The sequence below is a fragment of the Rhineura floridana genome, chromosome 5, assembly GCF_030035675.1.
Source record: "Rhineura floridana isolate rRhiFlo1 chromosome 5, rRhiFlo1.hap2, whole genome shotgun sequence".
Classification (NCBI taxonomy): Eukaryota; Metazoa; Chordata; class Lepidosauria; order Squamata; family Rhineuridae; genus Rhineura; species Rhineura floridana.
This window is the reverse complement of record NC_084484.1, coordinates 133,450,639-133,594,817: the sequence shown is the minus strand read 5'-3', so window position 1 is coordinate 133,594,817 and position 144,179 is coordinate 133,450,639. Positions and strand designations below refer to the sequence as shown.

General features: G+C 42.2%; 2 protein-coding genes across 4 annotated transcripts; one reads left to right on the top strand and one right to left on the bottom strand.

The window, feature by feature from the left end:
* Positions 1-35,455: 35,455 nt before the first annotated feature.
* On the bottom strand, positions 35,456-130,610 carry MORC1 (MORC family CW-type zinc finger 1). 2 transcript variants are annotated; one of them, XM_061628103.1, is made up of 27 exons: positions 130,458-130,610; positions 126,816-126,869; positions 122,797-122,831; positions 119,037-119,105; positions 110,793-110,880; positions 106,748-106,856; positions 103,621-103,780; positions 100,150-100,255; positions 98,761-98,886; positions 97,630-97,709; positions 95,255-95,328; positions 90,325-90,398; positions 89,025-89,168; positions 88,032-88,186; positions 83,953-84,081; positions 83,039-83,144; positions 81,979-82,117; positions 72,169-72,237; positions 56,685-56,906; positions 55,811-55,903; positions 53,087-53,150; positions 51,743-51,836; positions 50,917-51,057; positions 46,375-46,465; positions 42,750-42,800; positions 39,208-39,390; positions 35,456-36,073 (listed from the first exon to the last, which is right to left on the bottom strand). In XM_061628103.1, exons 1-27 carry the CDS (start codon positions 130,526-130,528, stop codon positions 36,014-36,016), a joined length of 2,787 nt encoding a protein of 928 aa, XP_061484087.1. In that variant the 5' UTR covers positions 130,529-130,610; the 3' UTR covers positions 35,456-36,013. The 2 variants fall into 2 exon arrangements, with proteins under 2 accessions (XP_061484087.1, XP_061484088.1); XM_061628104.1 differs by lacking the exon at positions 39,208-39,390.
* A 4,294-nt stretch (positions 130,611-134,904) lies between these two features.
* On the top strand, positions 134,905-144,045 carry C5H3orf85 (chromosome 5 C3orf85 homolog). 2 transcript variants are annotated; one of them, XM_061628100.1, is made up of 4 exons: positions 134,905-135,005; positions 135,871-136,004; positions 138,310-138,395; positions 140,812-144,045. In XM_061628100.1, the coding sequence occupies exons 1-4, from the start codon at positions 134,957-134,959 to the stop codon at positions 140,879-140,881; spliced, it is 339 nt and encodes a 112-aa protein (XP_061484084.1). In that variant the 5' UTR covers positions 134,905-134,956; the 3' UTR covers positions 140,882-144,045. The 2 variants fall into 2 exon arrangements, with proteins under 2 accessions (XP_061484084.1, XP_061484085.1); XM_061628101.1 differs by lacking the exon at positions 140,812-144,045 and having other exon boundaries at positions 138,310-138,399.
* Positions 144,046-144,179: the final 134 nt, after the last annotated feature.

The following is a 144,179-nucleotide window of genomic DNA, read 5'->3' as shown; positions in this document are numbered from 1 at the left end:
ATTTCCCCTCTATTCCTATGGGTTGAAATTGTGATAATATACTCTTGAATACCACTGTAGTATTAAATGCCAGAAATTGAGACAATGGTGAACTTGGGGAATGGGGGAGGAATATGGTTAACATAATTTTCAGACTAGTTTTTTTTATTTTAAAGTCAGTGTGATGTATTTGAATTCTAGCCTAGTTAATCCGAAAGTGCACTGAAAATGGAATTTTAAAATGACTCCTCACAAATAGGCAATAAGAAGGTTTGTTTATAGATGCAGCCAGGTTAAGCACAGAAAATTACTGTCTTCACAGAATAAGCATGTGATCCATTCCACTGCTTTTAGAGTACATTTATATGGGAGCTATTGTAACAGGAAGGTATAAAATTGGTCTTACCTTGTTTAAGTCAAAGGTATTGAACACTTGATCGACGTAGTGATTTGCCTGTGGATTCATGCCAGTGAGACTCAGAAGTGCTTTGAATTCATGCAGGCTCAGTTGCCCTGAAGGACACTCCTTCATAAATTTGGTATACTAGTGATGGCCCTTTTGGTTAAGGATATCATCTCCAGATGCTGATTCATTGGCACCCATTGTGGACCTCACAGCAGGTATCCTCAATTCTAGTGTTTTATTCATCTACCTTATTTCTCATCTTCAGTGGCTTCTACCCACACACAAACCTTGTGCTGCCAGCTACTCTAAACCTCTTATGTGATGGGGCACCCAGGCTAAGTAAGAATAGAAACTGAAGTGAGACTACCTTCAGCCCCTAGTTTTAAACTAGAAGAATTTTATAATGTGTGTAAAACAAATAGAACCACTCCTGGAACCACTCTTCACTTCTGGAGGTTCCTTATCCTGTGCACTGCAATTTTAGTGAAGTCAGTGATCCCACCCTCAAGTTATCTTGCTGTTGAACAAGTACTCAGTCCTTGAATGGCATCAGGAACTATTCCAGGCCAAAATCCGACCTCTTAGCAGTAGTCACTAACAGCTTCCTTGTTGTTGTTGTGACAGGGGAAGAAGTGATAAAGGAAAGAGTGAAAGGTAAGGCTGATAATAACTTTGGGTGGATGACACTTCTGTAGAGTCCATAGCAGGGGTGGACTGTTAGTTGAGTGCCTTGGCTCCTATGTTGCTGGAGCAAATAATTGGATCTTTGCAGAAAGCTAAACTCGTAATAGTTGGTGATAAATATTTATTGGAGTGTTGTAAATTGGATGCTCAGGATCTTAGAGATGAATGGAACAGGGAGTTATAGTGTTCCATACAGCCTTGTCAATGGAAAACTGCTTTAGCATCTATATGTAATGTTTCACGGCCTTTTCTACTTTTGAACTTACACCTTATAGTAATTATTGTTTGGTTACCTCTTTGGATATATGGACTGCAGATATTAATTTATACGTTTAAGCCAAGGTCAATGGAATATCTTTAATGTGAATGCTAGCTGAGTATGGGTTGTATTTAATTAAGTCCTGTTCACAGTAGATTCATTGAAATGAATGAACCTAAGTTAGTCATGCCTTTTAATTTCAATGGTCTACTCTGGGTAGGATTAGCATTGAATACCAACCTGTTTCTTTCTTCACTGTCCCCTGTTATTGAAAACATACACACAGACACCACACACAGACACATAATTGTGATTAACAAAACAGAGGTTTTTATTTTATTAGCAAAACGTTTCAGCTTCCATCTTCATCAGTGGCTAACATACAAATGCTGTTACCAAGGTGGCAGTTATAGAACTTTGATAATGGAATGCTCAAAGGGGCTTCACTTTCAGAAGCTAAGTAATGTTTGTACTGTCCTCCAGGTAAAGGCCATGTGGTACCAATGTACCCAGAGAATATATTCCTGTGGAATTCCCTCCCCTTCAATATTAGATAGGCGCCGTCTCTGTTATCTTTTTGGCACCTATTGAAGACCTTCCTCTTTCAACAAACCTTTTAAGTTGAGACCTTATCCCAGTCTGTGTCTGTGTTGGAATTGCTTTTTAATATGTTTGTAAACCTTTTTTAAAAAAACAACAACAATGCTTTTAACCTTTTTGTCTTTTTTAAGATGTCTTCAAAGTTTTTTTAAAAAAATGTTTTTAAAGATGTTTTGTTTTAATGTATTTTAAAGTCTGCTTTTATGATATTTTAAAGTGTTTTTAGTGCTTTTGTTTGCCGCCCTGCGCTCCTGCTGGGAGGAAGGGCGGGATATAAATTGAATAATAAATAATAATATATCCAGAAGCCAAAATGTTTTGCTAGTAAAATAAATACCTCTGTTTTGTTAACCACATTAGCCTGTATATATCTTTCATTGATTAATGGAATCCTGATAGGGATTCAGAGCAAGCTTGGGTGAAGTTCTGTTAGCTGCTTTCAAAACTCTCTCCTACTATATTTTTATAAGTGTCACGCTACCCGTGAATGCTTCCAATTTCCTTAGAGTGGGGAACAAGCCCACGTTTCATTTATGTAAAACTAAACTAAGATCAGGATGCAGCCATAGAATGTTCTTTTGTTGCTTACTACTTTAGGTGCCTGGCAACCACATGATGACTTTGATATACAGCAATAAAATGGAAGCCAGCACAGGCTGAGTGAAAATGGTGGTTGCCACCTACCTGCTGGGTCATGTGAGAGATACATCTATGCACTAATAGCTCACAACTAATGCTATACAGTATACATTTATCCTTAGGGCAGAGATAGCGGGAGATATTTATTTACATTTTTATATCCTGCTTTCCCCCTTCACAGAGGTGTTGCTTAGAGTGGCTTACAAATCAAAAGGAAAAAAAGAGAGAGGGGGAAAAACCTCTCCAGATGCTTAATATAAAATGTATAATCATTATTGCAGGTCTGTCACATTTCAGAACAAATCCTTCCCCAGATTTTAGCAGTAAATCTTGCCAAATGCATGGGACACTGTAGTAACCCATTGCAGCAACAGTTATCAAAAGCTTGTTTTAAAGGGGAAGATTTAAATTGCTGGCAGAGCACAAATGAAAAGGAAGATAGCCTAAGCTCTTGGGACAGGGTGTTGCGCAGATGGGGCGGCACCACAAAAAAAGCTGCCACATGTGTTGTCACAAACAAGAAGGCAATGGCACATCAGCTGATCTTAAAACATAGGTAGATTTACATAAGAGGAGACACTTCTTCAAATAGCTTGGTCCCAAGCAGTTTAAGGGCTTTTACAGAAAATAACCAGAACCTTGAATTGTAATTGAATTGGAAACTGTAAGGGGAGGGGGAGTGTTCCTGTGGTCAGGTACTGCTTACGGGCTTTCCATGGGCATCTGGTTGATCACTGTAAGAACAGGATGCTGGACTAGATGGGCAACTGGCCTGATCCAGCAGGCTCTTCTTATGTTCTTATGTGATGGACTAGAAGTTAGAGCAGCTGATACGGTAAGAAGGGAGGGATCACATGATCCTAGCAAATTGCCCCAAACAAGATTTTTGTGTCAGTACATCAATAAAAACTACATAAAAATAAAACTACATCAGTAAAAGTTTCTGGGTGGTTTTCAAGGGCAAGCTGGCAGAACGTGTCACAATCAATATGTAACTAATGCATTTTAATTGTTTTTGGATTTTGTGTTGTTAGCTACCCTAGGCAGCCTTTAGGGAGTAAGGATGGGTTATAAATTTATTTATATACATATAATAAATTATTGGAGGCAAATGGTAGACTATTTCTGATATAATTGGGACTACATTAAAGCCCACTTTATTTTTCATCTTGTTCAATATAATTGAAGACAATGTAAACATACATTTGAAACCATTACTCTCAAGGCCGGCCCCAGGCATGCTGGGGCCCTTGGGCATCAGCTTGCCCTGGGCCCCTGTGTGTGCACATGTGTGGCCATGCGGGCTGGCATGTGCACATGCCCCCCACACCCCCACTTACCTGTCACCACTCCCCTTCCCCCCACCCCCACCTATTTATCTCTGCTTCCCCTTCCCCTGGAGCTACAGGGGCCCCTAAAGGGCCCCTCTGCTCCCCTTCCGCGATCCGCAGCAACAGCTGCGGATCGCAGGGCAGGAGCTTCCGCCTGCCCACCATTACCTCGCCCCACCTACCTATCTCCTGTCTTTTAGCATTGCCGTTAACCAAAATGGCGGCCACAGTCTTCCTAAGGGGATGAAATCTCCACCGCCATCTTGGTTGATGGCACACGTGCGTACTATGCACCCGCATCTCTGCCATCAGCCAAGATGGTGGCAGGGGCTTCCACACCTTAGGGAAACCTCGGCCACCATCTTCATTAAGGGCAACGCTAAAAGGCAGGAGATAGGTAGGTGGGGTGAGGTGAGGGAATGGTGGGCAGGCAGAAGCTCCTGCCCTGTGATCCGTGGCTGTTGCCGCGGATTGCGGAAGGGGAGTGGAGAGTTCCCTCAGTGGCCCCTGTAGCTCCAGGGGCCCTTAGGGCAGTGCCTCACCTGGCCGCCCCTTAGAACCGGCCCTGTTTGTTATGACCATTTTCCCCATGGTAGGGCAAAGGGCTTTGGGGGGACACATTAGTAAAATTGCAGGGATGGGTTAAATACCTTAAAACCTTTTCCCAGTGCCCCCCTTGCAGCTGCACTACAGTTAAAAAGACAAAGGAGATACAATCACGGAGTCATGTGTTTCATTGTTTTGACACTTAATGAATGGATTACTACTACTGACACTTCAGATGAAGTCACTGGGTTCTTTTTTAAGCTTTCCCTCTTACAAAACATAATCTGCAAAGGTTAATTGCTGCATATAATTCTGTTTCCCAAATAAAAGTACTGGCTACTGCATGCAAGTTACTGAATTCAGTAATGATAAAAAAAAACTTCATAAATTGAATTGCAAGAATAGGAGCTGTGGAAAAAGCCCACAGGAACTTTCTTCTTTTGCATAGCTCATATTCTTTAGGAATTTTAATTAATTAATTAATTTATCTATCCATTTATTTATTTATTTATTATTTGATTTATATCTTGCCCTTCCTCCCAGCAGGAGCCCAAAATGCCAGAAGTCCATCCCACCTGAATCTTCAAACATCAAATACTGTGGTTTGTTAATTTGTATCTTGCTAACATAGACATGGCTATACTAAACAGTCTTGTTTAACTCCAGTACCTACGAAGTTTGTGTGTCCGTGTGTTTCTAGGAAGACAATGCTGTTTTTTAAGTTTTGTAAGCCATCTCAAATGTTGCTGAGAAAGAAATCTGGAAGTAAGGTAGATGGACTAGTTGTCTGACTTGTTATAGGGCAGCTTCCTACATTCTATGCACCTAGGCATGGTGTGAAGAAAGTGATTAGAGAGAATCCCCCCCCCCAATAATATTAGAGCCTGGAGTCTCACTCAACAATCCAATGATTCTGGATGATGAGAGATTCAGGACAGACTAAAGGAAGTAATTCCATAGCACTAGGGATGTGGGAAAAATTTGATTCCATTTGCATTTAAGAGAGAATCTTCCCAATTCACACTTCTGAGACAATATGGGAACTGAAATGCAGTCATCTTTCAAAATTCACACGTATCTGAATTTTACAATGCAGTTCTCCAACCAAGCCATGTCTACAAATATGCATACAATAAATAAAGTATGTATAAAAGTTATTAGTGAAAATAAAATACAAAAATGCATTATATTGGGGAAATCTGCTTGCAAAAATATGTATATTGCATACAAAATGTGTCTATTTGGAGAAATGTGCTCTAAAACGTTAATTTTCACGAGGGCTTTTTAAAATAAGGATTTGCAAACTGATGTGAAAATGTGGAATACTGAATTTGTGGAAAATGTGGAATACTGAATTGCTGCCCTGGGCTGCTGCTGGGAGGAAGGGCGGGATATAAATAAATAAATAAATAAATAAATAAATAAATAAATAAATAACAAATTTAAGATTGGAAAAAACAAGAAACAGAAACTGAAAACGACAGATTTGCCCATCCCTACTGAGCACATAGTTAAACTATGGAATTAATTACAAGTTGTTTTGATGGCAATCTACTTAGATGGTTTTGAAAAGGGACTAAAAATTAAAGAAGGATAAAGCTATCAATGGCTACTAGCCATGATGGCTATGTTCTCCCATCACTGTTGGAGGCAATATGCCTGGGAATCATAAGTGGGGAGAGCACTAATGCACTCAAGTCCTGCTTGTAGGCTTCTTAGAAGCATCTATTTGGTCATTTTGATAACAGGACGCTGGATTAGATAGGCCTTTGGCTTGATCCAGCAGGGCTGTTCTTCTGTTCTTATGATAAAATGTATAAAATGAGAAAACAATGAAAATTACTGTCTGAAAAAAAAAACCACTGGTAAGATTTTATCAAATTCTCTTAGTTTGAGAATTTTCTTTTTCTTCAGTTTTGTTGTTGAGAATTGTCATTATAAGCATATCAGTATAAAATGTTAATGTGCAGTATGGCATTTTTTAAGTCACATATTCCAAAATATCAGAAGTAATACCTCAGTGTTGTAGAATAATCTGATTATAGCCAGCATGTTTAAAAAGTTTTAAACTGGCACAGATTCTTTACTATCTACCTTTATTCCATGTAGATGCAGTTACCACAAAAGGAAACTGTAAATCTGAATGTGATTCACAATAAAAATGTTGTTATTTAGTATTTAAAATTATTGAAAAATAAGATATAAGTGATGTACAGTTTGTCCCAAACAATGCATTGTAGAAATATTTTTACCTTATTTGCATCAAAGATAATAAAAACTTTCTCAACATTAAGTATTTGCCTGGTCAGTTGGATTTTCAAGACCAAGGAGTTTCTTTCATTCATACATGCTGAGTTGTCTGGATGGGCACACTTTCATGAATTTTGCATGCCAGCGGTGGTTTTCCATAGATACAATCTCCTCAAATGATTCATTGGCACCCATCTTGTTAGAAGCTGCTTGTCCTTCTCCTCACTCAAGTTTGCTTCCACACAGGTGTCTACCCTCACTATCAGTGGCTCACATCCAAGCAGGGGTGTAGTAATCCAGAGTCTTGGGTGTGTGTGTCCTAGACCCTTTACGTTTTTGGGAGTAGGGTCCCCAGCATTTTATGAGACAATCAGCATGAAAGGGGAGTGTGCTGGCCACTGAGAAGAGTCTTCTAACATGCTTCCTTGTCCTTTCCTGCTGATTGGAACCAATCAGAGTGAAAGGCGGCGAGTCAGCCATTGAAAAGACTCTTCTCAGCAGCTAACACTCTTTTCTTTCATGCTTATTGGCTCCTAAGGATATCTGTTGTTGAGGAAAAGGCATTAACAAGGATCTCATTCCCAACCCAGCAGCAAAAAAGGGGGTGTCACTGTGATAAACAAGAAGGGACCCTGTATTTCGGAATTTGCCACTATACAACTCCATCCAGCTTGGATACAGATAGAAACTACAAACTGTATAATTATTGTAAACCTCTTACAGGTCATTATAGATGTAGGCTAAGTAAAAATTCTTTATCCACCAGGTGTTCTTAAGTTCTCTAGTTCTTCTTTGGACCTCAGCCTCTGCATGGGCATAGATGTTTTTCTTAGCAGCACAGTTAATGTCTTTCTGCCATATCTGGAAGGCTTTCATTTTCTTGTCGATTATATGTTCAGTCTCACTATATTCTCATCAAACCAATCCTGATGTTTCTTAGTTTGGTATCCAATAGTTTGTTCACATGCTGCAATAATGGATGTCTTCAGCTTAATCCAGTGTTCCTCAACATTTTCAGGGAGTTCTGTTGATAGATGTTTCTTTGGAGTTGTTTGAAAGCAGGCTTGCTTAATAGGATCTTGAAGGGCATGGATGTTCATTTTACGCCTTGGTTTTCTTCCTTGGAGCTTACATTGAGGAACAATATTAATGGCCATAGTGGATCAAATTAATCGGTGATCAGCAGTCATCAGCAGTCATCATGGCCCTGGTGAGGAGTACATCATGATGATCTCTGGCACGGACAATTACATAATCCAGGAGATGCCAGTGCTTTGACCGAGGGTGCTTCCATGATGTTTTAAATTTATCTTTCTGGTGAAAGATTATGGTCTGCAATTTTAGTCAGAAGTAGAATGCCATTCTGGTTGCTATTGCCAACTCCTTCTTTCCCAGTGGTTTCTGGCCATAAATCGACCCCCCTCCCCTCTTTCATTGAAATCACCCAAGAGGATAATTTTATCCTCCTTAGGTATCTCTGATAAGATGGTGTCCAGCTGGTTACAAAAATTTTCCTTGATGTCTTCACCAGCATCTAATGTTGGTGCATAAGCACTTACAATAGTTGCCTGCTGGCAAAAGAGAAAAATCTGACAGCCACAGTAAAATTCCAGTAAAGTCTTTAATATTGTTCATTGTTTTGGGGGGCCTTCCTGAGGAAAAGAGTGAGTCTGGGAAATAGGCTATCATCCTGCCCCTTTGGCTCCTCATTATTCTCAAAGGAAACAAATAAATCTTTATTTCTGAGGTTCACTGTAATCGGTCTTTCTCCTGCCTTTCTAAGTGTTTAGAATGGATTAATGGAATGAGCTGAGGCTGATATTGCTCAGATTAGTTACTGATTACATAATATGTATTTTATTGTTTATAAAAATTATATCATTTAATGAAAACCTCTACACAGTTTACATAAAAACAATAAAAATGCAACAACTTTCAATAAAATTTCCTAAAAACTGGATAAAAGCGAGATAAAAACAAAATACAAATGTATATCACAAATTCAGCTGAGAAGTGTATAAAACCAAGCATTAAGTCTAGAAAAGCTTGGGTAAAACGTGTTAAAAACGTACGTTTGTATGAGGTGTTTAAAGAGCATTACTGTCTCTGCAGTACGTTCCTTTAATTGACGTGCCTTCATCAGATTAGAGCTCATGCCACATAGCAATGGAGTATCAAAATGTTTACACTTTCCCCTTTCCTAAGGTTCAGCAACATATAGGAACTTAGATTGTCAGATTATATTTTCATCTCTCTCCCTTCTCATTTCACCCGCATTCTCATTTTTATTTGCTCTGATGTTTTAAGGGGAAAGCAGTTGGGCAGGGTTAATATTCTAAAACACTTGTACATCACCTGGAATGGAAAGACAGAAGTGAGCCCTGAATCCGCTTCTCATTTTTGCATCTTTTGCTATGTGTATATTTCTCCACATACCTTCTGTAGAACAAAGGCTGAGAAGCAGGTGAATGACACTGACCGCTTGAAACATTCCCTAGTGCCCTGTCATGAATCTAGCAACTATTGTTTTATTATTGTATTGGAGGTTTCAATAGCTTGTGAGTTACTTGTGCCTGACAAGAAGAATATCATGAATTGTAGGTAGGTTATACCTGTCTCCCTGGCCACTGCTACTTTTATTTTCTTATATTTATATCACGTCTTTCTTCATTAATGAAACCCAAAGATGGTGTACATTTCAGTTCATTTGTGTAGCCAGGTTTTTTTTTTCCGGTTGTTGTTAAATAATTAGGTGCTAGTACTAATACCTTGACAAAAGTGCCAAGTGTGCCAGCACAAATGGTTACCATGGGAAGCAAAAAAGGGGTGGTGGTGCTCCATACCAGTGAGTATAGTGTGTACAATACTGTACTCAAAGGTAGATTGGAAATGAAAAATTATACAATATGTCACGTTCACATTCTACAATAATTCAAAAAATAACTAAAAACACAGAGAACTCAAGAATCCATTTGATATCTGCAAGCAAAATAAAATCTTCTCATCGGTAACAAATAATTGCAAACAATTTGCAAATAACCACGAGATTACACTGAATCTCCAGATTTCATCATTCCAAGGAGCCCCTTCCTCCCTTCGCTGCTTCCTCTAGGATCTCTCCAGTTTATATCTACTTATTATTGTTCCCCTTGCTGTTCGTCCCCATTCTCCTCTCAAACATCCTATGCATTTGTTACTCCTTTGCCTTCACTCTCATCTATGGGGTTCCCAGGCAGTCTCCCATCCAGGCACAGACCAGATCCAGACTTGCTTAGCTTCAGCAAGGTAGTAGCTTTATGTGCCTCCATACTATATCCTGGGACTTTGACAAGATTCCAAAGAGGAAGAGAAATAAGGAGGTGTCTCAGAAAGCAGGAATGGTGCATTGCAGGTACAGCATGCATTCTTGTTACTGTCCTGCACTGTTGTCATTGTGCCCCCTACCCCCTCTTCCATTCAGAGAGCAGAGACAATGTTGCATTCTTAATCACATTCAGTGGTGGCTGGTGGCTCCATGTCAGTGGGACAGTGAAATCCGCTGTGTGTTTTAGCCTGAACTTTCAAGGAGCTGTCCAAGGTGCTGAAAGCAAACCCCAAAATAGATTCAGCACCTTGGACAGCTCCTCAAAAGTTTAGAGTGAAACTTGGAGCAGATTTCACTGCTCCACTGACATGGAGCTATCAGCCATCACTGATTACATCTCACAGACTCCAGGACCATCCAAAGGTAGTTTCAATTTGAAATTTATTTGCAAATTATCTTTTTTTTTTTTACAAACCTAAATTAAGGTGCAATCCTTTACAAACCTACTCAAAAATAAGTCCCACTGAGTTCACTGGAACTTATACCCAGGTAATGTGTATTGAATTGCAGCCTTAATTGTTGTGTAATAACCACAGAGTACCAAGGATCATTATTTGGTTTTACATAAAATCACAAATTTAAACCCAGAATAATTTCCACCTCATGCTTCCTGATCATTGCAATCACTAGCATGAACCTGAATCCTCATTTCACACACACAAATGAAAATAAAATAAATAGACCTATGATCTTTTTTGTAACCTGTTTGTATATTTCTACAACTTTATTTGATTCATTGATTAGAACTACTGTGTTAACTTTTCATCAGTTGCCATTTTGTCACCTTTTTATTGTAATTTATTTATTTCCATTTCCCCTCTGCATATCCCACCCTTGGAAATCCATAATCTCTTGCATGGTTTTGAGATATGTATTGTTACTGTAAAAGCAATTCCAGTCAACTTATTTCTGCACCATGAATTGCAAGCTAAGCAGCATTTAAGTGTTTTAAATAGATAAATTTCCTTCCCTCAAATTTCTGTATTTATAACTGGAGGATCAGGGGAACCCTCAGATGAAGCATCTAGTGTCTCTTCTACCCTCAGGAACCCAGTCTAGCAGAAGTTCCAGGTCCAAGAGGTAAAGCAAAAGCTCTGCAGGGAATCAGTGTGCCCCTTGAGACATAGAAGTAAAGAAAATAGCAGACTAGTCAATCTGGCTCAGAATTGTTATTATTAACAATAATAATAATCATCTGAAACTTTCTGCAATAGAAGCATATACCCAAACGATCTATCACATATGAAAGGTCTCCTGGAATTGCCCCCTTGAGAAAATCCCCCCCACTCCCTTTTATGGTGTTTTTAATGTTGAGCTTTTTTTGTTTTTTACTCTCTTCTGCATACAACTCAGTATCTCTTGAAATAATTAAGACAGAACAATGAATCCAGCGCCATCTGAAGGAGTTCGCCTCAAGCTTCAAATTGATAAATAATAATCTGAATTTACATGCAATTAAAGATGCACTTTGGCCAAAATTATGGGGTTCTGCCACAAGCATTTGGAAACCATATTTAGATTAACTTCAGTCTTTAGTCTTTTTTTACCTTTTTACATTGATTGATATTGTTTTATGGTTGGTTTTAATTGTATTTTATCAATTTTGTAGATGTTATCCTTGTGATTGCTCTATGTAACCTGCTTTGCAGTGATGTGGGGTAGAAATTTTCCAACAGGGTTTTTTTCTGTGCTTTATCCTTCTGTGGATAATTTGCTGTTTCATAAGTTTATTGCTAACAATGAATGGATGATGGCAGAAAGGCAATAGTAGGCAAGCTTAGCAGTTTCAATATTTTTAGCTTTGTTTACTAAATGCACGTAAAATAAGCATGCTAAATTAAATCACTCTCTTCAATCACCCCTGACCATTTTAGTGTACAATGGATTTGTGCTGCAATACATTTAAAGTTAAACTATGGACTGACTGGACTAACCATAGACTCATTTTTAAAAAATGATTTAAAAGAGAAAAAGGAAAGTCTCCACTGGTATGTAAATATGTTAGCTAAATTAGATTTTAATATGGGAATTTATTTATTTATTTATTTAGTTTAATTTATATACCGCCCTAAGCCCGAAGGCTCTCTGGGTGGTGTACAAAAAGATAAAAACAAGCACAATATATAAATACAATAAATACAATAAATAATAAAAAACAAACAAACAATAACGAACCAAACAACATCCAAAATACGGAAATGCTGTTTAAAATACACTTTAAAATGCCTGGGAATATAAAAAGGTTTTCACCTGGCGCCGAAAAGATAGTAGCGTCGGCGCCAGGCGCACCTCATCAGGAAGACTGTTCCACAGTTCGGGGGCCACTACTGAAAAGGCCCTGGTTCTAGTCATCACCCTCCGAGCCTCTCGATGGGATGGTACTCGGAGGAGGGCCTTAGATGTTGAGCGTAGTGTACGGGTAGGTTCATATTGGGAGAGGCGTTCCACCAGGTATTGCGGTTGTTAGCCAGACCTGCACAGGTCGTAGTGTACTAAACTGAACATAGCATACCACCGTGATACAATGAAATTCTCTGGTTGTTTGTAAGGGAGCGTGTTCAGCAGCAAGGGGCTAAATGTATTGTGGTGACAGAGAGTGAAGGGAATTCAGGCTCCACATTCTGTCTCGTAGAAATTCAAAGTGGAAGACCATGTCCATGAGCACTTTTGTTCCACCCCCCAATAACCCCAGAAGCCTTTATATTCACTGAACAATGGAATGTACAATCTAAGAGGAGCTTAGTATGTAAGCAAATGTGGGTTTTCCAAAACTCTGTGAAGCCAGACGTTGGGGCAGGAGGGGAGGGAAGGATAGCAATCAGTACCTACCACCTGCATGCTCCCCCAGACTATGCTGGGTGCTTCCAAGACATCTTGCTTATTGAGCATTCATCCTGATGTGTTTGCAGGGAGATTAGACAACATTGGTTATTTAAAATGAGTATTCAATCTGATTTGTTTGCAGGGAGGTTAGATGATGTTGCATCAAAGCAAGTGTTACCCCACGCTTACCAGTGCATTTCCCTGTCACTTTCCTTATCGCAAAAAGTCCAATCTTTTGGGAAAGTTTTTGTTTTGTTTTGCACAAGGCCTCCCAATGAACTGTAATTATGCAACCTGAATTTACTGTTATGTGACTGAATCCCCTTGAAAGTACTGACAGTCTGGACGTGTAGACTGTTTGTAAATCATGCTAACAACCAGCAGTGTTCTCTTTGCCTTCTAATAACTGTAGCTAGTTTGTTGTTAGCAGTATCCCTTCCTCTCCTTAATTACACCCATGTTTGTATCCCACGAGCTGCTTCTGTCAATATACACCCTGCAGTCCTGGAGCCTTTCTTTTTGCCAGATGAGTAGCCGACAGCCTGTAATCCAGCTGGCAGCATCCCCCTGGCTGGAGGGTGGATTTCAGGTTAGTGAATTCAGTGCTTGGATTATCTGGGCTCCAGGAGAATGTGGAAACCCACCAAGACTTGAATACACTGGGATGAATTTTCTGTACCTACAGGAGCAGATCCTACCAGCACATCCATACAAACATGTGTCAGAAGAACCCTGCTGGACTGCATCAACTGCATCTAGAACAGTATCCTGTTTCTCAGAGTGGCCAATCAGATGCTTCTGAAAAGCTTACAACCAGGGCATGCGCTACCTTATTTAACTCTGTTGCTTTCAGCAGAATGTTCCCGGTCTTGGATACCATTGCTTATGTCAGCTTGACTCTTCCTAGAATATGAACACCTGAGACAAGCATCCAGTATTCATTGAGCTCAAAGACTTCATTGTGCCCTGGATGAAATACCAAAGACACAGTCTCTTGAGAAGTTGTCCAAGCCTCTCAGAAGTATATGGGAGAACTATTGAGCTCCTTCTTGCCTTAGCTGGCAATTCTATACCCACCTATCTGGAAGTAAGCTCTGTTGAACTCAATGGGTCTCAGTTCTGAGTAGAGATGTACAGCGGGGGTGGGGAACCTCTGGCCCATTGGCCTGGCAAGAGTCCCAGTTTGGCCCACAGGATTGTTTTTCCCCAAACCATGCCAACCTGGCCCACATCTGATGTCATATGTGAGGCAAAGTGTGGGACAGGTATTGGATCAGCTGGTGACTGAGTTCCTTGTGGGCAATTTGATTGTGCAGCCAATCCCTGCAGAAAGCAGGCTTGAAGCCATTGCCCGTCAGCTGACAGGTAGAGACTTCAAGCCTGCTGATTAGTGGTGTTTTAGAGCACTGTGGAGGGCTCTTTGCAAGTCCTACATGATGTTTTGAAGTCCTGATTATCATCACCTGACATCATGTGATGTCAGGTGATTGACTAGTGGGTAGTCACACACCTGTCAAATTTGGCCCACTAAGGGTAAGGGAGATAAGGATCTGATATGCTGGCCTGATCCGCACCCTGATGTATAGACTCATAATGTAAATGTGTTCCAAGAAACTTTGAAAGAAAAGGAAATAATAATTGCAGGGAACTTTGACAGGTCTGATTTTAAATCAAATGGTTTATCTATGTTTGTGCACTCTTTTATGCATTCCCGGCTGCTTTGCCACACTAAAATAATTCACTTGTTGAAATGTCCTCATGTACTGGTTGAGAATTCATTGTTATGAAACACATTTATATAATGTTGCTGACTCCTTAGGTACATGTCATTGGTTTTGAGCATGCTCTGTGTTGCTGAAACAAATTAGGGGACACCCAAGTTGCTAAGGGGAAATTATTCAAAACTGAAGGTAGGAAGAAGAAAAATCAAAGAGATGTGCCGAAGATCTTGTGGGAGGGAGTTCCAGAGGGTGGGGGCCGCCACTGAAAAGGCCTTCTCTCTAGTGCCCGCCAACCTAGCTGCTTCAATTGTTGAATGGGGAACATTCAATTGTTGAATGGGGAAGTGAGATACGTGGCTTTCTGATTATTATAATGGCCAGCCGATTAGCCTAAAGAAGATACTAACATGTCTCAATTTAGCCTCTAGCGCAGAATATTCTACATCAAAGAAAATAAATATTCTCATAGGGATTGGGAATCTTGAATGTTCAACATAGATGCCTTTCAAATACCTAGATACAATTACTGATTATGGTTCCTTATAAATTACATAGACAATTTTGTTGAAGTTCACTTGACTTAAATTGGAAAGTTGAACAAGTCATTAACAGTGCAATCCTTTGCATATCTGCTTGGACGTAAGACCCCATTAAACTCAATAGGAATTACTCCCATGAGATAAATATGTCCCGTATTGCAGCTTAAATTTAATTTCCATGTCATCATCAATAGTCTGTAAAAGTGCTTTAATGTTGACTGGAGTGTGGCACTCTACTTTTTCCTCCAAGGCCTGTGAAAGACCTTTTATTTCTCCTTTAATATCTCCTGTGGGTTCTGTCTCCTGTGTAGCTATTTAAGGTTTAAAAAAGCCCTTTAAAAAAGCCAATCCATTTGTTTTTTAAAAAATGCATTTCTTATATTGGCAGAGGGCAGAGAGAATAACTTTGTAATTGTCACAGGGGCCAGCAATCAGCACTCTAGTTTAGTATATTTATATACTGTTTCACACATCCAAAGGCACCCCAAAGCAATTTACAATTGTTAATAATAATAATAATAAATTTAATTTATGTGTCGCCTATCTGGCCAGTGGCCACTCTAGGCGACGTACATACAATAAATATGGCAGAATACAATATAAAAATACAGTGAAATATATAAATTATAAGAGCAAACAATACATAATAGGAGGCATTTAAAACAGAAGAATATTAAGCCTCCCCAGAAGTCCCGAAAGCCTGCTGAAAAAGCCAGGTCTTTAAGGCCTTGCGGAACATATTCAGGGAAGAGATGTGCTGAAGATCTTGTGGGAGGGAGTTCCAGAGGGTGGGAGCCGCCACTGAAAAGGCCTTCTCTCTAGTGCCCGCCAACCTAGCTGCTTCAATTGTTGAATGGGGAACATTCAATTGTTGAATGGGGAAGTGAGATACGTGGCTTTCTGATTATTATAATGGCCAGCCGATTAGCCTAAAGAAGATACTAACATGTCTCAGTTTAGCCTCTAGCGCAGAATATTCTACATCAAAATTGTACAGACAGTTGTACTTGATAAAGAAAGCGCATCCCCTACCCATGCTGTAGTTTTCAGTATAAATGCAGGTCTTTAAATATATTTTATTTACATGGCACCATCCTCAGAGTGCATGGTACTTTGCACATTAAAAATAAAAAGACCCTGAGAATACTGGCATCTAAAATTTAACACAGAGAATGCATCGGGGAAGGGAAGGATGATGGAGGTGAGGGTAAACAGAGGGAGAATATGCAAGCATTTCAGATATCTTAACATACAATATTTTTCTAAGGCTGTCGTCATGCTGTAGTCACATGACAAGAGCCTTCTAAATGCTGTGGGTCATGGCAGTGGAACCAGTGAGTGGCCTCATTTCCTCACTTCCTGGCTGACTGTCTGGCAAGCCAGCTGATGAGGGCAACTGACTGGTGAGTGCCAGCTGGTGTTGTGAGACTGGCCAGTAAGGCAGGGGCAGCTGCTGAGTGATGCAGGCAGGCAGGCAAATGAGGCAGGTGAGATGGGGTGAGGCTGATGGGCAAGCATGCAAGGGAGGCTGATGGGTGAGCGAGGCAGGCTATCGAGTGAGGCAAGTAAGGCATGGCCAGTGAACAAGGTGAGTGGGCAAGCTGGTGTGGTGACAAGGCAGGCAGTGGCGGTGGTGGCACAGGCAAGCCATGGAGGAACAGGCAACAGGCTGGATGCAGCTCCTCAGTAAGCATCCCGCTCTGCTGCCGCCACCTACCTCACCAACAGAGTGTGAGGAGGAGGAAAGAGGTAGGAAAATAGGACAGTTGCTGAGGAGCTGGTCTGCCCTGTCCTAAGAATTCCCATGTGGCTCGCCTTGGCTGACTGCTTCCTTTGTGTGTTTACCTGTGTCCAGTAGGACTTACACCCTCATAAGTGTATTTAGGATGACAATGCAGTCCTATAGATGTTTACTCAGAAGTAACCTTACTGAGTTTAATGGAACTTAAGGGTATATAGGTCTGTGACCTTAAGTTTCACTTTTATGTTTTAAACACGTAACTTGTGGCACAATCAAGCACTTTCAGGTCTGATAGTTTTAGTGGGAAAGAGTTAGGTATGTACTTAACTTTCTTTCACTGAAAGATCTTAAAGGTGCATACAGTACATTGTGGTGAATTGTACACAGGATTTACTCTCCTTGCATTTTTAACATTTTCCTTTGTTATTAAAAAAATAGTTTATTATGTTATTTGCAGCTCAGTTCAAACGTGGTTCTCATTTAGTCCTGCACATTTGGGCCGTTTCCTATTGTTTAAAAAGATATTAAACATATAACTTCTTGGAAGAGGATTTATTAATTTGTCAAAGAGGTAATAAGAACACAGCAGGGCTCCTAATCTTTAAGCTTTATAGCATTAATTTTATCTGATTAATTTGATTAGTTCTGGATCCCAGTTTTCACAACAAAATTCATTGGCCTCATGTAGAAGTTATACTTATCAGTTCATGAGCTAATGACTGTAATGCCATCAGATTGCCTGATCTATGAGCTACTGCGCCTGCACATATTTCTATGCATGGGGGTGGATGTATGTTCACGGTTGTCACACACACACAAAAGTCATCAGCCTCATGCAGAAATATTCTTTGTTCATGAGTTAGTATTTGTAGTGCCATCAGATTGCCTGTGATCTGTTAGCCACGATAGTGTGAGTGGGGATGGATTGTGTTGATGTTTGCTGTGTCATCAATATTACAAACTGTGAAGTGGAATGAGCATCATGACTCAACAATCCTAGAACCTAAATATGCTGGAGTAGCCACATAGACCATTTATGCTATCATTTGAAATAGCTAGCTGTTGCTGGTTATAGTGATGTGCCGTGTTTTGGGATGATTCACCGATGTTGAGGAAAAGAAACCCCTATCAGATTCTGCAGATCGTAGCATCCCATTTCTTCTCTGTCCCTCCGCTATGGCCACAATCCAATCTGACCACAATATTTTCCTCCTAAGTAAATCCCATTGTATTTAAAAGGACTGCAGCATGAGGGTGCTCAGTGAACTTTTGATTCTCTTTTTAGAGTAGCTCTCCCCAAATCAGCATTGCAAACTACTTTTGAAATATGCCCATATTTCCAAAAGCAGTTTGCGTAGGGGGATTTGGAGTACATGGGGCCAGACATGCAGTTCTCTGAGTTGTGGCCTATGTCACAGATGGAAACCCCATTCTCAAAAGTCCTGGCTGTTGGGCTTTGTCAGGGGTTGTCCTTCCTTTCTATCAAGCAGGCCTGGCTCCAAGTTTGAAGGAGTCCCTGGCAAAATGGCCTTTTGTGAACCCCCCTCTTATATCACTGGGCTCTTTCCTGCCCTGAGTCAATGTGCTGTTTCTGGCAGTCTTACTAAGCAGAAGTGGTCGCAGCGCACAGCCACAGAACTCCAGGCAGCACCAGGCAGCTGAATCTGAATACAGTAGGGCCCCTCTTTATGGCACTTTGCTTTAAGGCGCTTTGCTAATGTGGCGGTCTCAGTTAGACGCAATTAGACTAAAGCCCCACTCATACGGTGCTTGTTCCGCTTTTACGGCAGTTTTCAGGCATCACGTGCCCTTCTATTCAATGAGTTTCGCTTTACAGCGGTTTTCGCTTTACAGCAGGGGTCCGGAACGTAACCTGCCGTATGAGTGGGGCCCTACTGTACCACTGTTTACATTTCCCACAGTGCCCTGGAATGCCACTACCTCAGGAGCATTATGGGAAATTAAAATGGTATGTTCCAGACCTAACTACCTGGTGCTGATTGGTGCAATGGGGTTCCAGAGAATGCATATGGTGTGGGTCTGCTGGGCTCTTGACAGGTGCTTGAAATTTGGCCTACTATCTTTTCCATGCTATACAAATACTAGGGCAGGCCTTAGGGACTGAACTAGTTCCTTTTTCCCTTCAGCAAGGATTGGCCTGCAAAAAATATTTTCTTGTTCTTAAGATGTATATAAGCAATTATTTCCCCGGAGCAATAGGAACTGCTTCACAGTTACTGTTACCACAGCACTAACATGGTCTCCAATATCTGTGGCTTGATAAGTGCACAAGGTTAAGGGACAGACTATTCAGTCTGTTTTCCTAATATTTAATTGTTGCAGCTGATGCCCTATGGAAGTCAGTGGATGAGACCAAAGGGCAAGCCGCTTCAGGGCTGGTTGCATTCCTTGCCAAGAGAGTGGCAGCTCTATTTTCCTATGAGATGAACGAGATTTGGCTTCACTATTACTCCTATTTGCTAACACAACTTTAGCTCAGCTCAGCTTGCTTGCAGAAGCTTCCAAATTCATTCCCTGGTGTATTTCAGCTTCATTGGATCTCTAATGGGATGCCTGGGAACCTCTTTGTCTGTGAATTTGGGAAGATGCTGTTGAAGAACACAAATGCTCTGAAATTCAGGCTGCCTTAAAAGAGTCCCTTTGGCTTCCATGTGGAAACAGCCAAGTAATCAGCCATCTATCAAAGGCTTTTATCCAGCTGGGGGAAATTGCCCATTGATGGACCCCCATCCTTTGTCAGTGGGCTTGGCAGACTTACCTGCCTATAGTAACAGCACCCCAAGCATCACCAGGTGGTTGGATCTAGACAATCTTTAAGTTCCCCACAATGCCCCAGAATGAACCTAAATTGTTGGCATTGTGGGAAATTAAAACGGTGGCTAGATATAGCCACCTGATGGTGCCCAGAGTACCAGGTCAGAATTATTATTTTTTTGAGGAGGAGCAGCCCAGGGTAGGCAAAAGCGCAGTGGGCTTTGCACCTTTCCAAGAATGCCAGGTAATGACACCAGCTCTTTTTTGCTCACGCTATAATATTTGAACAGAGAAAAACTTTCTAATGTAGATCCAGGTTATAAGACTGCTAGGTCTTGCTGCTTACTAGAGGTATCTGATGGGCACCATCAGGGGTGTAGCTGACCACTTACTTTATTGTGAGCAGAGTCCTTCTGTCTCCCATGGCCTTTTTTGCTGATTAGAAAGTGAAAGGTGAGTCAGCTGCTGAGAAGACTCTTCTCAGTAGCTAACAAACTCCTTTCATGCTGATTGGCTCCTAGGGATGCCCGTTGTGAGAGAAGGCATGTGTAGGAAGGACTGAGGGGTGTGGAGATGATGATGGAGATCAAGCAAGCAAAGAAAGTGGAAAAAAAGTTAGGGGAGGGGAGAACTTGGGCTGAAGGGGCTTCTCTCTCTCTGCTGCATGGCCTCCAGTTTGTTAACAAGGATCTTATTCTCAACCCAGCAGCAAAAAATGGGGGAAGGTGAGTGGTTTCTTTCCAGCCCCATGTTGGCGTGTGTGCGTTGTTGTGTGAAACAGCATACATTACGTTGGAGTTAAGTTGAGCAAGAAACTTCTTCAGAGCATGTTAAGAGTCTTTACTGAAAGACATTAAGGCCAGAGGCTTAAGAGTAAATACATGTAGAGATTCTTCAGTCACCCCCCTTCTGGTACATCTCTCTCCATAGATAAACACAAAAACAGCCTCTCAGCTCAGAGGCATAATTCAGAAGACGACAACACACAGACTCTGTTAGAACTTTCCCAGTCGCTATCAGATGGCTACCATAGCAACGGCCCTGGCAGTCCGTTCCCAGACAGGGCATAGACATAACTCCCCCCTTAACCACAGTTACGTCTTCAAACTTGCAGGCTTCATGGAAAACAACTAGAGACAGTAATGCCTACTGGTCACCAGCCCAACACCCCAGGACCGGCCTTAGCATGTGTGGGGCCCGAGGCAAAAGCATAGTTGCCCCCCCACATTCCTTCTCTCTCTTTATATATATACACACACACACACACACACACACACACACACACACACACACCCCAGAGCATATGCTTGAATCCTGATGTATTATTCAGGCTGTTTGTTTCCCTTAGTCAAATTATGCCTTGAACTGGCCTCTATTAGCTGTTAGTAATAAGTTGGAAAGTCTGCTGCTTGTAATGGGTCTGTCGCTTTTGCTTTTAACTGGTGCCTTGGACCTGTTGACAAGAAATATGAGAGGATTTACATGATTGGGTCATGAGCACACAAGCCTTCTATCTCCTGCAGGCAGATAAATTTGTGGCATTGTTTCAAGGAGGTGGCCTTGGAACAGGCAAGCTGCCTTCGTTGTGGGTTCTGCTTAAACTTTAGCAGTAATTAAGGAGATTCTCCTTTCACCATTGCACAGACAGAGCAGACCACCTTCATGTCATAAGCATTTGGCAAACCCCAGATACCCTTTCCTCACTCTCACACTCTCTTTTGGCGAAGAATGGAACAAATTATGCATATCAGAGAGTGCTGCAAATGATAATAATGTAATAAATCAGCAATAAAGAAAATATACCATATATTCCGGCGTATAAGACGACTGGGCGTATAAGACGACCCCCAACTTTTCCAGTTAAAATATAGAGTTTGGGATATACTCGCCGTATAAGACTACCCCTGCTTATGACATGCAGGTACTTAGCAGGAAAACTGTCACTTATAAACTTATAAATATTAATATTTGGATTGTCCAGTTGTTTTGTTTTTGTGCCTAGGAATTACCACCAAAAACTGGGGAAAGATGTGAGAAATCTTTTTTTTAAAAGCAACATGAAATGCCTAGACTCTAGTTTCCAACACTATGGAGTATTTATTGATTGATTAAGAGAACTGATATCCTGCCCTTTTGCTGTTAAAAACAGAGCTCAGCACAGCTTACAAATATAGTAAAAACAATTAAAATACACAATCAGAGAAAAACAAGCCAAAATGTTAGGAAAAGGAGTCTTTCACACCACATGCTCAGTTCTAAATACTGTTGCAGCAAGTTTTACAAGTTTCTCCAGTATTCCACTGGTGCAGGCACTCAGACATTCAAAGTACTGTATGTTTCTTAGGTTTTATAAAAGCAGAGCTTTGCTTAACTCAAAATTTCTTCTCCCTTTGATAACCACATCTACACAGGTTCCACCTCCATACTCAAAATGAAACTGAGCCTGGAAGTGTACAACAACCCCACACATACCTTGCTAATTCGATTATCAATGCCAGGATGTCTGTCTTATCGACTACTCTCCTGCTCCCCCCCCCCCACACACACACACCGGGCATCATGAAAGACCCAGTCCTGGGCTCAGAAAGAAAATAAATATCTGGTCCTCTTCAAAGTATTGATAAGCCTCTTGTTTTAATTGAAATAATAATTATAAATTCTTGTTCTTATCACTAATGGGAGTTAATTATCTTGCATATGCTGCTGTTGCTTCTATGGCTGTAACGGAGTGAGGTTAAAGATAAGTGAAATGCAAATAGGAAAAAAAAATACAGAAGGCAGTAACACTTTCCTAAATGTAATACCATACCAACCACAACAAGATTCCTATAAGGCAAAAAACTAAGCATCTCACAACCAGTCAGGATTCCTAACCAAAAACCAAAAATATGATAAATGAAGAAATATTTATATAAGCATAACTATCAAATATATTTATTATTTACACAAACTGTAAAGATATTTATAGTGCAATCCTAAATTTATTTATTCAGAAGCAAGTCCCAGCGTATTCAATGGGGCTTACTCAAACAGGGACAGAAATGCAACCTCAAGTGATAAGCAACTTCATTCACACAACCCAAAATTCCGAATCATGCCACTTTACACTGTTTTGCAACTGTTTATACTTGTTTTTATGGTTATTGGATTTTAAATGGCTTTATTTCTTGTTGTGAGCTGCCTTGGTTTCCAACCCTACCTCACAGGGGTGTTGGAAAGACTCCATACACACACGCACACACTGCAGATGTATAAATACATACAGCCCATATAATAGTTTATTGTCAAACCAATTGGTCATTGCAGAAAAATCAGTATTAGTTTTTTAAAAATCAGTATTAGTTTCCTACAGAATAAAAACTGCAATACCTAAGTAAGCCCTGCCTACTTGCTTTAAAATAGGACTGGGGGGGGGCAGAAAGAGAACACAAACACAATTCTTTTTTACATTCACTCCAAAGTCCCATTGATTTTCAGCACATTCATAATCATGTCTACTCAAAAGTAATTCCTACTGAATTCAATAGGATTTACTCTGGACATATGGGATTAGCACTGTTTTTACCCCCAAAAGCAACTATTGGGAAGGTTTTCAAAACACTGCCCAGGATCTGACTCCTACACACAACAGGGGGAAAAACTGAAATGTATATACCTACCCAATTTATGAGATTTTCCGATAAACAGGAGGGGAAACCACCATTTTCTGGCCTCGCAATGAAGTTTTGCAGACACTGCCACCAAACAAACACTTCACTGATTGGCTGAAATCCTGAATGGGCGGGGTTAAAGCTACGAAGTGCTATACAGTAGTTTAAAAAAAGATTTAACCGGGGGGGGTGCCTGACGTTTTTATATATATCTCGAGAACCGCACCACCTAGAAACTTATTTTTTTTTTAAATGAAAGCTGAGAATCCGGGCCACCTAAGGGGCTAGCCGGGCGCCGGGTGGCATGCTTAGAATCCGGGTAAAACCCGGCTATCCGGGCAATATGGCAACCCTAATAAGACGACACCCGGCGTATAAGACGACCCCCGACTTTGGAGAAGATTTTCCAGGGTTAAAAAGTCGTCTTATACGCCGGAATATACGGTATATTAATCTACTTTCTGAAGAATAGTGCATGATCCCCATAACGTTTAAGTACCTTTAAATCTCATTGACTTCAATGGCAGGAGTGGGATGGGGTGTAAGTTAAGTATGTGCTTAACTGTATATTAAAGAGAGGCTAACTCTGCCTATATTCAATTATTATTATTATTATTAATTAATTAATTACTCATTCACTTAATTAAATTTATATCCTACCCTTCCTTCCAAAGGGAGCCGATTGGCTTGCATGCAAAAGTCACAAGATTGCAAGATATACTTCAAAAAGGACTGAGCAAAAAGTTCTGTTCTATGGCTTTGCTCTCCTACCCGAGCCCTAGATATTTCCTTAGGGCTTATGAGCTATAGAAACGAAATCCAAGGAGCTCATGCCAGAAAACTTTCAGATCTTTCAAGTAAATGGGGAAGGGGAGATTTTTCCTCCAGGGACAATGACAATAAAGGGACGATGACAATACATTCAACAGGATCTAACAACAACAACAACAACGCAAAGGCAGCAGTTTGCATGTAGGCACAAGGGGAAGAGAAACCAGTCCACACAAGTTACTGACCAAGTTAGGGTAGCAGGGGACAGGAGGCAGCAACGTGGAAGTCGGAGGAAACTGACAAGACAAGGGCAGAAACTTACAGGGCAGCCTTTGCGCAGCTCACGGGATGGGCTGCAAGGGTGATGCAATTGCGGATTGCTGGAGGCTCCACTCTTCTTCTCCCTCTGGCGGGCTGGACAGCTCGGCATCTGCAAGAGGAAACCTCTCTCGGCCCTGGGAAGCCCAGAGCTCCTCACCTTCCTGGAGGTGCAGCGGCTACAGCTACAGCTGAGGCCAAGTGCAGGGGCCCCCAAAGCACAGGGCTGGGGGCAACAGCTCCGCTTCCTGGTGCCTTGGGGCGGCTCTGTCCAGCCCAAAGCCGGGACGAGGAGGGAAAGAGAGAAAAAATACTTTTAGGGATGGGGGGGAGAGAAAGTGTAGGTGTGTGATGGTGTTTCAGCCTTTAATGATGCTCTCTATGTATAGGTCATGCCTGGTAAGCTGAAATGCAAATGAATATGCCTAAGCGTGTGTGTGTGCACATGCATATGGTGCAGCCACTGCCGGAGGTTAGGATCAGGAATTTTCATGCTTAGGTTTCCTGTTAAAACTCATAAGCTGTGTCCAAATGTAAATACTCTTTAGTATGACAACCAGAAGGGAAACTCAGCAAAGGAAGCCCCTTACCTTACAGCATCTTAGTACATTTGCCCATGTACGTGCACAGAAAATAGTAGATCTAGCTGAAAGGCAACACATGCAGATCTGCATTGATTGTTGCAATGCATCATAAGGGAAAGTACACCAAACAAAGTGAGAGACTGAAAGCTCATTTTATTTTATAAACTAAAATGATTGTATAATCACAGAAGGGGGCATGGCTGTGAGGGGGCATGGTGTGACTGGCATGAAGGGACCCTAAACTTCTGAATTTGCCACCACGTTACTGGGCACCATTTCTAAAAGTGTCCTTACCCTGCAAAAAAAGCAAGAGAAATAGAGAACACAATTTGTACTCTTGCTTTCTAGTAAGCATCCATCTCCCCTCCAGATGTTAGTACCCTCTTATAGGGTTGCCAGGTTCAGGGCCTGAGACTGATCCTGTATCTTTAGGAGAAGAGAAAGTCAGCCAAGTGCAGGTGTTCTTGCAACACTGTAATGGGAAAAACCACAAGGTGGTATTCTCTCTTCCCCCTGCACAACTTTTAAAAATACAGATGACCTCTTGGAGGCCGGGCAGCAGGAGAAATCCTAGTTGGGTGTCATTGAGAATGAGATTTTCTAGTCATCAGATGACTGGATGCTTGCACTAGGCACTGGCATTTTGATGATTTTCAGTGAAGGACCAAGTTTCTCGTGTGTGTGTGTGTGTGTGTGTGTGTGTGTGTGTGTGTGTGAGAGAGAGAGAGAGAGAGAGAGAGAGAGAGAGAGAGAGAGAGAGAGAGAAGAATCTTTAAGGGAAAAACTTCAGATAAGATTTCAAATACAAATTTAGCAATGCAACATCATCATCTCAGTCTGGTGCAACCATGACACTTGCCCCCTCCAAAACATAGTTTACAAATTGAGAGTCATCTTAGCTCTTCCTCCCTTTCCCCCTTATCAGCCTTAAACATTATTTAGCATTAATAGCTGCACTGCTGTGAAAGAGGTTTGCATCTTAACCAGAGGTGCATAGTTTTAAAAATTGATTCAGATGGGATCCTAGGTTAGCATTAATCATGGCTGGCACCATTGCAGACACAGTATTAAATCACAGTTATGGCTAACAAGAGAAGGAACCAGGGAATGCAAGCCAGAGAGGGGAGGAAGGGACACATGCATTCCTGAAGTTGGATTTGCAGGAGCCAGTGTTCTGTCTACATTTTTGCGGCCTATTGCCGAAATAAAACACAAACACCATTCATTGGGTTAAATCATGGGCCACTTTATTAAACGGAATCAATTAGAATAATGAACCTGCAGAGGGGAAATCAAGTACGGGAGCATTCTGATGATCCAGGCAAAGCCTGCTTGCAGCCATAGGGCAACCAAACCCTTGCCTGAGCCCGGGGCTGCCCTGTGCCAGACCCCAGCTCGGGCCACGCCCTGAAGATGTGTAGGGGGTCCAACCCGCATCACCGCCCCCCGGAGCCCTGAAACTCCGAGCGGATGAGGCACGTTGGCCCCAAAGGCAGCCCGTGTTCTGCCCCCAGGCGGTATAGCCCTGAGCTGCAGGCCCCCGGACCGCCAATCACCCCCAAAGGTGCCTAAAGGTGTCACCTAGCTGCCCTTTCCCTTTTAACCTTTCCCCCGCACTTCCTTGACCAGTGACCATTAACATGTTAAGCCAAAACAGACCAATCAGCCTATTAACCCCAAAGGCACCCGTGCTAACCCTTGACCCTTCCCCCCAACCACAGTGTGGAATAGGCAAAAGAAACCGGCCAGCAAAGCGAGGCAGGCAGGCCAAAAATTCCTAGTCAGCTCCGTAGCGACCAAATGAATCACACTGCAGCAGAGGGTGGGTCGGGCGGGCGCCGCCAAAATTCAAAGGAGGGAGGCTGGTGGAGTGGCCTTAAATGGCCTTCAGCCGCCCCGCCTCCTTTCTGTGTGTCACAACGGCGCGCCGGCGCGCTGCATGCACACACACACACGATGGCGGCCTGGGCTTCGGCTGCGGCCGCAAACACGCCCCTTTGCCCGGCAGGTACCGGACGCGGAACGGGATTGCGGCCTATTGCCGAAATAAAACACAAACACTATTCATTGGGTTAAATCATGGGCCACTTTATTAAACGGAATCAATTAGAATAATGAACCTGCAGAGGGGAAATCAAGTACGGGAGCATTCTGATGATCCAGGCAAAGCCTGCTTGCAGCCATAGGGCAACCAAACCCTTGCCTGAGCCCGGGGCTGCCCTGTGCCAGACCCCAGCTTGGGCCACACCCTGAAGATGTGTAGGGGGTCCAACCCGCATCACCGCCCCCCGGAGCCCTGAAACTCCGAGCGGATGAGGCACGTTGGCCCCAAAGGCGGCCCATGTTCTGCCCCCGGGCTGTATAGCCCTGAGCTGCAGGCCCCCGGACCGCCAATCACCCCCAAAGGTGCCTAAAGGTGTCACCTAGCTGCCCTTTTCCTTTTAAACTTTCCCCCGCACCTCCTTGCCACAAAAGGGGGACAAGCCTCTGCTTAGTCTCCCTTTACCCCACACCCGATAAGAATCTTGTGCAGACCCCTCTGCAGGTCCGTCAAGAGGATGCCATTGTTGCCTCACAAACTGCATGACCTCACATGCCTGCCACTGAGGGCCTCGCGCTCCAGCAGATGACCAGAGGCTATCGTAGCCTCAACTGCATGTCCTCACATGCCTGCCACTGAGGGCCTTGCCCTCCATGTCTGACCACGGCAGACGACCAGAGGCTATCGTGGCCTCAACTGCATGTCCTCACATGCCTGCCACTGAGGGCCTTGCCCTCCATGTCTGACCACGGCAGACGACCAGAGGCTATCGTGGCCTCAACTGCATGTCCTCACATGCCTGCCACTGAGGGCCTTGCCCTTGAGTAACCAAGGTCATTCCCACCCAGGGGAATGACCACCACTTGCAGGACCTTCCGCACTGAACCATGCTGGAACAACATGGATAGGAGACCATCCCCAGCGCATACTCTGTCGACCCAGCCACCAAACTGTGGCCCACCATCAGAGGCCTGGCTGTGAACCAATGTGCGTTTGCGGCCCCACGGCCAGCCTAGAAGATCATGCCATGGCTGCAGAGTAGGCTGTGAAACTGCTCCATCCCCGTCCAGCAACCTGCCAAAACAGAAACAATCGTAAACAATTGGGTCCTGGACCTTCAGACTCACCCCAGGGGTGAATGTACTCCAGGTAGGCAATTCACCTGCCGGGTATGCAGCCCCAATTCCGTAGGAGCATGTCCCCCCAAAAACCCCATGCGTCTGCTCCCAGGCTCTGTGACGCTACGCCGAAACTTTATGAGGGAAGATCCCTCCCTGAATATCAGGCAATCGGGCCTGTAGCTACAGGCCAAAAACCAAAACAAAAACACCATGATGCCCTCACGGGACAAGTGTGCAGTCCTGGGGCAGGATAAATTAATGGTGTGCCATTTGCGCCCCTGGTCTGCCTGGAAACAAACCTTGGACAGCCAGATGGCTCGTACGGAAGTCTGACCCAGACCCAAACACTCCCACCCCCCATCCGGAAGGCTCCAAAATTAAGTGTGAGGGTCGCTGCCTGCAACAGCTGGTCACAGGGCACCTCCCTGACCAACAATCCCTGGCAGGTCAGGTGAACATGGACACTTTGTATAGCCCCTGCCGGCCTGTAACTCCCAGAAATCCTCTCCTGCCCTCTGATAGCTGGTGAGCATGCTGGGGCAAAGATAGGCATATGGCCATCTCTGACTCCCATCTCCCAGTGTGTGGTATGGGACTAGCAGTTCTCTCCCCCCCCCAGAGTCGGTCCCTCCTCTAACTGAAACACCATGGGCACACTGCAGGAAAGGGGGGGGCACACCACAGGTTGGTGCGTAAGGCAGCCAAAACAAAACAAAGACAAACCCTGAAGCTGTGGTAAGGCTGTGAAATCCCTGTTATGGCACCATAAACCCAGTGAACCCTGGGGCAGGATCCTCCATTTTCCCAGCTGCCAAAGGAACCCCCTAGCTCATAGCCACGCTATAAACGGTGCCATCAGGTGCTAACCTGCACCCAAAGTCCGCCCTACCCATGAACCGTAAATCATGAAAATAGTGCCCTGCTGCTTCTGAGCCCTCTCGTCTCCTGACTGTCCCTTCCAAGAAGGAGCTGAAGTTCTCCATACAAGAATACAATGTCATCTTCTAATGTCTGCAGATCAACTGACTCTTAAAAGCACAGGATTAGTGGCCTGTAAAACAAGGGTGGCCACCTTATCTACAGTCAGTTTGCAAACTAGCTAAAGAGAAGATGCAAGCAAACGTGCAGCCTGTACATGATTACTGCAAAGAATTCCATTATGTTTAGATAATTTACTCAGAGAAATATGACTTGGACCAATTCTATGCACATTTACTTATGAGAAAATCCCACCGAGTGTATTGTTACTTCTTCCCATGGAAGGGCGTCCATGATTGCGCCCATACAGCAGAATCCCAATTATGTTTACTCAGAATATCACAGGGTTTTGAAGAACGTATTTGGGGAGGAGAAGCTTGACAGTGAAAAGAGGGGATGAGCTCCCTGTGCATTTGCGGAAGTGAGGTAGTTTTGGAGGTGAAGTTGCAGCACTAATTGGGATCCCTACTGGCTCCTGCAGCCTCCTTTCTGTCTGCGGCTGCCACCTGCCCTCCTCAAAAAGCCTCTGCTCTTTGTCATTACATTGCATAGCTCCAATCCAAATGGCCTCCAACTGATGGCCACATGTTTCTCCCTAAATGCTCTGGGATGAAACATCACCCACAGCGTTCACTGCTTGCGGCTGCCATTTTAATGGTGCATGCCATAGAGGCCACCATTATATGATATCTCAGAATATTGCTACGTTATGACAGAGCATCTCCAAACTTTCCTGGTTTGCAAAGACAGCGTGGAAGTGGAATGGCCTTTTCAGTACATCCCTTAATAAAAGCATCCCCACAGATGGCTGTCCAGCTGCCCCTGGAATGTCCCTAGTGTCAGATAGCCCAGTACCTCTCCATGTAATTGGTAAATGAAATGAAACAGTCGATTTAAACTAAAAATACACTTCAGTATCAAGAAGAGGAGTCTACTCCTATTTCACTTTCTGTAGTGGGCGAGGGGCCCCCAATAGAAGTATCTCCTGGCCCCAACTGCTGGTGCCGAGGGCTGAACCTGAGGACCCTTTGCATGCAAAGCAAGTGATCTGTTACTGAGCTACAATCCTTCATCTCCAGGGTCCGAGATCCCTGTAAATGGTAAAATAACCCTAGCAATAACAACACATGAAGCGCATTGGCTATGTTCCACTCCTCCACAGCTGGGGGTGGGCATCTACCCTCCGCCCTGGGGGCCCTGCCCTCCCCTTTCGGCCCACTTTGCCCCTTTTGGATAGCATCCTGAGATTGAGCATGTAGCCAGGTCTATTCCCTTCCGCTAAAGCCGCCGCCACAATTCAAAGGAGGGCGGGAGGCTGGTGGAGTGGCCTTAAATGGCCTTCAGCTGCCCCGCCTCCTTTCTGTGTGTCACAACAGCACGCCGGCACGCCGCATGCACACACACACACGATGGTGGCCTGGGCTTCGGCTACAGCCGCAAACACGCCCCTTTGCCCGGCAGGTACCGGGCGCGGAACGGGATAGGCGATGAACACACTAGTCGCCAGAGCAAAGTGTATATATTAGCTATACCTGGAGGGGGAGCAGGTTGATCTGTTGATCAGTTGTGAAGTCTCTTTGAAGATTTTTTTTTTAAAAAAACCACTCAAGCTGCTCCCACCAGGTTTTACAGTAAAGAGGCAGCATTCGACTAGCGTTTTCAGATGAAAGGTGGAGATACACTGTAACTGGCAGAACAGTGAGTGTGGTTCTACCCTCACCTTTTTTAATATGACCTGATTCAAAGCAATTCTTGTTAGGGATTGAACTCAATCAACCTTCCTCCTGAGAAAATACATTTAGGTTTGCAATGCTGGGCACTTCAGCCATTGGTTTTCCAATCCTTAGTGCGCGTCCAGAATGTACAGAGTTTTAATATATTATCTTGAAGGTGTAGTCCAGAAAAGCTTATGCCACAATTAGCTAATCTTTAAAGGTGTCACAAGACTCTTTGTTCTTTTTTCTACAACTGGATAACATACTATCCTCTGTAAATCTAAATGGTGAACCTACTGTGGAAGCACATTCATCGTGCTTTATTCAGATGTAAGACAGCGCTGGACTAAGCATTAAGCAAAATAAGCACGTGCTTAGGGCACCAAGGGAAGGGGGGCACCACAGAGTTCCCCCCCAGCTATCATGCCCTTAACTCTCAACTCTTTCACTGCCACACTCAACTTTAGTCGAATTTTTTGTAATTCTTATCTGCTGTGTTCGACTTTAATCTGAATTGTTAAAAAAAAATTTCTTTGGTATGGTGAGTGACTAAAGTTTAAAAGTTTAAAGGTGTCAGACATAGACCTAGAGTTCAGTATGTTTGACTGTCTTACCAACGCTTTTCTGCATGCATTTCAGTGTTTTTTTTTTTTTTTTTCAATAATTTTTATTCAGATTTTCATAAAACATACAAGACAAAATCATAAAACATTCAAAGACAAAAAACAAAATCAAAAATAGTTAAACAAAAAGAAAAAAAGAAAAAAAAAAAAAGAAAAATAAAAAATAAAGAGTAAAATATTGACTTCCCATTTGTCAAAGATCAAATCAGTTATAAGTCTATAATATATAACAATCCTGTCTCTTAAGTCATATTATAAAATCACTTTCCTCCAGTAGTTATCTTACTTAATCATCAAATCTCATAAACATTACTTTATTCTTTCCACAAAAAGTCAAAGAGAGGTTTCAATTCTTTAAGAAATATATCTATCAATTTTTTTTTCCAGATAAGCATATCGATTAATCCATCTCATTACTAATTATGATAATCTTATTGTCATAACCATAGTCAAAATAAACATTTCAATTAATCCATCACATCAGAATCTGTTAGGTTCAATAATTTCAGTAGCCATTGTTCTATTATCTCTATTAGTTCCATTTTCCATCTTCCATCTTCAGTAGTCTTGTTAAGTCCAGTAATTTCAATATCCAATCTTCCATTATCAGTATTCCATAATAATCTTGCTGTCAAAGCCATAGTCATATAGTAAGAGTCTGATGGGGATTACCTCTATCCCAAATATTTTCTTGCCATCCATTCTGAATAGGTTGCTGAAATACTGCTGTAAAATCATATCTCTGTTCTTTTTTTCAAAATACACTGGGTCATCTCTTAAAAGTTTTTCCATTGTCACATGGCTGCAGTTAATTCCATAGATTTTCTCTATATTGGGCTCCATCACATCATTCCAGTCCAGAAGATTATCCATGCCATTGATAACTTTATCTCTAGAATCTTCATTCATTTCTTCAGAGATAACATTGAGTTCCAAACAATAGATTTTATTTCTAAAGTCCATAGACTCCAAATCTTGTTCCTGTTCCACGTTGGTTCCAATCTCCGGGATCTCCTCTCTCACAGGGACCCCTATTCCAGTCTCCAGGGTCACCTCTCTCACAGGGACCCCTGTTCCAATCTCCGGGGTCTCCTCTCTCACAGGGACCCCTTCCAGGGTCACCTCTCTCACAGGGACCCTTATATCTTTAATCTCCTGCTTCATTTTACTCAATTCAATTTTCATTATCTCAATCTCATCCATTATTTTCTGAAACATAGTTATTTCCAGATTTTCAGCCACTTTCTTAATTGCCATTTTAAAAGAAAAATATAGGAAAACCACTTCTTATTTCAGCAACAATTGGGTTAATACTCCAAACTTGGTGACATCACAGTATAAACAGAGCAGACAGCCTTATCTCTCCAATAGTTAAGTAAACAAAATGCAGTTCCCAGGATCGAAACAATTAATGGCAATCGTCAAGAAACAGATTCGTCAAAATAAAATAGACCAAAAAGAGAGTAGTCTCAAAACAGTATAATATTTTTCAAAATAAAAATCTGGAATAGAAATCCCTCTTCTGTGTATATCTTTAGAATGCAAATCCAGGACAGCTTTTTGCAACAAAAACAGAGATAAGCTATTAATTAGTGCGTAGCAGAGAGAAGTTATGGCTCCCCAGTGAGATGTCAAAAACTGATCAATCTGGCAAATCTCTTTTAAACAGCAACAATTTAAGTCAAGTAAAAGAAAAATATAGAAAGAAGGGTGCTTGCCTGTTAGTGCGTTCTCTCTTAGAAGATAAGGTGAACGTTCGCTTTATCAGATAGAGCTTGCTGTTAAAAATCCGTCCCACCTTCGTCGGCTGGACCTCGTCCCATAAATTAATGAGATCTGGTCGTCCCAACAAAAATAGGCTTTGAGGTTAATCTCTTCGTTTCTCCCTACCCGGGAGAAGTTTAATCAGTCAAAAAAAAAAGAAAAAACTGACTGATATATCTGAATAAGCTTCTTTTGAGGCAGGAGCCCGTCTCAAAAGCAGGCACAGGCTAAGTCACCCTTCCCGGAAGTTCTCACATTTCAGTGTTTTTCTAATCATTATAAATATATATATATTGCCTTGCATATATTTTTAACATTAATGGTCACAAATTGCACAGCTGAGCATTCATTTTCTCAGCTCAAGCATATTAAAAATCCCAACAGAACAACTATGCGACAAGACAGGCTGGATGCCTTGTCTCTGCTAAGTATAGAAGCAGATTTGTTACGCCAGATTAGTTTTAAGGACTTGATCAGAGACTCTGCAATTAAAAAATCTAGGAGAAAACATTTTAAAATATAAATAAAGTTATAAGTAGGCAACAATGTCAATAAGCATTATTTTGCATCTTTTGATCCATGTATGCTGAAATGCTATGCTTGAAGCAATGGGATAAAAGATGTTTCGTTTCGTACAAATGATATTTCTCCATTAGAATCTCTTTTAAAAATTGTCCACCAACATCGATTTCTGTAGAAAGAGGATTTTCAAAACTGAAAAGTATGCTCTCGAGATCACATAATTTCAGTAGAGATAATACCAGATCTTATTTTGCCTTATAATCTTTGGGAGGGTTATTAAAAATCATTTTCAATAATTTTTTGTATTTGCATTTTTTCTCTTATAACAATTTTATTAAGAAATGCATAAAACAGTGTTGAAAATTTGCAGTTTTTCTGTTGCCCTAGTTATAAGTAAATAATTTGCTTATATTGCTTACTGCTATTTAGTGTTAAATAAAATAAAAAAAAGTTTTTATTTAATATAGTTGTGGGGTCTGGCCTGGAAGAAAACTGAATTTTCAACCTCTTATTTCACCTTCAGCACTTATTGAGTCTTAATGTCTTGTCAGTTAAGCAATGAAAGGACCGAGGGGGGCACCATTGTTGGGCTGTGCTTAGGGCATCAGTTGGCCTTAATCTGGCCCTGATGTAAGCTCTTCTAAGGCACATGCTGGCTGGATGGAGGGTTTGTTCTTCCCGTTGAAGCTGAACATGACTGCACACAGCACCAATTTGCTGCTCTCTATGAAATCAAGGAAGGGCCATAGTTCAGTGGTAGAGCACATGCTTTGCATACAAGAGGCCCCAAATTCAATCCCCAGGATCTTCAGGGAAAACTGTAAAATACCTTTTTTCAGTAAGTCCAACACATACTTAGTCAGTGAAGATGGTATGGAGTCAGATGGAGAAATGTTTTGATTTAGTATAAAGCATCTTCCTACCTTTCTATCACAAAGGCCTCTCCCCCTCCCTTTACAGAACAATTTTCAAATAATGTAAAACACAGAATGATAGTTTTTTAAAAAAAATAAATGAAGTGAGAGAATGGAACATTCTACTGAATGAAAAGACAAGGTTTACTTAAAGGACAAAAAAAGGGAGACATCCTGCCTGAAGCATGTGGGAGGAGTGAAAGACAAATAAATGGAATTGGCATTTCATTAGGGATTAAGAACATAAGAAGAGCCCTGCTGGATCAGGCGAATGGCTCATCTAGTCAAGCATCCTGTTCTCTCAGTGGCCAGCCAGACATAAGGATATATGAACTCAACAACACTTTCCCCTTTTGTGAGTTCCAGAAAGTGGCATTCAGAGGATACTGCCTCTGGCAGTGGATTAACATGTCTGTTATTAGTATTCTGAATGTATGAGGGATCTGTCCTGGATGGTAGGGAAGTATCTGCTATAACTCCTGTTTTTTGTACATTGCTACTCATCCTAAATGTTCATATGTTCACATCTACCCTGCACTTGCAAAATAACATAACTTCAGTGCTGGCATAAAAACATAGTGATCTAGTGCATCATCCAACAGTCCTCATCCGAAGCATCTTTTTGCTTATAATAAAAATCTTAGGTCAAGATTGTTAACATCCAGATATACATCTCTTACTGGGGGAAAACACTTAAATTAATCCCTATGGATTAAATATTTAGGTTTATAAACTCATGCCAATTAATTTCAATTCATAACACTTGGTTAGCTGAGCAAACTAAAGTGTCTTCCTTTATTATGCAAGATCATTTGTATAAGCAAGATATTAAAATGAAAAGCTTTAATCTCCCTAGGGGATTTATATCTTTACAAGTTAACATAGTATGAGGTTATTGTTTCCAAACAAACAGAAATTACTTTTAAAGCATAAACTTAAATGTTTCAATTTTTCTTTTTTAAATGTTTCAGTTTTTCCACAACAGAATATTCACAAGGTCACAGTAACCTTCTGAGTAAGAATTTTGGCTGAACGGTGCCCACACATTTCAATGGCACAGCAGCAGTGCAGGTGGGATTGCTTCCAGCATAATATATGGTTGACAAATAACAAAATGTATTTAGAAGGGCTCCAGGCATATCCTTTCCTCTGCAAGTTCACTGTAGCATGTAAGACTTCTGCAGGAAGACTTCAGGGAGGACTGTGTCCTATGTGGATTGTTCACAATCTATGACATATTTTTATTTATACATTATAAAGTGTTAAAAATCTTTCCAGTTTCTTCATCCAGCAAAGCAGGTATGCTTAACTGTGTGTTGTTAGTATTCATAGGAACCAATGTACTTAAGATTATCTTAATTCAAACTCTCTTCTAGGAAGCTGTCAATGTCTTCTGGATTATTTATAAGAAGATGCTGAAACAGAATGCAGGAAATAGACATTATTATAACATTAATAGGCTCCAGGAAGAGTCATCAGCTCCTTAGGCCCAAACTACACATCACAGGCAACTGTATGTGCCTGAGGGTCCCTGCAGCCCAGAGGGGCCCCTCATGGGCCCCTCCTTAAGGTAGGAGGGTGGCATGCCCATTCCGTTATCTGCAGCATCAGATCCTGCAACCTGAGCCTGCTGCAGAGCGCGGAGAATGAACTCACAGACACCCCCCCAATACAAACAGTGCAGGCTTCCGTAAGGCTGCCCGCATGCCCCACCTACCTTTCCCATCAATGTGAATGCCGTACACACTGTGTGTGCATGCCTGCCATCACCCAAGATGGCAGTGGGGACTTCCCTAAGGGGCTGATGCTCCCGCCACCATCTTGGTTGATGACAGGCATGCACAATGTCATTCACCTGACATGAGAGGTAGGTGGGGCACATGGACAGGCTTATCAGCACACCACCTATATGGGGGATGTTGGGCTATGGTGGTGCCGGCCCTGTATATAATAGCCTTGTTAGAACATGAAAACTAAACTGCAAGGCACCTGGGAGGGAAAGTCACTGTGGGAAGATGATTGGAAGAGGGAAAATGGTTGCTGGGAAAAGTGTTAAATGCCCCTCCCTAACTATCCTTTCACCCTGGGAATCACCTTTTCTTTCTTCTGACACGGCCATTGGGCTACTTGTGTCTTTGTGTGACATGTCGTTTGGGTCTTAACTTTGGGCAAAAACATTTATATAGTTTTTGTAAATATATTTGCACAAACTCATATCCAAGGAGTTTATGTTCTCATGAAGGCAAAGTGAAGAAAAATACACAAGACAAATGGTTAAATAGCAAAATCAGGGAAGCAACTGTCAGTGCTGAAGAGTATTTCTAAAACTATGATGTAGTGCTGGCTAATCTGTAATCCTCAAACTGCTAACTCCTAGAGTAATCACACTGAGTAAGAAGTTTGAGTACTGCAGCTCAAACTACTTTTTAGAGATGTTTCTATGAAAACATCACAACCTTGGGATATCTTTACTATTTTCTCCCCCCCCATGTATTACTGCAATACACACACACACACACACACACACACACACACACACACACACACACACACACACACACACACACACACACACACACACACACACACACACACCTTTAAAATGACTTTCCTTAGCCACCCTGATTAAATTGAACCCCTCAAGGTAGATTGCTCTCCTACCATTTCAATTTATTAATCCCATGACTGGTGGAACAATCCTATACTTACGTGGAGGCTGGCTGAAGGGCCTTACGAAATGGTGTAAACATTGGTCCACCAACAGGAAGATAGTCATAACACTGGAGGTTCCCTGGTATGCACGTGGAAAGCTCCACCCACACACATTCCCTTTCAACAGTGCTCCACCCACAGAGGGTGGGGAGGAAGAGGGACGTGTTGTGGCTGAGCATGAATATGCCACTTCTAAAGCCCTGTTGTCCCCCCAACACATCCACTGGGCAGGACTGGCACAGATAATAATAATACAGAGAAATATGCCCCCCACCTGTTGTCCCAGCTGCAGCAAACCAGCAGAGCTATGGATTCTTATTTTTTTTATTTATCATTACATTTATAGCTCACCTTTCCTCCAAGGAGCTCAAGGTGGCTTACAAACATGGTTCTCCCCCTCACAGTTTTATCCTCCCAACAGCCGTGTGAGGTAGGTTAGGCTGAGAGAGAGTGACTGGCCTAAGGTCAGCCAGTGAGCTTCATGGCCGAGTGGGGATTTGAACCCTGATCTCCCAGGTCCCAGTCCAACACTCTAACCATTATGCCACACTGGCTCTAGCGATGTGCATCACCTCAGTGTGTATCCTGCATTATAAAGCGAATCAAAGTTTTTGATTGCTAAGTTAAGAAGTCATCTTGAGTTGGACCAGGAGCTCCCTATGTCCAAAAAATGCACAACTGTTCCCCATTACCACTGTCACCACAAAACAAAACCAAGTCGACAGGAAGTGGAGAATTGGGGGCAGCGGCAGATGGCATGGTGGGGCTGCACCACATACCTGACCTCTATCTGGCTGAGTCGCTGCAGCACCCCAGGATAGAGCGGGGAGGGCGCAATGGTGGGAAGGTTGGTGTGATGCAAATGCACTGGTGGAACCAATCTGCTGCTCCTGCTGACCTGTATGCACTGTGCCCACCTTGTCCCTCTCTACCCTGGTATGGTACAGGGACTCAGCTTGATGGAGGTCAGGTGAGTGGTAGAGCCCCACCATGCCGCTGCTGGGCGGGAGAAATCATTTATTTTAACCAACATTTAACCATTTATTTTAACTAACTCTTAATCACATTTAATCATTTTCCCACAGCATTCCAATCACAGTGATTTGGGGGATGAACCACGTTTTTGATTTTCACAGGGATCTGTCCCTTGTCCTGTTAAAGTCAATAAAGAAATCTCTCTTTTCCAGGAAGAAGAGGATGCATTTCCAAAAATCCAGTCTTGAAGTTACCACCACTCAGGAGGGCTGACTATGCCTGCCAACTGCATCCAATTCTGCAGAAAACGGCCTTTGGCCAAAAAGCAATATAAGTAACTATAATAACACAACAGAAAATGAGAAAGGTATACACCTTTCCTTTGTTTTTAAAAATCAGACTTAATGTTTCCCTGCAAAAAAATCTCCTGGATGAATCTGTCTACAAATTGGCAGGCTTAATCCACTCTGGAGGGTGTATTACAATTGTGAAATTTCTGTGAAAAGGAAAAAAAAGTTACGGCTGTTTTTAGATTCCCCATTATAGTGAATGAAGGAAAAAAGAACTTTGTTTTGAACAGATCTAGTTCAGTCCTGAACAATGAGTTGAACTGGAAAGACACAGAGTGGCTCCAAAACAGATTGGGCTGTTTCCCAAAGCTATAGCTATAGATATAAGTTGAATTTTCTGGCTGGTGTACAATGGATGTGTGTTGAATCTGCTAGGAGATCTTTCCCACCACAAATGACCCATAGCATTGCTCTCCCTATGTTGCAGCCCAATAAGTATATTAAAATGGACCCCGTTTTCTCAAACACAGTGAAACCAGTTAATAACATTAGAATAAATTGTCAGCCCTTACAGGATGGATTTTCAATAGCAGTTGTGCCATTTTCTTCCGAAGATGCTCAAGGCTTTCTTCTGCCCCTGTTATTTGCACTTCACATTGACTAATCTCTCTTTCAGTGGCAAGTATGGCTTGAAGGCCATGCTGTTTTATAGACTGGATCTTTTCGGAAAGTTGTCCTTCGTATTGCAAAAAATACTGTAACATACATTGACACTTGAAATTAAGTGCAGATTTAAAAAGTAATTTTCTTTTACGCTCTGCTATACAATTTGTTTCTCCCACCACTAATCAGAAAGCAAGACATGTCATTCGTTTTTTAATGTGTTGCTCAGCCATTTTATGGAAGGAACTCTCTTTTTCCATAGCAGAATATTGGAGAAGGTATAAACTTATATAAAGGCTACAACGATTTGGGCTTAAACTATGGCACTGTTCAGTTGTTTTAGCTGTTTTTGATTTGGAAATAAGGAATCTCTCTTGTATGAAACACAGGCCTATTGGGAGAAGGCAAAGATCAGCGGTACAGCATTTGATTTGGAGACATAAGGTGAAATTTGTGGCATTTCCAGCAAAAGGCTCTCATGAAGCAAAACTAGGGAAAGGCCTCTGTCTGAAACCTTAAGGAAGCTTATAATAGAGTAGATAATCCTAGGCTGGATGGTTAGGGGGTTGGTCTGGATGATGTCTTTGGGTCTCCTTCCAGCCTGTGATTTTGAATCTGTACAGATGGAGTTGTAGCAGTCAGTTTTTTTATTAAGTTAATGGTCCGTCAAGTACCCAATCTACATGTCTAAAGATTTGCTCCAAAGAAGATATGAACAACTGAGGTAGGCCTCCCCCCCTCCTATCTGAAAGATTGTCTTACCCCTTATATACTCAGTCGATCAATGCGCTCTGCAGGTGAAGGCCTCCTACAGATACCATCTTATCAGGAGTTCTGTTCTCCACAACATAGGAAGCAGACCTTTCATGTTGTGGCAACTACCATTTGGAATTCCCTCTCCTTAAATATTAGACAGGTACCATCTCTGTTATCTTTTTGGGGCCTACTGAAGACCTTCCTCTTTCCACAAGCCTTTTAAGTAGAGACCTTATCCACTAATAGGCAACAAAACCTTGCAGTTCAAAACTTACCTATAGTCAACAGATATTTCTATCAAACTTTAAAAAGCAGGGAAATTGGGGAGCTATAGTGAATGCACCAGGGGAGCAGGAGACCTGACCTCCTCTTTGAGATACTGTACTGCCCTACAAATTTGTCAAAATGCAAACTCAATGTGGGTTGGTCCTTCACAGTCGAATCCACTTCCTGTGTAGTTTGGAAGAATTTGATAACACGTGCCTCTGGGCGGAAGGGCAGGAAATAAATAAATAAATAGACAGACAGATAGACAGGCTTTTAAGGGAGGCTTCCTGAAGCCATAACTTGGGATCCAACACAGACAGCAAGGCAAGCATTTCTGTGTCTTTCTCACTCCCAGCTCCACATCAGACTCAAAAACACACAGGCCTCTATATCTTAGGGCCAAGAGAGGCCTGTGTGTTTTTGAGTCTGATGTGGAGCTGGGAGTGAGAAAGACACAGAAAGGCTTGCTGTCTGTGCTGGATCCCAAGTTATGGCTTCAGGAAGCCTCCCTTAAAAGCCTAATGGGGAAGAAAGATCTGTTGGAGTGTTAATGCTGTGAGCCCCATCTTATGCTCAGATTGTATATAAAACCATATATCCTAAGTACACCACAGCCTCCGCTGACCATTTCAAGGTAACTGAAACCTGGGTAAGCACAGGGGCCCCTGGAAGTCTCTCACTGCTTGGAGATTGGGGTGCAGGCAACAACAGGATGATTATAAACAACTTCATATTATGTCCATATATTGGGAAAATCTATGCTGCTGACCACTGAAGATTCCTCCAGCTCTGAACAAGGCAGTCAAAGTGCAGATCACAGCTCAATGATCAACCAATGACCATCAACTCTAAGCCCACAAGAACTGCCTTACAGGACCACACCCAAGGATGATGTAGTTCAGCACTTGGCTCCCAACTAGAACATGACTTTGTCCTTTTGTTTGCCCTCAGAGGTAATAAAAGGTATGTTACCTCAGAAGAAAGAGGTTTGATTCTGGGTAGTTGTTATAAATAGCTATTAATAGGCCTTTCCTCCATGAATTTCCTTTTACAAAGGGGTAGCTTAGTGACAATCAAAGGTATGTCAAGAAGACATGGAGTCAGCCCCTCATAGGATAAGGTTTAGTGGTGACATGAGAATTTTACTATAAGATGAACACTTAAAAATGACCTCCCCTCCAATAGTTGACTCGTTTTCAGAATATATCATACATGTAATCATCTATCTTGAACTAAGAAAAAGAATAGAAAATTACAGTTGTGGACAGGGCATTCCACATTGGGATTGTGGTGCATGCTGCCATTTTTCCCCTGTGCCTTTTCCCATTAGAAACTTCACCTCCAAGTTGCTATCTGTCCCCCAATGTTTCATGTGCTACAACAGACGGGGGGGGGGACAGAAGAGTCAGTCATCTTTACCCCCCCCAATGCATTACGGTCCTGAACTGGATCCCTCTATATGTGGCTTCTATTTCTTCAAAAAAGCAAGCTTAGAATAGGCTTTCATATGTCCAATGTATTATCCATCAATGATGTCAAGGGAGGTGAGGCAGTGATTAATTTATCAATGGCTCTGCCATCCCCTCTAGAGGGAAGCACTGCTCCTGAAATTATAAGCATATGGAGATACAAGTGAAGTTGCTTACTGGTGACTGAAGGGCACTTTACACATGTATAGAAGTATTTATCTTATTTAAAGGAAAATGAAGGGGCATGGCCAGATAGAAAAGGAAGATGCTAAATGGGCTTGGTGAAAAGAGGAAGGGGGACACTGCAATTCCTTTTCCTGTTTATACCACTAGTAATCATTTTATGTGGATGATTGCCAGCTGGGTTGCTGTAACATGGAATGGTTGCTTCAATTGCATGCACTCCATATATCTATTCCACTGAACATACAAATCTGGGTCTTAGGTCCACCACTCTGCCACTGACAGCCACCCAGTTCCAAAGTAGTGGTGAAGCTGGAACTAACTACAGGATAGGATACCATACCATATCAATATTGGCTATATAATACATCTCTTAATGGTATGGCCCTTAACAGCTACAATTTTCCAGCATTTTAGAAATTGAGTAAACAAAAGCTAAACTGAACGGGTTTTTTTGTTCTTATTAACGGAACGTCTGTAACGAAGGCTGTTCATTTTATACATTAATTAAAGAGCCAGTCTCTCACAAATTGAATTTCTGTTAATAAATCTCACTTTTATTTCTTTTCCGTAGCATGCCTGAACTTACAAGATCTGAACAGGGTGGTTCATGACAGATGCTATTGGAGGTCACTGATTCATACTGTCACCTAAGTCGTGATCGACTTGAAGGCTCATAACAACAATAACAACAACAACAACAAATTATGCCTGTTATTGATCTGGTAGGAAATCAATTCAGGTAGTATTAATTAGCCATATTAAATATATTTTACCTGATTCATATCCAGAGGAATAGTCTCACGCTGCTCAGAATCCTCTTTCAGCTATTTGTATAAATAAAACAAAATGCATAGGCTCAGAAAATGGCACAAGATGTGAAAATCTTGTACAGTAAGACCTAAATCAGTAGTACAAAACCTGTGCTCCCCATATCCACCCACTTGGCCTTTTCCTTAGGCAAGGGCAAGTGAGGGGAAGTGTTGGGTGTTACTTCCCAAGGGTGATTCTCTGCCTTTGTGCCCGTTTGTGGTTGGAGACCCAACTATCTGGCAGAGAGAGAAAGAGAAATGGGTTGATTTTTCCTGTGGGTCAAGGCATATTTGAGGGTGTGTGGGTAAGGCAGGCAGCATCAGATTCATTTTATCATACTATTTCAATACATTCAGAACATTCAGAATGATCCATGCCAAGCCTTAGTCTAAAATAAAATCATACATGCTAAAATATGTGAAATGGAAAAAAAGTAATAAACACAGTAAGTCAAAATAATTTGCTTATGTTAAGAGTCTAATTACATACCAGCAGAGGGGGGAAATACCTAAAATATCACAACCACAGCCTTATCTAGTATGATTTTCTAATGGAACTATAATGAATTTTGATGTTCTATATGTAATGGTCAGGCAATAGATCTAGTAGTTTCATGTGATTTGCTTCTCTTCTAATTGTTTACAAAAATGGTGGACTGTATCTTGCTCATAACTCCATATACGTTTCACATTCTAATTAGAAAATATAAGAGATCCTCTATGACTAACACATTAAAGATATACCCCAGAACTCTGAGCAGTGTTGCTTATATGACCAGCATGGCCCACCAAACAGCACATTTACCGAGCAATCCAAACTATAGGAAGCCAGTGTAATTTATACTGGTCTAAATTAAGCTGGAGTAAATTATCCCTATTCCAAACTCCTTTCAGGAGTGGGGCTACTGTCTGCTGGGCCAGCCCCCGAGCCTGGCAGAGAGAAAACAAGCCTTTAAGTTTGACTTATGCCACCCTTTTTGCCAGTGTAACTTCCGCTGTGTTGCTAGGTCGTATGACCGAGCTGAAAGGAGTTTGGAAGAGATGTCTCCTGCCTCAACCTCACCTTGCTTCTTTTCAGGACTTACTGTATATTCCGGCGTATAAGACGACTTTTTAACCCTGGAAAATCTTCTCCAAAGTCGGGGGTCGTCTTATACGCCGGGTGTCGTCTTATTAGGGTTGCCATATTGCCCGGATAGCCGGGTTTTACCCGGATTCTAAGCATGCCACCCGGCGCCCGGCTAGCCCCTTAGGTGGCCCGGATTCTCAGCTTTCATTTTAAAAAAAAAAAGTTTCTAGGTGGTGCGGTTCTTGAGATATATATAAAAACGTCAGGCACCCCCCCCCCGGTTAAATCTTTTTTTAAACTACTGTATAGCACTTCGTAGCTTTAACCCCGCCCGTTCAGGATTTCAGCCAATCAGTGAAGTGTTTGTTTGGTGGCAGTGTCTGCAAAACTTCATTGCGAGGCCAGAAAATGGTGGTTTCCCCTCCTGTTTATCGGAAAATCTCATAAATTGGGTAGGTATATACATTTCAGTTTTTCCCCCTGTTGTGTGTAGGAGTCAGATCCTGGGCAGTGTTTTGAAAACCTTCCCAATAGTTGCTTTTGGGGGTAAAAACAGTGCTAATCCCATATGTCCAGAGTAAATCCTATTGAATTCAGTAGGAATTACTTTTGAGTAGACATGATTATGAATGTGCTGAAAATCAATGGGACTTTGGAGTGAATGTAAAAAAGAATTGTGTTTGTGTTCTCTTTCTGCCCCCCCCCTACGTCCAGTCGCCTTATACGCCGGAATATACGGTACCTAAACCTCGGTTGAGATGCCTTCAGCTGAGCCAGGATGGAGGACTTATATCAGTGTATCTCCAGCTGAGCCAGGATGGGGACTTCAGCAGGCGTAGGCCCAGCTGAGCAAAGGTTCTGCTGGAGATCCACTTATTTCACCCCCTCACCCCTGTCCAGGTGGATCTTGGCTTTGGATTGCTCCCCGAGTTGAGTTTGAGAAAAGCAATCCTCAACTTTCTCTTTGAATCAAATTCTCAAAGTACTGGTGCAGGAATAATCAGAATCCTGGTGATATTAATGGATTCCCACTGGTCTGCGAGTGGGACTTGCATTTTATTTATCTTGTGTTTATTTTTGACGTTTCCCGCACCATTCAGTAGGTTCCTGAGAGACTTACACACACAAAAAAGCAAATTAGCATCGCTAATTGCACAGCTCCTTGGCCCATCTTATAAATAGAAAAATAATATAGCCTAAGGGTCAGGATTAGGGATGGGGGATCTGTCAGTTTCGGTTCTCCCCGTTTCTCATTTTTCCAATCTTAGATTCAGTTCTCCACATTTCTGAAGCAATTTGTGGTTTTTTTTATCCTCATGAAAATTCTTCAGCATTTTAGTGCACATTTCTCCTAATAAACACATATTTATATGCAGTTTTGGCTAATGTACACATTTTGTGCAAGCAATTTCTCCTAATACAATACATTGTGTAAGTTATTTTCAGTAATGTATTCATTTTTATGCACCCTTTTATCTAATATATGCATTTTTCAAACATTAGTTGGAGAACTGCATCACAAAATTCACATACGTGCACATTTTGAAGGATGGCTTTGTTTTGGTTCTCATATTGAAAAGTGTGAATTTGATAGATTGCCACCCTGGGCTCCTACTGGGAAGAAGGGCAGGATATAAATCAAATAATAAATAAATAATAGATTTGGCTTTAAATGCAAACTGAATCAGATTTCTCCCCCATTCCTAGCTGGAATTTAGCTTTTCTTGGTACAAACATGAAAATCAATTTGGTGCAGTCAGACCAGCACTGGGGGGACTCAGGTACAAAGCTCCCACTCAGCCTTCACTGGGTAACCTTGAGTTACTACTATCTCTCAGTCTAACCTAGACTTTGCAACCTGTGCTGCCTTGGCTGGGGTTGATGGGAGTTATGGAGGGTAGCAATTTCTGGAAACTGCAGGAGGGGAGAATGCTCTTGTGCTCAGGTAGGGCTTGTGGGCTTCCCATGGGCATCTAGTTAGCCACTGTGAGAACAGGATGCTGGACTAGATGGGTCACCTGCAGGCTCTTCTTGTGTTCTTATGAACCTATCAGGTTGGCAAAGGCTGGTCTAACCTATCTCTAGCTGTTGTGAGGTTAAAAGTTGTGTGCGTGTGTGCGCGCATGAACTATGCATGCCACTCAGAGAGCTCCTTGGAGGAAAGAAAAATAATGTAAATAACATAATAATCATGGTTGCCTTGGCATAGAGATTTCTTTAAAAAAAAAGAATACAGAATCAAAATAACAGTTCACTCTTAAATTTTTTATTATTTGCTCGCATTTGCCAAATGGATATCGAGAGGCAGAAATTCCAAGTGGTTAAGAAAATACATATTTAGAGCAAGTCTCCTGAAGCTGGACAGACAAAGCAGCAACCCCAGACTTTGTCCTAACAATATCCTCAGCACAACTTGTGTCTCATAAGTGACAACTGTGGTACAGTGTTGTTCTGTATTGACTAATTATAAATACTTTAGCATGTGATCACAGTTTTTATTCAGATCAGAAGTCCACTCACCTTGAACATAAATAAAATATCTTCAGGGGACAACGACATAAGATGTTCTCTTGAGATATCACATTCAGGTAAAAAATATAGCAGGATCTCTCTGGAAAGACAACAAATGAAAGAATCACAACAGATCTCTCTGTCATAGGGTCAAAATACTGAAAGCTAAAGTTGCAGGTTTCTGTCCACCTGATTTAAATCCCCATCTGATAAATAAGGGATAGGCAACTTGTTGCCCGAAGGCCACATGAGGTCCTTGGCCTAATTTAAAAAGCCCTCTGCAAGCAATCACTTTAGGACTCTTGCAAGAGGGATCTGTCCTTGCTGGAGGGGGGGAGGGGGGGGAGGGAGAGGGAGGGAGAGAGAGAGGGAGGCACTATATATTTAAAGCACTATCATACCACTTTAAACAGTCATGTCTTCCCCCAAAGAATCCAGGGAACTGTAGTGCTGAGAGCTGTTAGGAGACCCTGCCCATTCTCCCCACAGAACTACAATTCCCAGAGTGTTTAACAGTCAATTCTTCTTCCCAAGGAATTCTTAAGAAATGTGGCCCTCAATGGGATGAAAGGTTGCCCATCCTGCTAAAAATGTTTTATTTAGAAGAAAGTTCCACTAAAACTAGTGTTGGGGGGGTGGGTGGCTGTGTCATTCTGTTGCAGCAAAAACAAAAGGTGTTGCAGCACCTTAAAGGGTAATGGCAGTATCCAACTAAACAGTTCTGGAAGCACAAGGACTTTGGGCTGTGAAACATAACTTCCTCTCCGTCTGCTTTCCCCGTGAACCCCTAAATATGTTCTCGGTTTCCCCCCAATCCCTTGGAGTAGATTTAGGGAGGTACAGGGGGAACGGAAGGGAAGTTCAGTTGTGCAGTCAAAAGTGCTTGTGAAAGTGGAAGTGTTTAAGCATCCCTTTTGTGATCCAGCAAATGCTCCTGCCAGAGGGAGGAGTGGGGCAATTTCTACCAATTCCCCCTGCAGCCCTCTGCATCACCCCTCACTCTGTTCTGGAAACTGCCCCCATGTGCAGTGGATTTTCAGAGGGCACTGGGGCCTGCAGAGCAAAGGGAGGAGAATCGGTGAAAATCTCCTTCCTCCCTTTCATCAGTGGGGGTGTTCCATGAGTGACACTCAGTATCCAAGCCAATCTCCCTACAGAATAAGCTTTGATGGGCTAGAGTTCACTTCAGTTGTCTGACAGAAGTGAATTCATTCACAAAAGCTTAGACCAGAGTTTCCCAAAGTGTGGTACGCGTACCCCTGGTGGTACACGAAAGGGTTTCAAGGGGTACGTGGCTGAATGGGTTTTTTTTGTACTTTATCATTGGGTTTTATCGGCAAAAAACGTGTGTGTGTGTTCTTTTAAGAGAAAATAGAGTCCTTGTGATTTCTCCAGTTTCTCACACAATCATGTGCGGGAAGATCAATATAATAACAGTGGTTTATCCCGATGTTATTCAACGCGTAGTCTCTTTCGCTCTCAATGCATTCCTTGTCTTTTTGTGCACCCCTCCAGTTTCTCATAAGACTCGGATTCCCTCGCAATGACTTTGGCCACCAAAAAACGCTTCTACAAACAGACAGATGGCACCACAAAGATATTTATGCGTATGCTCGACTACAAAAATGTTCACACCGGGAAGTGGGGAAGTGGGTTTTTTTCTCTATCTTCAGCCCTGCAGCGGCCATCTCGCCAGCCACTTCCCTCTTGGGGAATCTCCCGCTCTTCGGCTGCAGAGCGTTTTTTTTCCCCCATCCTGCCTGGCCTGCCCGCTCATCAGCTGTGAATTTTAGGCGGGAGGTTTGAACAAAAAGAACTGACTTCATTTTGGTTAAGCATTAGTTCTGAATATTCAGCTCTATCGAATAAAGCTGTTAAGTATCTTCTCCCTTTCCCCACATCGTATTTGTGTGAGGTAGGATTCTCTGCGCTTGTGAACATCAAAACAAAAAAACAAAACCGAATTATTGATGTGGAGCCCCATCTTCGTCTTAACATCACAAATATTGAACTGGGTATCGCCGCACTAATATCTGGTCACAAGCAGGTCCATCCCTCCCATTAAACAGTTGTTTTGTATTGACAATTTTAATACCAAAAAAGTATTACTCTTTATTTCCAGAATGGTTTTTTTGTTTGAATAATAGTTATTTTAATTATTAGTATATGATTTCTATATTTTTGAATATTTATTTTTGTTATATAAATATTATTTCTATTACTAAAATGTTTATTACTTACTTTGTATTTATTTTTTTTACAAACATTTCATATACAATTATAGGAATTATGAATGTGTTGTAATACCTTACTCCTCTCCCAATTATTTTTGTGAAAGTTGGGTACGCTGGTAAGATCAATGTCTCAAAAGGGGTATGCGCATGTTGTAAGTTTGGGAAACACTGGCTTAGACCATAATATAGGGTTGCCAGGTTCTTGGCCTGAGACTGATCCTATACCTTTAGGAGAAGAGAAAGTCAGCCAAGTGCAGGTGTTCTTGCAACGCTCTAATTAGAAAAACCACAAGGTGGAATTCTTTCTTCCCCCTACACAACTTTTAAAGATACAGAAGACCTCTTGGTTGCCAGGCCCGGCCTCCAAGAGGTCTACTGTATCTTTAAAAGTTGTGCAGGGGCAAGAGAGAATTCTACCTTGTGGTTTTTCTCATTACAGAGTTGCAAGAACACCTGCACTTGGCTGACTTTCTCTTCTCCTAAAGGTACAGGATCAGTCTCAGGCCAAGAACCTGGCAACCCTACCATAATAACAAGCTTAAGTGTTTAAGGTGCCACAACACTGCTGAAATTGCTGTGACATACTGTCAAGTAAATTGTTTTAGACTCATATAGACCAATCCCAAGCACTGGACTCCTTCTGAAAGGAAGGGCAGGATAATCTGGATTCAGACCTGGTTTTGGAACAGAATCAGCCTTGGTCACCCTGATGGATGACCTTTATCATAAGAGAGACCGGGGGTGTGTGCAACCCTGTTACTGTTGCTCAATCTCTCAGTGGCATTTGATACCATTGACCATGGTATTCTTCTGGACTGACTCAGTGGGATGGGTATTGGAGGCACTGTATTACAGTGGTTCTGCTCTCACCTTCAGGGTCACATCCAGAGAGTAACACTGGGGGAATGTTCCTCAGCCCCCTAGCACTTGTGCTACGGGGTTCTGCAGGGTACTAGTCTCTCCCCAGTGCTATTCAACAACTATATGAAGCTGTTGGGAGCTGTCATTAGGAGTTTTGAAGAAAGGTGTCAACAGTATGCTGATGACACTTAGCTCTGTTTCTCCATAACATCTGAATTAGGAGAGGCTGTGAATGCTCTGGATCGTTATCTGAATGCTGCAGTGGACTGGATGAGGGCCAATAAACTGTATTTGAATTCTGGGAAGACGGCAGCTCTTTGGGGTTCCCATGTCCGGGAGATAAGCAGGTTACCTGTTCTGGATGGGGTTGTGCTCCTTCTAAAGGACCAGGTCTGTAGCCTAGGGGCACTCCTGGATTAATCTTTGTCATTAGAGGCCCAAGTATCCTCTGTGGCTAAGAGTGCCTTTTACCAGCTTTGTCTGGTTCGTCAGCGACTGCCACTCCTGGACAGAGATAGCCTGCCCTCTGTAGTCTATGCATTGGTAACCTCAAGGCTGGATTACTGCAATGGCTCTATGTGGGGCTCCCCTTGGCTTTGGTTCGGAAGCTCTAGCTGGTGCAAAATGCAGTGGCCAGACTGCTGATGGGAACACATGGCTGACAACTTGTGACACTTTAAAACATCTGCACTGGCTGCCTTTCTGCTACCGAGCCAGGTTCAAGGTCCTTGTATTAATTTACAAAGCCCTGATCGACTTAGGTCCAGGGTATTATCTTAGTATATCCCAGCTCGATCATGGAGATCATCTGCAGGAACAGCTTTGATTGTCGCCGAGTTGGTGAGGCTCATTTAACATCAACACAAAATTGAGCCTCCAGTGTCATCAGCCCAGTTCTCCAAAACACTCTGCCAACAGAGATCCAGCAGGCACCTTTTGTTTTAACATTTAAGTGCCTGCTGAAAACCTTTCTGTTTCACCAAACGTATGCAGGCAATTAAGAATATGCTTTTTTGTAACATTTGACCTTTGTTTTTATTGTATTTTTAATATTTTTTATTCTATGGTTGATGTTGTTTTTAATGTGTTGTAAACCGCTTTGATGTTTTTAATGAAATAGCAGTATACACATATTTTTAATAAATAAATAAATAAGCATGTTCCCACTGTGTCCTGTGTGAGGCCCTCCTGGGCCAGTATTGGGCATGGGCAAGTATGCTTGACAAGAGCCACAGCCCATGCCCAATAGTGGCCCAGGAGGACCTCACACAGGACCATTCCAATGTCAGTTCCACAGAGTATATGTAATTCATTAAATATTTCACAGTCCAAGAGGCCCATCATTCAACTGTCATCTTGATTCATATTTAGCATGAAATTAGGTCACAGAAAGGTCCTTGTTACGATACAAGGACACCACATTTTGCTGCAAGACTGTGTCTTCAGGAACACTTACTTGATGCGAGCTGTTAATGTTTCTATCATTTTGCTGACAGGAATGCTCTGGGGATTCTCACACGTGCGTGGAACTGCATCATTAGACTCCTGCACAAGAACTTGCTCTTTGCTGTCTTCTTTTGAAGCCTCTGCGGAGCCACTGAATAGACAGATCACAAAGATCATTTCAAGGATTATATGCCTCCTTCCAAATAGGGACCATAGTTGGGTGGCAGAACACAGGCTTTGCATGCAAAAAGTCCCAGGTTCAATTCCTGGCATGCAATCCCAGATCAGCAGCTATTTGTCCTCAAAGGCATGCAATCCTAGGTGTGATGGTTGTACAAAAGGCCTCTACTTGAGACCCTGGAGAGATGTTGCTATTCAGAGAAGACAGTACTGGACTAGAAGGGTAAACCTAGTTGCCTTATTTCAAGTCAGACCATTGGTCCATCTAGCTCGTTGACTGGCAGGAACTCTCCAGGGTTTGTGGAAGAAGTCTTCCCTGGCCCTACCTAGAGACCCCATATGCTCTACCATGGAGGAACAGCCCTTTCCCCAATTTCCATCCTCCTCAGGGTTCAGCTTCTGCTTCTATGTGCAGCTTTATCTCCTGGCTTCTTTTTTCTACAGTGCTCCAACTGTGCTCTCTAGCTCCCACCTTGTCCCAGCTCTTGTCTTGCAGTGTTTCAGCCTCCTCTTTCTATTGCAGTATTTCAGTTGCCTATTGGCTATTTTTTTAAAAACTCCCCATATATACATTATTTTAGTTCCCTACTGTGATGTATACATTGTAAATACATTAAACCCAATGTCTTGTCTGTCGAGAGTCAAGGTACACTCACCTTTCCAAGTCCGCTGGTGGCAAATCCTTTTTCTCAAAATTAACACAACTCTTTAGGAGATTGTCCTCCTTTTCATCACACTGTTCCTGTTTTTCTTCATGTGATTTAAACATTTAAGAAAAATAACACATAAATTAAATTTAACCAAATGGGCAGGTCTGGATGGGGGAGCCCCATGCAAGTTGTAGTCAGGTTTCTGAAGGAAGTGTGGGAAAGATGGCTGGCTCAATGTTACTGGGACTATAAAGTATTCATTACTTGGGTCTCCACTAATTTCGAATCTGGATACAAACATACATATGGGTCAAGTCTCATATTAGGGATCAGGCAGATTTAAAAAAAAATTAAAATCCACATTGTGGACTGGTCTGGAAGGCTACATGTTTCTGTGGAAAATCCACAGATTTCTTAAAAGAAAACCTTTGGCGAGGGGTTTCCTGAAGTGACAGCTGCAAACAACAAGCTCAGGCACCACTAGCACTGTGGGCCTTGAGAAGGCATGGAGGCCTTGTGGAGGGCCTGCTGCTGGGGTCCACAGCCCTAGGAGAAGAGATAAGACTGCTGCTCAGCTGCTGCAGTGGCCACATGGAGAGAAAGGGCCTGGTGGCGTGGCTGGTGGTGAAATGGAACGGCCTGAGCTGCTGCTGAGGACAGCTTGTTCTGTGGCCAGGTGGTAGAGGATCTGACCCCCAGGTGGAAGTTATGGCCTCTGGCAGCTGGTCAGACCCTCGGAGCACTCCAAAAGGGCAGGCATAACTCAGGCACTCTGTGGGGTCAAAAAAACAAAAGAGCAACAAGGAAAAAAAAATCTGTCTTGGAGGAAGACAGGGAAGTTTCAAACTGGATGAACAAAGAAGGCAGCAGAAACAAACAAAGACGAGTTGGGAACTGTATTCTAGTTTGACGGAATGCAGATAGATTGGGGTCAGCAAGTGGATCCTAACCCTATCTCATATACATTTTGCTAGAAGTCACATAATACCATTTGCAGTCTGTGCAAATATATTCTGAACTGTTGAATGCCAATGTGAAGGGGACATTGATGCATTACTGCTGTGGTGAAGAATTCTCTAGTGGACTGCGCAGACACACACCAATGACTTTTTCAGTCTGCACATGATACTAGAAGCCTTTCATAGTGCCTGAGATCATAAAAATAGGGACCTCCACCCATCTTGATCACTTATGCTATTCTGTTACCATCTGGTTACATATGAGTCCTCAAACACAGCTCTGCCTTTAATTTCCCTTCAAAGCATTATAAGTGGAGATACTGGCTATGATACATTCATATGGAAATACAGGAAAAAAGTATCCTACTAACCCAAAGATGACTAATTTTACCTTTGTGCATGAAAAAGTCTTCATGCTTTGACAAATCTTCAGTCTCACTGTCAGATACTATAACCTGCAATGTAACATTTTGATTATGAAGAGAGCTTTTCATGAAATCTTTAGAAATACATGAATCCTTGGCATAGGGAACCCAATTAGATACATAATTTCAACTTGGCAGTTAGACTTTTAGTAATCCCCGATTTCTTTTTAACCAGTACCTCACCCATTGTGCTACACGCCTCATTGGTATTTGAATATATGGCTTCAAATTAAATTTGCCAGAAGTCATATTGGTGCATTATATTATTATTATTTTATTCATTATTTATATTTTATTTATTATTAATATGTTGTCTTCTTTAGGGCTGTAGTAAATCAAGCAAAGATTTGTTATGCATTTCCTAGAGTAGTGAGAAGTTCCAGAGGCAGTGTCACCTAGGACTGGCTTCTTTTGGAGGAGCCAATACATTTATTTATTTAGGTAATATTTGGTTTAATAACAAATACACAAATTGAGCATAGGTGGAAGGATGCAGCATAAACATTCCTACCAGGCAACATATCTGCCACTACACATCAGGTCTTCCATGATGTGCAAGAAGGAATGTGAGGAAGGTTTGCATGTTTCCTCCTTCTCTCACTTCCTCCCATGTGGCTAGGAGGAGATTTTTAAAAGTTTTTTTTGAAGTTTTTGAATTTTCACTTCCACTTATGATTAGTCGCAGCTTGCTATGTTGTCTGTATCTAGAATGGTTAACTAACTATGGCTAGTTTAAACAAGACAGCTTTAGTAACTGTGGTCTGAAGCTGCCTTGCCTGAATCTAACCATAGTTAATGTTAACCACAGGTTGTTGGTCTGGACAATGAGACAAACCACAGTCGAGCAAAAATGGAAGTGAAAGCTTCCACATTTCTCTTCCTGGCTATGAAAGATGAGGAAAGGGGAGGGGAAGAGCATAAGGCTGGTTCTTGCTGTGACTAATTCCTGCCCATGCACATTGCACTAAAGTACAGTTCAGCATGATGTGTGAACAAGACCTCTGTCTCTGTTCCAAACTGCTTCTGTTGTCCCCCCCCCTCACACAACCCCTTGGTTTTAAATCAGCCTCTCTGGTTAGTGAGGTTGGGGGAAGTCAGGTGCTCAGCTACCACCCATCCATTTACTCCCATTGAGAAAACACTGATCACCCATCCTGGGCCATTAGTAACACCATAATCAGAGGAAAAGATTATTCTGCACATTATCATCCTGTTCTTGATATTCACATGTTTAAAATAATTCTTGTTGTGGTGCTCAGTACATTCTTCCTAGCCAATTTCCATCTGTCTCTACCTCCCCTCTGTCAAGTGACTTTCAGGACCTTCTCCTGGGATGCATCATCAATTGCTAGCGCAACTGCAGTTTGCCCAATTGGTGAGACTCCACAAGACTGGGAGGGAAGGCTGTTGCTGTGTCACAATGTTATGCACATTTGCTTTGCAAGGATCATTTATGCTCTTTGACCTTGAAATATGTTAATAAATATGCTGAAGAGGGATTATCCTTTAGGAGTGCCTCTTGACACCTCCTAATTTGATACTGATCAATTAAAAATTATTCTTGTAGGGGGAGCTCTACACTCAAATATCAGAGAAGATTTCCTGAGTGACATCATGCACAGAAAGCAACACAAGGTTTTCTATCACATCTACATTTCAAATTTGGTCTTTGGGGACCTAGTAACACTGATTTTAATCTCTTGTTATTACCCCTTGTATGGCCCTCGATGACCTACACAAATCTTAAGTGATTCTAAGATGTTTGTTTTGCATTATTTTCTGGAAGCCATTTCTGAAACTTTCTGATTTTTTCTCATTATGTTACTTGCTAGCACCACAGCCTCCCAGAGTAATTGTAAAATGTAACATCTGACATGTGTTAAATGTCATGTCACTTTCTGGCATTCTTTTCGTTTTGAATAGATCACCTGCTATTTACAGTAAGTGGCAGGAACATAATTAACTCAGAATAGTGAACTCTTATAAACATGTGCTAATTACACATGCATAATACAGTTTATGAACTGCCTTTTTCTTTGCCAGAGGCAATATATATTTCTAGACAACCAAAAAGTCAAGTAGATGAGCCACAAGTAATTAAGTATTTCAAAGCAGAGGTTTAAAGTGCTCAAAGCAGTCAGCTGAGTATTAGGGATTTTAAGTAATTTAATCAACATCTATGCTACATTTTCTGCAATGAAAATTGTTTTTGGTGCCAGTATTACAAAAACAGGCAAGTACATTTTTTAAAAAAGAAATGTTTTACACCTGCCAAGTGTACAGGATATACTTTTAAAAGCAGCAATTATCCAAGGGATGGGGTGCATGTGGTATGTGGATTTCAATATAATCTCATCTCAAACTATGTGTGTGAGACACATTTGTTTAAATCTAGATGTGCCCCAATCAAGAGCAAAAGTGCCCCCTACCCTCTCCAGCACTTTTCTCCCAGCCAAGGTCAACTTTTGACGTTGGAGCCAGATTGTGAGATGTAAACCATGGTAGAACAAGGGTTAACCACTCCTTACATGCCTGTTTTGCTTCAAAAATTAGATACCCATCCACTCTCGTTATATGTGACTGGAGCAGATCTGGGTTTAAATGGATGGAACCTCCTCCCTTATTATGGTGTAGCATGAGCTTTAGGATCCAGACTGGTTTATACAAGAAAGTAACAAATTGGTTCTTACACAAATGACTTCTGGCTCACTATCTGCTTCAATTTTGATGAACTCAAGCTCTTCATTATTTGACTGTTCATCTTGTATTTCAAGAGGTAACACCTGCATTAGAATTAGAACAATTACAGTAATTAATTATAGCTCAACAACAATCATATGCGTGTTTGGCATATAAATGAAGAAGCTGCCTTCCTCAAGATAAAGTACTAATGTAAACAGAGTAGCAGGTCCATTATTAATAATGATTATGACAAAATTTATTGTCCCAAAAGCTACATACGGCACTCATAAATGTAGTAATAGTAATAATTGTAGACCGTGTTGGGCAGATATTTGAAGGAGAAAAGAGTCTAAGTGCAGTAGTAAAAAAAGAAACTGCTGTTTCATACATGCAGATGCATCATCTGATTTCTCTGCACTTGGTGACGGGGGGCTGAAGGTATGTACTGGCTCCATTGAAAAACATGGCACATGAAGGATTAGAGAGTTCTAGTTGCACTGTTTGATATGTGATGGCCATTCAAATATGCAACTGACCATTGGATCATCACAATTATCTAGATAGGAATATATGCATCAAGCAGCCCAAGACTTCGTTGATCAGGATACCTAACATTCCTTCCTAAAGACCTACATCTCCTTTTCTCTGAATTTGCAAATATATCCCCATCCTTCTCTATTGACTATTCTGTTCTGTTCTTTCTGTCTCTTAATCACATCAAAATCCAAATTTCATCCCATGAGTCTGTTCATTTAAGCCATGCATTAACGAATAAAAGGATGTGGTCAAAACCAACATGCAAAGTAGAGTTACAATTATAAAGCACACCAAATATTGTGAGGCCTACTGATTGTCTGCAGCACACTCTGACATATACTGTACCTTTGATATGTTGTGATCCTTCCTATCTTTCAGCACTGAAAGGAAATATTTTTCTTCCTGACAAGGATGCTGTCTCCTTTGAGAGTGAATAGCTTGCTTTGCAGGTAGCTGCTTTTGATGGCTTAAGTGCCATACGTTTCCTTTATTTGTACTACTCTTAATCAAACGTCTGCAGGCTGGATATGGATCTTTAGAAATAGTTTTCTTCTGGCGCACTGTCTTCTTGACATATGAAAGAGAAATTGGTGTCACTTTTTGAGCTTGTTCATTCAGGAATTAATATTAGAACTGTTATATTGGGGAATTAATATTACACACACACACGTTTGATTCATGAGAAAATATAAACTGTGATTTGCTTGAGAATAAATCTAAAGTACATAGATGTTCCTAGAAGTAAGGCAGAGGTCGCCAAAATATTTATTTTGCTGAATAGTCTTTCATGGCAGTTCAGGTTTGGTGAGCACTTGTTGATTTACAAGGGTGGAAGAACAAATCATGGACCTTAAAAATTCTTGTCTTGATGGGGACTTCCCGGAAGGAGTGCTGGCTGGTGATTGTCTCTGAGTGAGCTCTATCTCAGAGGAAGCTTATTTCAGTTAAAAGCCAGTCAAGAGGAATTTTTGACTGGCGTAAATGTTCTCCAAGATAAAAGGGGAACCGAAGAGATTATCCACGGAACTCCGTCGAGCTGTAGATTGTTAGATTTGATCAGGAATCCCCCTGAGATAAGAAGGCATTTCTAGCAGCGGAAGACAGAGTCTGGATTTCCAACAGGCTGTGCTGAAAGTAAGCAAGATGTTTTTTTCTTTCTCTTTTAAAAACGTTTTTAACGAGCTAGCCTCCTTCTGTCTAAATCTTATCAACTAACTTAAATTACTATCGTAAAAGAGACTTGTTTACGAATCGGCAACTCAGAAACTTGGGTGACTCACACTTTTTTCGTATTATACAAAGCTAAGGAAGAAGGGAGCAATTCAAAGAACCTGCTTTATTTTTTATGACAAAAAGCTGGCTTAAAGCTGGAATTACAAAGATTAAACGGATAAGAGGCAACTTATTAGATAAGATGATTTGATTATTTGAAGGAAATATATCTGAGAATATTTTTTTTATTTTGGATTAATTTTTTTCTTTTTGAACGAATCTGCTGTTCGTGTATCTTACTAACTGCTGGATGCTGAGAACTGGATTTGTTTTACATTTCTGAATGTGCTGGAGATAAGAACTGTGTTGGTTAAACAGGCCTGGAATATTAACTTTTTTGTTGCTGGGAGAAAAGAAACTGTTTGCCTCTACATTGGCTAATAATAGAAAAGGTTTTTTTTTTTCTTCAAGAATGACAACTAGGAAAACAGCCAAAGTTTTGGAGCGAAGAGTTTCAATTGATACACAGGAAGGGATGGACATGTTCCAGAAAATTATGGAGGGATTTAGTGATTTTAAACAAGAGTTGAAACAAGAGATGAAACAGGACAGACAACAAGTTAAAGATGAATTTTGCAATATGAAAAAGGATTTTAAAGATTTACAAGATCATATTAAAACAGAAGTGGGTGAGATTAAAAATAACATTGGGCAATTAACACAGGATGTAAAAAATGTTAAAGATAAGGTGCAAACCTTAGAGAATAGAATAGATATTACAAATATGGAATTGGAAAAAATTTGGACTATATTGCTGTTATGGAACTTAGAGATAAAAAACATTGCTTGAGATTCCGTGCAATTCCTGAGGAAACAGGTGAAGATATCAGAGAGAAAATTGTTAATGTTTTGGCAAAATCCTTTGACAGGAACGAAGATCGGATGGAATTTGAAATAGACAAAGTTTATAGAATTAATTCCAGATATGCAACAATAAAAAAAATCCCAAGAGATGTGCTTGTTTATTTTTTTAAAAAGAGGACCAGAGATATGGTTTTGCAACATCATTTTAACAATGTCTTCAAAATTGATGGTAAAGAAATACAGGTGATGAAGGAAATTCCTGTTAGGCTTCTACGTAAGAGAAAAGATTACGCTTTCTTCACAGAAAAACTTAAACAATGTAAAATTCAATTTAGATGGGATGTTCCAGAGGGAGTGATTTTTACATTTAGACAACAGAAGTATCGATTAAATACTGTTCAAAAAGCAAGGGATTTCTTGAGAAAAGCTTCGAAAGACATGGAAGAAGATAAACTCAAAAATATGGATATAATTCCTGGGAAACAAAGTCAACAGAAACAGGTAGAGGAAGAAAAGGATGATGATGGATCAAAGGGAGCAACAGGCATAGACTTTTCTAAAATACATGCTTAAAAATGGATTACAAATATCTAACTTGGAATATAAATGGAGCCAATTCGTCGCAGAAGAGAAAGTATTTCATTATTTGAAAAAATTAAAATTGGATATAATTTGTTTACAAGAAACTCATATTAAGAAGATTCTAAATATTTAATTTGTAAAAATTTGGGTGAAGAATTTATTTCGGCAGGATTCAAAAAAAAATGGTGTGGTTCTTTATATTAATTCACAATTGTCTCCTAAATTGATATTATTGGATGATAGTGGCAGATTTGTGGGAGTTGAAATCACCAGTCAGGGTACAAAAATTTTGATAGTGGGCATTTATGCTCCTAATGAAGATAAAACAAGGTTTTATACTGATGGAAAAATTATCAGAGTTTGCATATGATCATTGGTGTGTCATGGGTGATTGGAATGGGGTAATTTCACCAAAAATGGATAGACTTTCTGAGAAAAATATTAAAGAGACACAGGGCAAATTGCTGAAGATCTGTTTCGAATTGATGGAAAATTTAGAATTGGTGGATGCTTGGAGATATATAAATGACAATGCAAAGGAATTTACTTACTTTTCAGAAAGACATAAAACATTTTCGAGGATTGATATGATTTGGATGTCTAAAAATTTAGTGAAAGATATTTCCAAGATGGATGTGTTACCAAAAACCTTTTCGGATCATAATCCAGTGATATTGACTTTAAAAAAAAAATCTTGGATTTAGATGGAGATTAAATGAATCTTTATTACAGAATGATAAAATAGTGCAGGAATGTAAGAAGAAATTAAAAGAGTTTTTTGAACACAATTTACATAAAGGAACAGATGAAAATATTGTTTGGGATACAAGTAAAGCATTTATGAGGGGATATTTTATTAAATGTAATTCTGAATTAAAAAAGAAGAAACAACAAAAAATGCAATTGATCTTGGAAGAAATAAAACAAAAAGAGGAAGAATTGAAAAAGAATCCAACTAAAGCTTCTACTGTAAATCAAATTAAAATGTTACAGAAACAAGTGTCAATGCTGACAGTTAGAGAAATTGAAAGGAAATTAAATTTTGCTAAACAAAGGACTTTTGAATTTGCAAATAAACCGGGGAAATTGCTAGCATATAAATTAAGAAAAGAACGACAAAAAAACTTATTTTAAAGATACAAGGAGATGAGATGATGACAGACAATTTAAAAATCCAAAGGGTTTTCCATCAATATTATTCAACTTTGTACAAGTGTCAGGAAATTCCCTCAGAAAAAATAGAAGAGTATATATCCAAACAGAATTTGCCTAAAATTACAGATCTTCAGAGACAAGCTATTAATGGTCCTATTACGTCAAGAGAAATATCTGACGCTATAAGTAAAATTAAATTAGGAAAGGCGCCAGGACCGGATGGACTATCAGCAATGTATTACAAATGCTTGGAGGAGGAACTTTTACTACCTTTACAGTATACAATGAATTCTATTTTACAAGAGGGGAAGATACCGGATAGTTGGAAAAATGCCAATATAACATTAATACCTAAAGAGGAGCAGGATTTAACTAAAACAAAAAATTATCGGCCAATATATTTACTGAATAATGACTATAAAATTTTTACAATGATTTTGGGTGAAAGAATGAAAATAACATTGCAACAATTTATTCAGGAAGATCAAGCGGGGTTTTTACCTAAAAGACAATTACGTGATAACGTCAGGAATGTTTTGAATGTGTTGGAATATCTAGAACAACGAAATGACATACAAGCTGCTTTGATTTTCTTGGATGCTGAGAAAGCATTTGATAATTTGAATTGGAAATTTATGTTTAAGGTTCTAGAGCAAATGGACTTTGGAGATAATTTTATAAAATGGATCAGATCGATTTATACATCACAGAAGGCACAGATAATTGTCAATGGGAATTTAACGGACTCATGTGAAATACAAAAGGGTACAAGACAGGGATGTCCATTGTCCCCCCTTCTATTTATTCTGGTTTTAGAAGTGCTGCTTAGAGACATAAGGCAAGACAAAAGGATTTCGGGAATAAAGATAAAAAAAGAGGAATATAAATTGAGAGCATTTGCTGATGACTTGATAATTGTATTAGAAAATCCCTTGGAAGGAATCAAAGTATTGATGGATAAATTAGAAGAATTTGGACCATTAGCAGGATTTAAGATCAATAATCAAAAAACGAAGATGTTGGTGAAAAAAATATCTTTAAGAGATCAAAAAGAGTTAATGGAGAAGATAGATTTTAAAATAGAAGAAAAGGTGAAATATTTAGGTATCATTATGACAAATAAAAATTCAAAGTTGTTTCATAATAATTATGAAAAACTATGGACAGAGATTAAGAAATATTTGTTAAGATGGGATAAATTACAGTTGTCATTAATGGGTAAAATATCTGTAATAAAAATGAATGTATTGCCGAGAATGATGTTTCTATTTCAAACAATACCTGTCATATCCTCTGATCTACCTTTCAAACAATGGCAAAAAGATATTTCTAAATTTGTTTGGCAGGGGAAAAAACCAAGAGTTAAATTTAAATTATTACAAGACGCCAAAGAAAGAGGAGGGCTGGGATTACCAAATTTGAGACTTTATTTTGCTGCTTGTTGCTTAGTCTGGATAAAGGAATGGATTCTATTGAGGAATAAAAGATTATTGGATTTGGAGGGTCACAACCTGAAGTGGGGATGGCATGGATATCTATGGTATGATAAAGTAAAAGTTAATGTGGATTTTAATAATCATTTTATAAGACGTCCTTTGTTGAATATATGGAATAAATACAAAACAAGGTTTTTTTTGAAAATACCACTATGTGTTTCAAGTCAAGAAGCATTTTATAGAAGAGAAATGGCTGGAAAAGAGAAATGGTTAACTTACCAAGAACTATTAGAAAATGTGCATGGTGAATATATAATGAAAGAGAGAGAACAACTAACAAAGGAAGGATATAGTTCACAATGGTTTGCCTATTTACAATTGTTAGAAAGATTTAAAATGGACAAGAAAATGTATGGGTTTGAAATAAATAAATCTGATTTTGAAATAGGTTTGTGTACAAATGATGAATGCATAATTGCAAAAATGTATAAATTTTTATTAAAAATGGACATGGAAGAAGAACAAGTAAAAGAGTATATGTGTCATGGCCCCGTCAGAGGACTCCTCAGATGAGGATGACTCGGGAGTAACAGCAGCAGACCCAGGAGCAGCAGGAGACACAGAGGAGCCTCCTGAGAATCCAGCTCCTTCTGCCCCTCAGCTGCAGAGCACCCCAGGGACAGCAGAGGCCCTGCAGCCAGACACAGACAGTGAACAGGATACTCCCCCCTCACCTGCAGAACGTAGACAGCAGAAGATCAGGCAGAAGAGAGGCAGGCCTGTCTCCTTAAGGCCCAAATGATGAGGGCTCACACCTGCTGTCCATCCTGCTCTTTATAAGGCACACCTTGGCTGCAGCTTGTTGCTGACTGCAACGTCAGGCGTGGCTTTGTGTAGACCTAGTTTCCCTGCAGCATCTGTTTGACTGACCTCCTTGGCAACTGATCCCGGACCTCCACTGACCTCGCTTCTGGACTTCTGACTCGGCAAGTACGCTTCAGATAGGCCTGGCAGATTTACAACCCGACTGCTGGCTAAGGACTTTCCTTCCCTGCCAAAGACCCAGGAATTTCCAGCCCCCCCTGGCACTGCTGATGCAGTGTAGAGCTGACAGTTTGCAGTCAGCCCAAACAAAGCAGGCAACAAAGGAGTGGGGGAAGTGCTGACCACGGAGCAACTCCAGCAGGAAAACTTGCTCCTGCGCTCACAAGTAGACCAGCTGCTGTTGGCCGTCCAAGGCTTGCAAACCCAGCTAGCAGCAGCCCCACCCCCTCTCCCTACAGGGAGAGCCAAGTGCCCTGTGACTCTCCCAGAGAAATTTACTGGGGCTTCCGACCAGCTCTCAGCCTTCTTGGCCCAGGCCCAGCTCTTCATGGAGTTACGCCCAGAGGCCTTCCCAGATGATAAGACCCGGGTGGGATTCTTGATTAACCTCTGCATTGGGGCGGCAGCTAGATGGGCCACGCCCCTGCTCCTCGAGCGCAGCCCCGTGCTCAACCACCTAGCCGCCTTCACCGGAGAACTGAAGGCTATGTTCGAGGACCCAGTCCAATCTGCCACAGCCAACCGCCGGATACGCAGGCTGCGGCAAGGCCGACGCCCCTTGGGGGAATATGTAACAGACTTTCGTCTATTGCAACAAACCCTGGGCTGGAACGAAGCCGCTCTCATGGACCAGTTTCAGGAGGGGCTGTCGGATGAGCTCCTGGATGAGCTAGCTAGGGTGGAGCGTCCTGGAACCCTGCAAGCCCTCATACGCCTGTGTCTCCAGATTGACGGGAGGCTGGAAAGCAGGCGTGCTGCCAACCGACCCCGGCCAGTCTACAGAGCATCAGCCCCAGTGGCTGGGCCCTTGGAGCCTGTCGGCAAGGACCCTACACCCCCGGCAGAACCGATGCAGCTGGGAGGGGCTCGGCCACGTCTCTCTGCGGCCGAAAAGCTGCGACGCCGGCAACAGGGCCTCTGCCTGTATTGTGGGACCCGGGACATTTTGCAGCCCAGTGTTCCGCGAAACGACCCACAGCCCCTGCCTCGGGAAACGCCCATGCCCCGGCCTTCACAGGCCCCTGAGCCGGGGCACCCTCATGGTTCAAGGGGCCTGCCACCTCAGTTCCTCACCGCCCAAGCATCTGACCGTGTTGATCGCACTGACAGTCCCCGGAAGGGGGACCCTACAAGTACCCGCCATGCTGGACTCAGGATCCACCAGCAATTTTATGGACGTGTCCTTTGCCAAGCTCCACTGGGTTCCAAGTCAACCCATTCACCGCCCTCTCCTGGTGGAGACTATTGATGGCCAGCTTCTCGCCTTGGGCCCTGTAGTACAGGAGACAGTGCCGCTCGACATGGCCCTGGGGGAGCACGAGGAAAGCCTCCAGTTCTACCTGGCTGCCGCACCCCACTTCCCGATTGTGCTGGGCCTGGCATGGCTCCAGCGGCATGACCCCATCATCCAATGGTCCACGGGCCGACTGACCCTCGGATCCCCCTATTGCCAAGCCAACTGCTGGAGGCCGAAGGAGCACATCCTGATGACGCAGGAGGCAAGCTCCGTGCCCGAGGCCTTACCAGAACAGTACCGGGAGTTCGCGGATGTGTTTGGGAAGCAAGAGGCAGACCAGTTGCCGCCCCATCATCCTTACGACTGTCCCATTGACCTGCTCCCCAGAGCCAAGATTCCCATGGGCCGGCTTTATTCCCTGTCAGAACCCGAACTGGCAGCCCTCAGAGAGTTCCTCGACAAGAACCTGCGCCAAGGGTTCATTCGCCCTTCCATGTCCCCTGCAGCCGCCCCTGTCCTCTTTGTCAAAAAGAAATGTGGGGAACTCTGGCTGTGCAATGACTACCGCGCCCTCAACCAGATTACAGTTCGGAATCGCTACCCTCTGCCCCTGATCCCAGAACTGTTAGAGCGGCTGCTGGGCGCTCGCATTTTCACCAAACTAGACCTGAGAGGGGCCTACAACCTGGTGCGTATGCGGGAGGGCGATGAGTGGAAGACGGCCTTCCGCACCTGTTATGGGCACTTTGAGTACACCGTGATGCTGTTTGGCTTGTGCAACGCCCCTGCTGTCTTCCAGCACTTCATGAATGACATCTTCCGGGACCTCCTAGACCGCTTCCTGGTGATCTACTTGGATGACATCCTGATCTACTCGCGGAACCCCTCGGAACATAAGGAGCACGTTCGAGCGGTGCTGCAGTGCCTGCGGGAGCACCGCCTCTTCGCCAAGCTCGAAAAATGTGCCTTTGACCTCACGACCGTGGATTTCCTAGGCCATCGCATCTCGCCCTCGGGTATCCAGATGGACCCCGGCAAAATTGAGACCATCCTCCACTGGGCAGCTCCGCGAAGCCCCAAAGATGTGCAGCGCTTCTTGGGCTTCGCCAACTATTGCCGCCGGTTCATCTCCCACTTCTCCGAACTCACCACGCCCATATCAGACCTGCTTCGAGGCAAAGAGAAGTTTGTTTGGACCGAGGCCGCTCAACAGGCCTTCCGGCGCCTCCAACACGCCTTTACATCTGAACCCATCCTCCAGCAACCCGACCCTACCCGACCTTACATAGTGGAGGCCGATGCATCGGATAAGGCAGTGGCAGCGGTCCTACTTCAGCCAGTGGGGAGCAAGCAGTCCCTGCTCCCCTGTGCGTTCCACTCCCGGAAACTCAATGCTTCGGAACAGAACTACACCATTTGGGAGAAGGAGTTACTGGCCATCAAAGTAGCCTTCGAGACCTGGCATCATCTCCTGGAAGGGGCACGCCATCTGGTCCAGGTACGAACAGACCACCGAAACCTGGAGCACCTGCAAAGCGCCCGACGGCTGAACCAACGCCAGATCCGGTGGTCCCTGTTTTTCTCCCGGTTCCAGTTCACGGTCACCTACCTCCCTGGCCGCCGAAACACCCTAGCAGACGCGCTCTCTCGCAAGCCAGAATACCGAGCCGAGCAGGTCGATCGCCCCCTTCGCCCAATTCTTCGCCCAGAGAACTTCGCCGCTACCCACCAGCCGCAACCCCTCCTGGACCAGGTGCAGGAACAGCAGCAAAAGGACCCCTACGCCCTGGCCCAGCAGCGAGAGCTCCAGTCAGGGATGCCCGCCCGGGACAGCCCCTTTTCCTTGCAGCAGGGCCTCTTGTATCACCGGAACCAGTTGTATGTTCCCCCGGGAGCTCTGCGGGGAGAGGTGCTCCACCTCTGCCATGACAGCCAGCCGGCAGGGCATTTTGGAACGTATAAAACCCTCCACCTGGTCCTACGGGATTTCTGGTGGCCCCGGGTCCAAGCAGACGTTAAGGACTATGTAGCGGCCTGTGATACCTGCCAGCGAGCCAAGAGCCACCCCGGCAAGCCCCCAGGGCTCCTGCTCCCCCTGCCTACCCCCCGGGCCCTGGCGCTCGGTCTCCCTGGATTTTATCATGGACTTACCGGCCTCCCGGGGAATGACCACCATCCTCGTAGTCGTAGACCTGTTCACCAAGATGGCCCATTTCCTCCCCTGTGCCGGCCTACCCTCTGCCCCAGAAACTGCGCAACTGTTCTTGACCCAGGTTTTCCGGTTACACGGCCTCCCCGACCACCTGATCTCTGACCGAGGAGCCCAGTTCACCGCCCGGTTCTGGCAGGCCCTGTTTCGGGCCCTGAACATCCAGATCCACTTGTCCTTCGCCCACCACCCTCAATCAGATGGACAAACAGAACGTACCAACGCCACCGTCGAACAATACCTGCGGTGTTAAACCTGCTTCCAACAGGACAATTGGGTGGATCTGTTACTGCTGGCGGAGTTCGCGTATAATAACTCCGTGCATGCCTCCACGCGCCAGACCCCGTTCTTTGCCTCTTACGGCTACCACTCCCGATTCTTCCCCTCAGTGCGACCCCCGTTGCCGGTCCCCGCTGCGGATGTCATGCTGCAGGAGTTGCAAGCCCAGCAGGCAGTCCTGAAGGAGCAGCTGGAGCAGGCCAAGGACACGTATAAGCGCTTTGCTGACCGTCACCGCCAACCAGGCCCACCGCTGAAGGTAGGGGACCGGGTATGGCTCTCAACCAAATTCCTGCGTTCGCAACGGCTGTCTCACAAGCTGGCGGCTCGGAATGCAGGTCCTTTCCGGATCACCCAGCAGATTAACCCGGTGGCGTTCCGGCTCCAACTCCCTGCGTCCTTCCGCATTCACCCTGTCTTCCATAGATCACTGCTGACTCCCGCTCACCCGCCTCACCCCTTGGGTAGCCAACCACGGCCCCCACCACCGATACAAGTCAACGGGGAAGAGGAATTCGAAGTGGCGCAGATCCTGGACTCCCGGAGGCATCGGGGCTGCCTCCAGTACCTCATAGACTGGGGTACGGCCCTGAGGAACGCTCTTGGGAAGATGTGGCGCAGGTGCATGCCCCTCGTCTGGTCCGGCGCTTCCACCAGCGCTACCCGGATAAGCCGGGCCCCGGCGGGAGGCGGAGGGTTGGTCGTGGGGCGGGAGATAGTGTCATGGCCCCGTCAGAGGACTCCTCAGATGAGGACGACTCGGGAGTAACAGCAGCAGACCCAGGAGCAGCAGGAGACACGGAGGAGCCTCCTGAGAATCCAGCTCCTTCTGCCCCTCAGCTGCAGAGCACCCCAGGGACAGCAGAGGCCCTGCAGCCAGACACAGACAGTGAACAGGATACTCCCCCCTCACCTGCAGAACGTAGACAGCAGAAGGTCAGGCAGAAGAGAGGCAGGCCTGTCTCCTTAAGGCCCAAACGCTGAGGGCTCACACCTGCTGTCCATCCTGCTCTTTATAAGGCACACCTTGGCTGAAGCTTGTTGCTGACTGCAACGTCAGGCATGGCTTTGTGTAGACCTAGTTTCCCTGCAGCATCTCTTTGACTGACCTCCTTGGCAATTGATCCCGGACCTCCACTGACCTTGCTTCTGGACTTCTGACTCGGCAAGTACGCTTCGGATAGGCCTGGCAGATTTACAACCCGACTTCTGGCTAAGGACTTTCCTTCCCTGCCAAAGACCCAGGAATTTCCAGCCCCCCCCGGCACAGCTGATGCAGTGTAGAGCTGACAGTATGGTTAAGTGGGCAAAAAATTTTGGTTATAATATACAAATGGATCAATGGGAAAATATGTGGAAAAAAGGTTTGAAATTTACATTATGCTATAATCTTAAAGAAATTTTTTATAAAATGATGTATCGTTGGTATATGACTCCAGAAAAGTTGTCAAAAATGTATAGTAATGTTTCTAATGTATGTTGGAAATGTAAACAACAAGAAGGATCTTTTTATCATATGTGGTGGTTGTGTAAACAGGCAAAATTATTTTGGGCACAGATAGGTAGGATGATGCAAAAAATCTTAAAGATAAATATTCAGTCAAAACCAGAATTTTTTTTATTGGGTTTTATGGATAAACAAAAGGAAAAGAAATATGGAAGAATAATATTATATATGATCACGGCAGCAAGATTACTATATGCACAAAAGTGGAAAATGGAATCGATACCAACAATGGAAGAATGGCTATTGAAATTAATGGACTTAGTTGAGATGGACAAATTGACATGTCTTATTAGAGAAAAAACGACAGATACATTTCTTAAGGAATGGAAGCCTCTTTTGGACTTTTTGTTGAAAGAAAAAAATGAAATGATGATAATGGGATTTGACGATTAATTAAGATAGACTTTGGAAAAAAGTGAATTTCGTATGTTCTAGGAGACAGGTTTGATATATATTATATACTTATAGCTGATCTGTAACAAATCGGAAGTCAAGTTTTTCTTTTTATTTTATTTCTTTTTGTTGTATTGTTTTTGTTGTATTTGTATTTGTTTTTATAAAAATTTGAATAATAAAAAATTATTATATAAAAAAATTCTTGTCTTGATATAGGGTACAGTTCCTCAATGAAGAATATGTGTACATACTCAAACTGTAATCACCATCTACCTTCCTTACATAACATTCCTTCTCCTTCATCTCTCCCCTATGCTATAACAGGGGTATGACAGTGAACTACATTGCAGGCTTGTCATAAAATCTTGATGATACCTCCCTCTTGTGTGTGTGTTTGTATATATAGTGTGTTTGTATGTATAGTGCATTTTTGGAAGTGTAAGTGACAGCACTCCCCCTCTAAAGTTCAGAAATAGAGGGATCAAGTGGGACCTGCAACAAAATGTTGCAGTGTGGAGTGTTCCTGTTAAGAATTCCAGACACTCATTACATCCTTCCACCAACCCGTTCTGCATTTGCCTTTCTAACTGTCAGCATTCTATGCTCAATGAGCATGCTCAGTACAGGATAAGCATCAATGAGCATGCTCACTGGGAAGTTATGGCTTCCCCCCCAATTAATTGTCCCTATTAATTTCTTTTTGTACTTCTGCAAATGTCAGGGTTCCCCTGAGCATGCTGATACCTCCCTCTTGATTGTGGATGCAGTCATTTTAGCTAAGTCAGAACGAGCAATTCAGAGAATTCTCACTTCAGAGAATTGAGATTGTTATTGGTGTATGTGACATTATACTATAATGTTCCTTAAATATGTAGTTCTCATGTCTTGGTTGGTTTGTTTTTAAAAGTAACTCCACAGATACAAAGGAAAGCACACTGCTGTATTGACAAATGATTTTAAATAAATGTTTTGGTAGAAGATGCTCTCCAGTTAAAGGTTTTGTAGAAATATTGGGCTTCTATTGAAGAAATCTTTTCCACTGCAACAGCATGTTTTGTAATGATCCTTACTCCTGAAATGTTTGGCTGAGCAATATTGATGCATATATCAGACTGTTATTACTCAATGATGTGCTCTGTATGTTGAAATAATTTGGGGCTTCCAGCACCCAAAAGGCATATGATGTGCTCCAGGGACACTCTCAGTGATCTGTGACACTTCTTCTCTATATTTGTTTCCTGCTTTCCTGTTTGTATGATGGACACACATCCTTTCATTTTGCTTTTGTTAATATCTTTTCTCTAGTAAGCTTTGTCACTTTTATGTGTCCTCTCTTGTTCTAATCCGTTTGTTAAAGCTTGTTTCCTTCTAAATTCCTGCTTGTCCTCTGTTTTTGCTGTTGGCATTTTTTGTTATACTTTTGCCAGCTGTGTATGTTCTACTCTTCTTTGGCATGCTACAAGATTGCTTTATTACATTTGCTCCTTTCTACCACCTCCGTCTTTTCATATATTTACTTTCTTCCTACTGCTGCTCTTTTCTGTTTTGCATTTCTATTTCTTTTTCACTACAGCATTATCTTCTATCTGATTTGTTTCGCCTTATTTTTCCTATGAGCGATATTTTTCTTTTGGTCAGGGTTTCCCCCTTTGTTCAGGTACTGGTGTCTATGTGACACTTAGAACTGTTAAGAACCTTTTTTTAAAAAAGGAATTGTCAAAGATCAGTCAATCTTTGGTAAACTGAGACAGAACATTCTGTTATATGATGTGTACATTGTGCAGATTTCCCTCTATACATTTCTTTTTGGGGCATGTTTGAAATGCCAGCATTACTAGAATAGCCTTTACCAGCTAATTGACTATTCCTCTGCTACTTCAGGATTTTTTTGCACTGAAACCTGTGTAATGGGACAGTGGAATCTACATTTCACAACAGCCCCAGCTGTGACCTGTGTCTCTGACCTAGAGAGGAGGATTCTTCCTCCTCCTGTGAATTGTCTGGGAATAGATCTGATAGAACTAGTGAAGCACCAGTGACGCCTTAGAGGTGAAGAAAAATATCCATGGCAGCACTTTTGGAAACAAAGGTAGCTCTTGGATTGTTGCTAGACATGACAAAGTGACAATGGCCTCACATAGGAGTGCTGAAGCTCTGTAGATCTGATGTTGAATTGGCTGTTTGTCTTCAGTTCCCTAGGGGGCTTGGATGACCAACACAAAGCAATGATCCTAGCAAAGGCCAAGGACAGATTGTGCATTTATATATTTTCAGGCAGCTCCTCTCCCTTCTTGGTCAACTGCTAGGATGAGGAACGTGTGGCCCTCCAGATGTGGTTAGACCCCTGTGATGTTCCTGTATTAATGTATATATGGTAAGTGCTGTTTGTATAGAAGATACATGGTAAGTGGAATGAAAGAGGAGGGGGGAGTAAATGAGCAGTAGAATGCTGGATGATTGGCTGAGTGTTTGGATGGCTGAGAGTATAAATGGAAAGATGACAGTTGAATCTGGGTGGACATGAGTGGGTTGTTTTGGTGGAGTTTGGAGGTGGGTGTGAGTTGGTGTATGTCAGGAGAGTGTGGAGAAAGAGGGAGGTGGAGTTCGGATTAGTAATAAGTCAAATATCACAGTAATAGATGAAACCATAAGCTTGTAGATCATTATCAAAGTTATCTTGTTATTAATGTTATTTAATAAATACTATTTTGGTTTACCGAAGGCCTGATCCTTGGCTGGGGTTTCACAGACCAGAAGGGAGGGTAAGCTAATAACCAAGGCTGAAGGGAAACAGTAACAAATGGTGGCAGCGGTGAAGAGGAGAAGATAACATTATAAGTATCCAGAGCAACCCCGAGTTATGAGTTATCTGCATTGATACAAGGGGGTTGGGAACAGCATAGGCACGCAGTCACGAATGTAACCGGATAGAGAGACTCAGGCAAGGTCTCTGGGAACATTGGTTGTAGAACGTGACTGGTGGTGCTGCCTAGCAGGGGGATCTATTGAGATCTGTGCTAGAGCGGAGAGAGAAACCATAAAAAAGGACAGTCCAGACTGGTGGAGTCCCTGGTGGTGCCTAGTGAAAGGCAGTAGCCACGAGCAGGTAGGAACCTGACAGGGAGAGCCAGGGAAGGGCGTCACAACCCCCAACTCCCATCAGCCCCAGCCAGTATGGCCAATGGTCAAGGGTGATGGCGGTTGGAGTCCAGCAGCATCTGGATGGCCTCTGTATTTGCTGGTAGGGAAGGCCTCTGGCTGGTAGGTGAACAGTCATCCACTGGTCCTGGACCTCTTGACAGGCCCAATGCCACCCCTGCTCTTGGGGGACAGGAGGTGAAGTGGGAGGAGTTTGGGTCAAGGTGCTCAGGGTTGCAGGTCATGGAGACAGTTGGCATGCATTCAGGAGGCTACCTTACTACAGAGAAGCCCCCAATGTGTGGAGGCTCTCCCGCCTTATGTGATTACAGTTGTGTGAGGCTGAATATCCAAACAGTGCTAGTGTAATTGCTGGAACCCACCAAGTTAGTACAGAGTTGTTCTGCACTCTGGGGCTGATTGAATTATAGTACAAAATATCTTGAGAATGCAGGTTGGGGAACGTTGATTTATAGCAACTGTCATGTTACTGTTTGTTCAAGCTCCTGCCAAAATGGCTGAACATCTTTCGATTTAATGTCACTCTGGTTGTGCAAGACTTTAGACATGATATATAAAATCTAATCCTTCGTCAGGCAGAAGGATCCTCTGGATCTAGCCTAATGAGCACCACACAAATTCTTAGTAACACCGACATGGTAGAATCAATGGCTTACAGCCCAATCATAACCGTATCTATTTAGCAGAAAGTTCCACTGATCTCAATGGTACTTATTCCCAAGCACAGGATTATAGTCCAAGTTACTCACATCCTTAGCAGAAATTTTGCTGTCAACTGTAGGCTGGACAACTGTATGTGGCTGTATCAAATGACATTTCTGTAGAATAAGAACAGAGGGACTCAAAAGCAGACATTTTTATCTGGCCATAATTCTTACAAACAAAAGCTGTGATCTTATAGATACATGTGTTTTATTATTACTTTTAATTGCTTTTTATCCACTGTATGTTTTTTGTAATCTTAATGTACACCACTTAGAAATGTTAGTGATTAAACGGCACATAACTAGCTGAAGAAAATAAATGAATAAAATGTGTTATTTGAGCAAACTTGGGAGTTGGGGCTGCTGGGTCAAAATTTCTCAGAAAATACTGTTCTGATAAACATTTTGGGAATTCTATTTTTTTGGGCTCCCCCTGAACTGTTGGAAAAAATTCAGCCCTCTCCCTGGAGAATATTCTGCAAAGTCCCCCCACCTGCATTTCACCATCTGCAGTAGAAAATGTTTGGATGTAACTTTGGATCCAATCCGAATATATATTTAATATTGTTGATGGAAACGGTGGCCTTGGCCCTTATTCGTTTCCGTCCTTCTCTTCTAGCCCATTGCCTTCTTCATCCATCAGCATGAGCAATATTTGGAATAAAGTGAGGAGAAATTTCTCAGAAAAGAATTTTCTGATAAATGTTCTGAGCATGTTTCATACACCTTCAAGCTCTTGCAGAATTCCACCTCTGCAGAACATTTGGTGAAATAGCCACCCCAATTTCACTGCATGCAAGAGGATGGAGAATTTCAGAGGCCAATTTTGCTCAGCCTTTATATTTTTATACAGAAGGCACATATATTGAAACCAATGGGCTTCTCGTGTTTGGCTGGGCCATTGCATGTGTTATTTGCATATGCTGGCTTTTCCAGTGCATGTGCTCTCTATTTATATAGCACAAAATGTCCCATATGATCATGCGTGCTGCACTAAGGTAGCACATTAAGTCTGTCAGTGCCTTTTGTGTAGGAACCTGCTAACATATATTCAACAGCAAAGGCCAGTTTGCATTTGTTTATTACTTCGTCTATTGTTCTTGGTCTGTTCTGTGTATGAAGCCCACACTATTGGATGCAGTTTATAGAAATTTATAATATTGGTCAGCAAAGAAAAGACACATCATACACATGCAAATACTATTAGGTATGAAGGTACCTTTATTGCTTAGGTAGTCTTAAAAATCAAACAATTAAAATAATAAGGCTGGCGTTAGAATAAACACTGGATCACTTCTCAAAGCACAGCTTTCTAGCACACATAATCTTCCATTTTGAGCATACATTGCAGATGAACATCAGTATAGTACAGAAGAGAGGGTCAGATTATGACCAGGGACACCCAGGATTGACTCTGAATTCAGCCATGAAGCTCACTGGATGACCAGTCATTTGTCTCTCAGGCTAAACTACTTCACAGGGTTGTTGTAAGGATAAAATGGGTGGTGGTGGTGGTGGGGACAACAATATATGCTGCACTGAGATCCTTAACGAAAAAGGAAGCTATAGATATATAAATGTGCATACTGCTTCTAAAATAACATGGAAATGGACTGCCTTCAAGTCAATTTTGACTTTTGGTGAACCTATGAATAGGGTTTTCATGGTAAGCGCTATTCAGAGGGGGTTTACCATTGCCTTCCTCTGAGGCTGAGAGACAGTGACTGGCCCAAGGTCACCCAGTGAGCTTCATGGCTGTGTGGGATGCGAACCCTGGTCTGCCAAGTCGTAGTCCAGCACCTTAACCACTACACGATGCTGGCTCTCGCTACTGCTCCTGAAGGACATATTAAAAGGCTCTGTGTGATAAATGAACCTGGAATACACTGAGGCCCAACTAGCATATTATTTTTTAACAGGGTAAATTCACCATGAGGTGATTTTACCATGTCAATTTCATATTGTGATGATGAGGATTTGAATGAATGCTTGCATGGTAACAGCTGGTGTTTTCAGAGCCAACTCAAGAGACAACTCCAGGATACTTCTGGCTAGGCAGACACCAGATTGACGCTTGCATGAGTATACTGATCCTCATGGTGATCACTGAAAGTCCAAATGACCATTGAGATACAAACAGGGTCAATGCGGTTGTCTCAGTCCAAAAATGAACAACATCTTTCCTACTCTGTGGCAGTTGGTACCTTTTCTCTTTCTCCCCACCGCCCCTGGTTAGGATTACAGAGAATCCTAGATTATATGGAGGTGTAAGACTATGTTTCTCAAACACTACATTCTTAAATGAGTCCATAAGAAGGGCTAGTTTAGGTGTACCTAATGGTACCTAAAAACAGCTGGTATAGCACAGTGGGGAGGAGAGCCTGGCTGGGAGTCCAGAGTCTGTGAGTTCAAATCCCTGCTCGTGTCTCCTGGGTGTCAAGGGCCAGCTTAAGATCACCCCCACAGTGAGTGGCTCAGGGGTTACGTGCCCTGCCACGTGCAGTCGTGGGCAAGCTGCATAGTCCCAAGGAGCCCAGTTGCCCCCCAGCTGGCAGTTGTGGACAAGAGGCTGGCTTGTGCAGCTGTGGCAAGCTGAGCAGGCCCTGGCCAGCTGGGGAGGACTAGCCTTAGAGGGAGGCAATGGTAAACCCCCTCTGAATACCGCTTACCATGAAAACCCTATTCATAGGGTAGCCATAAGTCGGGCTTGAAGGCAGTCCAACAGTACCTAACTAAAAGTTTTGTTATGGGTCATATCTTAGTGGTAGAGTGCATGCTCTGCATGTGGAAGATCCCTGGAATCTCTTTTTAAAGTCTCTCTGGCCACATAACTGGGCTGGTTTCCTTAGAGAGCCAACTGCACCTTAGAGAGCCAATGTCAGTCATTGGGCTAGGACCAAAGTAAAGCAGCGAAAGGAAAAAAAAATATGTGAAATTCTGCCTTTAGAGCTAAAAACAGGGTGGACGGGGGTGGAAGAGAGAGAATGGACCATTGGTCTCACCTCTGAAAGGTGGTTTTCCCAGGTATCATGCCATCACGTGGGTTATAGCGCCTCCTAGCATCAGAAGAAAAGAATGCACAGGAGTCAAGACCCGGACTGCTCCTTCTGGTCCCACTCCAGTTCATTCGAGATGAGGCCGATGTGAGTCCAGATGGACAGCAGTTACAAATAGAACAGGCAGAACATCAAGGAAAAGGGCAACTGCACAAACACAGGAGCATCTACAGCCAGAACACGAACTCAAAGGTCTTGACTCATTAAAACATTATAAACCTAGTCAAGTTGAAGGAACCTTACCACTAAATACCTGTGTATGAAAAAATGATACAAAACACACCCAGGCAGCCTGCATCAGGGAGGGCCGTGATGGCACAATACCTGGGAAAACCACCTTTCCAGGTGAGACCAATGGCCCATTTTCCCCAGGTAGCATGCCATCATGTGGGATATACCAAAACAGTCCTAGTAGGGAGGGGCTACCCGCTGCCTAAACACAAGAAACTACCTGTTGCAGAACATGCCTCCCAAAAGAAGAGTCAGCAGAGGCATAGTGATCTATCTTATCGTGCCTAATGAATGAGTCTGGAGTAGACCATACCGCTGCCCTGCAAATATCTGCAGGAGGTATATTAGTTGCGAATGCAGCCATGGTGGCTGCAGACCTAGTAGAATGTGCCGTGATATTGCAAGGCACCTGAAGCTTGAGGGACTCGTAGGCCAGGGCACTACAGGTGCACAACCAGCAAGATAAGGTGGATTTTGCTACTTCCCCCCCCCCCCACGGTTCTTGGGTGACAGGATACAAACAAGGATTCAAGTAGCCATATGTCTTGGGTATGGCAAAGGTAGATCTTGAGGGTTCTGCGGACATCTAGAGAATGCCAGGCTTTTCGAACAGATGAACAGGATTAGGACAAAAGGATGGAAGTACAATGTCCTGGCTACAGTGAAACATGGTGCTTACTTTGGGTCAGAAGGATGGATCAGGTCCTAAAATGACTGAGTCTTTATGAAATATGCAGAGATGGTGGGTCGATGACACTGCTCCCAACTCTGACACCTGTCTAGCTGAAGTGACAGCCACTAGAAAAAGGACCTTAAAAAAAGCACCCACAAGGGCACAGTTCTGAGGCACTCAAATGGGGGGTGCTGCAGTGCTTGAGAAACACTGCCTGATTTAGCCTCCATTCCCCCGGAATCACTTGCTGCCTACTGAGCCACCTGATGCGGACCATGTGCCTTGCGTGAAATGAATGGTTGAGACAAGCATGCCCAGGGCTTTCACCAGTAACATAACATTGGCTGCCAAGTGGCGCATCAGGAGCTGCACCATGTCTTTGATAATCCACTCCGGTGATAAGAAGACCATGGCTTGAGATGTGTCCAGAATGGCTCCCAGGTGCTGAAGTCATTAGGTAGGAGACAGATAACTTTTCTTGAGGTTGACTAAAAACCTCTGGTCCCTCAGGGCTGCGAGATTGTGACCAACATGAATTAAAGCCTGATCCATGAACTCTGCCCAGACCAATAGATTGTCCAGATACAGATAAAAGTGGACACCATGGAGATGGAGGTGGACAATCAGGGTAACCATCACTTTTGTGAACACTCTCGGAGCTGATGAGAGACCGAATGGCAGGGACCGGTATTGGAAATGGTGCTGGCCAAAATGCAAACCTGAGGAAGCATCTGTGGGCAGGTAACATGGAGATACGCCTCCTTCAGATCAATGGACACCAGGAAGTCCCCTCCTGTATGGCCTCTATGATCAAGGCTAGGGACTCCATTCTGAAATGACGATATCTCACAAACCTGTTCACAAACTTGAGGTCTAGGATGGCCTTCCATGAAAGCTCTCTTGGGGACTGCAAACAGGATGGAGTGGACCCCCGCGTAACGTTTGGCCGGCTGCACTGATTCTATGGCCTCTATATCCTGAAGATGCCATATGACTTCCTCCATTACCATCCATGGGTCGGAGGATAGGAGAGAAACTTGTTTGGTGGAAGTAGCCAAAACTCTATTTCATAGCCATAAGACAAGATATCTGTTACCCAAAAATCCATTGTTATGCATTGCCATTTTTCTGAGAAGTGGAGTAATCTGCCTCCTACAGGAATGGCATCAGTATTGCTCCTGTTGCTGACCTCCCCTTCCAGAAGAAGAGGAAGAGGGTCGTGGCTTACCCTGTTGTTCAGAACGACCCTGGAAACATTGCTTGGACCAAGAACCTTTGAAGGATCGAAAGTCACAGCTCCTCCCTCCAGATTGCGTTCCTTAAAATGGCTGAAAAGAACAGTATGGGACAAATCTCCTGAACAGCTTCCGGTCCTCTTTTTTATTAGTGGTGTATCCACCAGTACTGATTTGAGAGCCTCTTCTCTGAATAGCCTTGTGCCTGTGTAAGGCACTTTAGGGAGGTTGACTCGGGATGTAGTATCAGCATCCCAATGCTGGAGCAAGAGAGTCCTCCATGCTACCACACCTGCTGACACAGCACATGCTGCAAACTGTGTCCCATCCAGGGTGGCATCGGCCACAAAAGCTTCCAACTTGTGGAACTTCACCAGAGCCCTTCTGACCTTGGCAGGATCGAGTCCAGGAGCTCATCCAACCACATCATGGAAGCTCTAGTGAAAATGGGTGCTGCGCAAGAATCACAGATAGAATAGGGTGTTTTATCATGGTTTGTACAAAGTGCAAAATCCAATCTCTGTTTAGACGTATCCTTGAATTGGGAGTCCCTTTCTTTTGGCAGAAGAGACCTGGTAACCAAACTTGAAATTGGCTTGTCCACTGCCGGAATCTTTAGATGAGCCATAAAGTCTGAAGCATGGAATAGTGTTTGTTAGTCAAGGCTGAAACCTGTCTGGCATGCAAAGGGCCAGCCCATTCCTCCCTTGCCAACTTATCAAGAGGGTATGGAACAGGACCGCAGACTTTGGAGTTCTCAGAACCTTGGCGCCCTTAACTGGAGAGGGCATCGGTTTGGAGGAGGCAGAGTGGAGACCCAGTCTAACACTGAGACACACACACATGGTAGAGGGGTGTGGTGATTTGGGGCCCCAAGCACACACACATGGTAGAGAGGTGTGGTATAGCCCCACTGTGGGTCAAATACAGTAGTTAAACTTCTCTCCCTTTTTTTTAAACCTATACACTCCCTACCAGTAGGGAGAGGGCAGGAGACAGACAGAAGAACGAAGTTGAAAGAAATGAGAAGCTAGTACAACTATGAATAAACAATAAAGGTAGAAAAGTTAAATCAAAATGGAGGGCGGGAACAAAGGGAGTGAGGACCAGCAATATGGCCACCAGGAGAAAAGGGCGGGAAGACCCAACTGCCCAGAGCCACCTCCACAAGCTCGGTGAGGATCGCCTCACCCCAGCCCAAAATTAGTCAGGAGGTGAAGCCAAGACAGATATGCCCGCCTCCGCTTTGGCAGAATTGGGAAAGGAGCAAGTAAGCACCGCTTACCCCAGCGATGTACCAGAGCCACAGCCATGAGATTCCATTAAAGGAAAGGCACTAGCAAGTGCCGGAGCCCCAGCAGTTGGGTGGAGGAAACCGAGGCTACAGCCGCAAGCCTCATTCATGGAGAGGGGAAGAGCCAAAGGACCTCCAGGGCTGCAACCCCAAGCCACACAAGGTAAGGAAGCCAGGTCTGGAGTCAGGCCAGGAGACCTGACGGGCCGCAGCCAGGAGCCCTACACAGTACTCAAGTCGGGTCTGAGGGCAATCAGGAGATCCATGGGGCTGCAACTGCAAGTCCCACAAAAGGGGTGGAGAGGCCTGGGTGAATGGAGAGGGCTGGAGGGCAAAAGGGAGATCTGCAGGGTCACAGCCGTGAGCCCTGCAAAGGATGCACTGAAGGCTAGGATTCTCTACTGGGGCTGGGATCAGGGCTTCAGTAGGGCCCATTATAAAGAAAAAATCACCCCTACAAAAGCAATCACCCCATGCCACATACTCCCCACACACAAGCCTAAGCACACAAATTAAAACTCACCACAGTAAAAAGGTCAAAGAGTAGACAAGGATAAAGAGAATAGCCTTGGACGAACACAAGAATGAACTGGAGTGGGATTGGAAAGAGCGTCATGACTCCTGTGCATTCTTGCCTTCGGACGCTAGGAGGCACTATAATCCACGTGATGGCATGCTTTGTTGTTATTATGTGCCTTTAAGTAGATTATGACTTATGGTGATCCTATGAATCAGTGATCTCCAATAGCATCTATTATAAACTACCCTGTTCAGATCTTGTAAGTTCAGGTCTGTGGCTTCCTTTATGGAATCAATCCATCTGTTGTTTGGTCTTCCTCTTTTTCTGCTCCCTTCTTTTTTGGCATTGCCTGGGGTAAATCATCCCACTATATATGGCAGTTCTCAGTAAAGAGAAATTCAGATTAAATTTTGTGTTTGTTTGTTTTTTAAATCTGTTAACCTTTTGAAAACTAAAACTAATGCTTTTCAAAATCCTTTTTGCTAGCTTTTACATGAACAAGGAAAATACATTTATTTGCTTGAAAGGTGTTCATATACAAAACAAAGAACAAATGTTTTATCTCTTTCTTGAGCACAGGAGTCCTGTGGAGTCTATTCACTATCCAGAGGTCTGACAACTGCACTGAAATACAAATGTCAATTTTATCCTTGCAATTGTGATTTTTCCCCTATCAAAAGTGCAGCCTTTTGTTTTCTTTTTCAAATTGTCATAGCAAATAAAAGTAGTTTATTTTAATATGTTCAGGCTGTCTGCACAGCTTGAGAGATATTCAGTGTGGATTCAAACAGGAGAAGAAGCACTTATTTTTAAAGAGCTCCAGCAGGCCAGTTATTGCTGCAAAGATAACACATATAGCATAGTTAAAAGCATTTATTATGAAACTGTATTGAACCTGAACGTATGTGAAGCCTGTAATGCCAGATCATCTGGGACAGGAAGAATGAACTAGCATCATGCTTTTCATAACAAGGTAAGCTATCCTTGGGTTTTCTTAGGACCAATCTAGAAGTGACATTTATCATAGAATCCTCTCTTGTAAAGGTATTTTAAAAAGTAAATAGCTGGGGAGGGGGAAAAATCAGTACCATAATATATAGGGAAGAGAGCTCTGTAGTCCAGTTGGAATTAGGACCTCCCCCAGTAGCTGCTATTCACAATGCAAGGAATGCAATTGCAAACAGCAGGCATGAGGGTGTCCAATTTATTTATATTTATTTATTTTAAAAATGTATACCCTGTTTTTCACCATGTAGGTCTCAAAGGGGCATTCAACAATAAAAATACAATGTACAGAATTTTAAATATACTGTAAATTAAACTGCAAAAATTCTAAAAGTTCAGAAATTTAAAATGAAGAATGTACAAAAATAAATTTAAAAAAGCACAAACATCAGAGAAGCGCTCATTGTGTAAAGGCCTCCTGAAATTAAATGGTTTTAATCAGGTATCTGAAAATAAGCAGGGACATATGGGGTAAGGTCATCCTTAGGGTATCCTGGGCCTAAATTATTCAGGGTTTTGTACACTAGTACAAGAACCTTGGACCTGCTACTGTAAGCTTTTAACTCCAGTGTCATGTGTTGGTAGTGATCAACACTGTGGTTTGGGCTCTGGCTCAGCCCCCTTCTTGGCTATTTGTGATATACAGAGAGACAGCTTCTATTAAGCAGGTGCATATGGCTAGTGAGCTATATTCACTTTGATTGGTCAGAGGTTGTACAGCCCCAAAGTAAAGCAATGACATTTTCTTGTAGTATGTTTTAAAAGTCTGTGTCACTGCAATTAATTTTCTAGTCAACTGTGCTAGATGTTTGCTCTGTCAGACCTAACTTGCTTAGTTAGGGCTGAAACAATATGCCCTTCCCCAATCACCCCCCCTTTGCAGGTGGGGAAATTGGGAGGGGAATCATTTTGTTGATTTTTAGGGAGAAAAGCTCTTGCAATAGCTTTGTGGGGCTATTACCTAAGGGGTAACTGATGGTAGTTTCATACAGTTTTTCTGAAACTGTAAAAAAAAATCCAATCAAATGCTGCTGCCTCTTGTGGTGGCAATGGCAGCAGCAGAGTTCATTTTGTGTCCTCCCAATTGCTGTTACTAATATATATATATTATATTTAAATATATATATTATATTTAAATATATATATTATATTTAAAGTTTAAAAGGGGGGAAGAGGAAACCTACTATAGTACATCTCCAAAACGAAGAAGATTCGACTCTAATTGCAAAGTCTACTCTCAGATTCTCTGTGTCTAACATTCCCCTAGTCCCTGACTTCTCTGTGTGATTATCCAATTATTTTTGTTCTGCACCTAAACCCATTCAATAAAAATGCAGAAACCTTAAAATTTCAATTATTAAAATTTTACATCTTGGGACCACAATACCTGACGGAACACCTCTCCCGATACGAACCCACCCGTACACTACGTTCAAGATCAAATGCCCTCCTCTGGGTGCCTACTCCGAGGGAAGCTCGGAGGATGGCAACAAGGGAGAGGGCCTTCTCAGTGGTGGCCCCCAAATTATGGAATGATCTCTGTGATGAGGTGCGCCTGACACCAACATTGTTATCTTTTTGGCACCAGGTCAAGACTTTCCTCTTCTCCCAGACATTTTAGCATGTGTTTTAAATTGCTTTTTAAATTTTTAAATTGTGTTTTAAATTGTTTTTAAAAGATGTGTTTTTAAATTTATATATTTGTTTTAATGTTTTTAGTTACTGTAAACCGCCCAGAGAACTTCGGCTATGGGGCGGTATATAAATACAATAAATAAATAAATACATCAAAATATATATAACTCTGTGGACGCTTTTTAAAATCTCAGCAGAAAGCTCACCTGAGACTGTAGATCTTCCAGCTTCCTTTTACGTTGTTGAATGGAATCTATGAGTAGTTTTTGTTTATCATTCAGTGACTGAGTTGGGTTGGGTTTGGTGCCCAAAGGGATGGAAGGCAAATGTTCTGGTACATTACACCTAGCAAATAATATTGAGTGATCACGCAAAGAAAAGGAAGTTACTGTGAAGAAATGTCTACGTCATATTTTTGAACAGTACAGTCAGGGATGGATAGATAGTTCAGTGGTAGACCATCTGCCTTGCATGCAGAAGGTCCCAGGTTCAATCCCTGGCATCTCTGGTAGGACTTGGAATGTCCTTTGCCTTGAAACCCAGAAAAATAGTTGAGGTAGATGGACTAATGGTCTGACTGGGGCCACATCTGCACCATACATATAAAGCACTATCATACCATTTTCAGTTATAGCTTCTCCCAGAGAATCTTGATAATTGTAGTTTGTTAAGGGTACTGACAGTTATTAGAAGACCCCTATTATCCACACAGAGCTACAATTTCCAGAATGGTTTAACAATCAATCCCTCTTCCCAGGAAATTGTAGCTCTCTGTGGTCCATGCTTGTAACACCAGAAATGGTTTCTGGACTAACAGGGGGCCATATAATTTTCAGAGGGAATAGTGTATGTGCCTGCATCTTTCGATGTATGAAAATACAACTAGGAAAGAGTAATATTTCTAAGACAAGATGTTTATAGGTGTTTATCTGCACGATTCTTCATGTTTTGTGTCTTCCCTGGTAAACAGACCAATGCATTACATTCCCAATGTTGTATTTTAATACATTTTAATAATCAGATGTGGACAGGTGTTTTGGAGAAAGCTATTTCCAAATAATTGCTAGCAGTACATCTTTTTCATATTATGTACATACTGCTGTGTGGTTGTGTGTGTGTGTAAATATAAATCTAGATTTACTGCATTGAGCACAGGGTTGAAAAGATGACTTTCAAGCCCCCCTCCCAACTCTATCAACAGCGAGAAAAGAAGGAACTCCACTGACTACTAACGACTATAGATGTGATTGAAACGTAAAAACTTACTGATTTTCTAGAGGGTTAGGACTCTTTGCACAATTCCAGATACCATAATGCCCTCCATGATTTATATCAGTGTCAAATGACAGGAGTCTCCATTTGAGGCAAATATCTAATGAAATTAAAAATTAAATCAAAACTAATTATCACAAATTGTAGCAACTCAATTGATTTTATATGGCATAGTGACGGGTTCCATCATTGTTAATTTTTTAAAAAATTATCACCTCCTTGACAGTTTTGGTTGCTACACAGATAAAACAGTTTACCAAAGGGATTTTTCCTTGAAAGAAATACTATTTCCTTCCAAATTTAGCTTGTCCAAGTTTCAAGTGTGTGGAATTGAATTCTCAGATGGGGGGAAATGTTCTTTGACAAACAGGCAGCCTAGACAAGTTTCTGACTACATACCTTACAAGTGGACAAAACGTAGCCCTTTCCAAAAGTCCATCCTGGCCTTTCTGACCTCACTCTATTTGTATACCTCTCCTCCATCTCAGCCCAAAATGACCCCCTCAACGCAGAGAGAACGTTAAAAACTGGTGTATTTTTTAAAAAAGTCTATTTTAAACCATAGAAACAAAATGCTGGCACCCTGCCCATAGTTCTCTTTATCCCACACTGAGGCCTACAAAGCCACATAATATGCTGGCAGTCTTTATAGCAAAACATGAAGGAGGCCTGTTACATTAGCTGCCCCACAGTGTGCTTTTAACGGCAGCAAAAAGTGAAACAAAGGAGTTGTTTATAAGAGGATTCTTTCAAAGAAGAAGGAAGTAAAAACATAGCAGTGTACAGCATCTGTGAAGAGGAACGTTTGAGCTAATGTATTTGAAGTCAGAGAACAAAGAGCTGTCATTTTCACCCCCTGAATCCTACCTTCCCCCACCTTCTCTATTTGTCTGACTGTAGAAACTCACCACACTGAACAATGACAGGGATTTCCACTGCTCGCCTTCTCTTGTATTGAATTGCTTCTGAAGGTTTTTCATACCACTTGTTATTCGGATATCCAAAGTCATTCCAGAACAAGGTTTCTCCTTTTTGACCTTGGAGGACAAATAGTTGTAATATTATGTTGTGCATTGTCTGTAGCGAGACAACAAGCTGATAAGCTAAGTGCTCTGATGTTGCTCTGTGCATGGTAGCTAATTTAATGGTTACATCTAGAAGAAAACCTGCTGACTGCCCAGTGTCCAGCTATCTCTGGTCCAATACAATAATAATTAAATACATTTCAGCCACAGTATGTGAACCCCAGCCTCAACCAACCTGCTGAACTTTTTGAAAACAATGATAATGATAATCAAAAAGCAGCAATGTGGTAGTTGTAGGGATGCTAGATTGTGAAGACAAAAGGGTGGATAGATTGAGGAGGGGGGTTAGTACTTTTAGACCCTGGGATGATCATTATTTATTTATTTATTTATTTATTGCACTTGTATACCGCCCCATAGCCAAAGCTCTCTGGGCGGTTCACAGCAATCAAAAACATTAAAACAAATATACAATTTAAAACACATATTTTAAAAACAATTTAAAACACAATTTTAAAATTTAAAACAATATAAAAATAATTTAAAACACATGCTAAAATGCCTGGGAGAAGAGGAAAGTCTTGACCTGGCGCTGAAAAGATAACAGTGTTGGCGCCAGGCGCACCTTGTCAATTACTAAAAAGAAAAAATCACAGTAAGTGTACAAGAGCAAACATTGCCAGTCCCTTAGTTAGAACTGATGACATGGTTAGCATGAACTTGGGGAATGAGAGTGGAGCAGAAGACAGATCAGCACATGCACACAAACACACCTGCCCCTCCTGAAAGAATCTGTAGGTGTGCATACATTTGGCACATGGGAGGGGGGAAGCTCTCAACTGCCTCAACATCTTGGAGAGAGAAATTTGGGGGGGGGTGTAGGTGGAAGAAAGGGGGGATGCTGGCACACACAGCCTCAGAGATGGGGGGGTGAGCAAGTCCTGAGCTTCCCCACTGTTCCTTGGCTCTGTCTGGGCCAAAGGAGAGATCTGGGCAGCCTTGCAACTAAGAATAATTTTTAAAAGGAGGTGGCAGTGAAGCAGGAGCCAAGAAAGGCAGGCAGGCCAACTGCCAGGAAGGAAGGGGAAAAGCAGTATTTGCTTGCAGCCTTGCTTCTTTTTGCTTCATGAAAAGCCCTCTCCTCTCGTTCTGAGTAAGGGTGTCATCAGCAGTGGCAATGAGGAGACAGGAGTCGGCAATAGTAATCCTCTCCTCTTCCTGGTAGCTCCACCCTCAGCCTCCTTCAGTGTCTGCCACATGTTTTATAGGCAGAAACCTGTCCTTGGCATGCCTGAAAGATACTCTGGTGCTTCAGAAAAGTCCTCCCCTCTCACTTGGAGCAAGAGGGAAGTGTAATCTGCAGTGGCAGTGGGGAGCAGACAGCGTCCAGGGAATGAAGACTTTTAAAAATAATAAATAATTCATTTCTTTACTGTTTGCAGCCCCCTCTGGATTACTTCACGGGCCCCCTGGGGGTCACGGGTACTAGAAAGACTTAACGCAAGAGCACAGAGACTATAATTGACATTGACATTCAGAAAATGGAGAGAGTGCATCTGATCTATCAAAGCTAACCAAGAAAAAGTATCCAAACCATTTGGAAGGCAAAGTCAAAGACAAAAAAAAGGCTTTGGTACATTATTAAAAACATTTGGAATTCATATAAATATTAATGACTAAAATAAGATTTTAAAATGTGCATTAGAGCAGCGGCATTCGAAATCCAAAATGTAGGTTATCAACTGAATTTGCATATGCACACAGATCTAATTTAGCAACAAGAATGCACAAACATGTTTGCCTGTTCTTCTAGCCTCTCTGCTGAGTGAATAGTAATTGCTTGTCAGATTTTATTAGCAAGAAATAGCTTGTAGTTTACCTTTCCTTTCTATTCTCCCTTTCTTCGCATGGTACCATGTTTTGTTTCTCCTATTTGGAGATGCTCATTTCAGTTAGTGTTAGCAGCAGTCTATCCCCCAGGATATTATGGTTCCCTTGCCATTATATTAAAATTGCCATCCTTCCACTGGGATTCTAAAATAGCTGCAGTCCTGTCCTTTAGAACCTGAAGTTCCTGCATCTCTTAGTCTCTTCTAATACTTAAGAATCCTGAACTACTTAAGACTAGGCTATTGATTGCACTTTGCTCCCTTATGACAAATCTTTCAATCAAGTGCTATGCATGTTTAGTCAGCTGGATTTTTTTTGCGGACTTGAAATCAATTTTTTATCAAATAGTTATAAACTTTGTACAGATCACTTGCTGCATTTTTCTTTTTTGCATGGAATGAAATCAAATTGATGACAGATAATATTACAAATAACACATTTTGTAGGCTTACATGTGTCTGTTTTCCGATGGACCTTTAGGCAAGGTAATTCATGAACGCATCTCCTTACTGGAGTGAGAGAAACAATGGGCTGAAGAAAGAGTGAAGCCAGGGGTGTGGTTAGAGGAGTAAGGGGTTGCACCAAAGGGGTTCCACTGATGTTTTTGACGCATAAAACCTAGAACTAGGCCTAGTGTCATAGTCAAAATCTTACATTTTGAGTGTAGGGAGATTGTTCCACTCTATGCCATTCTTCATAACAAAAGAACATAGACAACTGGAGGGGGGTAGAAGGAACCATGCAAGTGCCATCCCTAGCACTAGTGTGATGCTTCCATGTGCTCCCAGCCTTCTGACCTTGTATTAATATGATTACTTGAAGCAGCTGGAATGGAATGAGAGGGAACAGCAAATAAACTGTTCCAATCATCTATGATGAATCCAGCACTGATTTGTGTATCTAGGTGCAGGGAAAGGGCTGACCTAGTGTAAGGCTGTGTCAGAGGTTAGTCACTCAGCCACTGTGCTACTTGTTCAGGCAACATGCTTTTAAGGCTGAAAATATTGTAGCTGCCAAACGGTTCTTAAGGCTTGATACCCATGCATTAGCCACTTGATGGTGGGGGTTTTTTTTGGTACTAGCCCCTGCAAGACATTTTAGAGACTCAAAAGAGATGGTATTTATTTGTTAAAAGCTTTGGCCCTGTATGACAAGTCAGCAGCATAAGGGACACTTAGATTGGATAGGGACCACTTTGTGCAGTAAGTGGTTTGCTCAGAAGAGCTCACTATGACAAACCTCTTATTTTCAAAACGCCACCACACACTCCATTAAGTAATGACATGGGGGTTACGCGCAGTGAATTATTCAGTGCACAGAGCAGCACATATATGGTTGGATTTGGTTGTTTGATAACCTTCTGTTTAGACTACTGATATGCACTCTACATGGGGCTGCCTTTTAAAGAAGGTCCAGAAACTGTATTTGATGCAAAACAGGGCCACAAGTGACTAAATGGGACTAGACATTTTGATCATATTAAACCAGTGCTTCATCAGCTGCACTGACTCCCAGTATGCTTCCCAGCTGATTTAAAGTGCTGACCTTAACCTTGAAAGCAGGGGTGGGAATCTGTGGCCCTCCAGATGTTGGATATAACTCCCAACATCCTGGAACATTTGTCATGTTGGGCTGTGATGGGAGTCGTAATCCAACAATATCTGAAGGGCCACAGATTAACTACCCCTGCTTTAAAGCTCTTTAACAGCTTGAGACCAGGTTACCTGAAATATCACCTCCTATATATACCTGCTTAAACCTTAATATCGTCCTCAGAGGCCCAGCTCCAGGGGTCCCCACTAAGTGAATTGAGGTGGTGGCTCCAAGGGAAAGGGCCTTCTTTTTAAATCTGTGATTTTAAATCTGAATTTTTTATCCCACTGATTGTATATTGAATAGTTTCAGTTATAATGTGACTTTAATTTCAGGTCTCTGTCTTTTTATGTTGCACTTGTTTTTATATTTTTAAATACTGCATTTTTATCATTATACCTTTGTGAGCCACCCAGAGAACTATGTTATGGGGTAGCCAATATACATAGAGCAAACAACTCCCAGAAATCACTACTTACTTATCCCTATGTCTTTCCAATACTGAACAAGACAGTTTCCCATAGATTTCAACAAGTGGTTATATTCCTTAACATTTGCAAAGGCCTGCTTGTTGTGTGTCGGCTCCATTATTTCTAAAGACACATCCACGACCCCTATAGCTCCAGCACCAAAACTGCAAAGATAAAAACAAAACTTAAATACAAAAGGACATAGATTATTTCAATTTTTCTTCAGATCATCTTCATATGTTCATATCATGACATAGCGGTTGCAATTCAGTTTATTAAAATAAGCATTTTATAATAATTTGGATTTACAATAAAGAATTTGGATTTATAGCGCATCCAAATTACAAAGGCTCAGGGCAGGTCTTCTAGTTTCATTTAGCTATACAACCACTATGCAGGGCACAACTTAGAGAGGGGAAGGTGCCGGTGCTTCTCTTTCCCCATCCTATGTTTGGACCATATGTATGATTTCTGAGGAGAGAAGGTTCTCAAAGGGCAGGATAAGAGATCATGTACTGCAGCTTTGAGTATGATGGCACTGTTGCAGAATTAACAGACAGAATGCAGTAGTCTGCTTCAGACACAGTCCATCCACTGTGTTATTGGAACACATATGGTAAGTGGTTGCTCATCTAACATGCATAACCTTTTAAGTTGCCATCTTAAATTAGCTATAAACCACTGATAACCAATGTGTGTGGGGGAGAGATTTCCTCCTAATGATAATACCAACTTTACCAAAGGACCACCCTTTCCTCCAAGGACTCAAGGCAACGTACATGGTTCTCTCTCCCCCTCCATTTTATCCACACAAAAACCCTATGTAAGAGGTAGTCTGAGAGAGAATAACTAGCTCAAAGTTTCCCTTAGGAATAATCAAAATTATGCAGATAATGTTTCTGTGTTCAAGAAGAACATTGAAGCAAGCCTACTGGCATCTAGAATAAATACATTTTAAGCAACCCTGAAAAGTGGCTCTCAAACATTAAAAAAGGAACTTACTAAGATCCTATATTCTTCTGTGGTCCTACTTTCTCAAACATTCGGATCAAGCGGTTGTTGCTGTAGACAAGCATGCCATCTTGACTTCGGTTTTCAATGTTAATGCCAAATATTAAGAAGAGCTTTTTGGGTTTTCTCAGATTTCTGAATAGAGAAAACAAACAACACTGAAAAAAATCGTCCCATTGCAGATAACTTGATTTTGAAGGTTACTGACTGCCACAAGTAACCTAGGTATATAATTATAGATTTTCAAAGTCAATTTAAAAATGTAAGTGATTAATCAGGAAAAAAGCATGATGCTTTGAGGCAAAAATGTTTAACCCACATACCAGTATTAAACACAGATGTATTCTGTGTTTCTGAAGTGTGGCTCATGAGTAATTTTCAAGATTTTCATTCAGACTGCAGTTTCATGCACAGTTACTTGAGAGTAAGCCTCAGTAAATTTAATGTTGCCTGCTTCAAAGCAGACAAATAAGTTTCATTGTATGACTCCATAACTATTTTGAAAATTGCCTCAAATACAGGAAATGACTCAATTGTGTTAGGATGGTGTTCCAATTAGAATTGGAAACGGCACCACTGAAACTTTATTTTTCATGCTACTTTATAGCACTGATGGGGAACCTCCAGCCTATGAGCCTAATTAGGCCTGGCAGGCATCCCCATTTGGCCTGTGAGGTGGTTTTTGCTAAGCCATGCCCACCTGCCTGCAGGCAAAGACATTGCTCCCCAATTGTCAGCACTTACAAAGCCCTGCACCTTTGCCTGTGTGGTTTGGTTTCAAACTGTGCAGGCAAAGGAAAACAGTTCATCTGACATCATGGTTTACTGAAAAATGCTTTCGTCTGTGAATGTTAACCCCGTTCCTTATACCAGCCTTTTTCAACCAGTGTGCCTCCAGATTTTGTTGGACCACAACTCCCATCAGCCTCAGCCAGCATTGCCAATGGTCAGGAAAGATGGGAGTTGTGGTCCAACAACATCTGGAGGCACACTGGTTGGGAAAGGCTGCCTTATACCAACCACAATGAATAGTGACTTTCAGTGTTGTAAAGAAGAAGAAAAAGCAAAGCGTATTTCCACCATAATTTTTGAACAACCAGGATAAACTCTCGGAAACATTTCCATGTCTGCAAAACTGTGAAAACACAATGCCAGAAATATAACCCACATCTGTCTTAGGGCTCTTTAAATGCTTTGTCCACTTTTGGTCATTTTAGTCAGAGTGTGCCTGTGTTTTCCTCTCTTGCAACACCATTTCACAAAAAGTAAATCACCGTATGTCTTAACTTGCCTTTGCTTGTCTTGAAGTTTTTCTCTCATTTTCTTTTCGTTCTCCAGAGCATCCCGCAAAGCAAGCTGAGCAAACTTTCGCCCCCCATCATCAGAAAGGAAAGAGCAGTACAAAGGAAAAGCAGTAGAATAAGTTACTTTATCAGATATTTAATTCAAAGCGCATCCCAGAGAATAGGCATTTTTAGGCTTTGGGTTACTGAGGTTGACTCTTGTATATTGGAAACCCTGGAATTAGATTAGAACTCCACTATGTTTCTTCAGGATTGAGCAACCTTTTTTTTCTGTTGAGGGCCATATTCCCCCAGGGCTCATTTGTATGGGAACACATATTGGTGGTGGGTGGTACAGGAGCCTAAGGTGGGTAGAGACAGAGGCCAAAGTAGATAGAGCCACTGCCTTTTCTTCTTCTGTCATGCCTTCTCTTTCTCTCTCTCTCTCTCTCCACCATCCAACTTTCCCCTTCCTTCCCACGTGCAGGAATTTAATCCAAGGGCCACGTGAAATTAGGCAGAGGGCCACATGTGGCCCCAGGTCTTATAGCCCACCTGAGTTTGGAAGAAAGCCTACGGCTGTAACTCAGTGCAGAGGATCTGCCTTGCATGCAGAAGGTCCCAGGTTGAATCCCTGCGATCTCTGGGAATGGCTGTAAAAGACTCCTGTCAGAAACTCTGGAGTGTAGATGACACTGAGCAAGATGGACCAATGGTCTGACTCATATAAGGCCACTCCCTCTGTTTCTACACAACATGTTGCCCATGGAGCCCAGTATTGTACTGTGGCCTGCCAGTTGCTTAGCAGCCATCTTGTTTTCCACTACTGGGTAGGCATAAAAAATCAGGAGGTATATCGTTCACCATACATGGCTGGTGGGCAGTGTTCAGGATGGTGGGTCACAAGTGCCTTTTGAGCATTAACACAACACTGCTGTTCCAAAGTCAGCCTTCCAGTGCTGCATCTTGATAGAACAAAAAGAGCTAGCTTTCCCATAAAACATTAGTAAAATCATTCAAATAATGGCTTTTATCTGCGCATGATGCACCTCAGCATGAGGATTGGGGGGGAGTGCAGTTATATTACATGTGCACGTCCCTGAATCATACACTAGAAGAGGCTCACTACGTGGCATTTATAGGGTAATTGTAAGAGCAGCCAACTGAGGCCAGGCATGTCACAAAGCAACCAGAGGTTCTTTTCCTGGGGTCACCTGCTTTGACCACCAACGTGTGAAATCGTTGCAACTGTACTAAGAGGGAGAAAGAAGAACAAGAAATAAAGCAAAGGAAGAGAAGGCCACTGGCAAGAACTGCTGGCCCAAGACGTTTTTAAAAGCTGTTTTTTCTCTCTATAGGGCAGGGGTTCTTTACCTGTGATCCATAGATCCCTAGGGCTTCAGGGGGTCTGTGAACTGGGTGCAAAAAAAAAAGCAAACCCGAAGCAAATTCTAATGCAATAAAATAAATTGTATTTATTGATTTATTGCGGTCCATAGCTTTCATCTGATTGTCAAAGCGGTCCGTAACCTTAAAAAGTAAAGATCTACTGCTCTAGACGTTCTAAGATTGGAAGTAACTTTCACTGTGTGAAATATGGCTTTAAGGCTGCAATCCTATACAGATTTCCCTGGCAGTAAGAACCACTGAACACAATGGGTCTTACTTCTGAGAAAACGTGCAGAGGATTTCACTGCAAAAGGAGGTCTTGGGTGGAAAACTGCAGAGGAAACACCCACCCACCCATGCTGCACATTAAATTGACCTGACTAGGTTGGGCGCTGCTTTGAGTATATGAAGTTATCTTACACTGAGTTAGGCCCCAGCTTCATCTGTCCCACTACTACCTACTCTGGCTGGTAGCTTTCTAGGGCCATAGGTAGAGGTTTTTCCCACCAACTGCTACCTTATCTCCTTTAGCTGGTGTCTGCCATGGATTGAACCTTGACACTTCTGTATGCAAAGCTTGTGCTCTGCCACTGAGATGGTCTTTCCCTGGTTCCATGTCAAGATACACCCTTCTTCTTGGTAATGTCATGAGAAATGTTTCTGAAACCCACTGATGGGTCCTGATTTGCCACTTGGACACTACTATAGCCCTAGTCACATGATTCAGATAGCAGAGAGATGCACACACTGGTCCTGCCTCCATCACTATATCTCCTGGCACTCCCATTCCACACTTTCCTAAGGAGAAACCTGCCAAATGTACCCAGGGGTGCAGCGTTCCAGCTCATGGAGACCATCTGGTGGGCTTCCATGCCTTCACACCTTTCCCTAATGGGTACATGGCATGGGCAAGGCTGACAGGGGAATGTGACAGGAGCAGAGGGGTCAACACACACAGCCCTGCTCTCTGTCATTTTCTGGTCCCACAGAGAAGCCCATGGAACAAGGCTGGCTGGGCTGTTGCAGCACCAGGGAGAGCTCCTAGTGAGCACCTTGCTCTGCCTCCAGTCCACTTCTCCCATTTTTACCCCCTTTGTTAGAGAACAAGGCTGCAGACACACCAATCACTTCAAAAGCAGCCAGAATGTTTTCTCGGGCTCTGTTTTGAAACAATTCTGCCCAGGCTGGACCCATCTCTCTTTCCCATTGCTGATTAGGACCATCCACAGCAAAGCGTTGGGCCAATCACTGTGTCTGTATGAGCCTACAGCAAAACGTTTTCATTGGACACAGTGGCAACAGGGTTGATGGCCAATTAGTTCTCAAGCCTGTGTGAAGCTGTCTTCAGGGTAAAGCATGCTAGAGCTGCAACATCTGAGGTTTTGGTGTAAGTGTGGAGTTTGCCTGGCATTGTGTGTCTCTGCATGCAAAACTTGGAGGTGGAGGTGCATTGAAGCTAGCAAAACTGCAAGTGTGTCTCTACCCCTAAAGTCTATTAAAGGGACAACCCTCTGGCTTGAAGACGGGCACTTCTTATGTGCTTCACAGCTTCCTGCTTGTGCCATTTGAATAGTGAGGTGGTGTGGGAGGCACTCGGTTCCTCACACCCAGGGGATGATGCTTGTGGGGGTCCTGGCTCTAGTTCTACAGGTTTGGGTGTTGTGGGATCTAGTTCCTGCCTGTCAGCCAGTCTCAGCTTTAGTGGCCACTGATCACCAGTATCAGGTTCAGAGCCAGGAACCTGGTTGTGCCCCTCAACTGCTCTCACTGAGCCTCTAACTCTGTCTTCTAGTCACTGCTGTACTCTAGTGTCATGATACACACTCCCTCCGTGCAATCTGAATGCTATGGCACCTGACTCTGGAGTCCCACAGTGCTCTCATGAGACGAAGATGAGGTTTGGGCCACTTTCCTTAGAAGAAAATCTTCAGGACCTTTTCCTGTGCCCCTGTCTCTAGCTGGAGGACCACCACCCTTGAATGCAGATGATGAGTCCCAAGCAGTCCGTCCATTTCCTAGACCTCATGGAAGGCAAAGGACAAAGGAAGAGCCCTTTCAGTGCTGTGTGTGTGCAGATATCAGGTTTGTGGGATCTAATTTGTTTTTTACTAGAACCTTGAGATCCACCAACCAGAGCCAGGTGGAAAAGACATAGAATCCAAGAAATCTGAACTCAAGAATTCGTTCTGAGTACCAAAACTATCCTGCAGAATAGGGTACTGAATTGCATGGAACATAATGCCTGAACAAGGCTTAAAATAAGTATCTGAATTGCCTTGTCTTGGACTTGTCTTGGTCAGCTCTATTTATGTGCAGCACCAAGCACACTTTTGGCACTATGTAAATATTTAGGTGGTACATTTAAAGCACTAATAATAGTCATGGTTGTAGAAATCTTGTAAATCAGAATAATGGGGATTAGCAATAGTAAACGTTCCTATGGATATAAATGATAATTTGTGCAGGTACAATTAGGCTACATAATTATCACGTTGAAAGTCGTCTGAAGCAGAAAGTGCCTTCCAAACACTCTTTAGGAAATAATTGAATCTGAAGCCAATGCAGCTTAATAAGGACTTAAGAGTTCTCAGCAATACTAAACAGGCAATTAACAGGATTTGAAAATCTTCCCCACTGTTTAAAGGTCATGCTAGGCGAAACTTTCAAAAGCCTAGCATTAATACTGTTCATGGTCTATATTTCTGAACAATTAACTTGTAAGTCTAACTAGGAAGCATGGCCAAATGTGGCAAATGTTGATGCTCTACACTGGAAGTTGTGGGCCAATAAAAGTGGTGTGCTATATAAAGCACAGATTTTTGACACAATTCACTGGGAAATTCTCCTTCCTGAGACCATTGAAATGTAGGGGATGAGCATTAGGGATTCCAGGGCTTGGGGGCTAAAGTGAGGACCTACCCCACACAGATATTTTTATTTATTTATTTATTGAATTTGTATACTGCTTAATTGTAAAAAACCCCTAAGTGGGTTACATAAAATATGCATTCAAACATAGTGATCAAAGTCAGATTAAAAACAAGTCACACACACATATGTGGCACTTGTAAAAGTGCTAGCTCTGCAGATCGAAGCAGTTGAGAGGGCATTTATGTGGTAAGGCAGTTCTTCAAGTAACAGTATGGACTATGTAAGCTCAAACCCCAGAGCCCTTTTCAGGCACATTAAGGAACAGAGTTTTGCAACATCATTCCCTATGATCGGTTGGAAGTTTGAGCATTCTGGAATGACCAGGTAAGGTAAAACTACTAGGAGCCTTCTGTTCTTAACAAAGTAGTTCCTTTTGCCTGTTGTATGTTTAACTTTCCCAACTTATTCAGCTTTCTGCTCAAACCACTGACCTCAGGGACATTTTCTCCAGGCCTGGATTTAGGTATGGCCACCTGATTCTGATCCTGACAAGTGGTTGTGTTCATACTGTTGCACAGTTCTCATTCATTCCACACAGGAGATATTCAGGGTAGACTGTGCTCTTGGGGAAAAAACCCATCCTAAATATATTAATTATTTTTATCCTTATTACAATACCTCACAGTTTTCCTGCAAGAGGGAGTCCTGCAAATGTTTTAGTGTGCACTTTGCTTCTTTCACAGCATCTTCAGCTACAAATGTAAGCAAAGGCTCTTGTTAAACTATTTTGAAGACAGACTTGCCCAATCAACCACACAAAGGAAGAACAGAAAACACCATTAAGCAAAAATATTAGGCTGTATTCAATGCAGCTCTAAGGCAATTGTTCCATCAGTGCAAGAATTTCTCCTTGCACGATGGAACAATCTGCTCCTCTCCTCCTCCACATGCCCCCTAAATTTATTCTGGGGTTTCCCCAAAACCTCCAAAGCAGATCTGGGATGCCATGGAGCATGGGTGGGGGAGGACAGGGGAGAACCCACTGCACTAGCACTAACTCTAGCACTGGTGCAAAAAGTTAGTTGAATGACATCCCTTAACTCCATTTGGCACCTTGATATTAATCAAGTTCAAGATGATGTAAACATGATTACATCCTTGCCGCAAGACCTTGCCATCCCTTCTCACATAAATTGGTCTGAGAAAGGGAGTGGAAAACTTGTAAAAGTCACCCTCTGTACTTTATTTCCTTCTGACAACGACATCACCCCAACCTCATGTATATCTAAACTGTAATTTAGGAGAACACTTCAGGCATCTGAAGAAGGGGACAAAAGCTTGCTTGCTGAAAATAAATGGGTCAATTTAGTAAAAGAAATGGAATCAGTCACAGGGTATACACTCCAAATAGACCCACTGGTTGTTTTATTTGGGTACGTCAAAGATCAGGTCCTAATAGATTAAAGGGAAATTGTCATAAACTTGCTCATGGCTGCCCACATAACAATGTGTCGTAATTAGAACAAAGATAGGGTCCAACAGCAGAAGATTGGACAATGAAAGTGTGGGATGTAGTAAATATGATTAAATTGATCAAACGTAAGAGAGGGATCAAGAGATTGATTTATAGTAAAATGGAGTATGTTTGTAATATGCTGGTGAGTACAGGAAAATGTAAATCCATACACACTTTCAGGTATAATGTAATCTATTACTAAAATAAGATAAGCTTTTATGCCATAACAAATTCATTGGGTGGTAATCAATGTTAGTCCTATTCAGAGTACACCCATTGACATTAACAGACAGGAGTAACTTAGGTTCACTAATTTCAGGAAGTCTACTCTGCATAGGACTTAGTTGAACATAACCCACTAACTTTAACCAAATTTGTTGTTTTTTATAAAATGGAGTCCATTTTGAGTTAGGTGTGATTTTGAAAGGCATGTGGACTCTTCCAAACTGGTGTAGGGGAGGGGTGTCAAAGCAAAGAAACCTGCATTTCAAAGCTTCCTATTAGTTTCACGACCTCACTATTTTTCATATGCTTCAATTTTATTTTAACTAATTGTGAAACCCACCTTTTCTGCATTCCAACATAAACGTGGGAATTTGCCCATTTTCCTCAAGGTGCAGTGGGTTTTTAGTCAGCACATGATCACAGTCTTACTTAACAGCACAGTGTAGGTGTAGGTTTGGGGTAGTTGTTCAAACCTTCACAGTGAGACTGACAATTACCCAGGGTTAACAACAGACGGACTGTTTATTTGAGGAACAATTAAAACAAATTCAAAGTAAACCAAAGTCTGGCATGAATGCAGTTAGAAGCAGTAATCTAAACCTATTCCCAGCTGGCTAATCCCCTATATCTTCCACCCTCTTCCAACTGTCAACTGACAAAATTCCCACCAGCAACCCAATTGTCATTCCATGCATTCTGTACTCGAAGCAATCTTCTCCCCTCTCCTCTGAACATGAACCCCAAACATGGTGCATTACATCGGTATTTGGTTTTCAAAAGAAGCCAAGTCTAGGCAGCCACTACACTTACAACTAAGGGTTGTATACAAGGGTTGTATCTGCTTGTGCAGTGGGATTTCTTCTTCTCCTCCTCTCCCCACGTGCTCTTAAAATCTGCTCCAGAGAATCTCCCAACCCTCTGAAGCAGATCTGGAGGCTGTTTGAGGGACTGCAGGGGGAAATTTCATTACACAAGCGGAAGTCTGTTGTGCAAGTAGAATGGCAGCATTGAATACAACCTTAATCTTTTGCAGCCTATTCAAAATGTGATACCTACATTGTTCATTGTGCACTGGACATGTTGATATCACCTATTCAACAGGTGATCCATCAAGTGCTACTGCAAAAGTCCCCAAGCAATGGGAAGAGCTGGACAATTGGATTCTCTCCATAGATAACAATAAATTATTTATGGTGAAGCAACATTAGAAATGATACACAAGTGCTATATATTTTGATTACAAATAACGTTGGCAGTTACATAGAGAATACTTAATATTAAAATATTATTAAGATTGTAAGATGCTGCCTACCAGCCTTCATGTCCACTTCTGCCTTTTGTAATTCATTTGTAGCAACTTGTTTGAATGAAGATGATATATACGGATACATTCTGTTAAGACATGAAAAATGCAGTCACAAATTACATTTCTCTGACATGCTATATAAAGGACTAACCTTCATAACAACCCGATAACATAGGCACCTATTCTTTCCATTTTACAGATGGGATTCCAAGGGCTTCCTTGCAAACGTTAGGGCAGGGCACACATGATCTTTGTTCCCTGCAGAAGCCTATCTTTCAACAGACCTCAAAAGTGTGTGATAACTCAAGTCAGTGGTGAAGTCCACAACTAACGTAGGATTTAGAACCATGATCCACATGGTGGAAGAGGGGTGGTTTGGATTTTTTGTTTTTACCCCAAGGTTGGCATCTGCCTGTGCTGGTAAACTAATTTTTTAAAAAAAAATGTTTCGGTGATGCTCACTCTTCTTCTTTTTTGCATGTGTGTGTGTGTGTCATGTTCCTGAGTCTTTGTCATTACCAAGTCCCTTGAATCCACAAAAGTGTCAGTCATCTGCGAACTGAATGTGTACACTTGTCCACACATAAGGCACCATCAACTGTACTGCTAAACTGTAATATTTAAATTCCCTCCTCCTAAGTTCATAGGCCTCCTACCATAAAGTATAGCTAGAACTGGATTGAATCCCAGCTTTCCTAGAACTTGTATTAAGACATTCATTTGGCTTGCTAAATCTTACTTCAAATGCATTATAACACATTATAAGATTAGGAGTCCATTTAAAAAATGAACTCGATAAGTGGTCTGCAACCATTTAGCGGCACCCTTACAGAACTGCCTGAACAATTTCCACTCAACTGAAAACATACACAGAAAGAAAACAAACAAAAAGCCTCCTGCTGTTAGGTGATTATCTTATGTAAAGTATTCTTTGCTCTGGGTCAAAGTGTTTGGTCACAGCTGATTACCTTTTAACAGTTTGGCCTGCCAGTGTGATTTGAACTTGGCTTAGATTATAAATTGCTCTGCCATCAAAGTCAATTTCTCTTCATGGCCAAAAAAGAGTAGCTAATGCTTTCAAGCGCATTTCTTTGAAAATTTAAATATCTGGCTTTGTAATAGGAGAAGCTGACTCACCTGGGTCTGTAAAAGCAATAAGGCAAACGTTTGGTTTCTACTTTCTTGGCTTGAATGAAAATCCTCATTTGTGGTTCAGAGTACAATATAGCTGTATAGGCTCTCAGCGATCGTTGCTCTGGAAGGCTGGCACAGAAAAGTGTTTAAGGCAGAGTAATTTTAGGCTGATAAAGGGAGAACTATAGAGGAAATTAGGCGCATAATCAGCCTGAATGAAAAACAAACAAACTCAAAACATGTTCTCACTAAAATGTTCTTGAATTCTTTCAAGGTTCAATATAATTATTTTTCATATAAATGCAGATCTGGAGAAAGTGTGAGACTAAAACTGTAACTCGCCAAAACGTTTTATGCTGGCAGTTCTATCCATCTATTGGAGAGCAGGAAAACTGAACTAAATTGAATGTCTTGGGCAAAGGTATGTTCATTTGTTCACTGTGAGCCCCATGTAAGCTGCTTTGATATTTCTAAAGGAAGAGTGGGATATAACTATAATTAGCATGTGATGTTTTGTAAGCATTGTGAATGCCATTGTGAATTAGCACGTGACCTTTGTGAACATGTTGCATAGTGCACTATCCTAAATTAGAGTAAGTCCTTGACATCTCTGCATAGGAGTTTTGTGAATTTTAGGGATCACACGTGTTGCAGCATGAAGTATGTCCTTACATATGGGTAGAATGGAGGCATACCTGTGTACCATCTCCTTGACTAGGAGGAGAGGTTATGCAAGAAAGAAAGGGGTGCCCTATTATGTACCTGGCTGAGGTACAGGGTGAGGGGGGAGGAGGATCTAGATAAAGAAACAGTAACACACTGGCCACCATGGATCTAGCCATTGTAGGACCCAGGGAGCAAGAGTGGACTACAGTTTATTTGCATGTACAGACCACACCATGTCCTCTGTGCACACCCATAGCAAACTAAATCACATCCAGCACTTGGAGTTTCTTTTAGGATGCAATCCTATGGACAATTTCTTGGGAGTAAGCTCTATTGAATGCAGTGAATTTGCTTCTAAGTAAGCAGTTTGGACTGCTACTCCTTTCTTCTTCAATCCGTTAGATTATTTTTTTTGGTGAACATATCTTCTGACATCTCTGGTACCATGAGGACTTCAAGGAAGAACATCTAATTATACTGTACAAAATTATAGTGGATGTCAGATTCCATTAACCAACTGATATACTCTAAGAGCATTTCGTCATTTCTAGTGTCTAAGCAAACAAAAGAAAAGGAATTATCTTCCAAAATTATTTTTATAAAATAATTTGTTCATTGTTTATTTAATGTATTAGTTGCTTGCTACATACAGAGTTTCCAAGCGACTTGCAAAATTTTAAGAGCACAAAGCATAACATCAAATCAGGAAACAGATATCAAACTTACTTCTCAGGTGTTACAGCAATCAACATATCCGCCTCATCTGTTAGGATGTCAAGTTCTGGTTCACCGCTGAGTGTGAGTTTTAGATTGTATATTATCAGCAGGGTTCCTAGATGTGAAGGTAAAAATATATTATTGAATATATTATCAGTTTTCCAATCCTTATACCAGTTAAAGTAGGAGTGAAGCAGCAGCACAATGGATAATTACAGTTAAGCAAATTGGAATCGGGCAACAAGATCAAACTCTTCCCCACAAATTAATATATGCTGTAATAAGTTTGGGTTAGACTAAACTGGTTTTTGGGTTCCCCTCCCATCCTGTGATTTTATAGCTGTAAGATTTGAGACTGCAGAACAAAGGGACTTTTTAAATGGTCAAACCATTTCTTTGCTAAGTAAGTAGCCTGAGACAGGACTGTTAAGTATTTGTTTTGTTATTAAGATGGAAGATTAACTGAAGGGGACATGTCTTCAAACACACCCTCCCCTGGCTGGAGGTGGTGTCATCAACATCTAAAAGAGAACGAAGGACAGACAGTTTTGGGACTGGAGATAGAAAGAGACAGACAGTCCTGACTCACTGTGCTGGATGCAGTGCTATGGCATTGGAGAGCTCCCCTAGAGCAGGATTTGTGGATTTCTTATCTCAGTGTGTATATATGTGTCAATAAACCTCCTCGGACCCCGAGATCTCCTACTGCTTGGAGCCTAGGGTGTATGTAACTGCTCAGGTTGCATCCAAAGGTTACTTTCATAAGGAGGAAGTTCCTTGTGTCAGAGGAAGGAAACATTTGGATGAAACTCAGTGTTTCTGTGCTCACCATCAAAGTCACTCATCATCACATCACCAAAAGAATGATCCACACTGTTCAGTTATCCCAGTACTACATATAACAGAATAATAAAGGTGTCTAAGTATGTTCTGCAGCATAAATCATGAAAACACACATGGGTTGGATCCAGGCTTAGAGCAGACCCACCGAAGTCAATGGCTCTACGTTATTTATTTATTAGCTTTATATCCCACCCTTCCTCCCAGTAGGAGCCGAGGGCAGCAAACAAAAGCACCAAAAACACTTTAAAACTTCATAAAGTTAGCCTTGACTAACAATGGGCTTACATGACAGTTAAGTCTGGGACTGTAGAAATATTGTTAAATTTTTAAATAAAGTTGACATCAAGGCTGGATAGCTTATTCGCCATCCCAAGCAACAGCCAACTAACAATCTGTTGGGGGAGGAGCTAAGCCAAAGAAGGGTTTGACAGTGACAAAAAATGAGACTCTGCTTCCTCTACTTTACTCTTCCCTCCCCTACCACAATCCTAAGACAATGAACTACACACTCACATACTACTTTGTTGTAGGAATTTTGCCAAATGTAAAGTTATTTTTACATGAAAAATAACACCAAAGGAGGATTATCACTTGGATACAGAGGCTTATTTTACTGTATGTAAACTATATATAGTTGGAAGTGGTATGTTTCCAAACACCAGTTGCTGGAAACCGCAGGAGGGAAGAGTGCTCTTGCGCTCAGGTCATGCTTGTGGGGATCCCATAGGCATCTGGTTGGCCTCTGTGAGAACAGGTTCTTGGACTAGCTGAGCCTTTCGCCGGATCCAGCAGGCTCTCCTCAGGTTCTTATTACACAATCATACCATTGGAAGGGAAGCCAATGGGTCATCAGTTCTTGACATATGGCAGAATAGCAGATGTCTAAACAATTCCTAATGGATACTTTTTTCTTCATATGCTCAGACGTTACCAAATTCTTCCAAGCTACACAGCAAGTAGATTGGACTGTGAAAGACCAACCTAAATTGTGTATGCATTTTGACAAATTTGTAGGGCAATACAATATATTAGAGAAAAGGTCCCGTCTCCTGCTCCCCTGGTGCATTCACTATAGCTGCCCAATTTCCCTGCTTTTTAAAATTTGTTAGAAATATCTGTTGGCTATAGGTACGATCTCAAACTTCAAGGTTTTTTGCCTATTAGTGAATGCTTAGGATAGGTAAAACTGACCACGGGGAGGGAGGCATGGAGTGGGCAGGGGAGGAGGAAAAAGAAAGGGGGAGAGAGGAAGAAGGGAGGAGGAAGAGAGAGGAGAGCAGGAGAAGGGGGAAGGAGGGGATTGGAAGAGGAGGGGGAGGGGTGAAGGAAGGGGGAGGAAAGGGGCAAAAGGGATGTGATGGGAGGGAGGAGGAGGGGAGGGCAGGTTTGATAATTTGAATGTTAATTGAGTTCAGTGGGATTTACTCCTGTGAAATCATGCTTAGGATAGGTGAAACTGACCTGGGGGAGGGGCAGGAAGTGAAGGAGGAGGGAGGAAGGGAGAGAGGAGGAGATTGGATGGGTGGGCACTGGGTAGAGGAGAAGCACCTTTCCTCTCCAAAAGGAAAACATTGAGAACAGTATTATTCTTTTTCAGGGTTTCCCCTACCTTTTTATTCTACAGCAGGCACATGTAGCCTCCCACACAAATTTAAACCAAAGCTGTCACTGGCCATATCCACACCAGACCTTTATTTCACTTTAGACAGTCATGGTTTCTTCCAAAGAATCTTGGGAAGTGTACTTATTGAAGGGTGCTGAGAGTTGCTAGGAGATGCCCTGTTCCACTCACAGAGCTTCAATCAGAGCAGCTGACTGTTAAACCACTCTGGCCACTGGAGGTTTGTCAGGGGAAAAGGAATCTCCTCTCAGCACCTTTCACAAACTACACTTCCCAGGATTCTTTGAGGGAAGCCATGACTGTCTAAAGTAAAAAAAAAAGGCTGGTGTAGGTGTGGCCCTGATTAGCCAAGCCAAGTAGCTGTGAGTCTCGCTTTTAGAAAACTGACAGTTGGTTCTTACTGAGCATGCCTGGCCTTATCATTGAGTTTAATGCTAAATTTCTTAAATTAATTAAAAATCAGCCAGGCATTCTTTTTAGCTTTTAAACTGCAGAAGATGAAGGTCAGAGTATGGGGCAATGTTAGTAATAGAACTACAGGTACTTTGTCAACATTGCTGATTTTTAATTAATTTCAACAGATTAGGAGAACTTGGATAGAAAAAAGTTCAAAATGGGTCTGTTTTCTCTCTCTCTCTTTTTACACATTGAACTCTCAGTTCTCTCTGACTGTTTTGTGTATCACCCTGAAAATTTAAAGGGTTGTTAAGCAAGTGTTTCTGAGTTCAGGACTGCATGTTTTGTAAGGTTCTGTTTTGAAATGAGCTTATGGGAAGCATCAGGATGGCATGGGGGTATTTTCAATTTAATATTGTGGATTCAAAAAAATCCATGCTGACTAACTCTAGTATATAGCCACTCTCGTAGGTGTATAATACGTGAAATGTTTAGGGGGGAGGGTTAATGGAATCTTGTTATTGTTTTTCTAGTATTTTAGAATCCAGCCAGTGAACTGCATGCTTGTTTTTTTGGAAAATCAAAATCAAAATAAAATAAACTGAAAAAAATAAAGTCACCTGTTTTTCCATAAATGGCATCAAACTGCTTCATCAGTTCAGCTTCATTCGTAAAAGGTGAATATTTGCAAATTATGGACAACTGTGTGCCAAAAGTCTCTGGATCATCTATTATGGGATTTCTTGTGTGATTTGACCATGAAGGGATTGGGACTATAACCTGTAAATGAAAACAAGATGAGAGTGGAGCCAAATCAGAGATGAAATAAGGCTACTTTCCTCACTTCGCTCTCTCCTCTGAACAGGTAAACAACATGATCAACTTTGATGGTGTTGATTGCTTCCTTTCTAACTTCAACTGCCAAAGACGACCGTGCTGAACCCCTCTTCTGCAGTGCAACCAAAATATGGGGACATAATGTACACACACCTCCTCAGTCATCTCCCCCACTTCTTTTTATTAAATGGATGGAAAGGTAGGTCCACAAACAGAAACTCATTGCTACTGATGGATCTGCCATTCTGTCCCATTGCTTTAATTATCAGAAATGCAACTGACATGTCTCTTCCCCCCCCCAGCTCCTGAAATGCTTCTCCAGAGGCTTGTTTGACTGGGGAGAGTCCTGAGCCACATGGCCTGTGTTGCATGGGGCTGCAGTGGGAGAGGAGAATCCCTTGAAATCAGGTGGAGGAACCGTCTGTAAGCATGGAGCTTGTTTACTCAAGTTTCCTCTGCTCAATTTCAGGTGATTCTTCAGCCCTCTGCAACACTGTCTGCAACACTGTCTATGCTGTACAGAAGTCCCCCAGCCAGCATCCAGAGAGGGTTTTTAGAGGAGCAGAGGGGGAGGAGTGAGTGAGGAGTACGCAAACGGTCTTCCATTTGCATGATCACTGGATACAACCCCAGGTGGTACAAATCTAAAATAATAATTCCAGATAAATGGAGGTCGGTAACTATGTTGCCCAAATTAATGTATATTCTTATAGAACATTTTTATCATTAGGCAAGAAATCAAAGCAAATGGTGACAGGACCAGAGTATGTGCTGGAATCACTGCAGTTCCTATCTTACATAAAGTGCACTGAGAAAAAGCAGGGCCCCTAGATCTACATATGCAAGAAAGCATGGACGAATGTGTCAAAAACATGTATTTTTGCAACAGCACAATGGCTGGACACATATCGCAGATGTGCCTTCTTCAAAGATCCATGTCTTTTGGCCACTGATTACCCCTTTTGGGTCATATATTTTAACAGAGATGAAGGAAGAAACAGCAACATTAGTTGGCCTAAAACCTAAACATTACAAGCAATTATTTTGAAATTTCATCCCAGTAAACAGTCTTGTGGAGCTGCCTTGTTACTTCTGTCTTATTTCAAGGAAAGGTTCCTTATTTATTTATACTACATTGTAATACTAAAAAAGGAAACATTCTCTGAAATAAGGAACATGCAACAAACCAAAGTCTAAGTGACCATGCGACCATTTACAAGTGAATGTTTCTAGAATTAACTATAAGAAATGACCTCTTTCATCACACAGTGATTTTTTAAAAAATGCCTTTGTGGCATGTTTGTGCAGAAATTACATGTTGTGAAGGGATCCATGTGCACTTTGCTTTTTGGCCCCAAAGTAAATAATTATTTGGAAATTTTTTAAGCTGGATTTTGCATACAAAGAGAGTGCAAAATCATGGCACGGGATCAAAAGCAGCGATAGTTACCACAGAAGCCAAAGTTTTCAAGGATCTGTCCCTAAAATTTGGCTCACTCTAAATCAGTTGCAGAACCGGAACTTCAAAAGTAGATTTTCATCTAAAATGTTGCAGGCACAAATATCGAATTCAGATTGCTTCTAACAGGCTTCTCTGTTCATCAAGGCTAAGCTGCTGATTTCATGAGACAAAAATCCCTTATCTTTTAAATGAGCCAAAGGCAAAAGAATCCTTGCAGGTATGAGAGTGGAGCATTAAAAAACTGCATATCTGACTGTAACTATATTTATTCACTCATTTGACAGGTTCTCTGAATGTGCGAGACATGGTTAAACCAACACATTGGATTGTGTTAAGCTAAGTCTTACACAGAATAGACCCACTGAAATTAATGAACCTGAATTAACGTGTCTATTAACTTCAATGGGGGTGTTCTGACTAGCACTAGCATGGAATATCAGCCATTATATTGTAGAACAACATTTAAACTTTTTTAGAACAGCTATAGTCTTCTTTGTGATGAAAGGATAAAGTTGGCAACAAGTTAAAATGGCTCTATTTGGATGGGAATCTGATCAGGGTGGTCTTTAAAGCAATCTGAAATATTGGCTTCTGCATTTATGCTTGCTGATAGGGCCAGTGTAATGTAGTGGTTAGATATTGGACTAGGGACTGGAGACTTGGCCAAGATGTTCACTGGGTGACCCTCACAGAGGGTTATAACCCTCAGAGTTACTATGATAGAGAGGAACCATGTATGCTGCCTGGGCCTCCCTGTCTGGTTCTCTGTAACTTTGTTCTTTTTTCCCCCTTTACTGGTGGGTGGGCAGGTTAGCAAAAATTTTGTTAGGCTAGTAACTTGCGTAAATGCATTTGCAAGGCTGTATTCATTCTGGTATTCATGCACTGCTGCTCTTTTCTAGTGTTACTTTTTAGTCAGGCGCTTACCTGGATAGGGCTGAGGTGGGGCAGAGTGATGGCAAGGCTGAGCGGACTCATTGGTGGGACTGCAGGATTGCGTCTGCCAGTGCATCCATGCAGCCCCAACCTTGTTGCCACTCTGCTCCCCCAATCCCCATCCAGGTAAGTTACAGTGATGCCAGTGTCAGGAGAGCATTTCTGCATCTCTGTCCCACTGCCCTGGCCATGACTGTTTTTTGTGTTTTGTTGCGATTGTGCAATTTTAGTTGGTTATATTTTTAAAATCATAAAATAGTAGAGTTGGAAGGGGCCTATAAGGCCATCGAGTCCAACCCCCTGCTCCATGCAGGAATCCAAATCAAAGCATTCCCAACAGATGGCTGTCCAGCTGCCTCTTGAATGCCTCCAGTGTCAGAGAGCCCACTACCTCTCTAGGTAATTGGTCCCACTGTCGTATGGCTCCATGGTTACTAGACCATCATGAGGGTCTCATTAGAGACAGAAATGTGGGATGTAAATATTTCAGCAACAAATGAAGGCAGACATACCTCATTGAGACCTTCTGTTTCACAGAATGTCTGAGAGAAAAGAAGGCACGTCATTGTATTCTCTTTCTTGGTGAATAATATGAAGTCTTTCCCTATACGCATGGACCCTCTATAGTAAAGATACAGGAAAAGACCATTTTTAGAACAGCTCAATGATCTTGTAATATAGGCAGTAACTATTACATATATGAAATGAGTGTTATTACTGTCTTTTGGGGACAGGAAGGAATGTTTCACCAGCTAGAGAGGTGATGTCTTCCCTGTTGGAATGTATGAGGTTCAACTCCAACTTGTGGGTTGAGACTGCATGGGGTTAAAAAGGGTAGCTAGAGAGGAGACCTCTTGGTTGCTAGGCTATACCTGTCCCTTTGATCTCCTGCTGTCTCTTCCTTCCTGCTAGACTGATATGCAAAGGATGTTGATCCCAGTTCCTTCCCTCCTTCCCAGTCTTCTTCTTCCTCTCCAGAGGGGAGCAGACATTTTTCCTTGTCTCTCCCTCTCCTCCAGCATGAGGGCGAGCACTGGGCTCAGTGCTTGCTGCTCCAATTTAGCTAGTTAGCTAGATATAGGTCTCTTTTCTATCAAACATGTACTTCCAGAATAAAGTAATTTCTTATTTTAAAGCTTAAAGACTCTGTCTGACTAATTTGCAGGGAATGTAGAATCTTAGGAAAGATTCAAACACACACACACAAGCTCGCTCAATACTCTCCGTTCTGCAATGCAACTCTGCAGGGTCCTACAGGACATTGGGCCCAGCGTCCTATATTCCCTTCCTTCTGGCACCATGTAGGACAATCATTGTCCTTCAAATACATTTGTTGTTGTTGTTGTTATGTGCCTTCAAGTCGATTATGACTTATGGCGACCCTATGAATCAGTGACCTCCAAGAGCATCTGTCATGAACCACCCTGTTCTGATCTTGTTAGTTCAGGTCTGTGGCTTCCTTTATGGAATCAATCCATCTCGTTTGGCCTTCCTCTTTTTCTGCTCCCTTCTGTTTTTCCCAGCATTATGGTCTTTTCTAGTGAATCAGGTCTTCTCATGATGTGTCCGAAGATGATAACCTCAGTTTCATCATTTTAGCTTCTAGTGGTAGTTCTGGTTTAATTTGTTCTAACACCCAATTAATTGTCTTTTTCACAGTCTATCGTATGCGCAAAGTTCTCCACCAACACCACATTTCATATGAGTTGATTTTTCTCTTATTCACTTTTTTCACTGTCCAACTTTCACATCCATACATAGAGATCGGGAATACCATGGTCTGAATGATCCTGACTTTAGTGTTCAATGATACATCTTTGCATTTGAGGACCTCTTCTAGTTCTCTCATAGCTGTCCTCCCCAGTCCTAGCCTTCTTCTAATTTCTAGACTATTGTCTCCATTTTGGTCAATGACTTTGCCAAAGTATTGATAGTCCTTGACAAGTTCAATGTCCTCATTGTCAACTTTAAAGTTACATAAATCTTCTGCTGTCATCACTTTAGTCTTCTTGACGTTCAGCTGTAGTCCTGTTTTTGTGCTTTCTGCTAGTAGTATGGTATCGTCTGCACATCTTAAATTATTGATATTTCTCCCTCCAATTTTCACACCTCCTTCATCTTGGTCCAATCCCAGTTTCCATATGACATGTTCTCTGTATAAATTAAACAAATAGGGTGATAAAATACACCCGTTTTCACCATATCCTGTCCTTACAGTAGCTTGTTGTCCAGAGTATAGGTTGCGTATCAGAACAGTCAGATGCTGTGGCACTCCATTTATTTTAAAGATTCCATAGTTTTTCATGATCTACACAATCAAAGGCTTTGCTTTAATCTATAAAGGACAGGGTGATTTTCTTCTGAGTTCCCTGGTCCTTTCCATTATCCAACGTATGTCTGCAATATGATATCTGGTACCTCTTCCCTTTCTAAATCCAGCTTGGCATCTGGCATTTCTCGCTCTGTATATGGTAAGAGCTTTTGTTGTAGAATCTTGAGCATTACTTTACTTGCATGGGATATTAAGGCAATAGTTTGATAATTACTGCATTCCCTGGGATCCCCTTTCTTTGGAACTGGGATGTATATCGAACGCTTCCAGTCTGTGGGCCATGGGTTTATTTTCCATATTCTCAGTATTTTGTAGTAACTCTATTGGTATGCCATCTGTTCCTGGTGATTTGTTTCTTTCAAGTACTTTAAGAACAGCTTCCAACGCACATTCTAAAACTTCTGCTTCTTCATCATATGGTTCCTCCGTGAATGAATCTGTCATCCTTGCATCTCTTTTATAGAGTTCTTCAGTGTATTTCTTCCATCTTCCTTTTATTTTATCTCCGTCAGTCAGTGTGTTCCCCTGTTGATTATTTAACATCCCTACTCTTGGTTTAAATTTCCCTTTAATTACTCTAATCTTTTGGAATAGGGCTCTTGTTCAACCTTTTTTTTGGTCCTATTTTTATACAGTAACTATTGTAATAGTCCCTGCGTACTGGTCACCATATTATTGCATTTAGGGTTCTAACCGTGTTTCTATCTCCTTTTGCTTTTCTTCACTCTTTAACCATTTAAAGTGTTTTGTTAATCATCCAATGAGAAGTTTCTTTCTTTTTAACTAGAGGTATGGTGTAGTGGTTAAGGTGTTGGACTATGACCTGGAAGACCAGGGTTCGAATCCCCACAGCCATGAAGCTCACTGGGTGACCTTGGGTCAGTCACTGCCTCTCAGCCTCAGAGGAAGGCAATGGTAAACCCCCTCTGAATACCGCTTACCATGAAAACCCTATTCTTAGAGTCACCATAAGTCGGAATCAACTTGAAGGCAGTCCATTTCCATTTCCATTATCTTTTTGCATTCTTCCCTAATAATCTCTCTGCTTCAATCCATAGTTCTTTTGGTTCTCTGTCAACTAAGTTTAAAGCATCAAATCTGTTCCTTATTTGATCTTTATATTCTTCTGGGATGTTATTTAAATTGTATTTTGGCATTATGATTGCTTTATTCCTCTTCTCTAGCTTTACTCTGATTTTCGATATTACCAGTTCATGATCTGTACTGTAGTCTGCTCCTGGTCTTGTTTTCTCATAAAGTATGGAACTTCTCCATCTTCTGCTACCAATTATATAATGAATTTGATTCATATAGCTGAACTATAGTGGAATAGAAACAGCACTGATCACAACAGGACAGAAATCGCTGCTTCCTTATATCCCTAGCTTCAGTCAAACTATTGATTGGGGATGGTTATAGGGACAAAGGCACTTATGTGTTACAACAGCCACAATGGCTATCAGTCTGTTTCCAAGCAAAACTGAAAGTGCTGGTTATGGCCTACACAACCCTATGCCTGGGTTGTGGAACCTGTGGCCCTTTAGATGCTGTTGGACTACAACGTCCAACATCCCTAATCATTGCCTTTGAAATATATTATTCTCCCAAATGAGTCTGCCAAGAAATGGCCTACTTGGAAGCTTCTTCCTAAGAGAGGCCCATCTTATGGTCTGCTATAAACTTCTGGCAAGGAAAGACATTTTTATTCAGATAAGGCTTTGGCCCATAAGCTGGCTTGTTATGCTGTTATATACATGGTAAAATTGGTTCAATTAGTCTTTACTGATGTTAATAATTTGTTTTACCTGCCTTTTAATGCTTTTTACGTTGTATTTTATTGCTCTCTTATTGCATTTTATTATTTTATTTGTGATTTATTTGCTTGCCGCTTTCAGCACTGTTTGGTGCTCAAGGCAGGATGCAAATTTAATCATAATAGTATTTTGACAGTTTTTGTAACTCTCATTTGTGTTTGTCTTGATGTAAACCACCATGTCATTTTTTTTATGAAAAGGAGTACACAAAAATGCAAAACTAAGCAGATATATCCTCCCACAAATAAAGCATAACAAACCATCTTTATGGTCACGATTGGGAAACAGGTTTCCATTAAGCACAAAGTGAGTAATTCAGAACCTTCTTTGTCATTAAAGGGGAGCGTATTTGAATTTCACAGACATCCACAACAACCTGAGCTAGACAAACAAAATATACAAAACACTTACGATTTAAGCCCATTGCCGTAGCGTCCAATCATCTTAGGCTTGGTCCACTTAGAAGATCTTCCAAAGTACACAAGATCTGTAGCTTCTCCTGAAATAGATTTGTCATTAGGTTTCCCTTTGGAGCCCTCATTAAAATTCAGTCATTATGGTAAAGGAATTCAACATGTATATAGCAATTAAGTATTCAAAGTGTTTCATATATCTTATAATCTTTTATTCTTTATATTGGAGTGGAGAACCTGTGGCCCTCCAGATGTTGTTTGACTCCAACTCCCATCAGCTGCAGCCAGCATGGCCAATCATTAGGATGATGGGAGTTGTTGTTTAGCAACATCTGGAGGACTGCAGATTTACGACTGGTGCTTTGCAACAACCTTTTAAGGTCCCTTTAAGGTAGATAATTATTGTCCCCATAGTGCACATTGCGGGCTGAGGCGAGAGACTGTGGCTTGCCTAAGATTGCCTATCAAGCTTATGGCAAAGGTGAGATTCAAACCCAAGATTTGCTGATTCAAAACTCCTACAGCTTGGTTTGTTGTAGCTCACCTCTAACAAGGTACTTATAAATGGATGTGTCAAAAACAAGGAAACTGTACTGAAGACTGGACTAATACCTGTGGAACACTACTTCTTTCCAGTTCCAAAGTACATTCGGTTTAAGCAAATTGTTACAATGTGGAGTGCTCCTGTTTAGTGTTCAAGCCAGCCAGTCATGCCATTCCGCAGAATGTTCTTATTCCATTTCCTCTTTTCTCCTGGTTTTCCATGTTAGCTCCCCATACACTGAGCATTCAGTGATCACTGAACATGCTCAGTCCTCATGGTCTGGTTTTGTTTTGCTGGGGATGGGCATGGGACAGTTGCCCCTTATCTCCCCTTCCCCAATACTTTTTCTACTTCTGCAAATCTAGGGGTTTCTCAAACATACTGATACCTCCCTCTTGTTTCTCAGTAACTGAGTTTTTGGTTACACAGTTGTCATAATTCAGTGCTTTGTTTTGCTATTATTATATATGATGATCATAGCAAAAATGTGGCAGACTCAGGCTAATCACTTTTTAACCCCCCCTTCTTTCATTGTTAAGATAACTGCCAGAGGAGGTAAAAAGAACAAACTATTAGAGCAGTCTTGTACGCTTCTTGACCACAAAGCCAGAATTGAGTCCACTAGCTACTATAGGTATGGCTGTTACACTAGCGTCCTGCCTATGATCTGGTTGGCCACTGTGATAACAGAACAAGGCATTTTTAAGCAATAGTTATGTGTCTAAATGGATATCCAGTCCTAGCTTCTGGACACACAGTGGACACAAATGGCCACATAAAATGTAATCAAGACCCTAGTAAACAAATCTGGATTGGAAGCACTGAAATAATGACTATAGAGGTATGAAATTTTAGTGACATTGAATAGAAACAGTAGAACACAGGGGCACATTACACAAAATTTCTTAGGGTTATTACAACCAGTCTTTGTGAAAAAAGTTTTAACAAAAGTTTTCTCCCTGTACACTGTGATGTCTGGTTCTCTGTAACTTTGTTCTCCCCCCCCCCTTTACTGGTGAATGGGCAGGTTAGCAAGAATTTTGTTAGGCTAGTAACTTGTGTGAATGCATTTGCAAGGTTGTATTCATTCCGTTTTTTTATATATATATATAATTTAACCACCATCACCATAATCCAAATGTCAGGATTTGTATATGGTACAGTGGCTTCCACATGCAAGCCATTTGAATGAAAAAATGGGCACCCAGTAACAATTCCTTTAAAAATGCCCTATAACAGAATGATGGACTACGTTGGCTTTTGGCTGGATCCAGCAGGATCCTTTTGATGTTCTTACAACAAATCACTAAGGATTTGATTTTAGAAACCTTGTTTTCTTCTGAATGCCCAGGACTACAAAAACAGGAGTTGTGTTGCCAAATTTGGGGGCAGTGTTCAACTTAGCAGGTCAGAAGTGAGCAAACTCCTCCCAACGTGTCTCGTAATTACCTTGGTTTTTTCCAAGCTTTCAAAACTACAATTCCGGTTAATTGCGTAGTTCTGCCCTTGAGTGAAGATTTTTTTCTGCACACGAATTGCCAGTGCAGGGGGTGGGGTTGATCCAGATCAGGGGTGTGTGTTAAGGGACTGTAACCCTTTGGCTCTCCACTGTGGTCCCAATCTGGATTGGGGCCTCATGCTTGTGTTATATAATTGCAATTTGCATTGCAAAATAAAACAAGTCTCCATGAAATGAATGGGGACTTTTCTGCAAATTGTAGGTATCAGGAAGGGGAAGACTGATGCAGGGATAAAGTGTACAAAGCCCCTTACCCCCATGCTAGGGTCTTGATCTCGATTGCCTCCTCTCCTGCACTGGAATTGGTGGTGGTGGTGGTGGGAAACACTGCACTCAACACACTGCACTCAGTTAAAGGTCTCATGCACTTTGGCCCTCCCAAAAAAACTCATGATGTCCCTGAGAATTATTAGCAAAGGCTCAGAAAGACTGAGGGAGTAGGAGCCCAATTTTCTCCACCAGTCTCCCCCACCCTTCTCAAGCAAACTTTCCCTTGGAATAGGAAAGAACCAGTGGCAGACTACCACTGACAGTAGAGCCTGGTAATTAAGATTTAGATGCTCAGAAATGTTCTTTCCTGCGGGGATGAATCAGAAGCTTCAATGATGCCACAGATCAATGAACTGAGCTGGGAAGCATTGTAAACTATAATTCTTAAGCACCCTGGCAGCAAATGAAAGGATACTCTGTCCCGAGTATGTTCAGTGTTCAGATCATAAAGATAAGGTCCAAAAATCCTCTCTTGTCACTGTTGGAATGTATGAGGTTCAACTCCAACTTGGTGGGTTGAGGCTGCATGGGGTTAATAAGGGTAGCTAGAGAGCTAGATCTCTTGCTGGTTGAGGCTATACCTATCCCTTTGATCCTGTCGTCTCTCTCCTTCCTGCTAGGCTGATAAGCAAAGGAATGTTGATCCCATTTCCTTCCTGTCTTTCTCTGTGTTCTCTTTCTCTTGAGAGGGGAGCAGACATCTTCTCTTTGTCTCTCCTTTCAACCAGGATGAGGGCGAGTACTGGGACCAGTGCTCATTGCTCCAGCATAGCCAGTTAGCTACATATAGAACTCTTTCCTATCAAGCATGTACTTCCAGAATAAAGTAGTTGTTTCTTATTTTAAAGCTTAAAGTCTCTGTCTGACTAATTTGCAGGGAAGGTAGAATCTTAGCAAAGATTCAAACACACACACACACAGCTCGCTCAATACTCTCCGTTCCGCAGCGCTAAGCAACTCTGCTACGCATCTCAGTAGGGAAATTCCAACAGTCACCAGCCACCTCCCTCTTCTACTTTTCCCAAGATGCGCAGAACAATTCCAACTATGGGAAGCCAGCGTAAACTAGGCCTGTGTAAGTTACCCCTATTCCAAATTCCATTGAGGAACAGGCTGCTCCTGGCTAAACCATCCTGAGCCTGGCAGAGAATAAGCCTTTAACATATAGTTTGACTTACACCACCCTTTTCGCCAGTATTAACTTCTGTTGAGTTACTGTCATGTGACCAAGCTGACAGACGTTTGGATGAGGCACGTCTCTTCTGCCCTGTTCTTGTCCCTCTCCTGGAACATCCCACTTTCAGGACTTATCCTGGACTCGATTCAGCTATCTTTGGCTGAGCAGGCTGAACCCTGGCTCAGCCAGGATGGAGGAATTCAGCTGGCATAACTCAGACTCAGCCGGAGAGCTGCCTATTCTATTGCTCCCTGGGAGAGAGAGAGTGGAGGACTGGTGGGAACAAGTAATTGACAAAGAGTCTATTATGGTCTGGAATTTGGGCTCAGCTTGTAATGACACCAGAATTACTCTACTCTCACAATTCAGAAATTTACAAGCATCACTAGTCACAAGCTATTCAGGCAGATATTAAAAGTGAACAAGGAAAAGCTGCAATTATCAGTGGGTAAACATAACATCTGAACTGTGTGCCCTGATTCTGGCATAAACATGCTGTATTATTACCTGAACAAAACTCATGTTCAGCACTACAGCAACAATTTGATGGAACAACATGAGCACTTTCCTCAACTGACGTTCAGAAAACATTTTTACCCCACCCCCCAAACTCATGAAAATGGTTGATATGGCATACAGTACAGGAAATATCTGTTATAAAATTGAATGATGGTTCCTGGATCTGCAGTATACAGCAACTTCAGTTGAGTGGCTTTGACGGATGTGGCTTCTCCTATTCCTGTCAACGGATGTGGTTTTAAAGTGTGCACTATGTGACTACATGCACTATTGCTATAAGATTTATTGCTGATCCACTGTGATTTTTATAGTTGAATTGCATATTTTGACACAGAGCACCTACTCTCCCCTTGCACTTTGTGTGTGGTGGTACCTCTCACACTTAACGATGATGGCATAAGAAAGAGTGCAAAAATGTTAACATCCAAACAGGGGTGATCTGGAGGTGATAGGATAAAGAGAAATGTGGGAGATTCAAAAGCAGTTTAAGAATCCCTTATGTGAAATACCGTGAGTTGCTTCAACAAGGCAATGCCTAATCTTTCTTCTTACCACCAAAGAGAACAAAGAGTCTTGTGGCACATTGAAAACTAACATACTCATTATAGCGCAAGCTTTCATAGATCAGAGTCCATTTCACTGGATGCATAAAGTGGTATCCTGAGGTAGCTGGTGTATATACACTATTGCGCACCACCCCAATCTCTGAGCGGTGAGAGATTTCCAGGGGCCCCTGCGCTTAACCAGGTCTTTGGTTTTCTTGGAAAGAAGGCAGCGGAGACTGTGGTGTCTTTATGAAATATGGTTTATTTATTTACACACATTCCAACCTGATGGAAGGGTGCAAACCATCAGCAGTCCAATAGATCTTTCTTTTCCATCAGGCTTACAGGAGGTACCCTAAAGCCATGGTGCAGGGAGCCAGCCTCTCTGCCTGCTTCCAGTTCCTAGCCTTTCCTCAGACTCAACTCAAAACACAAGCCTCCCCTTGGCCTCAGGAAGGGGGGAGGCTCTCCTGAAGAGTTTCATTAACAATAGGCTCTCCCTGCCTCATTTGCCAGTGTACAGGCCCATTAACTCACCTGGCCACTCTATTAGACTAACAAAGGGAGATCTGGCCAGCAGAGTAGATTTCTTACCCCCAGGTGCAGGGTTCAAGATCAGAAGCTGGAAGGGGACTCATAGAAATCATCCATCTCAACCCCAAACCCATAACAATACACATGGGTGAAGAGAGTGAAAAATGCAAGTTGTGAGGTCAGAAAGAAAACAAACAAAAACAGACTAAGGCTTAAATGTATGTAGAATTACAGTAATCATTCACAAAGCAGTGTTGATGAAAACAGAAACATCCTGACACTAGTAAGCTAAAATTAACACCTGTAGTGGAATAAAGACTCATCTTGATTCAGGTCACAGATGACAGAACTGAACTTCTTGACAAGTTGTAATGCAGTGGTTTCATGCTGGAGTCTCCCTTTGAAGTTGCTTTGTTCAAGAGTGGCCACTTTAAGGTCAGTAACAGTGTGCCCTGGGAGACAGAAACATTCTCCCGTTGGTTTCTGAGTACTGCTCTTACTGGTGTCAGATTTATGTCCATATATTGTTTTGCGTACAGGCTAGCCCGTTTATCCTATGTAGAATGCAGAAGAGCATTGCTAGCAAAGAATATCATGTTGGAGGATGAGCAATTAAACAGATCTCTGATGTTGTGGCTGACATTATTAGGTTCTGATAAATGCGCTGCCTAAATAGATATGGGGACACTACTGAATCTCTACAGAGTGAAGTAGGGGTGGATATTTAAAGTTCAGCATGGCTGGGCAAGAGGAGATGCCCCATTCGTCTCCTCATAACTAGAAACTATCCCAATTTTAAAAGTATATGCAGGGGACAGAAAAAAATGCCTCCCTCCCTTTCATGCCTACCCAAGCTGTTCGTGAAATCTCCTCCCTCCAGTCACATCCACACCATACATTTAAAACACACAGCTTTCCCTCAAGAATCCTGGGAATTGTAGTTTAATTGTCACAAAGCTATAATTCCCAACACCCTTAACAAGCTACATTTTCCCAGGATTCTTTGGGGGAATCCTTGTGCTTTAAATGTACTTTAAATTTACGGTGTGGATGTGACCTACAGTGATTCAGCACAACTCAAATTAGGCCACAGTACTGTCACAACTAATCACACCCATGAGAGAAACAAACTGTTAAAACTTTTAGCTCTAGCTTGGAGTGTCTGTCTGGCAGAGCCTTAAATAGAATTGCCATCTCCTCATCCTCAGTCCATGAGGCTAAAAATACCAGCCTCCACCTTGTTTGCAGCTGCTTCAAGTGGCATTTTACATAACGAACAGGACTCACCTGCTGATTCCATTGCAAGTACAAAGTTGCCTTCTTCCTTTTGCAGTGAAAGTTTGCATGCCAAGTTTCAAAGAATTAATTTGGCACAGCGGGGATTCTAAGAACACCTGAGGTGCTCATTCTGGGAACAGTCTATTTAAAGCACTGGTTAACCTACGCTGCAGGAGGCGGACCGCTGTGTTATCTTCTTGGCACCAACTCCAAGCAGCCATGATCCCTTCTTACTGATTAAGCTGTTTGTACTTCACACCAAAGGAGGGGAAAATGTTCCCTCCTGACAAAAGGAAGCCACCAGAGGAATCAAAAGAGTACTGAGATTATTTACTTTCAATGAGTGGGGAAAAAAATCCCACAAAAAACTAAAACAATGAATGGTGCAAAGAATTACACAGCCCTGGGATTTAGGGCAGGCCAACCTGGATTTTTATTGCTTGTGGATGCAAACTACTACCATCTTATAACCCCTTGTTTATGAGATTTGCACTGGCTGTCAATCTGTTACCAGGCCAAGTTCAAGATTTTAGTACTAACATACAAGGCCATACACAGGTCAGGATCAGGTTACTTGAGAGGCCGCCTTATCTCCTATATACCCAGCAGGTCACTGTATTCTGCAGGAGAGTTTCTCCTTTAAGTCTCAAAAATATCAGAAGCCTGCTTGATAATAACTCAGAGCAGGGCTTTCAGTGTGACTGCCCCTGTTTTGTGGAACAACATCCCTGTTGAGACAAACAGGTGTTCACTATCTGTACTTTCAGGTAATAACTGAAGACTTTTTTTTTGTTTCAGCAAGTGATTACAAGTTCTCTGCCTTAAGTTTTCTTCCTCTGAGAAAGAGGTTTCCATTTTTCTGCCTCATTTTGGTTGGTTTTGAGCTTACCTTACAGTTGCAAAGCGGCCAAGGGTGATTGTGTTTTTTTCTTTCCACTAAACATTCCTCCAGCACACTGTAGTGTCCTGGGCTGGCTGCGCTTCCTAATCTGAAAAAGCATCATGGGAGGAGCTACCTCATAGCAACTTCCCCTGGGCGTTGATTATGTGGGCACCCTGAAAGGCTACGGAGTGCAGACCACTGCTGCGATGATTTGCAGAAGGAAATACAGGATACTCACAAACATCCCTCAGCCACCTCAAACGTGAAGGAAGCACAATAAAAACCCTGCACTCCACCATAATTTCATTAAAAAATTCTCTCCCCTTGAATATTTTTGAATATATTTTCTTTTCTCATTGACAGAGAATGGTTGAAACAACACATAATAAAGTATCAGCTGAAGCCTAGTTATACTAGAAATTGCCCAACTGATCTTGCGCAGTCCTGCATAGCTCAAAAGGATACAAATACATCAATAAAAATTGTTCTATATGACTAATGTAAACTGATTTGGATGTTTCTAACCAATAATGGCATATATAATATCAGGGAGAGTACAGATTAAGCCCCTTAGATAAAATGATACACATTAGTTTGTATAATGTCTGGACATTACAAGATAGAGCTGATACCAGGGTTTGTTGCATGGCTTGGTTCCTTCAGGTATATGGGTCTTTGGGTCTTTATTGATATGAAAGTGTTGAGAATGATAATTTATTAGTATTTCTTGCATTTATAACCTACCTTTCTCCCAAGCCAGAATACACATTGTATTGTATAACCAAAATGGGTTATCCCCCATTTTATTTTCACAACAATCCTTGGAAATAGGCTAAACAGTGTGACTGACCCAGTGAGTTTCATGGCGGCATGGTATTTGAATGTGGCTCTCCTGAGTCCTAGTTTGACATTCTAATCAATGCTTACAAGCATCCTCACATTCAATGAAATGAATACAGGAATGTTAACTTACGAGGAGTCATGCCACATCCATCATCCAAAAAGCACAACATAAATCCTCCTTGCAGGCTCTCGTTATTTACTGCAAAACAAAGCATGGAAAAAAGGAACTTACAGATAGCTCTTAATAAATGTTGGGAAACCATACATTGGAAAGATTAGTAAGTAACATTCGCATTTATAAAGCTAGTATGTGGTCTTCATGTTCTAGTTTTTGTATGAAAGGGTTTTTTTTTTTTAAAGGGAGAACATTCAAGCAACATGATCTCCCTCCTGCAATCTTAAGTAACAGAAGTCTTATTCAGGCTGCAATACTACTGAGTGTCATGAGTCCCATAGAGAACTCCTGGAAGTGGGCAAGAGGAGAAGGAGGCATGGGATCTTGCAGAGGGCCCTCATGAGCTGCATGAGGGGGCTGACACCGGAGAAGACTTCAGTAGTGTGGCCACCCCTGAGCTGTTGCTGGCTGTTGTAGAGATGGGGCTGGCTGATGAGCTTCGGCCCACCACACTTCCAGAGTCTGTCAGCCCTCCTAAGCCATCCCCGGCTCCACCTCCAGAGAGGTAGGCAGAGAGCCTTCAGAAGACCTGGCCAATGTGTCTCCTCACCCGTCAGCAAGGATGTGCTGGCAGTTGTGCAGGAGCAAACAGACTGGGGCTCCTCCCCCAACCAAACAACAAAGTGCCCGATTGCTTGTCCAGTCCCGATCTCAGAGACAGTTCCCACTGAAGTAGTGAGCCTGCCTCGCCCCTATTTAAGTGGTCCCAGGGGGCGTGTTAGGTTGCTGCGACAACATCTTCGCTTAAGTTGCCATGCCTAGTAATCTCTTGTAATGTCACAGACACCCGTGTTATCTGAAAGCTGGTCTACAAATTGCTCTAGTGTTAACTTTTGCATTAAACATAATGGAGAAAAGTAGACCAGTGATTTTGAGTCTGGTTCCAATGGGGTAGGCCAGGTCACTGAGAGTAATCCCTATTTAGGATGGTGTTGTCAATTGTTAACTTGGGTATAAATGAACTTGTAGGTTGAGCTAATTCAGGTTGTGCCAATGGCCTCTGCCCGTTCTCTATGTTTTTCTACTGTACCATTTGCACAGAGCTATATACACACAACCACAGTCCTCAAGAATTTGTTGGACTCCAACACCCAATAGCATCAGCCAGCATAGCCAACAGTCAGGGATGATGGAAGTTGTAGTCCAACAACATATGGAGGGCCACAGATTCTCTATCCCTGATATAAATTAGAATAAGCTCCTGTACATTTGATCTGGCACCCTGTGAAATGTAGGGTCCTCAATCACACGCACTGGAGCCTTCATAGCAAGTACACAAATAGAATGTGTGATGCCAAAAGATTTGTGACACCTGGTAAATGTTTTTTTTAAAGCCATACCCACTTTTACACTTCAGCCACTTCCACTTATAACATGTGCCCCTGCCCCGAGGGTTGACGATGAATCAATGTGGCCCTTGGTCAGAAAAAGCTGAACCACCCTTGGTATACAAAAACCTAAGGAGATTGGGGCCAGGGCCAGCAGTGTCACCCCAATCAGCCCCCTCCACACATAAACCCGCACCCTAATGAACAATTGAATATTGCTGGCTTCTGGCAGCATGTGCATCATGTCAGTCCTGACTGTGGGTTCCAGCTCCAAGTTGCCTATAATTCTGTAATTTTAAAATATCCAATAGACTAGTAGGGTATATATTCAGTCATCCTGGGCTCCTTCTGGGAAAAAGGGTGGGATAACAACAACAACAACACAACTAAGTGGCCATTGCAGTCAGCAGGAGAGCTTCAAGTTCCAAAGATCTCTGAAGCCCACTCCACAGTAACTCAGAGCAGGGTTTTTAGTGTGGCTGCTCCTGTTCTGTGGCTTGGTGTGTTTTTTTAATCTATATTGTTTTAAGCTATTTTTACTGCACTTTGCACATCGAGACATATGTGTGGACGGCAATAAATGAATAATCCTTATGTAGCCAAAACAGCACCTTCCAAGATGGAGGTATCAGCAGATGGGGGGGGGGGACTCCAATGTTTGCAGAAGCACAGGCAATCTTTATATTTTAAAAAATAGCCTAATGAGGAGGAAACAGCCAAATGGGAACTGAATACAGTAGGGCCCCACTCATAGTTCTGGACCCCCGCTGTAAAGCAAAAACCGCTGTAAAGCAGAACCCATTGAATAGAATGGTGCGCGATGCCCGAAAAACCGCTGTAAAAGTGGAACAAGCGCCATATGAGTGGGGCTTTAGTCTAATTGCGTCTAATTGAGACCGCTGCATTAGCAAAGCACTGTAAAGCAAAGCACTGTAAAATGGGGTCCTACTGTATGCTCAGTGAGCAAGGACAGCTAACTGTTGGAGGCTGAGGAATAGAAAACCGGGAAGGGAGGGAAACAGAATGAGTATAATATGACTGGCTGGCTGGCAAGGCGATCAGTGAGCACTCTCTACTAGGGATGGAAGGCTCTGTCAGTTTCAGTTCTCTCAGTTTCTCATTTTTCCAACCTTAAATTCAGTTCTCCACGTTTCTGAACCAATTTGCCATTTTATTGAAAAAAATGCCCACAAAAATTCTTCAGCATTTAGTGTGAATTTCTCTTAACAAGTTGTACCATTTTGACTAACATACAGTTTTGCATGCAATATCTCCTAAGACAATACGTTTTTGTATGCTATTTTCACATAATGGTTTGGCTTTATGATGATTTTGTGGTTTTATTTTTTATTTCATGTATGGTTTGTTTGTATGTACACTGCTTAGAAATGCAAGTGATTAAGCAGTACATAAATGTTTTAAATAAAATAAATAAATATATTCTTTTTATACGCATTTTCCCCTATACATTTTTGGAGACAGTTATTGGCTGGAGAACTCTATCACAAAATTTGGATAAGTGCAAATTTTGAAAGATACCTGTGTTTTGGTTCTCGTATTTAAGAGTATGAATCTGACTTTAAATGCAAACAGTCAAATCTCTCTCTCATCCCCTCTCTCCACTGCAACATTTTGTTGTCGGTCCCACTTGATAGCAAATAATTCCGTGACATTTTTAGTTGAAAGGGTGAACATACTTCCCTATTTTGATCCAGCTTACAAGCGATGCATCTGCTGGTGGTGTCATTTCAGGGCCTCTAATGGATGGACAGGTTTAGCAGGCAGATCTCATGCAGGTTTTCTCAGAAAGAATTCCGAGCAAACTGAATAGTGATTGCTTTCTAAGATTGCAGTGCAAGGCTTCAAGCTTATGCATGCTTCCTAGGCAGGCAGCAAGTTCCATTAAACTAAATAGGACTTAGTATTGCATAAACTTGCCGCAAGAGGTTCAGGCTGCAAGGGGACCCACTCAGATCAAGTGAACTCACAGTGTATCATTATGTAACATCTAAGCAGCCAATTAGGTAAGGCAATGAACATTGGAGGATTTGTATAATTAGCATGCATGGAATTAGGTCAGAGACATCATTTACTTACTTCTTTTAACAGGGATTCCTTTATAGAACTATATATGTGCCACTGGGCCTTTAACTATGTGGATAGATCCACTGGCACGCAAGACAGAAACATTAGACATTTTTTACCTGTACGTATGTCTCTATAGAATGGCTTTTCCAAAAGGTAAACATATTTACATCACAGCCATCTCAAATTTGCCAAAGGGTACATTTTGGCACGGCAACAAATATAAAACCTTTTGTAGAGCCATTTCTTCTAAACAAAATAGTTAATGCAATCAAGCAAAGAAGCATTTACACAGAACTCACCAGTGAATATGTCAAGTCTAGTAGCATCAGCATCTCTGAAAGTATTATTTAAAAATTTTTGAAAATATGAACACTATAAAAACAATAGTACAAGTATATAGTAAATTCATTCCAACAATTACTTAGTCTGTGTTGGCTGGAAACACAAAAACGCTATGCTCAAAACTGTACTTACTTAAATCACATGAAGTCACTTTAACATTAAGGTAAAATATTTTGTAATGGTGGTTTTGATTATACTGTATACCACCTCGGGCTCCCAACTAGAAGGGCAGCATAGAAATAAAACCCAATTAAAAATTGTAATGTAATACCAATTCACTTAAATATACTATCTGCATATGAAGATACAATAAAATAAAAACAAACCTTACTATATAAGTGAAAAAACTTTTTAAAAGAAAGTATTAGACTTTCAAAGTATTATTTTGCAAAGCAAGCAGTCTCAAATGTACTTTTTAAATATTAAGGCAATCCAAAGAAAAATGATGAAGCAATAATATGCAAGTTAATGCAAAATGCATCAATATACCATCCTAGGCCATGGTGCTAGCAGTGACAAGGTAAAAACCTTGTTCCATCAACAGTAGCCTGTGCTGGAAACTGAGGTCTCTGTGTCTAACATCCAAAGGGAGATTACAAGCCTAGAGAGGCGGCAGGAGAAGATGAATTTCACAAACTGATTTTAAATAACCAGTCACATGAGAAGCAAATCATTAAGAAAGTGGCTGCACAAGGAAGTGTGCAGGGGCCAGAGCAAAAACTCTGAGTGTTCCATTTGCCATTCTTTGGACCTCCCTAGAGAAGTCCAAGTGGAAGAGAACAGCTAAATGCAACACAGCTGTGGGTTGCCTGAGGCAGCTCCATCAACATTGGTGCCTGCCCATAAAAGCAAGCCTAGAGAGAGAGGCTAGGGTGATGTTAACAGGTTCTAAGAATGGTCTCTTATTATGAGACTTTGAAGGTGATCACTGTATTTGTTTGGTCCCTAGGTGAGAGCCAGAATCAAGTGGTGGGGGTCCTGGGTGAGAGCTAGAAGGCTGAGAGGAGCTGAATGGGGAGGTGTGTCAGAAGGAGAAGGAAACACTCTCAGTATGTATTTATTAGTAATTTGTATGAATGGTTTTTTGTGTACTTTTGTAAACATTGGTTGTTTTTCATTTTCTGCACACTACTTAAGTGATATTTAATATATTAAGTGATATAGAAATGGTCTAAATAAATAAGTTTCAAGTATCTCTGTGCTAGGTCAACTTCAATAGAACCCCAAAGGCCTAGTGGAGCCAATGGGCTATACAGTAGGGCCCTGCTTATACGGTGGGTTCTGTTCTGGACCCCTGCCGTAAAGCAGAAATCGCTGTAAGGTGGAACCCCATTGACTTTAATGGGGTGCATTGTGCAAAAATGCCACAAAAGCAGCTTTTAAAGAGGGGAGGAAAGCTGCCGCATTAATGCAGCGCTGGTAAGCGGAGCGCCAGTAAGCGGGGCCCTACTGTATCCAGTCTTTGCTATAGTTTCACTGCTCCTTTCTAGTGCCTGTGCTAGGTTGCATGTACAAGATACACTCAGTCTCTTTGGGAATTCTCTTTCTTCATGCATGCTGAGGAACTCCAGTGGCAGGTAGGCAGGCAGAGAGACAGACAGACAGACAGAGAACTCTGCTTCAGCATTCTGAAAGTTTGAAGCAGAGAAGTCTTATACTTGTGTCTTTTTTTAATAGCCTCCATAAGATGAAGGATGAACTTCTGAAACTGTGAGCCTCCTTTACCAGTGGAAGCTCACTGCACACTTTATAACCCTGTGTAATCATGTGGGGGGCAGACACCAGTGTAAGAGACTTCCCTACTTCAGAATTTCACTTTCCAACTCATTGAGGGTGGGAAATAAGGCGGGGAGGGGATGTGATATACAGAAGGTAGGGCTTGCTAACATACTCCAGACTGTCCCTCGCCCAATTTTTATTGTATAGAGAAATAAAACGCCTGTGTAGGGCTTCTCATCTGGTATGCACCCCTTTGAGGAAGTGAGAAATGAGTTCAGTGACACTGGCTGTCCAACAGCATTTCACAGGGAGTCCTGCATTTCATCACTCAGAATTAGTCATCTGATGGAGAAGCCTCTGGAGCAGGCTCACATCCCGTGGTGGGAAGGTTGTCTATCTCAAACAGATGGAGAAATGTGACAACTTGGTTCACTCAGTTTCTCATTTCTCTAATCTTAAATTCAGTTCTCCACATTTCTGCAGCAACTTGTGATTTTTTTAAAAAAAAATCCTTCAGCATTTTAGTGTGCATTTCTCCTAATAAACATTTTGTAGTTTTTTCTAATGTACAATTTTTGCAAGCAATTTCTCCTAATATGATGTAATTTTGTATGTTATTTTTACCTATATATTCATTTTCATGTAGAGTTTCCCCTAATACTGTACAGTAGCGCTCCACTCATACGGCGGATTATGTTCCAGACCCCTGCTGAAAAGTGAAAATCACCGGAAAGTAGGACACAGCCTGTACAGTACAGCTGATTGCATGCTCCAGCTGATTGCTGTCAGCTGGAGCTCCCCACGCTCCAGCTGATCAGCTTAGCTCAGGGAGCTCCAGCTGTTGCGCTTCAGCAGACAGCAATCAGCTGTAGCGCGGGGAGCTCCAGCCGCTTGGCTGTACTTGGCCCCTGAAGCTCCCTGCACTCCAGCTGCTGCGCTCTAGCAACAGAGATCAGCTGTAGTGCAGGGAGCTCCAGCTGCTTGGCCCCTGAAGCTCCCCGCGCTCCAGCTGATTGTGCACTACAGCTGATCAGTTGTAGCAAGCAATCAGCTGGAGTGCGGGGAACTCCAGCTGCTTGGCAGCGCTTGGCCCCTGAAGCTCCCTGTGCTACAGCTGATCGCCCTGCTGGCGCTGTATTAGCGAAACGCTGAAAAGCAGGGCCTGAAAAGCACGACCCTATTGTATAAGCATTTTTGTAAACATTCTTTGGTTGGGGAACTGCATCACAAAATTAGGATATGTGCAGATTTTCAAAGGATGATCGTGTTTTGGTTCTCATATTGTTTCGGAAAGTGCAAATTCAGCTTTAAATGCAAAGAATTTCTCTCCTATCCCTAATTCCAAGCAGCCTGCCAACGTGCAGGGTGGGTGGGGAGCTACAAACATCCTGTATAAGCAGTTTGAGGGAGAGCAACGATGTCATGATTGCAGAGGTCTGGCCCCTAAGCATCTTGATCTGTCTAACTCCAGCCTCCCAGGCTGAAGTAGGATGCTTTCAGATGGGCATTTACTGTGGGATCTGTGTTATTCATGCATGCATCTTTTGCTGTGTTCTGTCCACAGAATCTCTTTGGCATCAAAATCTCTCTGTATTTCCTCCCCCCGCCCTATTTAATCCAGGTTTATTCTTTCTAAGGAAAATTTGGGTGCTTCCAGAACTGTTGCTAATTTCGGGTGGGATTCAATCATATACTGGCAAATTCAGGTTGTGCAGTAACAGTTGACTGAGAAGTCTTGTGCAAAAATCTAAGACCAGACTTTCTGCGATAAGGGAAGTGAGAGGAAAATGTGGGATAACCCTGCTTTAATACAACACGTCTAACCTCCCTGCAAACAAATCAGGATGAATGTTCAATAAGCAGGTCATCTGGAAGTGCTTACTGATAAAAAACAACTTGTTGCCAATGACCTATTTTTAATACCTGAATGACCTGTTTATGACACTAAGGTCATCTAGAAGCACCAGTAGTTGAATATCACTGCCATAGAGGATAATTTTGTTTAGACAAGCCCAAATGTGAAGAAAAAAACATGTGGACAGAGAAATGAGCTTTTGTATAGTACACTGAATAAGACAGAGTATTCCAAAATCATTTCCTAATTTGAGAAAAATTTTAAATCTGACAGCTGTCTTCTTGTGTCAACAGAACAAAAGGTGTCTGTTCCCTGACTTTGCGTGATCTGCCCATGAAGCACACTCTCAAGCCACAACTATTGCAACCATTATAAAATCTTGCTCCTAAATGTAGTATTTACCGGGAATTGTCAATCAGTTCAGCAACGGCTCCGAAGAAAAAGTCATGTGTTGTGCTAGAAAGAAGCATTAAGGGAGTTTTAAAAGAGAAGCCAAAAATAGCAACAATTGAACACTTAAGTACTATTTTGCATGTGTGAGACAAATAAGTATCTCCTCCTCAAAATGTGGAAATACCCAACAGAGGGCGAGGGGAGAGACGATGCTTGAATGGGGGTTCCTTCTAGCTTGACACTTAAAACATAACTGATGTGTACACATGCGTAAGGCAAGAGCAATTCTTGTTCTTAAACAGGTTACATGATAGCAGAAGAATGTACTCCTTACACAGCCCAGTCCTATGGATGTTTGTTCAGAGTTTCAATGGGAGATTTACATCCGAGAAAGTGTCTTGCATTCTTAATCCAATATAACAAAGAGTCATAGGGCTCATACTCAGAACAATCCCATAGAATTCAGTGACTCTCAGATAACAAGTATAGGATTGTACAACAAGAGTGTTATTGTCAAGTCATTTTTATGTTATTAAGTATAGGTCACTGCAATGTAACAGATTTATGATGGCATAAGCATTTGTGGGCTACAGTTCACTTTGTCAATTGCATGAAGGCACATTTGCCAGTTCTGCTTTCTGGGCCATTACAAAATAAGTCTCCCCATGAGTGGAAAACTTGATTGCATAGGGTCCCCATTTGCAGAAAGGCTTGTAAGCACAAGTAGTTAGGTAGAGAGCAACTCCTTAGTGATCAAAAACTTTAGTCACAAAAACTAGTGCCAGCAGCCATGAAATATTAGAACTAAAATAGCAGGTCATTAGAAATAAACTCCAAATTAATCCAAGTAGGACAAGCATTTCTCATTTCCACAGCAAGTTTCAAGGATCCGGACGGAACACAGAAACAGAGAAAGCTGTCTTATACCGAGTACGACAACTGATCCATCGAGTTCAGTATTGTCTACACTGACTGGCAGTGACTCTTCAGGTTTCATGCAGGAGATATTCCCGACCCTACTAGGAGATGTGGGAGATTGAACCTGGGACCTTCTGTGTGCACAGCATGTGCTCTACGACTGCCTTATACAGCCTTTTCCTAAAGAAATAAAGTGTCTCAAATTAGACTCATTGCTAGGTACCAAAAAGTCCACATGGCACATGATCTGCATGGCACAAATTAGCTTAAACCTTGCACATGCTGATTTATATGTAAATATGCAAATTTAGGTCAAGTTTTGGGGGGAGGGCTGGTTCTTGCTATTAGGTTCTGAGCTATGGGTTGCAACAGTATTTGCCAGGCCCAGGACACTGTCCCTTTCCCATTTACAGTCTTTTGGCAAGAACTGCTACATAGTTATAGAACTGCATCAGAATTATTCTGAACAAATGAATTATTCTGAATGTTAGAAATTCATTTGATTAATGGAAAGTTTCTAAGTGACACTTTGTGGTCCATGGAAAAGGCTGAAGATGTAAACAGGAAGTAGCGTGTAGCTACAGGCAGCTATAAAACATCTAGGACCATTCTTTTGTAACACTATGATGTCCTGCATATAAATGCTACCAATGGGCAGAAGCCTTGTCTAGGGTGACATTATCTCAAACCAGCTAAACTATATATGACACATTAAGCTACATATGACACAAATCAGCATAGCCACCCTAGCTTGCCATATAAGAACGTAAGCCCCCTGCCGGATTAGGCCAATGACCCATCTAGTCTAGCATCCTGTTCTCCCAGTGACCAACCAGATGCTTACGGGAAGCTCACAAGAAGGGCACAAGCACAGGAGCACTCTCCCCTCCTGCGGTTTCCAGAAAATGGTATTCAGAAACATACTGCCTCTGGCTGCGGAGACAGAGCCTTGATTTGGATAATCAATAAATGGTCATCAACATCATTTTAGGGGCCTGCCATTCTCCAAGAGATATTTGTGGGATGAAGGACACCAACGTGTAGCCGTAAGATTTGATTTTAATTGATTCTATGAAGTGATGGCATGTGGGTTTTTTTATTATTCTGCTTGCTGGGAACTGCTCTTTGCTGTGGGAAAATAAATTCTTCACTGCTCTTTCTCTGCATGGGTGGTGTATATATTGAACAAGAACAAAGAGCCTTGTAGCTCCTTAAAAACTTATAGCAGAAGCTACAGCACAGAAAATTTACGAGTCATCTCATAACTACATAGTATAATAAATTTGTTAGTCTTTAAGGTGCTACAAGAGTCAGCGTTCTTACTGCAACACACTAAGAGTGCAAGCCTATATACATCGATGGAGAATTAAGCCCCACTGAATTCAACAGGGCTTGCTTCCGTGTGTGTGTGTGCGTGCATGTGTGGGGCATGCCACACCAAATTATTGGCACAAGAAGCCCACATCAGGGAATTCTGTTCACCACTGAGGCTGCTTCAGCCCTGATGTCTGCATGTATTTACTTGGGAATAAAATGCCAGCTCAGTGGGGCTTTCCTTCTCAGTAAATATGCTTGGACAGAGATCTGACCTTCCAGCTGTTGTTGGACTACAACTCTCACAATCCTTGATCACTGGGTGGGGTGGCTGGGTGCTGGAGCCTAACAATGGCAGCATGGCCACTGGTTCCCCACTGCTGGCCCACGATCTGGCTGCATGTTTCACCCAGGCTGCACCTTCCAATCTGCACACTCTTCCTAAGAGCCTGGGAGCTCAGTCCCCATGGTCTTACCTGGCCCTCTTGAGACCAGAGCCAGTCAGGAGGCAAGCACTAGCTGCAAGTCAGGGCCAAACCAACACACAGAGCTCCAAATAATCACCTCCCTCCTCAAACTGATGTGCATGGGATCTTTTTCATGTTAGGATAAGGCTAGTTCTTCCAGGCAAGAAAACAAGAATGCTTCCAGTGGATTGCTCCAGTAAAACAGTGGGGTAAGATGGTCAAGATTTTCTTGTCCCTCAAGAAAAAATTATTTATTTCCTTCCATCCTTCCTGCTCTTCCAAACAGTCAAAACTGTTTACAGAAAACAATTAAAAATACAACATACATTTAAAGCAATTTCCCCTCCCCGAGAATTCTGGGAACTGAGCTTGTTAGGGGTGCTGGGGACTGTAGCTCTGTGAGGGCTAAACTACAGTTCTCAGGATTCGGGGGCGGGCGAATGTGCTTTAAATGTATGGTGGTTGTCTAGGGCGCATCACAATCAATTTTCTTTTCTTTTTTTTCCCGAGCATCAGTAAGGCGTTGTCTGCTGTTTTTTTTTTAATGGTTTTTATTTTCCTTTTTTGGAATCCCCCTTTGTTCCTGTCTGGAACAAGTTTCCAGTGCCTAAACGTATTTCATTCCTGCTATTTAGACAGCGGAACACACTCCTCATATTGAAAAGCTGACCCCACCCCAAACAGTCGTCCCTGTCCTTCGCTTCCACACTGCTTTTCGTTCATCCTATTTAAAACAAAAAAACCAAATTTTGATCGGTTTGGAAGCATGTCCAGCAGTAGGAAATGGGAACGTTCTTTCTTTTTGCGGGAGGTGATGATGTCCCGCTCCCCACCCCAAGTTGCATTGCTGACCCGGCGTTGGTGAGCCCCCTCATGCAGATGCCTGCAAAAATAAGATTAAAAGGATGGGAAGGTGTGTGTCCCACTGACTCCCCCAGGCTTTCCCACTCACGAGTTTGCATGCAGATACTCCAGCCTCAACTCCGCCCTGCAAAGAGCCCTATAGCGAGCGGCTCCGGACATCACGGCGGGCCTGACGAGAACGGGCACCGCTCGGCGACGCCCAACCACAGTCACAGGGCGCCCCCTTATGGGCACTGTATCACGGAGCACCTCCTGGGCGGGGCCCAAATCAAGCCTTTGGAATCCGGTTGAGAGAGGCGAGGCGCTAAGGCCGCGGAGCCTGCCTTTCCCCCCAAGGCTCAAAACTAGCGGCAATCTCGTCCCCCAACTTGCAGAGGAAGTGGGCGGCGGTGGCGGCTGAAGGAACCGTCCGTGGGGAAAGCCAAGGAGACAGCAAAAGCTTTTTTTAAAAAAAAAAATCCCCAGTTTGGGCAAGCAGGGCGCTGGAAGAGGAGCTGGCTCTGGACAACAAAGCACAGTCCGGGGTTTAGCCTGGAGGAGGAACCTGCCGATCTTAACGTAAGAAAAACCTGTTGGATCAGAGCAAAGGCCTATCTAGCCCAGCATCCTGCTCTCACAGTGGCAAACCAGATCCCTGTGAGAAGCCGGCAAGCAGGACGGCAGTGTAACGGCCGTCTCGCGATTCCCAATCCCAGGCCAGCAGCAACTGGTATTCCCAGGAATACCGCCTCCCGACAGTGGAAGCAGACCATCGCCGCCCTGGCGAGCAGCCATTGATAGCCTTATCCTCCATGAACTGCTAGCTCCAAATCAGATAAATCATCCAAAGAAAAATACATATATAATACCAAAATAACAAAAAGAGTGTGACTAGCATTCTCTCTCTCTCTGCTCTGCATTCACTTGTTTGAAGAACTCGGATCAGGGATCTGCAGCGAGTGTGCGAGCAAATGTCCCATCTGACGTTTTCTGTGCGCTAAGGTGAGGTAGGCAGCGGTGACAGCAGGAATCATGCACATGTGCAGTGTGGCGTGCGCCTCAGACCTGCTGCTGGGGAAGGTGCTGCTGCTTTGGGTCTGGGGGAGAGAAAGCAAGCTGTCTGTGTGTGTTGTAACATTAGAATGGAGAAAGGAATGAAGATCTGCTTGTTCCCTTGTTACTTTTTACAGCTGGAGTGGACAAGGTGACAAGTGCCTTCTTTTAATAAGGCTGGTGTTTAAGGTGGAACAACTCTCCGACCACCAGTTGCTGAGGAACACAAGTGAGGAGACTGTTGTTGCACTCCTTCCCTCCTTGGGGGCTTTCGTTTGTCATCTGCTTGACTGTGAGAACAGCATGCCAGCTAGATGGGCCTTTGGCCTGTGCTAGCCAGGCTCTTCTTACATTCTGTAGTGGTGCCCTTACTCTGGAATGGCCCTGGAAAGGAGCTGCAAGGCAGAATAGACCATCTGGGGCAAGATGGACAAATAGCCTGGTATAAGGCAGCTTCCCTGTTGCCAGGGTCGACCACCAGCATCTTCCCGTAGAGCTGGGAATGACTCCTGACTGAAAACCTGGAGAGCCACTGCCACCCAGTGTACATCTCAGTGTGCATCAGTAGTTGCCAACCATTTTAGGCCAGAGGCACATTTGGAATGTTAAGAAAGTGCCATGGGTGCCAGTGGGGATGTGTCATAGCACAAAACGGCTGCTGTGCAGGAATGGAATAGCACAAAATGGCTGACATATCAAACGCTATAATAATTGTTTGAAACATAGAAACAACCAAACCTATCCAATGAATCTTGACCTTGTTAACCAGAATAGCGGGTAGAAAATACTGCCTCATGTTAGTTACACAACTCTTTAAAATTATACAAAATGAAGTTGAAATTCCTTGAGTTTATCCATTGTTCTCCCGCATTGAGAGCTTTGTCTTTTTGCCATCGCTTAAGAAATTTCTTAAGGAAGGAATTAAATCCTTTTTTATGTACGTCTCTTAAAATATGAGCTTCCTGGAGACATAGGTTTACACCTGACCCATCTCCACTACTCCCTTTTTTGCACCACCCGCATTTGGAGGTCCATTTAGATTTAAATATTATAAAAAATGGGAATCGCTGGCAATTTATGGAACCCATTACAGCTCAGTGTCCAGAATAACAACTAGGTGACGCCCCTGTTGGTTGGCTCAAAAAAATGCAGGAGATATCTTTTGCAAATTCGTGGTATAGGCATTGGGGATTACCAAGATCTCCCACGTTATTAGAAAAATTATGTAATGAACTGTATCAAATGCTCCTTGAGCAACAATATCAAGAGAGTGGAGATTTGCAGCTATCATGCGAGTCAAAAATAAAAGGTGCCAGCTCCCAGGGAGAATGGAAAACAATGTGGATGACTACACTGTTCAAATAGATCTCGGCAAAGGTGAGGGAGCAGTCATTTACGCTTGTCCATAGGTAGTATTTAACTCCAGTATGACTCACATCACATCTGCAGTTGTGTTTTCCACCTTTGTTGAAAAGGATGGAATGTCTTGGCACTTATTTGCACCTTTCGTGGAAGTGTAAAGTAGTCCAAGACTTTTGGAATGCTGTTTTTAGTATAATTTCAGAGATCCTCTAATGTATGATTGACATGGATCCAGGACTGGCATTGCTGTTACTTTTCTGAGGCCTTAATAAGGGGATTTCTTTTAAAACTCTTACAGTGCACCTTGTAGCAGCTCGTATGGAGATTGCCTTGAACTGGAAAATGAGCAACCTCTTGTCTTGAAGAAATGGTATATTAGAATATGATACACAGCCTTGACAGATAAATTAACACAACAATGTAAGTTAGCTAGGGGAGAAACCAAACAAGACACATTCTATGAGGATTGGTTACCTTTTTTTCCTTTTATTAATTCTAACTCGGAGGAGCCTCAACCTTCCCAACCTCTTTCTGATGAGGCACAATATCAGAACCAACTGTGATTGCACAGTATTTTCCTCTGTGTTTACATTTTGAGCTCATTGGTTTATACAAGATGTTGAGGCTTTTCTGTGAAAGTTTCTTACAGATTTACCCTTGTTTTGTTGGAGAGGGAGGGTCATGTGTTCACAAGTGACGGATTGTATGTGTTGGGGATGGGTGAGGATTGTGTTTTGTAAGTTGTAAGTCCCCTGGGCCCCTGTTGGGAGGAAGGGTGGGATAAAAACCAAATAATAAATAAAATTTGTGATTTGTATACATGCTTTGTTTTCCAATAAAATGTTTACCCCAAAAAGACAACATTATCCGCATGTTTTTCTTCATTTAGGTGTGTATGAGGAAATTGCAGCTTGCAAACAGTCATGACTGTCACTTGTATAGTTACAAAGATGAGCATAGGTTGAGGTAAACAGCAGATCCGCAGTTCCATATCAGATCCCCTGCAAGAGATGCCTTCCAGTTCCCCAAAACGCTTCTGTTTTCTGAATACATAAATTTCAAGACTCACCCTTAACTATTGGGAAGGGAGGGGAAGAGAACAAATGATATCTCTCTCCCTAGATCACTTAAATTCAAGGCATTCTTTGTACACTTCATGCATTACCTCCTATAGAGGGAACATTTTGAGCCATTAAAGAACCTCAAGCAGTCACGCAGACCTATAACACTCTTCGTTTCAATCCAAGAGTTACAGCAATGAAATAGAAAACTCGCAGTTTAGGATCTTCCTGGGCAGTTGTCAAATGTCTGCTCTTTCGGTCTTAAGTGTGGGCCCTGAACCATAGACGGGAGTCAGGCAGTGTAAAGAAACTTCACCTTACAGCCAAAAAATTGGAGCATATTTGGTATTTATGGTACACAAAAGTATAGTGAAGTGTCTATTCATCGGGAGGGGGGACATGTCTGGAGCATATCAAAACTTCCATGTAAAAGTCCAAAGGGTAGAAAATAGGTTGATGAAACCTGTCAGTGCAACAGTGGACTCTGTTGGGCTGTGACCCATAGGCATTACTGTCTCTAGTTGTTTTCCATAAAGCCTGCAAGTTTGGAGAAGTAACTGTTATCTCCTGGCCTGAGAGTGAGCAGACATCCAAGGCCAGCGGTTGTCATGGTAACGTGAGATAGCAACTGGGAAAGTTCTAACAGAGTCTGTAAGTTGTGTCTTCTGAATATTGCCTCTGAACTGTGAGGCTTGTCTTCTGTGTAATGTCTTTGAACTGAGAACTTCTCTCCTAGAGGGGGGGATCTTAAAGCCTTAAGCCATAATGTCTTAATAAAAGACTCTTAACCTTATCTAATGCATCTGAGAAGTTTCTTGAGCAACTTAACTCCAACGTAACGTATGCTGTTTCACGCAACAACGCACACACATCAACATTTATGGTACACAAAAGTATAGTGAAGTGTCTATTCATCGGGAGGGGGGACATGTCTGGAGCATATCAAAACTTCCATGTAAAAGTCCAAAGGGTAGAAAATAGGTTGATGAAACCTGCCAGTGCAACAGTGGACTCTGCCCGTGCAACTCTTCAGAAAGATGTAGTAAATGATTTATAAAGGAAAGGAGATCTAAAGTACAAAAAGTGTCCCGTTTTAGGTGCTTTACTGTGTGAGATTTCCACAGGATACACTATGTCTGCTTCTGTGCTTCAAGTGGCTACGTGTGCTGTATTGCTCACAGGTAAGCTTTTAGAGTCCTACATAAAATTGATTATTCAAGTATACTTGTGATTGAAATATCAGTCAAGGAATTTACTATCAAGTGAATGGGTGCACAACCAATGTGCACTTTAGTCCCACTGCATTTAATTTCAATGTAACAGTACAAGTTCATCTAATTGTGTGTTGGATCATGGTCAAAAAAGGAGGTAAAAGGCAGATTTCATTCCCATGAGATAACTAGTAGCATTGGTAAAGCATTGTTTTAATTAAATACTTCAGTGGTAAGAATGAAGAAGTTTTGCCAAGCTTGACTTTATGTTGCACCCAATAAAATTAAAATTATAGAGCTAGAAGGGATCTTCAAGGCCATTCAGTCCAGGAAGGGGCGTGTCTTGGGGATGTGAGTTTCGTGACCTCAGAAACGTCCTGAAGATCTTCACCCTGGGGTAGTGGATCTTCACAAATCTTCAGCACAGATCCTGCAAAGTAGTATATTCATTTACGTGACTTTACTTCCTGCTATTGTATCATTATTATGTGGAATAGTATTTTAAAAAAGCAGGAGTAAACTTCTGCACAATTTGGTATCAGAATGCACATTTTGTCTTTCTCTACTTAGTGCAGATTAATATAGGAAGCCATATATATAGCCCATATAGACGGATTCCATTGCAGCAATTTGCCCTTCATATCGGTACATGGTTTTTAATCCTGTGCTTTTAGTGCATTTAAATGTAGTTTCAAAGTTTGATTTTAAACATTTTTGTGAAATTAATATAACTTAGGGGACATTATGAGTGTAGAATAATATCAGATTAATCATGTTTGGAATTTGCATATTCTGTGAATCCATAGTTGTGATTGCCATGTGTTTGTCATTTCAGGGGTTTGGGGGCTACCATTTGCCTCTGAGGAAGAAGACAATCAATTTTTAAGACTCAAGAGACAAATAACTTATTTAGACTCTTGGGACCCAGCTAGCAGCCAGAATACCTGGAGTTTGAACTTGGTGGAACAGGTATTCATAATTTTCCAAGATTTTGTGGTACTGTAAAGCTTTGACAGGGTAACTGTGATTTGGAAGACAGAGGATTTGCCTTATTTACCTGTGGATGTGCTGGATGGTGTAGGTCTGCCTGAATTTTCTAGCTTTTTTTTTTAAAAAAACCCCTTTCTAGGTGTCCAAAAATGTGTATATAAAATGTGAATTTCTGTGTGTGGGTATGGGGAATGGGCTCCATTCCTAGGTTGTTAAAATGCCTGTAGGGGGTTCTCAGGCTTATGCAGACAATGGGGACCTTTCACAGACAGAATATATTTCTTATTTATTTCTTATTTGATTTATATCCTGCCCTTCCTTGCAGCAGAAGCCAAGGGTGGCAAACAAAAGCACTAAAAACACTTTAAAACATCATAAAAACAGACTTTAAAATGTATTAAAACAAAACTTTAAAAACATTTTTTAAAAAAAAAAAAAAGCTTTAAAAAAGAATATAATGAACACAATAGGTGAACGATGGAACCTGCCACCAGGATGTCATCTCCCCCTCCCCCCAAAAAAATTCATAATATCAACTAACAGAAATTTAAGATAAGGCTAAATTGCACAAACTGCGTTTTGCTCATAAAAAAAAAATTGTTAATTCCAAGTAATATTCCCCTATTCCATTGGTAAAAGTTGAATGTTTAAGCAATGCAACAGCTTACTTACAGCTTACACATTTTAAACAATTAACATTTGCAGAGTTCTTTTAAATATTGATTGCTTTCATTTGCACAGTAGTCATTGTCACCCCCTCCAAACATTTTTTTTTACTGATGGGCTTTGAATCCATGTCCAGAGAGTTAAGCTCAGCTCATTACCTTCTGACAAGGCACGAAGAAAGTGATACAAGGGGTTACTGCTGTGCTGGGTCCTGGAACCAGTATTTATTTATTTATTTTGCTATTGGAGGTTGCTGATTCATAGGGTCGCCATAAGTCATAATCGACTCTAAGGCACATAACAACAAATATATTTATTTAATATCCCACCCTTCCTCCCAGTAGGAGGCACAGGTTCTGATTTTTCATTCTTTTAAAAAAAGACCCAGTTGTAGAACAAAAATTGTGAAGCAAAATGTGCAGGTACTGTTCAAAGTCATTGCTTTGTGAGATATGAGCCTGTTCCCACCTTTCAGTATTTTAACCAATGAGTGAAGTCAGAGCTGTGGTTGACAAGTATCATAGAGAAATTAATAGCCCGCAAGGCCAAGTGAAGACTAAACGGCTTCAAAATGGCCCAGGAAGGCCCTTCTCCATAACAGTGTCCCCAAGAAGGAGCTTCCTGGTTCATTTTGAAGCTGTTTATGGGGTGGATGTGTTAGTCTAGGTTTTTCTCTAGAATTATACAATGAGAAGGACTGCCTGGTTCTTTTTAAAGAAGTTGTTGTTGGCTTCCCTAGTAAAGAAGTAGGGTTGCCAGGTCAGAAGCATTCCAAACTCTGAGATTTCAGGGGGGGCTGTGACGGCAGCAGCAAGCAAGCCCAGGCTTCCAGGCACTTTCCTAGCCACCCACTCCACTCATTCCCCCAGGCATTTTCCTACCCCTTGCCCTCACCACCACCATTTGTCAGTGCCCTGTGTTGGGTGCTTACAGGCCTCCCTCCCCCTTAATCTGTGGGGAGGCCTGGGCTCACTTGCTGCTGCTGCCACGGCCTCTTGTGTAATCCTGTGGCCTCTCACGCAATCTGCAGCTCCTTCTCGGAGATTGGGATGAATCCCCCGGAGACCTGGAGAGGACCCCTAAAACCCAGTGTTTCTGGGTAAAATCCAGAGAGCTGGCAACACTATACAGAAGTGATTATTGCCAGAGAAAATAATTGAGAAATCCAGGATTTTAGTGTAGCTGTGACTGGGCAGTAATATGTCCACTCAAAAGCTAAAGGTAGTGGGAATGACAGGAGTCCTCTTTCTAACTTGGGTTTAATTTCCTACAAAAATCTTTCCCTGAGTATGTAAACATTTTTTTTCTAATCCCGTCATATCCATATTACAGGGGGGCGGTATGGTGGTTGAGAAAGCTTGGGTTACATCAGGCCTGCAAGTAGCTTAGCATAGCTATACTAATATTGCTGGGGGGATGGCAGTGCGTGTGAGAGAAATGTGTGACAACCCCCCAGTGTTGTTACCCAGGCTCTAGGGAAATGGATGAGGACCGTTGTGTTGATCGTAGCAGCAAAATGGAGGGAGAGACTGATTAATTGCTTTCCCATCCTTGGGGAGGCAGAATAGGAGGATTCTTGGGAGTGTCCCTTCTGGTAATAATAATCTGTTCTAATTAGGCCACTGAAGTGTGGACTTCACTGAGGACAACAGCACAGTACTACATGGATTTGGGATCATTTGCATTTGATACTGATACCGCCAGGTAAGTCACATATAAAGAGAGAATGTTCTAAAGAGTCTCTGTCTACTGTATTAGATGAAATGTGTGTTAATTAGAGTAGGCATGCTATAAAAATATGTGTGAGGGAAAACCCTGTTTGGTTTTGGAGCTACTGCTGACCACAATGGCATTTCCTATTATATAAAAAGTGGCTCCTGAGACTTGGTTTAGAATAGTGCCTGTATAAAGGTGAAGGGATTTAGCTCAATGGTAAAACACATGTTTTGGATGCAGACGTTTCCAGGTTAACTCCCTGGTGTCTTCAGGTAGGGCTGGGAGAGACCCCCTGGAGAGTTGTTGCCAGTCATTGTTGAAAATACTGAGCTAGATGGGCCAATGGTCACGTAAGACAAGCTTCCTAGGAATCTGAACACATGGATCTGTGGGTATTCCATGATTCCACTTGCCTGGGATTAAACTCCATTTCGGTTCTATAGGGCTTCTGAGTATTGGATTTATAGGAATACCGGACTTCTGAGTATAAACAGTGCTGGTCCTACCATTAGGTAGGTAGAATGAGGTAGCTGCCTCAAGCAGCAGCTGCTGAGAGGCAAGTAGCAGACAGAGCCTGCCCTGCACCCCTGAACCCAGCCTGCTGCCCTCAGGTGCAGTGGATGATACTGTCTCTTCATCAGTGTTGGAACATCTGGTCAGCTTTTGTGCATGAAATTGGGAAAGAAGCCGTGTTGTCCTTCAGCCTAGGCAACACCCAAGTGTTTTGGGTTGTGTATCACTGTAAATGTGTTCCAAGAAATCTGTGTCTTGAAGCTCCTCCACACACTAGTGCCAGGATGGGGAACCTTTCTCATCCCAAGAGCCACAATCTCTTCTGGGCAACCTTCTGCGGGATACAAGCCAGTGATGGGTGGAGCATAAAATGTGAATTTTTTCTTTGTCCAGTAGGCTACTTTTTTACACACACTCACACACCCCTCTCTATCCTCCATCCAGACAAGCACAATGTATTATCCGAGTTCAAGGACGCATTCCAGCTTGGGATGTAAACTAGGGTCCTTCAGTGGTGTGGACAGGGGAGAGGGGCTGTGGCATAGGGAGAGATCCAAGGGCCAGCTAGAGACATCTGGAGGGCCGCAGTTGGACGCCAGGACTGAGGTTCCTTACCCTCACCCTAATGCAATCAGGTCAGCATCTTGCCATTCACTGACAATGCTTAGACTCCTGTACACAGTCGTGATCTTAGTACCTTGTACCAGTTCATCCGTCGTCTATAACACCCTTTTCAGAAGTAGCCCTGACATCTCTCCACCCCTTTTGTACCTGAGATCGGTCATGTTATTTGAGCACCTAAGGCAGGAAATACAAGAAGCTCCTCTCATCATCCCTAGCAGTAAAAATGCAACGATGTACATTGGTTAGAGAGTTTTGTGATTAAGCAGACTATAAATCTCTCTAAATAAATAATAACTTAAATAACTAACCATTTGCTAACCACTCCCAAATCAGCTGTCTGAGGTGGCCACCTCACAGTGCCTAATGATAGGGCTGGCTCATAGGAGGCACTTATAGTTGCATGTGAGTAGGTTATGTTTCAACCTTCAAATGAATGCATAGAAATTGGGTGTGGAGACAGCACATGTGAAAGACAGTTTTGACTTTCTTCCTTTTTTTCAACCCCCTCCCACCACACCCCTACGTAATGAACAACATTTTTGTGTGTGTGTCCTCATGGCTCTGAATTTACGCTTGAAAATTTGTGAGAAATTTCTGCTGAAAATTTCCAGTGGTCAAAGGTTGGAGCTTCAGAGTCATATAGCTTCCTTGCTATTCCCATGAGCAGCAAAAGCAAAACATGCATGTTTGTTACATATAGCATCCACAGGGAGGCCTGCCTGGCACTAACCATGTCATCATTTTGGTGCCAAAGACATTTTTGTTTTCCCAGGCATGGGCAGCACTAGTGAAATGATGCTCTATTATTAAATCTGTTTTTAATATATTTTATAATTGTATTTTTAAAAGACTGTAGTTGTAAATCACTTTGGCACTTTTTAGTGGAAGGTGATATATAAAATTAATTAACGTCACTGAACCTATCCCACATATTTTGAATAATTCTTGGCTTGGGTAACTCTTATGCAGATTAGGGGTTATATCCATCACTGCACAGATGGCACTCCGCTCGTGCAAGGATTTACCCTTCCTCTCCTCTTCTGTCCCCCCAAATCTGCTCCAGAAGGTCCCCAACATGAGGGACAGGAGGAGGGAATGCTTTTGCGCCCCAGAAAGTCTGTCGCTCAAGTGAAAGTGGCTGTGTTGGATACAACCCTTTCTGTTTTAAAAATATACGGAGGGCTTGAGTCACGCCACACCACGCCACAATGTAAGAAAAGCAAATGTTTCCATGTTAAGTCTTTTGACAAATAAATTCTCTTTACAGGAACCACATTAACTCTTATACTGATATGGTACGGCAATCGGGAGCACAACTTCAGCAACAGAAGCAATGATGTGGATATAATCGAAATGGATATCGGTCCTTGTGACTAAAGCCATTACTTATGTCAAGTTGACTCTAAAGTAGAACATCAACACCTCAGACAAACCATACTACCTAATGCACATTCAGCATTCATTGAGTCAATGGAGATGTCATCAGCAAGACTGGGATTAAAATACCAAGAGCAGAATCCACTGGGATGATGTTCATCCCTCTCAGAAGAATCAGATTCAGCTCTCATACACCTCCTGTTTGCCTCTGTACAGCTGCAGTCCTAGAGCTGCTTACCTGGGAGTAAGTCCTATTGAACTCAATAGACATACTTCTGAGTAGACATGTAACAGGACAGCTCTGTCAGTGGCACTTACCTTGAATACAAAAAATTCCCAAATGAATTGAAAGCACTCCCCCCATGCTGAATATCTTAATGACTTAGAATTTCTTGCAATGGAATAGCGAAATCCTGATGCCTCAGAACTTTACTTCCAATTCCTTTAACTCATAGGGGAGTGGAGGTTGTTCAAAAGATCTTCTTCACTTATAACTTTATTTGTAGCATCTTTAACTCAGATCACAAACCCTCCTCCAGAATTGTTAGTTCACCTTTGTCATCCTGATGCCCTCCAAATGTTTTGGACTATAACTGCCATCAGCCGCAACTAGCTCCAGCCATCTGGAACGCATCAGGTTGGCAAAAGATGCATTAGCTTCTAATTTCCTCTGGCAAGATGCTGTTTGAGAAAACTTTTGTCAATCTGCCATCCTCTATTGTCTTTGCTTCCTGTATTGACTGTTTTCCTCCATGGGACAAAGCACTGCTTTTGAGTGTGTATGGCAATTTAGATCTGGAAAATTGCACAAACGAAGACTTCAACTTTCATCTTCTCAGTATTGCAGCCCTGTCTGAATTCTCACCCTGTAGCTGCTTTTAAGAAGATTAATAAGAGTCTTAATGACATAAGACCAGCCTCCTGTGCCCCACAGGGGCCTAACTAGATGCCTCTGGGAAGCCAATAAACAAGAGTATGAAATCAATAGACATTCCCTGCTGTTGCTCCCCCACAACTAGTATTCAGTGGTATGCTGCCTCAAAACTTTGATGTTGCATACAACCACCATGACTAATAACCATGGAAGGTCCTCTCCTCTATGGATCTGTCCAATCTCCCTTTAAAGCCATTGATGCTTGTGGCCATGACCACATCATGTGACTATGAGGTCCTGCTTGTAGACTTCCCATAGGCATCTAGTTGGCCACCGTGATGCTGGACTAGATGGGCCTTTGGCTTGATTCAGCAGAACTCTTCTTATGCTCTTACATGTTGTAAGAAGAAGTACTTCCTTTTCTCTGTCCTGACTCTCCCAGCTTCACTGGATGACTCTGGGTTATAGTATAATGATAGAAGAAAAACTTTTGTCTATCCAGTTTTTCCACACCATGCATAATCTTATAAATCTCTGTTAGACCGCTCATCAGTTATCTCCCCCCCCCTTCTCCAAATGAAGTGTGGATCTCCTGACATCTTATTAGTTTAGTCCTGGATATTTAAGCCAGAAAATGGCCACCTAGTAGTAAGCAGCAGGGTGGATGATCCAAACACAAGACTTCCCCACTGTAATTTCACCTCAACAAATGGTGTAGGCCATTCCAGCTGTAACTATGGAAGATGCGAAAGACATACTTTGTATCACAACTGAAATTAAAACTTTAGATTAAAAGGAGTAAACTGAAAATATATCTTCTCACAATGGAATACAAAAAAAATCCCAGTTCTGCACACATATTAAACACAATCAGTGGGGATACAGTAACGTGATTTATTTCTGTTGAAAGCTACATTATGGAGAAGAGTAACATTTAGGAAATCAAGTAATCTTGGAGAAATGGCAGCGATTTCTTAAGTCATGGTGGGAGATGTCCAGAGCATGGAAAAGTTACTTTTTTGAACTACAACTCCCATCAGCCCCATCCAGTGCCCATGCTGGCTGGGGCTGATGGGGGTTGTAGTTCAAAAAAGTAACTTTTCCAAGCTCTGCCCTACACAATTGTTTAAACTCACCCCAATAGCATGATTGTAAGCGTGTTAAACCCAAATTCCAACTGATTGTATCCAAGCCCTTTGAGCCCTATTCAGAGTAGACCCATTGAAATTAATGGGCATGACTCATTTAGAAGCATTATTTTCCATGGGTCTGCTTTGAGTAAGACTAACGTTGGATGCCACCTATTGGAATTATTTAATTGTTGTAAAATTCACTCCATGCTTAGAATTGCAGCTGAAGCCTCATAATGTTAAGGTCTTATGATAGTCTTCTTGTATTTTAAAGAGGGGCTGCTTATTATTTCTATATTTTTGTCATCTCTATCCTTCTAGCCCCACTCCTCCTTTCTTTCTTGGCTGTTTCTTTGCTTTCCTTCTTTATTCACTGCCTCTAGCTTTCTTACCAAATGCTCATTCCTCCAGTCCTCAAACATTTTCTCCCCACAGACTATATGGAAATTGCTAAGGGGCGGCTCAATGGACCACTAATAACCTTTTTTGTTGTTCTACAAATCAAAGCAAATGCATAAGTTGTATTTTAATTACTATAATTTTGCCTGTCCCTTCTAATACAATAGGTGTGTCTGTTTTTGTGAGCAAAGTTATGTGAAGTCAGGTACAATATCTGCCAGCTTCAGCTTGGAGTCAGGTTCAGCATTCACTCTGCTTCTGCATTTGAAAGTGTGGTGGTTGTTCACCTTTCCACAGACCATTTGAATGGAAAGGACTTCCTTCATACAGCACATAGTGAAAGTTAGGAATTATTTCCCACAAGAGGTAGTGATGACCATCAACTTGGATAGCTTTAAAATTAGATTGAACAAATTCATGAAGGATAAGGCTACCAATGGCTATGTTCTACCTCAACTGTTGGATGTAGTGTGGCTCTGAACACCAGTTGCTGGGAATCACAAGTGGGAGCACGTCGTTGCACTCAGGTTCTGCTTGTGGGCTTCCCATAGGCATCTCGTTGTCCATTGTGAGAATGCTGGACTAGGTGAGCCTTTGACCTGATCCAGCAGAGCTCTTACATTCTTAAGTTGTGGACTCCAAACTGAGAACCTCTACTCCAAAGGGAGGTTAGTTTTACTTTTTAAGAACTCAGACTATTAAACAAGAACAAATTATAAAACTGTATATTGTATTTTCTCATCAGTTTGCAAAAATCAGATCATCTGTGTGCTTTCCTGTTTGAAGAAAACAAATTCTTTGGGAGGTAAAAAATTCTACCTTAATCTCAGACTAAAACTGAAAATCAAATTATTT

What these genes read in the sequence shown, in the direction of transcription:
- MORC1 (XM_061628103.1), bottom strand. Translation starts at nt 130,528, where the DNA reads ATGTCCGGAGCCGCTCGCTATAGGGCTCTTTGCAGGGCGGAGTTGAGG. An exon ending in TGGATGTGGCATGACTCCTC is followed by an intron (nt 110,881 to 119,036) that starts GTAAGTTAACAT and finishes AATCTATTTCAG; the next exon opens with GAGAAGCTACAGATCTTGTG. An exon ending in TCTTGCAGGAAAACTGTGAG is followed by an intron (nt 90,399 to 95,254) that starts GTATTGTAATAA and finishes GGGGGGCGAAAG; the next exon opens with TTTGCTCAGCTTGCTTTGCG.
- C5H3orf85 (XM_061628100.1), top strand. Translation starts at nt 134,957, where the DNA reads ATGTCTGCTTCTGTGCTTCAAGTGGCTACGTGTGCTGTATTGCTCACA. An exon ending in GTGTGCTGTATTGCTCACAG is followed by an intron (nt 135,006 to 135,870) that starts GTAAGCTTTTAG and finishes TTGTCATTTCAG; the next exon opens with GGGTTTGGGGGCTACCATTT. An exon ending in GTTTGAACTTGGTGGAACAG is followed by an intron (nt 136,005 to 138,309) that starts GTATTCATAATT and finishes TGTTCTAATTAG; the next exon opens with GCCACTGAAGTGTGGACTTC.